The sequence below is a fragment of the Protomyctophum bolini genome (genome assembly GCF_963924005.1).
Source record: "Protomyctophum bolini genome assembly, chromosome: 20".
Taxonomy (NCBI): Eukaryota; Metazoa; Chordata; class Actinopteri; order Myctophiformes; family Myctophidae; genus Protomyctophum; species Protomyctophum bolini.
In genome coordinates, this window is record NC_137881.1 from 13,624,666 (window position 1) to 13,747,713 (window position 123,048).

General features: G+C 43.3%; 1 protein-coding gene across 2 annotated transcripts; it reads right to left on the reverse strand.

Annotated features, from left to right (window-relative positions):
• Window positions 1-11,492: 11,492 nt before the first annotated feature.
• On the reverse strand, window positions 11,493-118,091 carry pacs1 (phosphofurin acidic cluster sorting protein 1). Of its 2 annotated transcripts, XM_080792654.1 has the most exons (24): window positions 117,641-118,091; window positions 78,782-78,869; window positions 73,809-73,898; window positions 71,991-72,116; window positions 68,288-68,432; window positions 64,347-64,438; window positions 63,866-63,943; window positions 42,181-42,240; window positions 41,734-41,894; window positions 40,591-40,684; window positions 34,797-34,886; window positions 34,201-34,322; window positions 32,249-32,384; window positions 31,440-31,544; window positions 30,902-31,008; window positions 25,072-25,226; window positions 24,347-24,460; window positions 23,435-23,537; window positions 20,426-20,468; window positions 19,897-19,939; window positions 19,582-19,729; window positions 18,780-19,030; window positions 17,425-17,544; window positions 11,493-16,659 (listed from the first exon to the last, which is right to left on the reverse strand). In XM_080792654.1, the coding sequence occupies exons 1-24, from the start codon at window positions 117,802-117,804 to the stop codon at window positions 16,541-16,543; spliced, it is 2,754 nt and encodes a 917-aa protein (XP_080648780.1). In that variant the 5' UTR covers window positions 117,805-118,091; the 3' UTR covers window positions 11,493-16,540. The 2 variants fall into 2 exon arrangements, with proteins under 2 accessions (XP_080648780.1, XP_080648781.1); XM_080792655.1 differs by lacking the exons at window positions 71,991-72,116; window positions 73,809-73,898; window positions 78,782-78,869; window positions 117,641-118,091 and adding an exon at window positions 71,589-71,605.
• Window positions 118,092-123,048: the final 4,957 nt, after the last annotated feature.

The window sequence follows — 123,048 nt, forward strand, 5'->3', positions numbered from 1 at the left end:
GTGCTGCAAAGTGCTACAAGTGAAAAGTGCAGCAGAAAACGTTTGGGTCATAGGCCCATCGTCGATGCCTCGCCTACTGACCGGCATGGATGATGAAGTTTTAGCTGTGCAAATGGAAGCATAAATAAATCACATCAATAGACACCACATAATGTGATGTTAACTGACGCGATGAAGCTTCACTCGCACATTATAAAAGACATACATCACATCAACCAACATCACATACCTAGCCCTAACCCTACCCTATATACATTATGTGATGTAGGAGGACATGATGAAGCCTTACTCACAAATGTGAAATGAGACAAGACATAAACACACATCACATACCGGGCCTGTGTTCATAGGTGATGTGGGCTTACATAATGAAGCTTTACTCACAAATTAGATCGGATAATATAGCACCAACAATGGTCTTATGACCTAGATGTTTGCTGCTGCACTTTTCACTTTAAGAACTTTGAGCACTTTATGAACATGAACAAAATAGATTTTCTTGGTCTCTGCCCAAGCAGTTGGCCTTAAGTTTCCGTGGCACAAGTTTGTCTATCTAGTTGTCCCATGTAGGAAACATGGGGCAAAATGTACAATTTATGCCATTTGTGGACGATTGACATAAATGATACGAGGTAGCAGCATTCTTTGCGCCCCAGTATTTGTCAGCAATACTACGAACATTAGTACACAACATACAACAGCAATAAACACAATTCGTATGGCGCAATGCCAACAGACGTGAATAACAAGCTATCCGCAATTGCTGTGAAATATCACCTTTAAAAAACACATGAATGCACATCACATATCGGCCTGTGTTCATATCTGATGTGAACTGACGTGTTGATGCTTTACTGGTAAATTACATGAAACAGCTTCAAGTGAGAAACTGTACACGAGACATGACCCGAGTCACACATACACTAGTGAAGAACTAGTGTCATAGATAGGAAAGAAAGAAATTAGAAATTACAATACAGCAAAATGCGATTAAAAACTCTGACCACAAAAAAACAACTTTATTAAAGCAAAGAATAGAAGAGAGAAAAGATGAAGGTTGGGTAGAAACCTTGTACATCCAAAACAGTTACTTTTCTGGACTAAAAAACTACTGTGATCCAATATTATTAATATAATAATCTGTGTTCCAATGTTATTATTTAGTCACAAGCTCTTGCTGATACTTCACTGGTTCAATATATTAGAAAAACAGAATACTACATAATGTTAAATATTCAATAATGCATTTGCCTCGTGAGATTGGCCATTTGCTACTTGTGTGTGACACTGTAGCATGACCAAGTAAGGACATTTATTTACTAAAGATTGAACTATGGCGATACAAGGTTTCTGCCCAACAGTCAAGGATAATAAACTACGCTCACTTACCTTCAATATCAGCACTAAACAAAACACACACACCAACCAAGGAAACAAATGACACAGCGGCCATCATTTGCTTCCTCTTGTTAGTTTGCACAGACCTACAGCATAGTAAGCTGTAAACACAGTGTTAAGGGGCTACATGCTACCATAATGACGCAAGACATAAATAACATACCTCCACATCACATTTGTACACATAAAACACTAGTGAAGAACTAGGGCAATAGATAGGCAAGAAGAAAGAAATAACCTAAATAAAGCAAAATGCGATTAAAAACTATGACAACAAAAAATAAATAACTTTATTAAATCCAAAGAATAGAGAAGAGAAAGGAGACACAAGAGAACATACATATGTGATGTGGATGTGGACAGACTTTACCCGTAAATTATGTTAAACGATAAATAAATCACATGCCTCAACAAACATCACATAACGGTGATGTGGACTGGCATTATACACACAAATTAAGTGAAACTATACATGGCGCGAAAGACAACCTACGGTATGGTAGCATGTAGCCCACTTAAACAAGCAGCAGGAATCAGACGGTTAACTAACCTTCACTGCTAACAGCAGCCAGCAGTGGCAACAGCATAGAGTTCACCCAGCAGTGGCAACAGCATAGAGTTCACACCTCCAGTCAGCTTCACTTTCTGAAATGGCAGGGGGAAAGAAAATTAGTTGTCGGCCTACAGGATGACATTTTGGAAGTCATAAAAGTCACTGACAGGGCTGTGTCACCTTTATTACACACAGTCTAGAGCTATAATCTGCCTTGTGCAACCATTTATTTTATGAAGACAGCCCTAGTTTCTACTACAGCCACATGTAATCCAGGTACATACCATGTGGGGCCTTCCGTCGCTCGGTTGAAGATGGCCGGTATTAATAGAGCCGCGTAGGTTGTATGGCACAATACGTCCCGAGCACCGTACGCCTCGTAATCTCAGGGAGCGTTCGTTGACATCGTTATTCGTTTCAGCCCAGCCGAGTAGACACTCTATTACCAATACCAGCCATCTCCTGATGACTGCAGCCAAGGTCACCGCATGACACCAAGGTCACATGATCAACCTGTAAGACACAAACATACACCAACATTACTCTTTATCCAGATTTTATACATTGTAGAAAATACGTCTTTAGGAAATTCTTGCATTTTTCTTTTGCAACCAGATCTTATTTTAATGATGTTTGGGAGACAAAAAACATTTTCCTGGGGTTTTTATGCGTTTAGATATTTTAGTATTTCAAAGAGTCCATGATGTCATGGACACTGGGCTCACTTCCTTCCTGGACTGTTGTCTCAGCAAGACAGCCCTCCCCTATCCACAAGGAGGAGCAGTGGACCAAAGCATTGTGGGAATTGTAGTTCAGGAAGGAAGTGAGCCAGGTGTCCATGACATCATGGAGTCCATAGACACTTTGAAATACTAAAATAACTAAAAACACATAAAAACCCCAGGAAAGTGTTTGTCTCAAAAATCATTCAAATAAGATCTGGCTGCAAAAGGGGTGAAGTGGCCCTTTAAAGTTGCTCTGTATGGTAGAAATTGGCATGTAGATCTGCTACTTTTGTATGCATGTGTACGTTTGTACATTTGAGTTTTCCATCCAGCAGAGACATTTAGTTTAATCTTATGAATGTGTCTGAGCCACAGTTACAACTTGTGCTACCATGATGTACTAAAGTAAAAGGGTATGGCATCAAAATGCACTAACAAAATGCCAAATGTAGCTCATTATGCAGATATGTCCCATTTCAAATGTTTGAAAGAAAACAAATCTGAAAATAGCAGATCTACAATCTCACAATGCATTGTGAGCTTGTAGATAAGCTACTTTCAAATTTCAAAATGTGGTTGTAGCCATAGTGGTAAATAACTGCAATGTAGCTAGGCTGTTTATTTTAATAATCCAAATCGACAAAGTAACTAGCAATTAAAAGTTTCCAAATAATTGTAGTGTAGTATAAAAGTAGCCTACAACATATTTTCCACAGTAGCCCAACTTCAATAAAATGTAGTGATTAACTTCCCACTGGTTTAGTTTAGCTTGTTTGCTTCTCAAAAAGGACCAACTAATTCCTCATAATGTTGTCCATTTAGTGTCACAATAAACAACCAACAGTCCTTCTAACAACTCTAATGTTTACACAATAGAGTTAATGGTGGATAAAAACCTTACCTTGCTGCAGCTACGCCCCAAACACACTGCCACTGCTGACTGCACCGCATGCGTCCATTTTAAACCTAGAGTATCCGGATCTGTTGAAACACGTCATTGGAAAGTCCATCGGTCATTGGTTGGTTGGTTCCGTCAGAGTGAATGGACTCATCTCATCCGCTGCAGCTGTGTGTGGATTTACAAGCAGCACGCACACACACACACACACACACACACACACACGCACCGGCGAGTGGAAGTAGGCAGCCTGCATGCACTCACAAACGTGTTATATTAAATTAAATTAACATCATGAATGTTGTGTTCTTATATCCTTACTGAATTGAATCATATACATAAGATTGTCTTTCTGGTTTCTTTATTATCATGACCGCTCCTGTCGACTTGCCGGTCTCAATCATAACATCCTGTTACATCACCTTTGGTGTCCCTATACATTTATGTTACCTGTCGTTACCTTAGAGTATATATACTCTAAGGTCGTTACCTGCTTGCTTCCTGGTCATGTGACTTCAGTAACCAATACACGACAATGAATATAAATTATAAACGGTTTATTGATTAAAGAACCCTGAAAGAAGAGATATATAAACATAGCCTACTCTGTTGTAAAGTATATGAAGTAAAACAAGTATAGGAAGTATACATGAATAGATAAATAGACAGACAGACAGACAGACAGACAGACAGACAGACAGACAGACAGATCTAGAATGGTTTGGACATACAGCAAATTAATGATACATGTGATTGTTCTTTATAGCAATTTTATGTTTAATGCATTTTTATTTTATTTATTCATTCATAATTATTTGAATAAATTGTCACCTTTTACTTTGAAATGATTTGTAGTTTTTGAGCATTTTAACTTAAACGCCCAATGCATATATTTTGCCAATGGCAATAGCACAAACTTCGGCACGCTACTAGTCCTATACATACATACACCTATAGAGCCGCGAAGGTTGTATAGCACATATGTCTCGAGCACCGTTCGCCTCGTAATCTCAGGGAGAGCGTTCGTTGACACCGTTATTCGTTTCGGGGGCTCGCTGCATCGACTCCGTCCAGGTTCCATCTCCATGCCCCCTTTTCCTGAGTAGACACTCTATTATACCAGCCATCTCCTGACGACTGCATCCAAGGTCACCGCATGACACCAAGGTCACATGATTCACCTGGAAGACACAAACATACACCAACATTACACTCTTTATCCAGATTTTACACATTGTAGAATTCATATAATATTAGGATGTTAAAAGAGAAGGATAAAAAAAAATATTCAAAAATCTAAATTAAATATAACTTGAGGTATTGGCATCAAAATGACCAAAAATATTCCCATTTGAAATGTTGGAAAAAAAACCATTTGAAAATAGCAGATCTAGAAGATCACAATGTGACGCATTGCGAGCTTGTAGATCAGCCACTTGTTTCAAATGGCCAAAATATGGCTGTATGACAATGTAGGTTAGCCGCAATTTGCAACACTAGATTTTCTTTAATAAGGGGATGAATCTAGAGTTGCAATACCCTCCATTGAACCAAATTGCATTTCCAATCTGCTTGTATTAAGAAAAACATTAAACTCACTAACATTGCAGCTGTAGGGAAAGCTTTGATTATCCTCTCTATCTGCAAAGCATTAGTTTCATAAATGTAGACATGATGTTTGACTGGGAGTCTGCCTTCCAGCTTTTCCCCAGAGGAGAAAAACGGTCACAATTTGGTTACATAATGGTCTACTTTCTGTCAGGAAATTCTGTGCAGGTGATTTGAGTGTTGGAGTTTGGAAGCGCTTGTCGAAGTCACTGCGTTACAACCCGTTTCAAATGTTCACATTATGCAGGAGGCACCTGTTAAAAAGTGCTTCAAAACTCCAACACAAAATATCAGAGCATGGAACTTCTTGACAGAAAGTAGCTCATAAAATGTCTACTGTGGATGTTTCTGAAACAAACGCTTTGCATATAGAAAGGAGGACAATTCAAGCTTGGCCTAGAGCTGCAATGTAATTTAATACAAGCAGATTGCAAAAGCAATTTGGCTCAATGGGAGGTTAATGGACAGTATTGCAAGATAGATTCATCCCATTTATTTTTTTAATCTAGAATTGCAAATTGAAGCTAAATGTAGATTGTGTTTTGTAATAATTCAAATCTACAAAGACACTAGTAGCCCATATCGTACGGCATACTATAGCGCGCCGTTTTTCATCATTTTTGATGATTTGACTAAAAGTGCCCTCTTACGGGATTTCAGCCCCTGCCTCTCCAACACTCTCTGCACGTCCCTGAAGTGGCCATTGATTGATTGTTACATTTTGGTAAAAATGTGATAAGAACACAAGAAAACGTAAATTCCGTGAGCACGAGCGCTATAGGGACCCCAAAATCTTTACCGGCCCACACCTTACCTTGGACAATAATTCCATTCAGATTCAGATGCATTGCAAGTTGAAATGGAACATGAAACCTTTAGTAGGAAATGGGTTGGGGGTTACTGTATAGTTCTCAACAAATCAAATCAATGGCACAAACACCGGGTCTCAATTCAATTTATTGATGTACTTCCCGGGGATCCGGGGACTTCAAAATGCATGAGTGCAATATAATATAGCATGATACATACAATCGATGGATATAGGTTTACTTTACATACAAAAATTCAGTTAAAATAGTACTCTCTAGTTCGTGTAAAACGTGCCTTTTCTACAATGCGAGTGGTACAAATCACTACATGCTCGTTTCGGCTGGACTATTAACACCTGTCATCGTCTCCGTTATAAATGTGTACTACTAGCTTCAGCACTAGCATGAGGTCAGAGACACAAAGGTCAAAGGTACGGGGCGTGGGAGGAGCGAGCACGATACAAGGACACACGGGTCAGACATAGGCCTAAAGTTCTCTTTAGATTTCTGATATACCTTCACCTCACGGCACATCGGAAAAGCCTTCTACAGTACTGCACTGCACTGCAGAATCTACTGTACTGTACTGTACTGCAATCTCCGCCTAAAAGCTAAACACTTGCCTAGTATATAACCCGATTTATACTGCCACGCTCCGAAAAGAGCTGATCTATTCTACACAAGTCCTTGGAAATTAAATCTTCCATGCCACATTTCCAGACTAATATAATATCATCTACACGGTTGTTGTTATCATTAGTCTGGCCATGTCATTTGGACATAACCTTTCTCCACACTGCTATTAATAATAATATATATAATAATATAAGACGGCCCTTTTTCAAGGCTCATTTGTGAGGAAAAAAAACATTGAATGTCAAATCGTCTAGTCCCCGATTATAATACCACGACTCCCATTTCTTTGGGTTTCATAGACATCTCCTGACCGCTCCTCACTCGGACCGTTGAGCTGCAGTGAACCATATGAATGACCAATGGATATATATATATATTATCGTACTTGGCTATTGTTCACAATTGCATCGAATAATAATAAATAAATAAATGTCTTGGCTAATTAAGCATATTCCTGCAGGCTCGAAGGATCAAACTATTTGAGATTGCGAATTTCCTTAAGACTTCATGGACAAAGTTGGGACTCTGGACTACATTAAATAAAAGCACCACAATGGAAAAACAAGTCCCCGGGACTTGTTTTTTTTTTATGTTATCCTTTTTAGCTGAAATGTCTGACTGTACCTCGTGCCGTTTTACATTTTCAATCAATCAAAAAGGGAATTAAAACATCCCAATTTTCAACATCTAGCTCTATATATTTGCCGTAGGGTTCCGTCTCCATCTGAAACTCTGCCGGGGTTGTGCTGAAAGGTTTACCCGTTCAGGTCACTGGCTCCATGAATGTGAAAACTACAACCTTTAACCCATTTAGGCCTGAGATCAGATTCTAAAAATGTCTTCTATACATCCTGACAGTTTTCTGAAAAAGCTACGTTTCTATGTCAGTGGTTCTTCGATTTTTCAAAAATAGCAGACCTACAAGCTCGTAGCGCGCCACTCGGTGGTGGCGCGCTATGAGCTTGTAGATCTATTTTTCAATAGCTAAAGCATAACATAATGCTAACACCAAAAGGGGTTCCCGCCCCGAAAAACGCGCTCTGTGTGCAGGAACCTTTACTGTGTACTTTCCAGTGGTTTCTTGTTTGCTGCTACCCTTAGTGGTGACATGACATTGTCCTCGTTCCTTGTTTACAGAAAAATAGCGATCATACCGTCAGAAAATATGCACCCGGTTCAACTACCGTATCAACCGTTAATTCCCAGTTGGTTAAACTTATCAAGCCGATCTTAACGACCTACCTATACGGCATGTGGTCTGGGGAGTCTACTGGCTGCGATTGGCAGCTATAAAACGAAAACGACGGTCCCCGGTTGGGACTGCTCCGCTACGTCGTGCTTGCGGTTATGTTTAGGTGCCGGTACGAGGAGGCTTGTCGTGTCTCAGTAGGTATTATAGGCAGTAGACCAAAACGACCGGATTAAGGTTGGCGAAGATGCGTTAAGGTTTGGGACCGCGCTGCTACCACGTGCTTGCGGTTACGTTATGTAATGTTTAGGTTAGGGTATGAGGAGGCTTGTCGTTCTCAGTCGGCTCCCAGCATGTGCAGTGGACCGATAAGATCAGCTTGAGAAGTAACCTGGTGGGAATTATCGAGAGATTTTCACTCGAACCCCCTGAAATATGAATGAAGTTGGCAGAGGTTTTAACGACAGCCAAATGGACCATAATGGGCGCCTGTGCCTGTGAAATGCATTATGGGAATTGTAGGAACACAGAGAAAGGCCAAAAACAGACAGGATGGGGAATATTTCTGTCAATGTGTTATATTTATAAATAGTGTGATAACTATCACCAATTAACTGGAATGCACTTCCAAGAGCATGAAGGTGTCCCCTTAAAAAGGTTCTTGCAAAGTATATATATTTCAATATTTCAAAGTGAAATAATTAAAAACTTCCCATGGTAGTCAAAAGTTTGAATCGATAAAAAAAAAAAAAGAAACAAGACCGGTAACGGCATTGGGCTCACACCCCAATAATCTATCCTCCTTCCAGTATATAGATCGAGTAGAGGAAGGTACGCAGAAATCTAAAAGTATATATATATTTTTTTTTAACGGGGAAGTGTTTAGGTGGGGAAACACAAGCTTCATATGTAGTGAGAGATATGCCTTAACAAGCCACTGGAGACAAATAAGAAGAATGTAACAACGTGTTCCGCTCAACGGTTGGCATTAAATACAATGTGGTAATAATATGGCATTCTAAACTCTATAGCGTCATCCTGGTCCTTTGTTTTGTGTAACTGCGGTGAGTGATTAGATTGGCCTTCGCTGTTTGGTTACCATTATTAATTTAAATATTTTCCAAACACCTTGTACGATTTATTAAAATTATGAATACCTCCATCCACCGCACACTGTAACAAGATGGCCGCCGCCGTGCTGTTTTGGAATTACTGAGAGGTAGGGGCGGGACCATGCCCCCATTGACCCTTGGGTTGGAACCCCAGTTGGAACCAGCCAATGGTAGCCTGCACGATCCGGGCACCGGCCAATCGGTGGCCCGGAAGTTGCAACATTGTTGAAACACTTGGAACAAAAAAAGGACGACGTTAGTGTGGAATGCAAAGTGTCAGTAAAGATTTGAGTATGTCGGGGTTTGAACCGGCACACTTCTACTTGGTATACTACGGATATCATTTGACTTATCCGTTGGTCCACTGAGGCACACAATCATGGGGAATTTCTGTGCTGCTTTAAAGTTGTCCTTCTGAAAGTCAGTGTGCAAAGCAAAGTATCACAGAGGGATTTGAACCCTGGACCTGTGGATCACAAGCAGAGCCACTCATCACACTGAGCTAACTGCTGGTTACTACAACACAGCATTTTTAATGCCATGAATACTTATTACTACTACTATTACTATTATAATTATTTTTTACATTTTCCTGTTCCAGAGGAAAGATCACTCAAGGCAGTAGTACAAATCAGGATATCTTTATTTTTTTAACAAACAAAACAATGAACATTTCCACTTTTCAACCCACAGCTGTTTGATTGACAACTTAATCATGAAAAAGCAGTTGTACTACAAAACATGTCAAATAAAAAAAACAGAGCGATTAAAAAAAAGAAACAAGAACTAGAATACAGTATAACAAGTACTATTCTGATACACTATGTACAAGCATTGTAGTTTATTATTATTATTAATATTATTATAGGCAAAAGGCAAGAAAGCTGAAGACTGTATCTGAAGAGACAATGGCATGTGCAAAAATACTCTTCCTAGTCTACAAGCTAATAGAATCTTTATTAAAATGCTCCATTCTGAGTTGAACAGAAGCATCAAGCAAAAGAATTATCCCGTTTTGTTACGCAAAACAGCTCCCCTGCAAGGATACTAAGGGCTGTAATTTACAAGCAAAGTGAATGAAGACAAAACATTTCCCCTCAAGAGATTAGGGTACAATGTGGGGGCTAAGCTTGTGGAATCCTGGCATAGAAGACTAATTGCCATCGGAAAGAAAATGTCTGCTATTGTGCGGAGGACATAGATGGGACTATTGATCACTAGAAAGGGGGTTATTGATCGATCAAACAGTTCCTCGTCTTACAACCGTGACTAGTCAAGAACATTAAGGACCACCGCCACACGTCGATACAGGTACAGTACGACACGCAGGAACAAGTTCAAGACATTACATGTATAACAGCCAGTGTATAGAAAAGAAGGTATTATGAAAACAATGCTGGGGGGGGGGGGGGGGGGGGGGGGGTAAGACGGGTGTCGAAGCAATAAGACAATACTGAATACAACCGAATCCTCCCAAAAAAAGTTACCACTTTCATCCTGGGTGTCCCTATTTTGGGGCATGTCATTATAGGCGTCGTATTACAAAAGAATTCGGAAAATATAGCGAAAACAGCCCCATCTATGAGCCTTGGCTATATTCGCCATGCGACGGTATCGTACAACGAAGTACAAAACAGGGCATAAGTGGTTCAAACGAAGACTTTGGCATGAGGTATATACAGTCTACCCTTACCCATTAACCTTAAACTTATTTGCCATTGTTTTTACTATTTTCGAAGACATTTTAAAACAAGTTCAAATAGCCGGTCTACAAGCTCACAACATGTCGATGTATAGATCGGCTATGATTGAACTATTTTAAAATGCTTTTCAAGATAATAAAATATGGCAATTAAGTTTAGGGATAAAGGGCAATGGCGTGCCCAAGATAGGGCCACAAATTCCTTTGTTCATGTGTTTTCACATAATATTATCACCCCAAAATTACAACATAAACATACAACATTTATATCTCACACCCCCCCCGTCTCCATTTTGGGTGATGTCACTTTGACTTATTTTCCTTCAACACACTTTTACTTTCGGCAGTGATTTCTTATCTTTTAAAAAATAATTTGACTAATTTAATCCTACTTCAATGTCAGCTCATAATAGAATGACAAGGACTAGAACAGTTTTCACATCGCCATTATTACAATAATCAGTCTAAGGGTCGATTCATACTCCTATTTTAGAGCCGAATAAAAGTCGGTTCGGCGCTGTAGAGCCTACAATTTGACGTCATTTTAGGTTCGGGGGGGCGGGTACCGTCCTAAAGTCGGCTCTTCGGTGCTACTGAAATTTTCTGACGAGCCGAAATCATTTCGGCACTACAGCGCCGAAACAGGAGTATGAATCGGCCCTAACACAGCTACAACGCAAAGAGCAGTTTGAATCAAGAGTATAGGGATGGGGCGATAATCGTTATCGTTTTTCATGAGTCGTTTTTCATTTTCTTTCATCGTGAAATTGCCTCCGTCATATTGTTGAGCTGCTCATAACACGTTGCAACACGTTGGCTTGCAGATTGGCGAATGCCCCCCCCCCCCCCCAGAATAGGGATATACTGGGGAATAAAGTGGTTAACAAAAGTGGCATTTTAAGTTTTAAGCATATTTTTATTATCTCGATATTGTTATTTTTTGGCCACAATAATCGTGACACATCTTTCTCATATCGTCCCATCCCTAATCTCTTTTTGTTTTTTCTCCAGAACATACAGTGAAATCCCTTTCGGGTAAAGTTTTGCACATTCAGAATGAACACTCGGGATTTTAACGTGTATGCTAGGAGCAGTGGTCACTTCTAGCAAACTGTGATGTCAGGTAGCCATCAAACCATATAAAGGTTAAAATTGGAGATAAAATATAAAGGGTTTCATTCTAAAATTATATAACAATGGGTGGGCCTATACAATTTAGAGTCCTGAAATAGATACACAATCACCAGTGAAGATTTCAAAATCACTTCACGATCACAAATGATTGATAGAATCAAAAGCACAGCGCATTGGTAACAAAAGCTGTCTCACAGCTGTAATCATGTGTTTTCTTTCAGTATACCAACATTAACATGATTTTCTAGAAAATATGTTTTTTTTTGTGCGTTTGTTTGTTTGTTTGTTTCCCAAAAGGTAGAATTCTCATTTTGGAATGAATTTCTTCATATTCTGACCCTCACTTTGTTATGAATAGAACAAAACTGACTAAAAACTGCAGTAACAACAGCGCTCCACTATACTTATGTAATAACCATACAACCAAGTTGCAATGAATAGTACAATCTTGATTTAGATGACGTTATTAGGGTTCAAGCCCCCCTTGTTAAGACTATGAGTCTGTCAAGCCCTTAACCGTGTCATATTAAAAAACAAATGAACAAACACACACCAAAACTAAAGTTATGCAACAACTACGGTTCTATGAATGCCGAATAGCCATCCAAGCATGGCCTCTGGTGGTCAGCGGGGATGAAATAGAAGAACAGACATTTTTTTAAGAGGGCTGCCTTCAAGACTGAGTCTTACTGACACAGCCGTTTCGGTTGGTTACAAAAGAGTTGGACCATGTATCCCAAGCACAGTGAGTGACTTTAACTGTTGATAATGTGGTTTTAGGGAGAAAGCACTTAACCCCGTTTTATATTATACTTTGTTGTACGACAAAGTATATATAAAACGATATATAAAACAAGCATTATTGTACTCTTTTCTTTTTCGTTTTTACATTTTTATCATTTCCAATGTCCAACAAAGTACTAATCTGTGTGGCTCGACAAAGGGTATAATTAAGCACATTTAGCCTTCTGTCAAAAAACGTCTTTAGGAATAAAATATATCAAAGTTTTCCACTGATGTCCCAAGATCAGTCTAAAAAGAGGCAAGATACCACACATTCAAATATCTTTTTGCAATAATCGGTATTTACGGTAAAACCCAGTGATAAGCAGTATAAGTGTGAATAAACCAATGATTTGAATGAGCAGAACAGTCAAACTCCAAACTCTCTGGGTCAAAAAGAAACAGACATTTTCAGACATCACAAGCTTAACACTGTAACATCAAGGTAGAGAAAACCCCTTCTAATCTAATTGAATCAAATGTAATAAAAAAAATGGCATTAATACTATAAAACACTCCCAATATGTCGCTTAAGTAAAAGGGGAGTGTTTCTATGGAAGTGACAAAAGGCAGAACTACAGAACTCAGCGTCTTTGCTTTCACTAAAACGCAAAGAAGAACATTGCGTTTGAAACACCTCACATACAGTACTACAGCAGTGACGAAATAATATCTCAGCTAGTGCTACAATAATGGACCCGATACATTCTTTGATTTTCACGCAATTCCCACACAAATTTAGTCTAAATCTTTGGATAACGTTGACATTTTCTTTAGTACTAGACTAGAAGTATAGTTGTTTTTTAATTTTCTCTGGAGGGCTCATACATGTGGATATGGCTCATAATGGTGACATTAAAGGTTTCCTGACATTCATTTTCATTTATTTTTATTTTAGGTTCTATGACCTCAATTACACCCACACAACCTGAACTTTGAACATGCAGTGGATTTTCTGTGGTCTGGGGGTTTTCTCTGTGTGTTCTGAAGCCTTTTGCGCTGCAAAGAAAACAGGAAAAATCCCTGGCAAATCGTTGGGATTTGTGGACTCTTACCTCACACTAGTCCACAGGCAAATCAGAGCACTTGTTTGAGCCAGAAAACCCCAGACCACAGAAAATCTACTGAATGTTAAAAGTTCAGGTTTTTTCGGTGCAATTGAGCTCAGAAAAACAAACAAAATAATAAATTACAAAAACGTTTTTTGATGTCACGATCCCTTTAAGCAGTGGGCTCATGTCAGGCTACAACGTAAACATAAGGGACACTGCAGAGGTTTGACATTGACATGGAGAAATGACCACATAATCAAACATACGCTGTCAAGAAACCAACACACACACTCAAATACATCAATGGCACATACTTGGTAATGTATGTCCTTTGTAATGTGGCAGAAAAACTTTTTTTTCTGTAGTTTTAACACACACACACACACACACACACACTTTACAACACCTTAGATAATCTATTCTAGACACTAAATGTAACCAGCCTGGGTCAACATTCTGATTTTCCTTGCAGAAAAACGCCACCGATTAAATCACTTGCTGAAAAGTCTAAAAATCAGCATACAGTTTTTAGTCCAAGTAAACCGAAAGGTTTGCCATTATATTTTTGACCCAAGTAAAGCCACCGTCGTGGTTTAAAATCAGTGGTTCTCAACCATTTTGTGGATCAGTGCCCACCCATCTGACCACTGCAGCGTGCAGTGGTCAGGCCTCAGGCGGGTGGTGGCCACCCATCTGACCACTGCAGCGGGTGCAGTGGTCAGGCCTCAGGCGGGTGGTGGCCACCCATCTGACCACTGCAGCGTGCAGTGGTCAGGCCTCAGGCGGGTGGTGGCCACCCATCTGACCACTGCAGCAGGTGCAGTGCTAAGTTCCGATCAGTCGTTGGTCCGACAACAACAACCTACCTCAAACAAACCCTAACCATAACCGCAAGCCACTGGTTAAGCTATTAAAACCGGGAAAGAAAGCATCTGTGTGATTTTAGCTACTAGCAACATAAGCGTTTCAGAAAACTCTCAGCATTTAGAACAGTTGGTACAGTGGTTCTCAAACATAGCAGATATACAAGCTCACAGAATGCCACTTCGTGACGGGGGACGAGGGGGACTGAACCACTGAATTTAGAAGGCATTTTGTAGAGAGGGCCTCAGGTTTTAACGGATTAAGAAGAGATATCTGCCAGTCCTGTTGCGGATTAAAAAGGGACGGAGGGAGGCGTGTGCAGGCTGGAAAATGCCATTGTGCTTTTAGTAGGGGAGGGAGACACCCTACTGTACTGTAATGTACAATAGTACAGTAGTGTTCCAATCCACGTGTTTTTACATTGTACAGGAATCACATAGGAACATTTTGTACGTACTGTGATAAAACCAGTAATTGTTTAACTTTTAAAGTGTGTTAGTGTTAAATGAACACACCGGAATTGGGTGTTTATGAGTGACCCTGGAAGGAACATATGCCTTCCCGGGTGGCCTGTTATTTCTTTGGTCAACTGTTGGCCATGTTGACCGTTTGCACACTGTACCTGAATGTATGCTGTCAATTACTCAGACTACAGTAGCGCAGACCTACCTAGAGTAGTGGTTTTCAACCCTTTTCATGTCAAGGCCCATTATTTACTCAGAATTTGAGCCACGGACCACCATTCAGCCTTGCAGACCCAAAACTAAGGGATATTTTGTTATCGTTGGATAAGGCTTTTCCTCAATTCCGTGCTGTATTGATGTTGGTACCACATGACAGATAACAGGCAATGTTGATCAAAATAACAATTATTGCCTTCTTGGAAATTAAGTAATGCAGATGTTTAATAATAATTGAACTCACAAGAGTGTAAAATTAAAACAACTGGACCCTTCCAGGTTCATTTGGTTTCATTTTCCACTCTCAAGAGTTAAAGATCTATAAGGGTACATTTGGTTACCAACTTTACCCCCCCCCCCCCTTCACAAAAACACAGGCCACATGCATGATCCACAACACTTGGTTGAAGGGAAGCCTATACTAATAGTTTAACTAGTTAAAAATAACAACACTTTTAAACCCCTTTTAAATATTGATACACCTTGTCCAACTGACTTCTTTTGGTACAAGAAATATATTTAAGAATGTTGGAACTTAGTCCCTGAAATAAAGAGTTGGTTTTACTGATGAGGTTTCAAGAGATGTCGGCTAAACTATAGTTGTTGTTGAATGCACTTGTGCGGCTTGGGTTTCTGTATGCATTACATGCAAATTCTTTTTTTGTTTCTTGTTCTTATTGTATATACCGGTAAGACCGTAAAGAGAGAGTAGCCATTTTCATTGGGGTTTTTTTTTCACTGGTTCATGCAAACATTTACGGGGGTTTCTTTTCTTTTCCCAAAATGATTATATAGCCGTGTGTGTGTTACAGTTTTTCTGGCACGTGTCGTGAGTGGTATGCTAGTCAGTTAGTTCGGGACATGCATGTTTTGGATTCACGGTTGCTGCATGGGGCGGGTTCACGAATAAACAGATTACATGACCCTCGTCGGGGTTGGGAGGCTCAAAATGTGCAGAGAGTTGAGGGTTTTTCCAAATCAAATCTTGGGGGAGTTTCTCATGCTACTGCTGTGTTTCAGCGATGGTGGATAAATGGCAGTTCCCTAATAAAATTGTGCTATTGTTCCCCACCAAGCCCGATAAACGTGCCTCGCACACACACACACACACACACACACACACACACACACACACACAGTAAGGGGCATTAAAGTGACTAGTAGTAGCACTGCGCAACTCATGACATCCGCCTCCTCTCCCTCCATCCATCCCTCAACAAAAAAAACAACACTACTGCAGCCAATTCTGATTGGCCAACGCCAATGTTGCCTGGCCACGCAGAGAGGCGGCGGGGTCTCTTTTTGCGTGTGCGCGTGACAGGGTTGGTTGGTTGGTTGGCGCGGGGGGCGAAGGGAAGGGGAAGTGGAAGGTCAGGTCTGGTGCCAACAGAGCCCCCCTAGGAGGGGGGCTTGGTGTAGCCAAAGAGTCCCACGGGAAGGTACTTTACGTGCGTGGGCCACTGCGCCGCCAGCTGGAAGAACTTCACGTCGTTCCACTCCACACCATCTATGGCCACTGGTTGGACAAACGAAGAGTACACGCACACACACACACACACTAGCATTTAGCTTTTTTTTCCAGAGTGACTTACACAGTGCAAGATCATAGTAAATGGAATGAACCCTAACAAACGGTCAATAAATGACAGGCTAATTCAGTGGAGGAGGAAACACGCCGCCAGCACCCACAGCGTCCCGAGCGGGAATCGAACCCAGGACCTTTTAGCTGTGAGGAGACAGCACTACCAACTGTGCCACCGTGCCCCCAATTATTCACTTTCAAGTGACGTGCTGCAAGTTTGTGAATATAGCCAATGATGTATAAATGAATAAAGTGGTTCAATGATTTGTGATGCTTTATCCCGCGGATCCCACTTTGAGAACCAATGGGCTAAAAATGGTCACGTGAGTAGAGTGCAAAGAAAACCATTTAGTCCTACAAATTAACTAGGATACCAGGAAAGCAGAAAACTCATTTTACAGCACTCTTGAGAGTGCTGTAAAATGAAACCAAATGGACCCATACGATCTATAAGGGTCCATTTGGTTACCAATTATCTATCATTTAGCTGGGGACTACCTATAATAAATGTATTACTTATTATTTACATTATTTACGAGGTCTTAAGACTTAAGCCCTCACAACCGGAAGTAAACCGGAAGTGTTATATTCGCTGGCTCGACGGAACTCTTGGTGGGTCTCCATCGCCTGTGCACTCCCACCGTCCTGAATAGACGGAATCCCTAAAGCAGAGCACCAGTCCAGACACTGTGCTTATACCTTTGAGGATGGTCTGCTGCTGCTTGGCGGAGCAGATCAGTCTGCTGATGCCCTCAATGACCTGGCTCTTAGAGTCCACATCCTTCTCCTTTGGTTTCTTCCCCAGGAAGATGGTGGGAACTGAAGTGGAGAGAGAGAGAGAGAGAGAGAGAGAGAGAGAGAGAGAGAGAGAGAGAGAGAGAGAGAGAGAGAGAGAGAGAGAGAGAGAGAGAGAGAGAGAGGGTGGGAGGGAGAGAGATGAATAGAGAAACAGTTTTCTGTTTTGTATGTGTCTAGGTTTATGGAGTTAACATTAGTCTACTAGACCCCCAGGTGTGGTTATAATATTCAAATATGTCTTCCCTGTGTATTTTTGGTTTCTTTCTGAAAGCTGAAAGCCTTGGAGTCAAAGGGCCCAATAGAAATAACACAATTTTAGTGACACCATAAAATCATGCCCTCCCCTAACCCCTCCCGCATTATCATGCAACAACAGCTGTGGGCGAGGCTTAAAGGGATAGTTCAGAAATGTTTAACGTAAGTTGTATAATAATAATAATTTCTGGGACTTATATAGTGCTTTTCATGACACTCAAAGACGCTTTACATGTGTGAGGGCCAGGGGGGGGGGAACAAGAAAGAGGACAACTTTATTAGAAAAAAAAATATTAAAAGAAACCAATAAAACGCACATAACAAGTTTAAAAACACATCAGCTTGGAAATGCAATTAAACAGGTGGGTTTTCAGTGAAGATTTAAGGTAGGAAGTGAGGGGGAGTCTCATATGTGTTTGGGGAGAGCATTCCAGAGGATGGGGGCGGCCACAGAGAAGGCCCTGTCGCACCAGGGATTTTCCTTTTCTTTTTTTTTAACCTTGAGGCGGCCGGCATCGCTGGACCTGAGGGAGCGGGATGGGGCGTGTGGCTCGAGGAGAGCGGAGAGATAGGAGGGAGCCAGGTTGTGCAGTGACTTGTAGGTGGTGAGGAGTAATTTGAAGTCGATTCGTATGAAATACTTGCCAATGTATGAAATACTTGCCAGTAGTTGCAACTGTATTAATTGATTGCCCGAGTCCCGTGGTGGGAGTTGTGCACTGGTTTTGGTGAAATATTAAGTAGTTCCGGTCATTTTGTGGGGGGCACTGGGGCCACACATTAAAAGTATATTAATTCACGAAACTAGCGTAATTTGTATTGTTGGAACTATGTTTTTTGTGTCAATATCACTCACTTTGCCCCAAAAATTGTTGTGATAGATAAGAGGGATCAAAGTTGAACTAAAGTTGCTCAAATATTCGCGGCCGGTGTGGGCTAGCCCCTCCCACCCCTCACTGGTGTGAAATCGGGTAGGAAAAACGGGGAAGCTCCTCTCTCACCTTTCTTGTTCTTCTCCTTGGTGACCACGGTCATGGCCATGGTGGTGACCTGGGCCTGTGGCTCGCTGCTGCCCCCGCCTGGCAGCCTGCTGACCTGCAGCGAGCGGAAGGCGCTCTTCAGGGTGTTCTTGCTGCTGCAGCCCGTCTCTCGCCGCTCGCCTCCGTCGCGCTTCTTCTCGCTGGCCAGTGAGGCCAGCCAGTAGTCCACCTGGAGGCCGATGGCGTCCACACCGGGGGATATGCTGGGGCTTCTGGGGGACAGGACAGGAAGGAGCCACAGGCAGGAAGTAGAAGTGTGTTAACACTTTAACACACTTTTTAAGGTCAAGTTTAGTCGCTTCTCTGCCACCATAGAGCTTTTTAGCCGTAAGCCCTTATTTTGAAGAGCCACTAGCTGATTTGGTGAATCGGAGGTAGCAATCAATCATTTCCAGGGCAGCCGGTAGATACTTTTGTTTTCATCAGAAGCGCTAATATAGTACCGCGAGGTCGCGGTGATTATTTATTGAGCTCCTAAAACATCAATGTTCTGTATGATCACCTCAAATGTCGCTAAAGATAGCGTGGACGGAGAGAAAATATTCAATGAAGTCACAACGTGGAAGCAAAGCGTAATGACTCGTCCAACGTTGTCCTTAGCAGCAAAATTAGTTAAGTCAAAGACTTTTTTAAAGAAAAAGTAAGACATGCCATCTCCGGTTTACTTCCCGTTATCTGCGTGGAGTAAGCTTCTAGGAGACCGGAAGCAGGCGTTGGAGTCTATTATTATTATTTCCAATGGAACTAGTGAACGTGGTCTTACCCCTGCACCGCCAGTATGCTGCCCATGGAGGGGGAGGGGGGCGGGGTAGCGCTCTCTTTGATCATCCCCCCCGTGGGGGAGCCCTGGGAGGGGGGGGATGTGGACGGAACAGCCAGGCTCACCGCCACGCCCCCCTCCTCTGGATCACCTGGGAGGAACAAGCATTACAAAACAACACTGTATGCAGTACAGTATTTGTGAGGACAGCTAGCTTGCATTCTAAAATGCATGTAAACATATACCTGAATGTGAAAATTTGTAAATAAATGATTACAAGTCTTTCGTATGTACTGTGGTGTAATGGTGTACACTAACCTGTTGAAGATGGACCGGACTCAATGAGGCCGACCTTAACCACCTGAAACCACAAATGACATAACTTCCTCCGTTCATCTGGGTATCTTTCCCCCCCCCCTCATAACTCCATTCCATTTGTACACTCTCAGAGTTACTAGACCTGCAGGGTTCATTTGGAACCCTGCTGTCCCTACCTAGACCCCACTTTGGGAACCACTGGTCTAATCAAATCACTGGGGTGGCCTTTAAAACAGGCCTGAAAATCCACCTTTCAGCAGGCCAAAAGGGAGAGGAAATTATTGCTGCCCCCTTAGTCAAGCGACTACCCCCACCTCCTTATAACAACCTTCATTTGTCCCTTCTTTTTCCCCCAACCTGTACATATCTTTTTTTCTTTTTACTTTTTATGATGATTCGAATTTTGTTGATATTTTTCATGTCATGATTATTATGTGTTACATTTCTTCCAATAAAGTAATCAATCAATCAATCAATCATTCATTCATTCAATCAATCCGATTGAACACCCTCCTGAGTGAGAACTTACTCCAATAAAGGGAATGAACTTCTGGTATGAGTCTTCATCTCGCCTGAGGAAGATAAATGAGAGAATGAGTTTCCTCAACGTTTCCTGTGATCCAGTATAGAATTCAAAATTATGTAAAAAAATAGCAGATGTACAAACTTGTACAATCTGCTGATGTTGACAACACTGAATCACAAAATAATTATGACTGTTTCACTACCATGATTCTATTTCTCACATACAGCTACTGTACAGTATGTCATCTAGACCAGGGGTTCCCAAACTTTTTTGGACCAGGTACCCCTTTTGGGGTAGATATTTTTCCAGGTACCCTCTCATCCTCGCAACACGGATAACAATATATTTACAACCACAAGCAGTGTTTCCTGCAGGAAAAAGCTTTGGCATGGTGCTGGGCACAGGCCGCAATTTTGATTAATTAATTTATTAATTAGATTAATTAATTAATAAGATTAATACATTAAGATTAATTTGTATTATTGCTCTTGTATTGCTATTGGAGACACTGGGGGGACACTGGGCAGGCACTGAGGAGGCACTGGGGAGACACTGGGGAGGCACTGGGGAGACACTGGGGAGGCACTGGGAAGGCACTCGGGAGGCACACTGGGGAGGCACTCAGGGGCACACTGGGGAGGCACTCAGGGTCACACTGGGGAGGCATTGGGAAGGCACTCGGGAGGCACACTGGGGAGGCACTCAGGGGGACACTGTCTAAATGTAGACGTTTAAATGTAGACGTCTAAATGTATACGTCTAAATGTAGACGTCTACATTTAGCTTTAAACACTTTAGCACTTTATGAACATGAACAAAATGTAGACGTCTAAATGTAGACGTCTAAATGTAGACGTCTACATTTAGCTTTAAACACTTTAGCACTTTATGAACATGAACAAAATGTAGACGTCTAAATGTAGACGTCTAACTGTAGACGTCTAAATGTAGACGTCTTCTCTTATGGGGGTCCCTGGCATATCTTTTCAAATGGGGGTCCACGGGCTAAGTAGTGTCAATTTGGGGGTCCTTGACATGAAAAATTTTGGGAACCACTGCTTTAAACACTTTAGCACTTTATGAACATGAACAAAATAGATGGGTCCCCCCTGGAACTCCCTCAGGTACCCCTGGGGGTCCCCGGACCCCACTTTGGGAACCACTGATCTAGACAATTTAATTGAATTTATACCATTCAAAAGGCCATTCACCGTCTAAAGGTCACTCCAGTTCTGAAATCCTTACATTAATTGGCTACCAGCTAGTCTCCCAGAGAATTGATTACTTGCGCAAGCAGAGCGCGAAAGTAATAGTTTCGCCCGGCTCGTATGCACCGTGCCAGCCAACCCGCCACTTTTGATGCGTATGCAAATAAAACAGCAAATTGTGCCTGATTTGCTGGGACCAGATTACATACATGACCAATTACACTATGGCATTGGGTCCTTTAATCCACATATTTCTTACGTCATCATTGAGAGCTAGTTATACATATACACACACCATGTAATCTGGTCCCAGCAAATCAGGCACAATTTGCTGGGACCAGATTACATGGTGTGTATACAGAAATTGAAGTTAGAGACACATATTACTCTGATCACGATTTAGTATTAATATCACTATAGTCCAAGATGAAATACATTTAAAACAATTGACAATTTACAATAAATAATAAAATAATTAGTAATAATTCAGTTTATATACCTTTTTTTCCCCATCACATATCAATGATTTATTTTTCTTTGAAAAACTAAAAAGGGATCCAGAATATTTCTAAATTGATAAAACTGTATTTCTTATATAGATAGAAACTTGAACCATACTTAATAATACTAAGTGTTTACATGCATAAAGTTGGTAGGTAGCAAATAGTTACACCTAATAATTAGACATTTCAAACGTTCCTTCACAGAGATACTGAGATTTCACAGTTTACAGCGGTCGAAAGTACTTGCGCGCTCTGCTTGCGCACTAGTTGGCCATTTATGGCCTACTAGTGTGCAACAAGCAAGTATGCACTCGACAGTTTTAAAATGTTGTTACTTGCCTACCAATCTCTCTGTGGCTCTGGGCCGAGCTACTGTACTGGTAGACACAGTGACTAGAGCCATATGAACCCCATAAAGTAGACCCCTTAGGTCGTCTGGGGCATGGCCGACTGCTTGTTCCCACAGTTAGAATAAAACATGGTGAAACAGCATTTCACTACCATGCGTCACAAACCTGGAATAATATTCCAGATTGCATTAGAGACAACCCTTGCCGTTTTTAGTCCAAGTTAAAAACACATTTATTTAAACATTGCTTTCTCCACCCAATGAATGAATGGATGCTAAGGACAGCTATAGGCATTCCCTGGGTTTGAAATGAGCTGTGCACTTTTTATTATTTATTTTTTAGTATTATTATTTATGTTTATTACATTTTATTTGTTATACTGTATAATATATGCTCCTTTATCTTTATCTATTTTCTTTCTTTCTGTCCTTTTAATTGTATCTGTTTTATTCTCCATCTCCTTTTCTCCATTCACATAAATTCAGTTACAATAACATAAGTTGACAAATTAATTCATGAAGAAGTATATTCATTTGTATTGGATGATGTACGACGACAAGAGCACCCCCCTTTTTATTCTGTGAAGCACTTTTGAGTTGCGTTGGTGTACTGTATAAAAAGGTGCTGTATAAATACAGTTTCCTTGCCTTGTAGTAGAGGAGCATAGACAGAGAGAATGGTGATTTCACACTAATTTGTCTAAAAGCGCCACATTTTGCACAGATGTAGCATTAGAGCATGCCCTGGGCTACATCTGTGCACAATTCGGCTCTTTTAGACTAATTAGCGCAAAATATCCCTATGCACCTCAACTATTGCCATTCACGGTCTAATGAAAGTCCATGTGGGGTCTGTGAAAGCTTGAAAACACAGTGCGAGTGTGTGTGCGTGTGCGTGTGCGTGTGTGTGTGTGTGTGTGTGTTGAGCGTGCGTGCGTGCGTCCACACTCACGTCCTGTGCTTGCAGGTAAGCATGGCCTCAGCGATAGGCAGCTGGTGAGTAACCGTGGATCCACTGATGTACTGGCTGATTCTACCTGCTACGTCCAACACGTCTGTACGCAACACAACATAGAAGAGAGAGAGATAGGGGAGAGAACATTCATTTATTTTATACATTACAGGCCTAGGGAGAACGGGGTGCATTCTTGTGTGTGTGTGCGACTGTACGTGCATTCATGTGTGTGTGTGTGTGTGTGTGTGTGTGTGTGTGTGTGTGTGTGTGTGTGTGTGTGTGTGTACCCCATATGTATAGCATAGTAGTATATATGTATAGTTTCATTATATAGATATTCCACTGTTACTTTCTTAGCCTACGCATGTTTCATGATAAATGCTTTTATGTGATGTATTCCCATGCTTTTGTTCTTGCTTAATGTAAGTCGCTCTGGATTAAGAGCATCTGCTAAATGCCTAAATTGTAAATTGTAAATTGTGTGTGTGTGTTTGACAAGGAAGTCCTGATTTTGGAGGTCTCTTTGATTTGCACATGGACCAGGCATTCCAAGATAAACATTCTAAGTACCAGCCATTACTTGGAAACATAACAAACCTTGGGTATTGATGTAGATTCATCATACTGATATTTAGACCACGAATGGCCTAATAATAGCTGGCATGACAAAGAGCAAAGCCAAACAACTTGCCAAATACTGCTCTGTAGGCAATTTGTCTGTATGGAGGAGGAGGTGCCATGTGTATCCTTAGGTGCCCATGAACAATAAAATAAATAACAAAAAATGTGTGTGTGTGTGTGTGTGTGTGTGTGTGTGTGTGTGTGTGTGTGTGTGTGTGCGTGTGTGCGCGTGCGTGCGTGCGTGCGTGCGTGCGTGCGTGCGTGTGTGCGTGTGTGCGTGTGTGTTACCTGTTGTCTGTGGAGGTTCTGAGCGGCTGAACACATCTCTCCACACCCCGTCCAGGAACGCCGAACTGTAACGGTTGTCAAGAGTGCCCAGGTGCTTGGCAACAGGATGGGAGCCTGGTGTGTGTGTGTGTGGGGGGGGATGGGGGAGAGAGAGAATGAAAAGAAAGACAGAAATAATGCTTTGTGCACACGCACACAGGTATCTTTTTATAAACTGATCCTTTTCGTTTTAGAAAATCTCCGCATCTACACAGTAACCGTTTACCAAAACCTTTTGCAACCAGATCTTATTTTAATGATGTTTGGGAGACAAGAAACACTTTCCTGGGGGGTTTATGTGGGTAATAGTGTCTTTAGATATTTAAAAAACAATGTATATTTCAAAGTGCCAGTGATGTCATGGACACTGGTCTCACTTCCTTCCTGGACTACATGTTGTCTCAGTAAGACAGCCCTCTCCCTCTCCACAAGGTGAGGTGAGTGCAGCAAAGCATTATGGTGATTGTAGTAATCCAGCAGTGAGTCCATGACATCACAGACACTTAAAAATACTAAAATATCTAATGACACAAATTACCCACATAAAAACCCCAGGAAAGTGTTTCTTGTCTCCCAAACATCATTAAAATAAGATCTGGTTTGCAAAAGTGACCCTTTAAACGATGATGGCCAATGTTGATAATTGGGGGGAGGGGGAGAGAACCCTCTTTCTTTCTCTCTCTCACCCAGAGGGACCACCAGGATCCTCATGTGGTTCAGCCAATCAGACGTCTTGTTGGCCAGCTGGGTGACAAAGAACTGCAGGATGGCTCCGAGGTAGCTCTGACTGCCCACCGCCGCCACCTTCACTGGCCGGGGCATGGACGAGTTACAGTTACAGCTAGGAGGAGAGAGAGAGAGAGAGAGAGAGAGAGAGAGAGAGAGAGATGATTTAGGGACTTGATTGAATACTTCATTAGTCAGAAATGTAAACAGCAGGCCCGGACGGTTAGCTCAACTGTCTGGGCACCTAGGGTGCTGAGCCAGCCTGACGGCGTGCCGCGGGTTCGACTCCCGATCCCGACGGCCTTTGCCGCGTGTCTTACCCCCATCTCTCTCCCCATTTCCTGTCAGTCTACTTTCATCCTATCAATAAAGGCAGGAAAAGCCAAAACAAATATCTTAAAAGAAATGTAAACAGCACGTGGTGCAGCAAGACATTAAATAGTAAATGGTGCATTTACTATTTAACACTTCGACATTATCTCTGGGGGAGCCCGGGATCCAACTGTCAACCTTGCGGTTCCCATCCGGTCACTCTACCCCTGAGCCACTGCCGCCCGCACGTTAAAGCTGGATAACACAACGAGAGAATAAAGGTCCTTTCAGAGGGGGAGCGGGTGACGCAGGATCAATGTCAGGTCTGCTCATCATGAGGGACGCGACAATTTCACGGGACCGCGCCCACGGAAATACGTTTGGGTAATCGCCCCACAACCTCTCTGCGCGTCCAAAATAAACGCAGACGTCTCTCATTGAAAATGAATTACAAGGCGCGTCGGTCAGTCGCTGCCCGTCTGAAAAGACCTTAAGGAGGGAGGACAATAGAATGAAGATCAGTGGGCAGGAGAGAGAGAGAGAGAGAGAGAGAGAGAGAGAGAGAGAGAGAGACATTCAGGAGGAAACCGAGTCATCTTAAAAGTGAAGTAATGACATTAAAATTCTATGTCTAGTTGAGTGTGTGTGTGTGTGTGTGTGTGTGTGTGTGTGTGTGTGTGTGTGTGTGTGTGTGTGTGTGATACACGTGTGTGCGTCATACCAGATGAGTCATACAGTATGTGTGTTTGGGTTGCGTGTGCATATGATGAAACACTGAAAGCTTCCGGATGCGTGGGGCACGGTGGGGGTATATTACATTTTACACTGTAAGAGTCATAAATCATGGATGAGTGTGTGTGTGTGTGTGTGTGTGTGTGTGTGTGTGTGTGTGTGTGTGTGTGTGTGTGTGTGTGTGTGTGTGTGTGTGCATGCGTGCGTGCTGTACGGTACGTGCGCGTGTGCAATCTGCACATGCATCAGTACTACTAATAACACTTCACAGGTTTTGTGCCCCAGACGTCTTCATAATTACACCCGTAGGAGGCCCAGGACGTCTGGGGACGCCTTTAGGTCTTATTTAATGGTATAAAACCGGATCACTAAAATCTTTTGACAGTTTCCCATTGCTATAGGCAACGCCTTGTGCAGCACTCTCTGACATGTATTGCGCTGCATGCGCGCAACCATTCACTTCCTTGTTTACGGCAAGAAAGCTTAGAGAAGGAAAAGACGCCAACGTCATGGTGTCACGTGACTGGACGCAGGGGCTGCGCCCCACCCCCTTGTGCCAAAACTCACACTGGAAGTTCGATGAATACATTGCAGTGGATGGGAGCCCGCTGGACATCTTGTAAACAAACATTATTTATGAACGATAGCGACCTTTGTCATATAATCGGTCCAGGAATATAATAGAAGACATATCACAGATTGTTTTCCGACTGGGTGTTTTTCGACTTGCTAACTGTTTAATTTTTATCAAGAATTTAAAGAGCACAGAGTACGGCTCTGGGCTGCATGGACTTAACCTGACTCCGCCAGCTGGAGGCAGTATTGGGTTCACAATCCTGCCTTCAAAAGCCCATAGGCCTATATTGTTTTTAATTCATCAACATTACAAACTAAATAACGCTTTAAAAATGTTGAGAATAAAGGATTTTGCAATATTACAAGTCAGTGGTGTTTGATGAAATACTTTTTTTCACTAAAGTAAAAGTTGCCTAGCAGTATCACAATGTAACATGCTCTACAAGTGGTTAAGTTTCAGAATAAATACGCAAATTAACAGTAGCCTTAGGACCAACCTGCCTAGTATAATACAACAGTAGTTTTAAGTAGTATAACGTAATAGTAGTCTAGTAATAACTAATAATTGTAGTGAAAGTATAATATTTGCATGTGAAATGTAGAGGTAATATTAAACGATTTAAGTGTCATGTGTCCCTGGAAAAAATAGTAGGCATAGGCATACCTTATTAAAGAAGTTAATGCTTGCTCTATCAACTCCAGACATTGCCTTATTCAGTTTCAAGTTAAATGTGAATGAATGACTGGCTAAATGAAATTGTACTGGTACCATGGAACGTGACACACACGCACGCACATGCGTGCATGTGCGCATTGCGGCATGCACACAGAACAGCTGCATAGCCTAAGCCTAAAACACAAAAGTAGACTTAGAATGGTCAGACAAACATCCTTACTGCACACTAGCGAAACTAAAAGGTTTGCTTTGGACGAATATATCTGTAACTGTTTATTTGATGGAGGAGAATACCACACAGCAGCAGTAGCCTACTGGAGCCATAGCAGTCCACACTGCTGTTAAAGTCAAGTGTGCATGGCATGCTTACCGGCTACGTGCGCTCACAGTCACAGTCACCGATCAGGTATAAACAGTTAAAGGTATTATGACATTATTTTTAACATAATTTTAACAACATTAAAAGTCTTGGCCATGGTCCTTCAAACGTGTCTAAAAAGTTTGAACTTTTTTTGAACACTCCAGTATTTCTTGCCAGGAGTTTTTGTGTGTATGTAATATGCATCCTGAGAAGGCATAGAAAAACACATTATTTTAGCCTGTAGATGTCGGTAATTCCCCCTTTCCTGTCAATCACTACCCAGCTCCGCCCCCCCCACCCCTCAAGCCCTCCATACCTCTCCGCCCCCCTCAGAGAAAGGGACTGTTCTTTTTTTTTTCCTTTACAAGTTCACAGCATCTCAGCCATAGCAACGCTGCCAGTGCCAACGCACGCAACTTCTTCTCCTTTTATAACTATTTGTTTATAGTTTATATAAAATGTTATTTATAATAAGACTATCACTGCATGTATGTACTGAGGGGATGGACAACAACATGTATTCTCTGCTGCAAAAGGAGAGGAGACTGGAGCAACACGGACATTTAGAGCCTTTTATTAAGGTGCTGAGTATACAAAACGACTAACGTTTCGACCGTCCGCAAGGTCGAAACGTAAAAGGCTCTAAATGTCCGTGTTGCTCCAGTCTCCTCTCCTTTTGCAACTTTGATGTCCCTGCACCTGTGAAGCACCGGATCAGCCGTTTTAGGCTTGAGGCGCGTTGGTAGACTCCCTTTGTAACATGTATTCTCTATTCAACGTCATCGTACGAGCAACAGTTGGTAAACAAATAAGGCACGTTCGGAAATACCGCACCGGAGCGCACTCGCCTATTAGTTTGCATTGCACAGTGCCAGTGGGCTCGGTGCGCTATTTCCGAACGCGCCTATGAAACTCCTGCAATATCTCACCCCACGACCACGTCGACATAAACTTGTGTAATGTCATCGTCATCGATATCATACTCAATGACTATAGCCTATCATTATTCGCCATACTTTTAACGTGGATTATATCACACGAGCGTTGGCTGCGTTGCTATTCCACTGTATCGCATTACAAGAACAATAATGAGCACATGCAATCTACAACAGCTGGTGCACGCCACGAATCAAAGATTAATAATAGTCAAACACACAGCTAATGCGGGTAGTGGCAGTGATTGACTATAAATTAAAAGTAGGCTACCATGAAGCACTTCGAGTGCTGCAGGCGATTGATTTTTTATTGTGAGTCCACTCAAATAGTACTGCACAACAAGTTAACACAAATCATTGCAGTATAAATACTTATAGTTGGGATTGGGACACGAATGCTTGGTATTGCTCCTGGGTTCATAAAAAGTTTGGTTGCAAATCCACTCTGAAGTCTGAACTTGTCCGAGATTTGAAAAACTTTCTGGGGTGAAATGATGTGCGCACACAAAGAGTCGCTTCTTTGACAACTTGGTTGGAACGTTACCGTCAAAAATAAAATGCATCCACCTAGAGCGTGAATCTTCATCTAGGCCAGTTGGTGGAAAGTGCAAGGACTTGTGTTGATTGACACAGCCGACAACGGAGCAGATTGCTTTTTCTCTAGAAGCCATTATTATTATTATTATACTGAAACAAAGTCGCGGTCAGAATGAGGAAGAAGAGAGGAGAGCATCAGGTGGAGGAGAGGAGGGGGGCGGGTAGTAGAATTGGTAGGCAGGGAGCAGAGGAGAGGGGGCGGGGTTTAGCTTTACATTACGTAGGCCTCCGCCGTCCAAGCCACGAGTCATATTTGCATAATTATTCACAAAAGTCCAGACAGCGGAGAATACACTGAATGTTCAAATTTGTTTTTTTTTTGGTGAAATTGATGTCAAGAAAAGCCAAAGAACACAAAATATCTACAAAAATGTGTTTTAAATGTCACAATCCCTTTAAAGCTGTTATGCAAAGTAGTGGCTATTTGAATTTGGCACGGTACTTTACACAGTGTGAAAATAGGGGGAGGTGGGCGCCAGTAAACCTAGACCACTGGGTACTTGGTGGTGACTTCAAGACAGTAGAAAGTAATGTGTGATGTTATGTTACAGAAGCGTTTATTTTACAATGGTCTCAATCATTCAGAAAGTGTTTATTTATATGCTTGTCTATACTTTGCTCCATTTACTTCAATATTCCACCGCAGTCAATGTCTGCTTCAATTTGGTACTCTGCCACCCATTGTGACGAATCTGCCAGCTGGAATTGCAGACAGTCTTCACGTTCAGAAACGTATTTGTGCTCTTTGGATAGCTCTATAAAATTACAGTGTACAAATCGAAAAGCAACACAGCAGACAACAATGTGTTATATGTCTTCTTTTCGTTTCCAGAAGTGATTATTTTACAAGGGTCTCAATCGTTCAGAAATAGATAGTTTGTTTATGTGCTTGTCCACTCGGCTCCATTCACTCCAATGCATTCCCAGCAGATTTGACACAGTGACGAATGTACCGGCTTGAATTGCAAGGTAGAGAAAATGACTTTGTCGTCTTTTCCCTTTAGATGACTCAATAAAATTACATGGTTCGCAAGTTGAAAAACACCCACTCGGAAAACAACCTGTCATATGTCTTCTTGTATATTCCTGGACCGATTATATGACAAAGGTCGCTATCGTTCATAAATAATGTTTGTTTACAAGATGTCCAGCGGGCTCCCATCCACTCCCATGTATTCATCGAACTTCCGATGCGAGTTTTGGCACATGGGGGCGTGGGGGGGTGTCATGGCGCAGCCCTGGCGTCCAGTCACGTGACACCATGACATTGGCGTCTTTTCCTTCTCTAAGATTTCTTGGTTTACGGCCCAACTGTCTATTTTCTCAGAATCTACGGCGCTCTCCATGGTTTTGATCAGAACGGCAATGTTCTGTCCTAATTTTTAGTTTGTTTGGAATATTAACGCTTCTAGACAGAGATTAGACTTATTAGCGTGAGGTAGTAATGGGACATTACACCTCCCGGTGTTGGGGGTAAATGAAAGGCGGGGCTTTTCAGAGTAAAATCTGCCTCATCTGCTGGGCACTCTAGCGCCTTTATTTAGAAAAATTCCAGGGCATAAAAAGTGTTAAAAATAAGTGTGTGTAATGCAAGCACTCACAACTTCTGGATGCGTGTGAGAATAGCAGACAGCACCGCTTGAATCTCTGCCCCGGAGCATGTGCACACCACCGGATGTCTCTGAGCCTGGAGCTGTTCTGCCACGTACTGCATCACACACACGTACACACACACGCACGCAAAGACACGTAATCAATCACTAAACATAACACACATCTATGGAAGGTATGCGCATGCATAAAGTCAATGGCAAATGGAGTGGTAAAGTGAGTTTAATGCAATTAAATAGAACTTTTCTGTGTGGATGTATGTGCCGTCAAGGCCAGAAAGTAGTTTTTTGCCACTCAGTCAGTAGGCGTTTGCGCCTAACTTCCGGGTATGATGATGATGTCACGCACATACCCTCTAAAATCAAAACCTCTTATGTCCATATTTAAACTTTTTGTGTTTCTTCATAATTTGACGCCCTACTGCTTGATCATACTACAGCAGTGGTTTTTCAACCAGTGGTGCAAAAACAACTTGTATGTACTGTACATAAACCGTGAGCGCGCACACACACACACACACACGTTTACCTGTCCCTGCCAGTCGGTTCCATTCACCAGGATGAGACTCTCTGGCAGCGCAGACTCAGACAGCAAGATCTGGTTTAGTTGATCGTACACAGCCTTTCTCAACACCTGCATGCATGCATGCATGCATGCATGCGCACACACACACACACACACACACACACACACACACACACACACACACACACACACACACACACACACACACACACACACACACACACACACACACACACACACACACACACACACACACACACACACACACACACACACACACACACACACACACACACAATAAATACACACAGTACAGAACAAACTACCACCTTGCAGACTGTGACACAGATAATTTTCAGATGACCCGTCACAGCATCCATAATTAATTTATCCCCCAGTCATACATTCCCCTCCGCATTCTTTACTTACAGAGCACAGAGAGAGAGAGAGAGAGAGAGAGAGAGGGGGAGAGAGAGTGAGAGGTGGAAGACAAGGCAGTGTTTTAATGAGCTCTCAGTGGTCTAATGAGCTGTGTGGGGAAGGCTGTGATGTCTTCTTTCCGTTAAGCTCACATATAATGGATGAAAAGTGACAACTGTGAATAAAGGATTTTAAAGGAAGAGAGAAATGCATGTTTTGGAAGTGGGTTGTGCATTCAAATGCTGGACTGTACGTGTGATCTGTACCTCAAACAGTTGATGTTGAGTTTCCCAAGTTTGTGCATCTGCTATTTTTTGTGTCCAATAATTTCAAATTAAAAATGTTTGTGTGCGTGCGTGCGTGCGTGCGTTCGTGCATGTGTGTGTGCGTACCGGCGTGCTGTGTCCCAGCTCCGGGGACCTCTCCGAGTCGGAGCTGTTAGTCCTCTCGCTCAGCGGTTTGGACAGCTGTCTCTCCTTCATGGGGGTGCTGCCATGCTTCTGTCGGGGGGTGTGGCTTCCATCCAACCTGTGTGTCAGTGTGTGTGTGTGTGTGTGTGTGTGTGTGTGTGTGTGTGTGTGTGTGTGTGTGTGTGTGTGTGTGTGGTGGGAGTCATAGGTTAGTGGTTCATTTTTCCCTCAACCAAACAAAACCCAACACCTATACCTGTCTAAATTGTTCTCAGCTGGTAACCCTATATTGTTTGTGATGCCTGATACTTATACTTAGATTGCCAGCACATAAAATGGCAGATCTACAAGCTCACTATAGGTCGCGATGCAACGCTTTAATTGTGAGCTTGTAGATCGGGCTATCTTCGGCCGGCGCGCTAAGCGGCATGCAACCAAGAATGAAAACACTTTCTCTGCTGGACCTCATCATTCAGTGTGTCGAAAATAATAAAGCCGCTTTCATGTAAAGATAGAAATGCTTTATCACAGTGGTTTTCAACCAGTGGTCCTTGAAGGGGTTCCAGGTGGTCCCCAGCTAAATGATGGAGAGTTGGTAACCAAATGGACACCCATTTTGACCTGAGATCAGATTCTAAAAATCGCCTGACAGTCTTCTGAAAAAGCTATGTTACATGTCAGTCGTTCTTCGATTTTTCAAAAATAGCAGACCTACAAGCTCATAGCGCGCCACCGAGTGGCCTCTTTTATGTTTTATTGTACCCTGTATGATGATTTGAGGGTTCCACTGTTTGAGGCAATGCAACAAAGAAATCCTGATCTATTCTGGGAAGATGATGGTCAGAAGTTAAGTTAGACTGGTTATTTCATAATGAAGTATTTAGGACAGCCCAGTTTGTTTCTAGAGCCTGGAGTAGAAGACAATCCCAGCTCTTCAAGTAGGTACATGTGTCTCCTGTTACAGGCCTAATGGTGTATTTTATTTTATGGTATTTTATGTTGTACGGTATATTATGTAATCTGCCTTGTAAGGATCTGGAGTGCATTAGTCAGTTTGGTATTCACTTGATCATTGTTTGCAAACCGTCGGTTTATTGTCATTGTTTATGTAAACTGTAAAAAGTGTCCTGTAAGTCCATATGGGCTGGGCTTCTTCGGAAGCATGACACTTAAATAAAGAATCAATCATGTACCAACGTCAGCATGGAAATGTGCACATATTCCTTAGTTTTGGATCTGAGAGGCTAAATCTCATCAAATATAGAATACATAATGGGCCTTGATATGAAAAGGGTTGAAAACCACTGCTTTATCAACATAACATCTCCACCTGATCAACACAGTGTACATTCATTTTAGTGCAACATCTTCAGCAGTATCAAAGCAGTTACCTCTTGTTGCCACTTGGGGCCACCAGCGTATGGTATATACGCAAAAAGTGAACATTGTCCATCTCTATGCTCCTCAGGGTATTGGCATTTGTCAAATATATGCATAGTAAAGAGCAGGGGTTTTCAATCCTTTTAATTTCAAGGCTCATTATTTATTTGGCATTTGAGCCACGGGCCACCATTTGATGACATTTAGCCTCTTAGAGTCAGACCCAAAACGAAAGAATATTTTGTCGTCGTTGGATAAGATTTTGTCTACAATTCCATGCTTTTGGCAAACGTCAAAATAACAATTCTTCTACATTCTCTAATTGTGTAGACTTCCTGTAAATTAAGTAATGCAGATGTTTAACAATCATTTAACTCTTGTGACCGTGAAATGAAACCAAATGATTTCGTTTCAAAGTTCTAATAAGGGTCCATTTTGTTACCAACTCTCCGTCATTTAGCTGGGGACCACCTGGAACCTCCTCGAGGACCACTGGTTGAAAACCACTGGTATAGTGTCTGTCAGTTTGATGTTGTCTGGGTGTCCATCGTTACCTGGGAGAAGGCAGGGTCTGGCCCTCACTCCTGCTGCTCTTCATGGGCGTACGGGGTTTCTCAGCCACCGACACGGTGATGCAGGGGCCCACCTCGGCGCACAGCTCTTGGTCTGTGAGCTCCTAGACACGCACACAGTGACAGATTGTTAGTGTCATCTTGGGGGGACTCTAGCCAATTCTATTCCCACACATTCCATCTCTCTCTCCCACCCTCCTCTCTCTCTCGTGCTCTCTCTCCCCCTCCCTCTTGCTCTCTCTCTCCATGCCTCCTCTCTCTCGTGCTCTCTCCCCCCCTCCCTCTTGCTTTCTCTCTCCATGCCTCCTCTCTCTCGTGCTCTCTCTCCCCCTCCCTCTTGCTGTCTCTCCATGCCTACTCTCTCTCGTGCATTTTGTTTTAAAATGGTAATCTTGGTAGTGTAGCCTAGGGCGATAATTCTCATGTTATTTTAACAGGCCTAAAAACACATCTTGCAGGAAAAGAGACAATGAGAGAGCTTTATAACCACACACACACACACACACACACACACACACACACACACACACACACACACACACACACACACACACACACACACACACACACACACACACCATTATGTCCGTCTCGGACGCAGACAGGGCTTCTTCTAGGTTGCGGCTACGGGAGGTCTTCATCTTCTCCAGGGGAGGCTGCTCCCCCTGCTGGAGGGGAGAAAATGAATAAAGTCCTTAATTATCAATCACAATTAAAAAAGCACTTCAGTAGTAATATCTACTGGAGTGACGTTGAACGGTGTGGTTGAACCTGGAGGTGTACAGTGAGCTGCTGGCCATGGATACAGTAACCACTGAGAGCGAGCCCTTCCAACTAGGGATTTCACTTCTAGTGATTGACTAGTTGTTTAACTAGGCCTACCTATTATCGCATTTTGGGTGGGAACCCCTTTTGGTGTTAACATGATGTTATGCTTTAGCTATTGAAAAATAGCAGATCTACAAGCTCATATCAGATCTACAAGCTCCTAGGCCTACAAAAACGCCTAGGAAGGCATAGTTATCAACTAGTCAACGATTACCAACAAGGTCGACTAGTGGATTTACTAGTCGACTAGTTGAATAGTCGACTAGACTAGTTGCTTAAAGCCCTACTTCCAACTCTGTGTTGTCTTGCAAGTTGCTACCAGATTCGGAACATCACTAAAATGAAATCATTTCTGTCATAATTATGCAGACCAGGAAACCGCCATACATGCTTTCATATCCTCACGACTTGATTACTGTGACTCACTATTCAGGTATGAGCATAAAAAAAATAACATATCTCGCCTCCAGATGCTGCAGAACTCTGCGGCTCGCCTACTCACTAACACCAGGAAACGTGTGCATATTATATCACACCCATTCCGGCTACCCTTCACTGGCTCCCTGTGAGCTATACAGAATTGATTTTAATATCTTATTGATTACTTTTAAAGCCCTACATGGACTAGCTCCCAGTTATACAACAGACTTGCTGGAACATAAGCCTGTGCTCAACCTCAGATCCTTGGATAGGGCCCTTCTTGGATCCTCCCTCAGCTCGCCTCGTTACTCGAGGGGACCGGACCTTTGGGTCCCGGACCTCTGCTCTGGAACTCCCTGCCCTTGGCTCTTATAGGCTAGCAGAGTCAGTCTTCTTTAAAAAAAAAAAAAAAAGCTTTTAAAAACACATGGGTATGTCAAGTGTTTTTCCTAATATTGTTTTTGATATTTTTCCATGTTTTATTGTTTCCGATGTCTTGATGTTTTGTTGTTTTTGATGTATTTTATGATTGTAACTACAGTATATGTTTTGAAATGTGCACTGCTATATAAATAACATTCATTAATTCAAAAAAATAAAAATAATTCCTTAGCAGAGAAGGCAGTCCAGTCCATCTACCATCTCTATATACTGGCCATGCTTTAGCTCAGTGGTTCCCAAAAATGTTCATGTCAAGGACCCCCAAATTGACCCTAATTAGCCCATGGGACCCCCATTTGAAGAGATGATGCCAGGCACCCCCATAAGAGAAGATCTTTACGGCTCTAGCAGTGATTCTCAACCAGTTTAATTTCAAGGACCCTCAGTTTGACATGCATTAGTCTATGGAACCCCATTTAATGACATTTCTATCTCTGAGACCAAATCAATGTTAATTTAACTCTGAGAGTGTACAAATGGAACCAAATGGACCCTACAAATGGAACCACAGAGATTAAATCACTGTTAATTAAATCTCTGAGTTACAGACCCATAAGGGTCCATTTGGTTCAAAACTATAATTTAGCTGGGGACCCCCTGGAACTCCCTCACGGACCCCTGGGGGTCCCCGGACCCCATTTGAGAACCACTGCTTTAGCTGACACAGCTCTGGCTAATTTGCTGCTACCCAAAAATACTGTGCTTATCTGCTTTGGAGCTTCTCATATTGCACTGGAGAAATGAGACCCGATCACAATGCGGACAGCACACGCACATAAATGCACCTTTTATCTAGGGGCAAGAAGATACAGCAGGATTGGTTTGTCATTCACATACGAATCATATTTTAAGGCAATTTATAAACACAGTCCTAGAAATCCAAAGTTAAATACGTATCACCAAGTGTGTGTGTGTGTGTGTGTGTGTGTGTGTGTGTGTGCGTGTGTGTGTGTGTGTGTGTGTGTGTGTGTGTGTGCGCACACAATCATGTAGCCTTTTGGAATAGAACCCGTTTAATTGGAATGTTCATTCGGTATTTAAACGGTGAGTTATTTCAGTCGGGTTCTCCCCCCGAGGCAATATAGAGAAAGGCGCTATAGAGAATGTTAAGGTTTTTTGTGGAAATTGTGCTGACCTGTCGATGGTGTGTTGTGTCGTGTATAGTTGTGTGAAGTCTATTATCCCTACAGGGCTTCATCAGCTTTATACTGTACTAGCTGTTAAAAGCATTGTACACATACAGTAGCCAGTACATTATACCGGGTGCTCATAAATCCTGCAGGAACCAGTGAAGCACATTTTAGCCATTAAACTCTCCAAGGGTCAACCGCATTTGGAAGATTTCTTCTTCTTTTAATGTTTATTATAAAGCTATAGAATAGTTGAGAAAGTCTGAGACAAGCTAGAGAGAGAATTCCATGCAGCAAAGGCCTGGAGTCAACCCAGAGGATCAATATTATTTAGTAGCCATTTATTTAACCAACAATTATAAGCGTTAATCGATTGTGTTCCGACTAGGATAAATGGAACTAACATAGTAATTTAAAAAAGCAATACCATGATATTTATTTTACGTAAAGTTTTTTGGAAAAATATCATTAGGGGCGCCGATGGCTTGGTGGTTAAAGCACAAATGCAGCCAGACAATGAGTCACGGGTTCGATTCCCGAGCCCGAGATCCTTTGCTGTGTGTCACTCCACATACTGGAGTGATGCATGCTGGGAGAGGATAGTTTTGGGGTGACAGGACACTTTCTAAAAGTATATGTTCAACTAAGGGCCGATTCATACTCCTATTTTAGAGCCGAATAAAAGTCGGTTCGGCGCTGTAGAGCCTACAATTTGACGTCATTTGAGGTTCGGGGGGGCGGGTACCGTCCTAAAGTCGGCTCTTCGGTGCTACTGAAAATTTCTGACGAGCCGAAATCATTTCGGCACTACAGCGCCGAAATGGGAGTATGAATCGGCCCTATGTCTGCAACCTGAAAAAAGCTAAATCCAATCCCAGCCAAGTGGGGGCCAGACTATTTATTTTCTTTGAACCGGTAGATTTGTCTGGTTTCCAGGCTACAAGGACCCCACTTTGAGATTGAGAACCAACGTCAGACCTATAGTCATAAGATCCCACAATGACCCGCATTGTTAATTCCATTGCCAATTATATATTAATCAACAGTCACTCAAAGGTTTACGATTCGAAATGTGTCGCCTTACGGCTCTCCTCAAGTGAGAAAAAGAGATTAAGATATTGTTATTGCTCGTCTGATTGAAAAGTCAATGCAGACATCTCTTATAGTGAAAACGATATTACGGTATATAAAACTTTCATTAGGGTTTAAAACGGATGGCGTGCGTTTTAGAGCTGTGCTGCCCACAGCCACATTACAGGGGCAGGATAGATGAGCACACAGCACTCCCTACTCACGTCTCCCCGTGGCTAATGGCTTAGGGTTGACGACAAGTACAGCATCTTGCAACGGGTCTGGTCCACAAGATTTGCTATACACCACCATGATACCCATGTACCTGTCTAAATACTTCCTTAATGTCAACAAAGTCCACACTCATAACACCAGAGGGAGTTCAACAAACCATGTGCAACCCAAACCCAACACAAACAAGGGACTAAAACTAAATTAATTTCGCTCATATGCCACCAAAATGTGGAACGCACAACCAATGTGAATCCCTTGACTCCTTCAAAACCGCTATCAAAGGGCACCTACGGACGGCTGAAATTAGACACTGGCCTCCATAAATAAAGTCTGAGTCCCCCACCCCCTTCTCTGTTTTTCCCTTTTTACTTCCTTAATTTATATGATGATTTCCCCTTTTTTTTTATAGAAATATTTGTATGTCTCTAAATGTTCTGGTGAATTTAAAATGGTGGCCCCTGTTGTAAACAAGTGCAATCATGGTGTCGTCCACAGTAACAGTTTTTGTGTTGACTTGTGGTTTCGTTTGAAATGTACCCATTCTGCATATACTGTTAAATACAATTTTTAATGTGTCTCTGATCATTACAGTCTGCCTATCTTTCTCTCCCTTTCCCTCGCTCTACAATTTAGGCCATCGTTTCTCAAATTTCAATTTCAAGTCAAGGATCCCTAAATTGATACTGTATGTAATTTGGCTGCGGAACGGAACAATGGAACCATTTGTACACTCTCCGAGTTACAGACCCATAAGGGTCCATTTGGTTTCTAACCATCATTTAGCTGGGGACCCTCTGGAACTCCCTCAAGGACCCCACTTTGAGAACCAATGACATACAGTACATAGAGTGGCGTCTCTCCCCAACACGACGACGCACCTGCCTCGAGGTCAGGTGTTCCCATTGCAGCAACCATCGCAGTCTGATTCAACACCCCTTGATCACCATTCACCACCATGTGCAGCTGTGTAAGCTACCCTTATCATCAACATTGAACATAGGCCGCAGACTGTACGCACAAACGTACATGCTCCTAGCAGTTCGGGATGGCGTGGGCAATGGGCATGACGTGTGCACAAATGGACTGCGACAGACCCATGCCCGCTGTGACACCATGTGTTTTTACACGGGGATAAAATACAAAAGAAAGCAAAAGAAGCACTGCGGAAAAGTCTTGCCGAACAGAAATGTGATGAATGCGTCTGTGAACGCTCAACATTAAAAGACAAAGTCGATACAGTGGCCTATATTATGCAACATTACAACAAGGCATTTTCAAAGCTAGAGTGGACACGGCGACAGAGAGATGCAGCTGGCCATTAATTGATTAAATAATTAACACATTGAACACAAGCAAAGATTGATCCCAGGATATAATTAAATGCAATGATGCAATGGAGGACAGACAGACGTGGTCCGACTGGCACATCTGACCACATCCTGACTGCGCTGCAACATTACAACCATTTAAATTTTAATTAATTAAAACAAAAATTCTGTTCTTTTTTTCACCTAAACATCATCATTGATGTTCATTGTTTAGTCTTGCAATGCCATTAGTATGGCATATAAATAACCCCCCCCCCAGAGGCAGAACTTCAAAATCTCTGGACTCTGTGCAATTTTATGTTTATTTTTACATTTAACCTTTGACCTTTAACCCTGTAAAAAAGTAAGTAAAATGCCTGTAATATATTTTTTCAGTTTGTAAAAAAAAATATTTTGTCAACCAACAGAAATTAACATACTACTATATACCCCAACATAAGTAAAACAAACTTTTCATTGTCTTTCCTTTTCTATCTACTGTAATTATTTAGTTGCCAATTTACCTCCATCACTGACTGCCCCTACTGTTGTTCTTGGGGAACGTGTGCAAAACCATACTGTATGTCTCCTCCTGCGATACGTGCATGGATGGATGGATGGATGTGTGCATGGATGGATGGATGGATGGATGGATGTGTGCATGGATGGATGGATGTGTGCATGGATGGATGGATGGATGGATGGATGGATGGATGTGTGCATGGGTGGATGGATGGATGGATGTGTGCATGGATGGATGGATGGATGGATGGATGGAGTCACCAGCCACTTCTTTTCAACTGACAATGACAGTTTCACCATGCAGCGGGAGGTTGTGATGTGATGCGTGTGGGGTTATTTATCCCAAAGCGTCTCCCTGCTGAACCGACACAACATCATGTGTGTGTGTGTGTGGGGATGGATGTTTTCATGTGACTCACCGGGCTGAAGGTGTCTCGACCCAGACTGCCTTTACTGTTCAGGCTTCCGATCTCCGTCTGGGAACTGGACTGGGACATTCCCTCAAAGAAAGGCCTGCGCACACACACACGCACGCACACACACACACACACACGGGCACACATTCCTAGATCAGGTTGAGAACTTGAGATTAAACTAAAGCGTAGGCTAATTTAAATGTAGCCTTAAGCAAGCAAGCCACTTTGTGGATGTAAGTCCACTCCAAGTGTGTTACAATCACTTAGTTTGACTCTAGATCTGGCTGAGATGAAACTAAAGTGTAGTAGGGTAGGCTACATGTCAAATAAAGCCCCACAGCAACGACTCACTTTCCCCAGCAGAGTGGGCATTGCTTTACTTTACTTTATTCGTTTAAAGTGCATATTAATGGACATTACGTAAATGCTATGTAAATACACCAGATTTAGCAAAAATGCTCATTTTCATCCGCAGTCCCCACATTAAAACAAAAACACAAAACAAGCAAAAAGTACCTTACATTAGGAAACAAAGCATTAAAAACATACATACACAAGGAAAGTACAAAGATGTAAAGTGCATCTATGTAATTTAGCAGCGGCGATACAGATTAGTAACTAAAGTAACTTACTTAAGGTACAGTATTGCTAGGTACAGTATTGCTCTCAAATAATACAGGATTCAAGCGAATACAGGATATGCTGTCAGACTACAGGTTTGGTTGTTGAGTAACCATTTTTGCATTGCAACTCTCATTCCCACCAGCAGAGGGGGCATTGTATAGGCATAATTTGGCAACCAGTTCTGTCAGCTTTGTCTATCCAAGAGGTGCCTGACCTTGTCTCGTGTCCTTTATTACCCGTGTGTGTATGTGTGTGTGCGTGTACGTGAATGCTGTTAACGATCAACTAATTTGCATCTTGGAAGATGAAACCGCCCCCCTGATTTGTCTTCATGCTGCTCAAGAGACAGATTCTACACCCTCTCGATTGAAATATTAAAATGTATTTATTGTTTTTAAGGATTGTATAGGATAGGGATAGGCTAAAGAATTAGCACAGTGCTTCAGCCTATGCCTCTTTCGGTCAGTGAATTTGTATGTGATTTGGATGGATATTTCTGATAATAATGGTCTTGTTCAGTACCTCAGTTTGGGTTTGGGCGTGCTGAGGATGCTGTCGGTCTCCTCCATCTCCGGGCCGCTGTCGCTGGGGTTGTACATCTCCAGACTGTCATAGAGCTCGTCCAGGTCCTCCTCCACCTCCTGGATCTGCTCCCTGGACACATGCTCCAGACCGAAGCCCACCTGGTACACCGCACGCAAGCACACGCACACGCGCACACACACACACACCACACACACACACACACACACACACACACCCGCACAAACACACAGGTACAGAAGATCATTGTGTTTTCCTTGTATATACCAGGTCTAACTTACTTCCCGAAGGCGCTACTTTTTAGAGCATTTAGATGTTGGGTGACGTGCGTGCGCGCATGTGTGTGTGTGTGTGTGTGTGTGTGTGTGTGGTGTGTGTGTGTGTGAGAGAGAGTGAGAGAGTGAGGCGCGAGAAGGTGGTGCCTACCTCATCAGACACTTTGAACCTTTTCAGCAAGGCGACAAACTTCTGCTTGATGTTGGGTTGCTGAAGGGGTAGAACAGGACAGAATAACTTAGCAGATAGCATGAGAAACTCTGGGAATATATATATATAGTATATCTTATCGTCGACGATGTCACTCAGAAGTCAGAAGAAGCCTCGTATCTCTGTTTTTACTTTGTGGGGTTTTTTTCTCGTAAATTATTTATAATACTATACTACTACAGCGAAACACGAAAGCATCAAAAGTAGCAGATCTGCAAGCTGCTACTGCTGCCATCTTGGAATTGAAGCGCAGATTGAGGTGATCATACAGAACATCAATGTTTTAGGAGCTTAATAAAATAAAACATCACGGAACTGTAACGGCGCTTGTGATGAAAACAAAAGTATCTATTTGACTTGATGTATCTATTTAGCACAAAACAAAAAGAACAAAATAAAATGAAATGAAACAAAAATAAAATGATTCACAGGAGGCAGGCAGATACGTAGGGAAAAAAAAGAAAGTGCTGGGAGGAGGCAAGAAGCCGGAAGGGCTTATAAGAGGCCTCAAGTTGTGTACAAAACATTAAAGATGGAGTGCAGTGATTTTCTTTAACTTTTTCTGTTTTGCATGTGTCTATGGAGTTAACATCCTGCTACCCTAATAGACAGGGGTACATGAGCACCTGGCCGCTCATTCGTGCTCTATCTCCGACCAAGCCACACTTCCACCACACATCTCTCTATGCAAAATAAAACCTGCACACTCCCACAAAAGACATAGACTACATTGCATTCGCCAAAAATGTCTTCTTTACTGTTTAAATATTACTTTTCTGAAACACGCTATTCTTGCTCAACCTCAACAGCCTACGTCAGAATCGTCATGTTGGCGTCTACTACGCCAACTACGTTCACTTAATGGGGCCAGTCCTTCAGAGTGACACACGCGTTAGATGAACCACGCGACCGGGATGGTTTCTACCCCTCAATGTCGTGCCTACTCTACACTGCCATCCCAAGTCCCCGCCCCCTTTCACTGCTCCTCTCCTGTGTGTGACCTGTGAACTACTCTCTGACTGCACTGTGGCTTGATTTATATGTGCGAGGTGGAAATGTAATGCACATAAATTAATTATAGGTCCAGCAAGCAAATCATGATTGTCTGTTTGTGCTCAATAGGTCACCATCACATTCCGATTTTAGGTGTTATGTTTTGTATGACATTTATTTTGGCCAGTAGTTTCATATCTATCCTTTTTCCGACCAACACAGAACATGCTAACGGTGTTAGCGCGTTAGCATCCATCTTGCTTTTCATTTATATGTGCGAGGTGGAAATGTAATGCACATAAATTAATTATAGGTCCAGCAAGCAAATCATGATTGTCTGTTTGTGCTCAATAGGTCACCATCACATTCCGATTTTAGGTGTTGTGTTTTTTATGACATTTTGGCCAGTAGTTTCATATGTATCCTTTTTCCTTTGACCAACACAGACCATGCTAACGGTGTTAGCGCGTTAGCATCACACAGCTTACAGCGTCAGTGTTGCATGAATACTTTCAACCATGACAATGCCGACTACTTTTGCTACACACACTTCCCAAGGATTATGGAGATGTCTTTATTTTTTTTTTAAGGTTGAGAAATGAAATAATTATGGTCGTTTCTAATCTCAGCATTTCACAACAGAAAGACGTGGATGCCTTTCGCTGCACTGTTGCCAATTGCCATGTCTCATAGAAACAAGTAAATAGGTCTATAAAAATAATCCCAAAACAAGCGCATATAACAGGGGTCTGTAACCTATTTTAAATGAAGTGCCATGTTTTCATTTTCTAGATAGTGAGTCAGCCACAAGCTCACATCACAACAATAATCCATGTAATAATCACAATAACAATACTAATAATAATAATAATAATAATAACACTAAACTTCTTTGTAAACTCACTCATTTACAAACAAGCTCACATCAGAACAATAATGCATGTAATAATAATAACAATAATAATAATAATCATTATAAGAAAAACAACAATAACAACAGTACAGTACAGTAAAGACGTAAAGTACAGTACAGAGGACAACATTACAGTACAGTGCAATACTAAGGAGTGCAGTACAGTATCCTGCTACCCTAATAGACAGGGGTACATAAGCACAGTGGCCGTTTATCCAAGAGCTTTCTCCGACCGAACCACACTTTTACCACACATCTCTATATGCAAAATAAATTCGGCACACTCCCAGAATACATATAGGCTACATTTCATTGAAAGAAATGTCTTAATTACTCTATAAATATTGTTTTACATCACCACACGATCCCATGGGACAACTTTCTGTGACGTCAAAATCGTCATGTTTGCCAAACTCTCCACCAGCACAGAGCCTCCTCCCCCTTTCACTGCTCCTCTGTGCTGTGTGTGACCGACCCACTGTACTACTAAACGGACTCGCCCACTCTACAAACAACAACAACGTGAACAACAAAGTGAACAAACAAGACTCATGCTTGCCACCGCCAACAACTGGACTGGAATACATCATGCCACGACGAAAACGCTCCGCACTTTCTCAATACACGCCACACGCCAAACGTTTGCGAGCCAGTCACGCAAAAGAAACCAAAACAGGTCATCACAGCATGTTGCATGCGTGTGCTTCTCAGCTTCTCCAAACATTTGCCTGTGCGTGCTTCTGTGCGTGCTTAATCATTTGCACGCCCGTGCATCGTTTGTTCTTTCTGTGCTTTTCCCAAATCACATCGTGTGTGTGTGTGTGTGTGTGTAAACATTTGCCTGTGCGTGCTTAATCGCTTGCACGCCCGTGCATCGTTTGTTCTTTCAGTGCTTTTCCCAAATCACATCGTGTGTGTGTGTGTGTGGCGCGTCGCCCTCCAGCTGCAATTGCCAGTGTGCGCAGATTTGAACCCAAACTCACGCACTATCCATGCACATTATTAATACTCGCCTATATTTACTACATCGCCCTGTGTGTGTGTGTGTGTGTCGCGTCGCCCTCCAGCCGCAATTATTACTCGCCTATATAACGACACTTTCACCCAGTATGAAGCTAAATGTGGAAGCCGTGTGTGTCACACCAAAACTGCTGACCTATACAATCCTGTAACGCCGTGCATTCTGTGCTTGCGTGCGCATTTCCCAAATCACAGTGATTTATCCACACATCGCTCTGTGTGTGTGTGTGTGTGTGTGTGTGTGTGTGTGTGTGTGTGTGTGTGTGTTCTCGTATAACTTACCTTCTTAGGACCAAAAGTCCTAAAAGGAGCTTCCATATTAGGACCGTTGGACAAGTTAGGACCAAAATCATGGTCCTTATAAGGATTACCACTGCAACAGATACAGGGTGCCATTTTAGCATGCCTGGTGTTGAAATTGGGATGGTCCTAAAAAGTTGTCATTTTTACATTTGAGATCGCCCCCCTCTGACCAACCCATGTAATTACAGGTGTGTGTGTGTGTGTGTGTTTGTGTTCTCGTATTTGCTACCTACTTAGGACCTTTATGAGTAAAAAGAGCTTAGGCACTCAGGGAGGCACTGGGGAGGCACTGGGGAGACACTGGGGAGGCACTGGGGAGAAACTGCAGCCATTGGGGAGACACTGGGGAGACACTGGGGAGGCACTCAGGGGACACTCAGGGGGACACTGGGGAGCCACTGGGCAGACACTGCAGGGCAGACACTGGGGTGGCACTTGGGGAGGCACTGGGGAGGTACTGGACATTTCATATCACCCTTTTTTGGCAGCTTGGCATGGCATATATGATATGGGCATACAAGGTTTCTGCCCGACAGCAGCAATATGTTACACTCCGTTTAAATGTTTTTTTACTGCTCAGCAGAACAGATGACTTCAAATGGACGACGCTTAAAAGGCAAAATGTACACAAAATACAAACACATTGTTTTTATACAAATACAGTATGCTGCTGCCCTATATGCTCCTACATGAATAAGTCATGCACAAATAGTACATATACAGACTTATTGGATTCCATGTCAAATTGGTTTGTGTTGCTTTGATGCATTCTGGATCTGTTCATAGCCTCTGCAAATGGGATACCCAGGTCATCACTTCCTGTGTTCAAAAGTGTTCGAGAGAGTGAATTTGTCCTACTGAAAATGGCTCTAGATAACCTCCTAGATATTCACCCCCAACTTACTGAACAATATAAATATCAGATCCTACCATCTTCAAATTGGCCAGATTCAGCATGCAAGACCATATTCCACTGCTTGTGACCAACTTTTTATTTAATTTGTCTTTTAAAAGCTTTTCAGGGGAGGAGACATTACATTATTTATCTGAGCATGTACATACGAAATTACAATAACTTACAGGAGTAAATGTTTTTTTATTTTTAGAACACAAATTGTCCTTATGTGATTGTTTATGTACCCACATGGTTTGCCTACTGGCAACATTTTTTGTCTCTTCCTCCGATAGTGGCGGTTCTGTGGTTGCTAAGCAACCCAGTCCGCTTCTTAACCCCCCCACCTTACCCCCAGGATCGCACAGACTTTTTTGGAAAAGGGAAAAGGGAGACACATGATGTACATATGCATATTACACACTTATTTTTATCCATATTCCACTGCTCTCTGAGCACTTCAAGAACGATATGGCCTGCCAAGGCTGCTATTTCAGAGTGAAATTGTCACATTATTGAATTCCCCTATTATTCGCATTAGTAATGTTAAGGCCTTGGATGATTTTTTTCCCTTATCCATGTTCTGGTGGGAATGTTGCTGTGCTTAGAGGGCCCTAATGGAAAAAACATGTTGTAATGAGGATATCCTTAACTCTGTCCATAGTTCTTATGTTGATAATTGCCTTTAAAATTCCCCTTCATCTCACAAAGCCAAGTCCCTAATTGACAAAAATGAGACCCCTACTTGCTGATGGTGGGTTTGACATCAGATAATGAGCTAGCAATGACACAGCTGCAATAAACCATCTCTCACCAGATCCGAAAAGTGAACCGTGGCTATCAGAGAATGGAGGAGACCCCAAGGAGCTAACATTAGGCCTCGAACGGAACTGCTCTACTGACATACTGAGTTATAAGAACAAGTACATTATTTACCATCAGCCTACAATGAGGAACATTTTAAAAAAATAGTGTCAAGCCATTATGATCCTCTGGGCTGTATGACTCCTTTCACATCTCGTGCAAAGATCATAGTGCAGGATCTATGGAACCAGGAAAGAGGATGGGATAACTTCATTAAAACGTATAGCTTGTTGGAGAAATGGCACGCATGGGAAATAGGGTTGCAAAATCTCCCTGTCATTCACTTTGCTCATTATCTGTCCCCGGACCCTCTATCAATGCAGCCACTTCAGAATCCCACCTGCTTGTGCCTCGGTTCTGTAGCCTACCTTCATACTACAGACAAACATCACCACACCCATGTCAGTTCTCCAGTTAGAACTTTAAAATCTCACACTGCATATGTAACTCAGAGTGCACAAATAGGCCCTCCTCATTCCTACAATAGCAACATATAACAAATGCAGGTAAATGCAAGGTTATCAATTCTCCTGTATAATATACTGTATAGGTACATGACACTCAGACTGGTGTCCTGTGATCTGTCACAGGCCCCTGTTGCTAAATAATTAGCACTGTTTGCCTGGAGCCAAGTAGCTTCCAAAAATCACATTCCTACCTTTTGATACGTTCTTTCAGGGGTAGCATATAATGTGATCCTTTATAGTCAACCATAATAACGTCGTTGTGTTGAGGAATGCAGACTTATTTATTTATTTTACTCACTCACTGACACAGAGAAATGTGTTTCCTGCCACTAAATGAATGAAGTGGAACCTTACTGTCTTAGTGTATCACTCCGTCAGCTTTTTTTATTTAATTTTTTGTATTCGATGCAATTGTGAACAATAGCCAAGTAATACATAGTAAGATACATATCCATTGGCCAATCAAATGGTTCACTGCAGCTCAACAGTCAGTGTGAGGGGTGGTGATTGTTTACCCACGGGGCCGAGTCCCTGAGGGTGGCCTGGTCGCAACGAGATTCCCCCTGTCCGAAACGGACCAGAGACGGCTGAGATACGCCGGGGACCCCCGCGGACCCCCACCCGGGCACGAGACCCACGGGGCCGAGTCCCCGAGGGCGGCCCGGTCGCAACGAGATGCCCCCCGTTCAAAATGGACCAGAGACAGCTGAGATACGCTGGGGACCCCCGCGGACCCCCGCGGACCCCCACCCGGGCACGAGACCCACGGGGCAGAGTCCCCGAGGGCGGCCCGGTCGCAACGAGATGCTCCCCGTTCAAAACGGACCAGAGACAGCTGAGATACGCTGGGGACCCCCGCGGACCCCCGCGGACCCCCACCCGGGCACGAGACCCACGGGGCAGAGTCCCCGAGGGCGGCCCGGTCGCAACGAGATGCTTCCCGTTCAAAACGGACCAGAGACAGCTGAGATACGCTGGGGACCCCCGCGGACCCCCGCGGACCCCCACCCGGGCACGAGACCCACGGGGCAGAGTTAAATTTCAATAGCTGTCTCAGTAGAAATTTGTAAATGGCTTTTGGGAGGATCTGGTTGCTGGTCCTAAGAAGACCCATGGGGGAGGGTAACACATCAGTCCACACACACTCAACAGGTTGACTCTGCATCCAGCCCATACTACCCCGCCCACTCTGTTGAGTTGATTGCTTGGTGCTTTCAGCTGGTGGATTAGAGCCAGTCATTCTATCACATGCATCGACAACATGAAGGCTGCTTCATTTTACAAATCTGCGGAGGTTCTTGCAAGATTGCAGAGAAAAATGGAACAGGTAAGATTTTATTAGGATATCTTTCCTTTCACATGTCAACTAATGCTAACTGTGCAGTATTATTTTGCTTCCAAGAACTCTTCATGACTTCATATTTGACATATATTGCCACCTACTGAAATAAATGCAAAAGCAACAACAATAGTTCACAGCTACACATAGCCTACCTGAGAAAGCACAATTGGGACACACAACCACAGCTCAGACACATGCACATCTGGTCATCTCCTGTTCAGACACAACATACAGTACTCCATGTCAGTGAATTCTCATGTAACACAGGCTACACAGAACAGCTAACAGCTAGCTAACATGCTAACCGTTTTTTAAACAGTGAAATAAGAAATGTCATATCATGAAATACAAAAACGAGTGTTACTGAATAACTTTATGTAAACATGAGTGCATATTTGGCCACTTGTATGAAGCATAGATGTTTGTAATTAATTTGTTTGTGACTGAGCAAACAGGGGGTCCACAGCTAAATGAATAGTTAAGAACCAAATGGACCCTTATGGGTCTGTAACTCTGAGAGTGTACAAATGGAACCAAATGGACCCTCAGTTACATTAACATTGATCTTACAATATAAATTGGGGTCCCAGAGATAGAAATGCCATTAAATGGGGGTCCGTAGCTTAATGCATGTCAAACTGGGGGTCCTTGAAATTAAAATGGTTGAGAATCAATCCCTGCTAGAGCTGTAAAAATGTTCTCTTATGGGGGTCCCTGGCATATCTTTTATATGGGGGCCGCGGGCTAATAAGGGTCAATTGGGGGGTCCTTGACATGAAAAAGTTTGAGAACCACTGCTTTTCTTTTTTTCAAGAAAGTATGTTTAAGCACTGTTACTGTTAGTAATTATTGTCAATGAATAAAACTAGACTAAAATGTGAACAATAAAAAAAAAGTGTAAATAGCTGATCTACAAGCTCAAAACGCTCACGATGCATCAGTCTTGGCTCTAAAAGATTTGGGAGAAAAAGTCTTGATTTTTATTATTGTGCCACGGACAAGGCCAAGTCTTGCCACAGACACATCTGTCCACGTACGAATGTTGGTGAGCCCTGTCAACAGTTTGCGTTTGTTTTCTGTGCAGAGATCTGCATCTCCTGGAGGAGGGAGGAGTGGAGGAGGGAGCAAGCGGACCGACGGGCCGCCTGGCTCCGCCCCCCCTCGCCACCTACAGAACAGGTACACACACACACCTGTCCTTGTAGTAGTGCTGACCCGACGCCTCACAGCGCGAGGCGATGTGAGCTTTTAGATCTGTTCTATATGTATGTCAATTTTTCCCCTCAGAATAGGGAGGGACGCTAGTGAAAAATAAGTTCCTATCACACAAAGATTTAGTGGCCCCTGTAGTAACTCTCTAGAACCCCTGGATAAAGTTTTCTGTGTCCACATTTTTCTCAAAGTCCAGGGACTCTGAGGCGTCCTTGAGGGAGTTGGGGGGGTGATTGCACTATACATAAAATCTAAGTGAAACTTGTATAAGCTGTTTATCTTATAATCCTCCAGCATCCGACCTATAGCATAGATATGATTATGCAAGAGTAGAGTGACAGTACAGACCGCTGCTTTCTTGAACTAGGCTGAGGGTTGAGTTTTTTTATAACCTACCTCTAGACATTTCCTTAATTACCATATGTAATTGTATGCCTGTTGTAAGTCGCTCTGCATTAAGAGTGTCTGCTTTAATGCATATATTGTCAATTGTACAGGGAGCAGGGCTGCAGTGGCCGCTCATTTTCACAGATAACGTTATAACCTGTCTTAACAGAAAGGGTCCACTGAAGGGGTCCACGAGCCACAAGGGTGGTCCTAGGAGACGCAGTCCCAGCAAAGACAGGTAAGCATTAGTTTGCACTTTTTATAGTTGTTAATCCACTAGGCCTAGGGTCAGTGTTTTTAACATACCTCTACACATTTCCTTAATTACCATATGTAATTGTATGCCTGTTGTAAGTCGCTCTGCATTAAGAGTGTCTGCTTTAATGCATACGGCATATTGTCAATTGTACAGGGAGCAGGGCTGCAGTGGCCGCTCACGGTCTAGGTCATTGTCCAGGTCTAGTACTACGAGTGAGGAGAGAACCAGTGCCAAGAGCCGCCCACATAGCCTGACCCGCCGGCGCTCTCTAAGATGCAGCTCCAGCCCTGGAGACAGCAACCGGTACGTAGAGCCACACGATTATTATCGCTCAAATGTGTGAATCTGCGATTTTCACCGATAACGTTATAACCTGTCTTAACAGAAAGGGTCCACTGAAGGGGTCCACGAGCCACAAGGGTGGTCCTAGGAGATGCAGTCCCAGCAAAGACAGGTAAGCATCAGTTGGCAACTTCTATAGTTGTTATTCCACTAGGGCAGTGGGTTCTCAACTTTTTCAGGCCACGACCCCCAAAAGAATCATATTTCAACTGGGGACCCCCCACCCTGACAAGCACTTGGAATTGTAGGAGTTGGCGTTACATTTAGTTTGACTCAATCTTTTTTCACTTTCTGCCCCTAATATTTGACAATTTGTTCAATGTTTGAACAGAGATACTAAAAAGGTCTTAAAAGTCCTTCATTTGTCACTTTAGAAATGTGCAGATGACCCTGTATACACTTGTGCTGTATGTTTTTCTGTTTACTGTTGTGTGCTGTATGTTTTTCTGTTTACTGTTCAGTTAGAACACAATGTTAACATTAAGCTAAACTTCTGGGTACCCCCCCAAAATAATTTAGCCACAGGTTTAGAACCACTGCACTAGGGTTAGGGTTAGTGTTTTTAACCTACCTCTAGACATTTCCTTAATTAAGAGTGTCTGCTTTAATGCTTACATTGTCAATTGTACAGGGAGCAGGGCTGCCGTGGCCGCTCACGGTCTAGGTCAATGTCCTGGTTTAGGGGACTGAGCGAGGAGAGAACCAGTGCCCACATAGCCGGAGCCGCAGCCCTGGAGACAGCTACCGGTACGGGTAGCCGCCCACATAGTTGGAGCCGCAGCCCTGGAGACAGCTACCGGTACGGGTACGTAGAGCCATACGATTATTATCGCTCAAATGTGTGAATCTGCGATTTTCCTACACGATAACCTACCATTTCTGTAAAGTGCACAGAGCCTTTGGGGGCGGGGTGATTGCGCTATACATCAAATGTAAGCCATGAATTTGTTTCACCGATACTGTCTGTATGCCTGTTGTAAGTCGCTCTGCATTAAGAGTGTCTGCTTTAATGCCTATATTGTCAATTGTACAGGGAGCAGGGCTGCAGTGGCCGCTCACGGTCTAGGTCATTGTCCAGGTCTAGTACTCCGAGTGAGGAGAGAACCAGTGCCAAGAGCCGCCCACGTTCCTGGTCTAGGACTCGCAGCAGAGGACGCAGCGTAGCGCACAAGGTACTGAATGCTTGACCTCAGTTACCGTCAATCACATGGATTCTTGGTCGCCGCGATTGATTTCAGTCTTTGGATCTCATAGAATTCAAGATGTCCATGACATCATATTGACATCAGTGTTGTAACATACAGAGGGACGGACGGACGGACGAGATTTAAAAGTTTTGATAGTAATTTGCGACCTACAGTTGCAATAAGCCTCTTATTATTACGTTTGTGTGGCATGTACACAGTCATTATTTGCATTTGACTCAGAAATCGTTCATGGCCGATAGGGAAAATAAGTGAGTTTTTTTCTGTAACATATAAAAAGGACTTTTTAAGGGATAGTTCCGATTTCTTGAAGTGTGGTTGTGCGAGTTACTTATCTATACTATAAGCTTTGCTCGTCCGCAGTAGTAGTTAGTAGGTAGTCAGTAGTTATACAGCAGCAGAGGTCAAAATTAATAAACACACAAACGTGTACGTGTGTATATGCTATTTTTCAGCTCTGTGTACACATGGGGAACTTTTGTAAACATTGACTCTCTGATCCGAGAGTTAACGCCGTCCAACTCATGCTGGATCGAGCAATCAGTCCTCTGCAGTGTTTTCACGTCAAGCTATAGTACCCCCTAGTACCGGTTTGAACCCCAGGAGAACAGGTAGTAAAAATGTACCAAGTACAAATGGAAAAGCAATACAATGGAGTAGAGTAAAGCTGGTACTGTGTAATGGAAAAAGCGCCTGTCACTTGGTATATTTTTGTCGGACGGGCAAGTTTAGTAAGAGATGTTATTACGTTTCGGCTTCCACTGAAGATCAGCTGGGAAACAACACGTTGACAGCTGTCAGATGATGCTTCTGAGGAAGGCTTCAGTGGATGTAATGGCATCTCTTACTGAACTTGCTTGTCCAACAAAAAAACAATAAATCAGACTCCATCCCTGTCCAGTTGCCTGCCTCTCCAAACTGGCGGTGCACCTTATACTGTCGTTAGTAAGTACATTGACTATGGATGAGCTTCATCTACATCCCCACTTCAAAAGATCCGAAAGATTTTTTAAAGTTGTTAAGGTTTCTGCTTCTTTAATTATGTAACTGCTGTAACAAACATATGTGTTTCTTTTGTAGGTGGACGAAGACATAGTGGAGGACTCTGAAAGTAGCTGCAATAACAGTGACTACAGTTACAAGCCAAGGGCGTCGGAGGAATCTTCTAGTGAAGCAGAGTCAGAACCAACTCTTGAAAAAAAAAGTGACTTCAATGGCGGTAACAAGCAGGCTAGGAAGACAGACTCCTCTAGCAACAAAGAGGAATCATTGTCACCAATCAAAAAAAAGAAAATTGTGAAGAGCTACAGCAGATGTCGAATTGCTTCAGAAGAAAAGAGCGATTCTATGACTGTCAGTGAGGTCGTCAAAGTACATGGGGAAAAAAAATACCACCAAAAGAAAAATTATTGCCTTTACTGCAGCGAACCACAAGCAAAAATTGCAAGACATCTTGAACGACGGCATAAAGAAGAAGTGGAAGTTGCAAGTGCAATAATGTTTCCAAAGAAGTCGAAGGAAAGAAGGGTTCAACTGGATCTGCTTAGAAGAAAAGGAAATCAGGCAAACAACATTGCAACTCTCAAAGAAGGCAAGGGGACACTGGTTCCTTGCAAACAACAGAGCGATGCGAAGAGTAATTTTCATGACTATACACATTGTTTTGCGTGCGGTGGTTATTTAAAACGCAAGTTCATGTGGAAGCATGCACAACGCTGCACACTTGCCAATAAGGTTCGCAATACAATGTCTGTAAAGACAAGAATCCAGGTTCTCTGCGCTGGTGCTCAACCAGTTACTAAAGATGTGAGCAGGAAGCTATGGACGCTTGTTAATAAAATGAAGCAGGATGACATTTCCCGTGCTGTCAAAGAAGACGCATATATTCTGAAGGTTGGTGAAAAAATGTTTAACAAGCAGCGTGAGACTGCCTCACAACCTGATAATGTTAGGGGGATTATGCGAGCACTGGGGAATCTGCTGATCAACGGGAGGAAGGTGACCCCGGTAAAAGAGATTAAGGATTATATCTGTCCACAAAATTTTCGTCACTTCATCCTTGCTGTCAAAGAAACAGCTTTGTATGTAGAAGAGACAAACCGGTTTGGGAAACCCACACTAGCCCCAAAGCTAGGAATATACATCCAGAGAGTAGCTGATGTCTTAGAGGCTGAAGCCCTTTCGTCACAGAATGATAATTTGAAGAAGTGTGTCCAAGGATTCAGAAGCCTGTACAGTCTTAAGTGGAATGAGCTCATCTCTGCTGCGGCATACCGCAGCAGAGAAGAGAATACATGGAACAAACCCAAGATCCTTCCATTAGCAGAAGATGTAAAGAAAATTCACATGCACATGAGTGACAAGCAGAAAATGTACTATGATGAGTTGGCTGTGGAAAACAAAACCAAGAGTGAAAGAAAAGGAATTTGGAGCAATCTTGCTAAAGTGACTCTGGCACAGATTATCACCTTCAATAGAAGAAGAGAAGGCGAGGTCTCTAACATGCTATTGCAAACATATGTTTCCAGGGACATGTCCAAAATTAATGAAGATATTGAGCTAGCACTGTCAGAGGTGGAAAAAAAGCTCTGCCATCATTTTGAACGTGTGGAAATTCGAGGGAAGCGTGGAAGGAAAGTGCCTGTCATCCTTACTCCAGCAATGGTGAAATCTCTGGATCTGCTAGTGAAGGAGAGGAGTTCATGTGGAGTGGTGGATGGAAATCGCTTCTTATTTGCCAGACCAGAGTATGACACAAGATTCAGGGGGTCTGACTGCATTCGTGAGTTAGCTAAAGAGTGTGGGGCCGAAAAACAGAAAGCTCTGACCTCCACAAGCATGAGAAAACAAGTGGCTACTCTGTCTAGAGTCCTGAATCTACATGACACCGAACAAGATCTTTTGGCAGACTTCTTGGGACACGACATCAGGGTACACAGGAAGTTTTACCGCCTTTCTGAAGGGACTTTACAGTTGGCAAAAATAAGCAAGTTACTGATGGCATGTGAACAAGGCAGACTGGCAGAGTTCAAGGGGAAAAGTCTGGACCAGATCAATATCTCCCCTGATGGTAATAAATTATGAGTTGTAAGGGAAAAGTTGTGTGTTGCCTGTATAATTTAAACTTGCACTTATTAAATTGGATGCCAACTTAATTTTCTTTGCTGTCCTGCAGATCCTGCAATTACAGAGTCGGACTCTGATGAGGATCCACCCGGAAATGGTTAGTTTATATTAGAAAGATATGGTACAGTGTGTTTGATCACAGTAACTCTTCCTTTAATTCTTTGTTACTTATAGGCTATATAATTGTGTTTTCTGTTTTTCCAGAAGGACAGTCAATGAAGAGACAGAGGGTGCAAGCTGTGAATCCAGTCCAGGGGAGCGGACCAAGGTTAGAACCGTTACATCAGCGGCCTCCACGCGCCAAGAGTTCAAAAGGTGAGCTTGCGGGAACTCCATATGAGTCAGAGTGATGTCTGAGGCTACACAACACTGTCTGAGGTTAGGCAACATAAAACTCCATATCAGTGACGCCAACTTTATTTTCTTTGCCGTCTTGCAGGTTCATCTAAAGTCATGGAAGATTCCAACTCCAGCCAGTCTGAGTGTGAGGACCCACCCGGAAATGGTTAGTGTATATTAGAAAGATTGGTACAGTGTGTTTGATCACAGTAACTCTTCCTTTAATTCTTTGTTACTTATAGGCTATATAATTGTGTTTTCTGTTTTTCCAGGAGGACAGTCAATGAAGAGACAGAGGGTGCAAGCTGTGAATCCAGTCCAGGGGAGCGGACCAAGGTTAGAACCGTTACATCAGCGGCCTCCACGCGCCAAGAGTTCAAAAGGTGAGCTTGCGGGAACTCCATATGAGTCAGAGTGATGTCTGAGGCTACACAACACTGTCTGAGGTTAGGCAACATAAAACTCCATATCAGTGACGCCAACTTTATTTTCTTTGCCGTCTTGCAGGTTCATCTAAAGTCATGGAAGATTCCAACTCCAGCCAGTCTGAGTGTGAGGACCCACCCGGAAATGGTTAGTGTATATTAGAAAGATTGGTACAGTGTGTTTGATCACACTAACTCTTCCTTTAATTCTTTGTTACTTGTAGGCTATATAATTGTGTTTTCTGTTTTTCCAGGAGGACAGTCAATGAAGAGACAGAGGGTGCAAGCTGTGAATCCAGTCCAGGGGAGCGGACCAAGGTTAGAACCGTTACATCAGCGGCCTCCACGCGCCAAGAGTTCAAAAGGTGAGCTTGCGGGAACTCCATATGAGTCAGAGTGATGTCTGAGGCTAGACAACACTGTCTGAGGTTAGGCAACATAAAACTCCATATCAGTGACGCCAACTTTATTTTCTTTGCCGTCTTGCAGGTTCATCTAAAGTCATGGAAGATTCCAACTCCAGCCAGTCTGAGTGTGAGGATCCACCCGGAAATGGTTAGTGTATAATTAGAAAGATTGGTACAGTGTGTTTGATCACAGTAACTCTTCCTTTAATTCTTTGTTACTTATAGGCTATATAATTGTGTTTTCTGTTTTTCCAGGAGGACAGTCAATGAAGAGACAGAGGGTGCAAGCTGTGAATCCAGTCCAGGGGAGCGGACCGAGGTTACAACCGTTACCTCTTCGGCCTCCACGCGCCAAGAGTTCAAAAGGTGAGATATGTGGGCACAAAGATTTTGTTAGTCTGATTCCATTCAGGGTCAGAAGTTGGCGGTAATGCACCAAAATATGATTGCCAACCGCCGTAAAACCACAAGTAGATTTAAGCTGAGGCTGTGACAGGGAGATAGACTGACCAGAGCTATGCCCACCGGCTTAATGTCAGTTAAGATGTACTACATATTGCACCCACACCGGCTGTCTCAGCTCAAACCCAAGCTATTTTCTGTGGTCAACATATCCCTAATGGTGGGAAGGCAGGAAATTCAGACAGATCACATCAGAAGCAGAAATACTTTATTGATACAACAGTGTAAATAATAAGGCTAAAATGTGCAGTATTAATGTCAGAGTATACTAGAATATCATGCATTGAATTATTGTACAACACTTGGTAAGTCAGTAGTGCACAGATGTAAATGATGGGGTTATAGCCCATATAAATTAAGAAGTAAATTATGGGGTTTTAGCTGCGGATAAGTCCAATTGTTTGATAACCAGGCAGACATAACTTACCGTGGGGCATCTTGTTGGAAAGAGTCTTGCAATGAATGTACTGTATACTTTAATGTTTAACAATTTTCGACATATATTTTCTTGCATATTAAATATTGCAATCCCATTGTTAAGGTACCAAACAGCCTAAAAGAAAGTGGTCAACGGAGGAGGTGAAAGCAGTTGAAAGCTCTTTGATGGAGTTCATCCGAATGGGGAGGACACCTGGAAAGCAGGATTGTGAGAAGTGCATCGCTGCGTCGCCTAAATCACTATCTGAAAGGGACTGGAAAGCAGTGAAATTCTTTGTTTACAACAGAATCGCTTCAGAGCAGAGGATGTAGACTTTTCTCTTTGTGTCTCTGTCTTTTTTCTCTTTCTCTGTGCCTCTCTCTCTGTCGCTCTCTCCGTCTCACAGCTAGCTCTTCTAGCTGTCGCCTCACAGCTAGAAGGTCCTGGGTTCAATTCCTGGTGAAAGGGCCTTTCTGTTTGGAGTTGTTCTCAGAGTCGTTGTTCTCAGAGTCGTTGTTCTCAGAGTCGATTCAATAAAGTAATTCTTTACCAAAAGAATGGTGTGCGGGCCCTACCTCCTTCCATGTTCTCAGAGTGAAGCACATATTCCGCAAAAACATTTTACTTATAAGCAAGTATTGATTTGCAGCTGCATGCTCCGTTAAATCAGTGCAGCTTACGGCAACTAAGGTTATTGGAAATATAATTGAGAATGAATGCTCTATGGATGACACAGCCCCACAATTAATTTCCATGCAGATACTGTAGCTCAGTTTCAATCATTGTAATTCAGTTGAAAGTTATGTCATCAAATACCCTGACACAAATGGACCAAATGGGGATTAGACCATTCGGACCAGAGTATATATTGCACTGACCTACATATCTGCGACTGCCATTATTTGACAACCTTGCATCCCTCTTTTTGGTATATCAATGACGTTATAGTTGACATGCCTTGTAGATCAGCTGTTTACATTCAGAGTGCAACACCCAGGGGGCCGTGTTGTACAATCCCAGCTTGCTACTGCCAGAGTCCCCTGAGGGCCACTCGTTGTGCAGCCCAGCTTACTGCTGCCAGGGGCCATGTTGTACAATAGCCTACTGCTGGCCATTTCAGATGATTGAAAAAGAAAAGAGCATCCATTGTTATTAGAGCTACACTGTTTGGATACGTTTTTAGCTTTCGTTCTTTTGTTTGGAGACGGTCCTAACAAGTAGGGTAAAAATTTGGTAATTTATAGTTTGCCTTTCTTTAAATCTGAGGTGATTGTATTAAAATAGATTTTTTTCCACATTCAGGAGTGTAGTTTATATGTTTCTACTATGTCTAGAAAGTGTGGTCCTAACGAGGTAAGCAATAATACTAAAATAATGCTTGGTCCTAAGGAGGTAAGTTATACGAGTATGTGTGTGTGTGTGTGTGTGTGTCGCGTCGCCCTCCAGCTGCAATTGCGAGTGTGCACTGTGTGCAGGGCACACTACTGAGTTTAAAAACACAGCTGAAACATGAAGTGGAATCTTTTGTTTGTGTAAAAAAAAAAAGGGAATATCAACAAAACATATCTGTTTATTGTACACAATGCAATATTGAATGCAATGATATGGTGTGTCCTGTAAGCCCATGTGGGCTGGGCGCCTTTGGTGCATGACACAAAAATAAAGAAATCTATCTATCTATCTATTCAGGCCCATTCAATTAATCTATCACTACATTAGTTGCCTGTTCAAACTAAACTACACTTTATGAAATCATTGTTGCAGCCTACACACATATATTCAGGCCCATTCAGAACACATTTCCCAAATCTCAGTGATTTATCCACACATCGCTCTGTGTGTGTGTGTGTTGGCGTGTGTGTGTCGCGTCGCCCTCCAGCTGCAATTGCGAGTGTGCGCTGTGTGCAGGGCACACTACTGAGTTTAAAAACACTGCTGAAACATGAAGTGGAGTCTGTCAACTCCGGCAATTTCTTTCTTCCCATATTGCGCTGCAACGACACTGGGATGAGGCCCCCGAAGGGGGCCGAAATTCTAGTTACTCTAATAGACCCCCAGGTGTGGTTATAATAATCAAATATGTCTGTGTATTTTTGGATTCTTCCTGAAAGATTAAAGCCTTTGAGTCAAAAGGCCCAATCGAAATAACACCATTTTAGTGACATCATAACCCTACCCCTCCCACATTATCATACAACAGCTGTGGCGAGGCTTAAGTTCAGGTGGGTGGTGCTAGTCAAAGTCAAAGTCATACGATTTGTCACACACGTTACCGCAGTGAAAATCTCTGCATTTGACCCATCTCTTGGAGCAGTGAGCCGCAGCCAAGGAGCGGTGAGCTGCAGCCGTGCCACGCTCGGGAATCATTTGATTAGTAGATTTGACCCCCCCAATCCAACCCTTTGATGCTGAGTGCCAAGCAGGGAGGCATTGGGTCCCATTTTTACAGTCTTTGGTATGACCCGGCCGGGGATCGAACCCCAACCTCCCAGTTTCAGGGCGGACACTCTAACCACAAGGCCACTGTCTGCTAATGTGAAAACCAGGTATACTTAATTAACTGGTGGTTGTGGCCACATAAAACATATTTTTAACACTTTCTGTACACTTTTGTCCTCCAAATCTTCCTCCTAGTATAATCATAGTAGCTGATGATCGTGTCTTTTTTCTTTGGGGGTCACGCCACCCAATCTTTAAAGCAGGGGTTCTCAACGTTTTCGGAAATGCTTGGACCATGTATCGCGAAAAATAGCTCATAGCGCGGCACCAAGTGCCGCTAACTTGTAGATCTGCTATTTTCCAATAGCTAAAGTACCGGTATAACATAATTCATGCACCAAAAGGGGTAAATATACAGCGGCTAAACGTGGCGCTGAAGGAGATTACATATGAATTACATACGAATGCAACGTAAATATACACCGGATTTAGTTTACATCTGCAGTCCGCACACTAAACATAGAAAACAAATACAGGAAGACAGTGAAGCACATTACACTAGGAAACAAAAAAACTAAATAAATAAAATAAAAACAAAAACGTGTGTGTGTGTGTGTGTGTGTGTGTGTGTGTGTGTGTGTGTGTGTGTGTGTGAGTGAGTGAGTGAGTGAGTGAGTGAGTGAGTGTGTTTGTGTGTGTGTGTGTGTGTGTGTGTGTGTGTGAGTGTGTGAGTGTGTGTGTGTGTGTGAGTGAGTGAGTGAGTGAGTGTGTTTGTGTGTGCGTGTGTGTGAGAGAGAGGTAAAAAGATTGAGACAGAGCGAGAGAAGAACGCAGTGCAGATACAGAAAGGAGAGGCAGAGAGACTTGAACAAAGACATGGGAGACACAGCCAGGACGTTATTAACTGTCACGCTGGCCACACATCAGCGAGCCGAGAGAGAGGAGGTAGTTATTAGGTACAACGTCAGGAAGCCACGCTTCCCGTATTGACCCGTCAATGTGATGGACTTCATCTGCTGGTACCATTATCTATACAAGATCCACCGATTACCTTGCCTTGTGCAAGATGGAGTGTGCGTGTGCGACTGTGCCTGCGTGCGTGCGCCGATAAAGATTAAGAAATCAAGGCCGGCGAGACTTTATATTAGAACTATGCACAAAAACAAGTTCACCCACCTTTTCACTTGTAAAACCGTGATGTAAAAATGGTAAATGGTGCATTTATGTACATGGATTTACATGGATTGCGCATTACATTCACCCCATTCACGCACACATTCATACATACACCGATGATGGCCGGAGGCAACCATGCAAGGCACCAACCTGCACATCGGGAGCAATTAGGGGTTCAGACGAGTCTTGCTCAAGGACACTTGGACACTAACTCTGGGGGAGTCCACAGGGATCGGGTGGGTGGGTGGGGTGAGATTACATCAATAGGATCTATGACAGATGTTCCGTAGATGTGGTGTGCTATTTCTGGACGCCTCCTTGGCCCACCTCAATCACGACACACAGCCAGAAGAGAATGGCACAAACTTCTGGGTATTCAAACCACTGAATTAATGTGGCTGACTAACTGTGAGTGGGGCTGCGCCCACATAGAGAAGCCAGGCTTGTTTTTCTTGTTAGTTTTAGAGGAAATGCAGTGCAGGGGGTGGGTTGGGGGGGGGGGGGCAATCTGATTAGCAGTGGTGTAAAAGTAACTTTTACATTTACTTAAGTACTGCACTTGAGTAACATGTTGGGGTATTTGTATACTTGACTTGAGTATTTCCAATTTCCTACTACTTTTACTTGTACTCCACTATACATCTCAGATCAAAATATTATACTTTTACTCCAAGGAAAGAGGAATAAAGAAATAAAACTATATACAGTATATTAAAAATAATTTATTGTTTCGTGAGAACACAACATGAGGATCTTCTCATCCAAGATGTTTTATTCTGAAATGTTGTGTTTGCGGACAATGCACATGTAAAAATAGCTCAGCTTGTACATCTGCTATTCGTTTGCATTTGCGTTTGAAAAATGTATTTTTCTTTCGAATAATTGTCCTTTTTGTGGAGTGAATGTGGTGTTCATCATGTGACATTCTACAGGAGCAGGTACAGTAGAGTATGTCCTCATTTGACAGCTGGAAATTAGGCGAGTCTGAGTTCATGGCCTACTCTTCAGACTCAAGAGTGTGCGTGTGTGTGCGCGCGTGTGTGTGTGTGTGTGTGTGTGTGTGTGTGTGTGTGTGTGTGTGTGTGTGCGCGCGCACACACGTGTATGAGGCTACATCTGCTGCCTTATTAGACATGAATTGCGTCGCTTCGCACGTGTGAGCGTGAACTTTTGAAACACACATACGTACTGTATGTGCGTGCGTGTGTGCACAACGACTTTAAAAATATGTACTATCACAGTCCTGTGATTTGTGAGCCCACGGTGATGGTCTGCAAGATGTTCCTCTTTGAACAAGCATTTAATGCTTGTTCAAAGACAAACATTTTAAGGCAGTTCTTAAAAATGTCCACAGAGGGTGCAATAAATCTCAGAGCTAAAGTGGAAGAGCAATCCAGAGTTTGGCTGCTACAGCCTGAAGTGATTTATCACCTTTGGGTTTTAGTTTGGAGGAGGGTGCGGTCTAACAGACCCTGTTCTGCAGACCCATGGGCATTTCTAGGCACATATAACGTGGCACCAGGTCAATCAGGTAACCTGGGGCCCAATCTGGGAACCCATCGGCAAAAAAAAGAAAAAACAGCTCTCTCTCCTGTTTGTTTCATTTGAATTTGCCTCTGGGGGCAGGCCTCACTAGAATGTGTATAACAGGATGTTGGCCTGTTTGGCCCGCCCTCAGCCCTCCACTTCCTGTGGTGTGCCTGTGTTTTCATTCCCACTATCAAGTCAACAGTATATACACATTCTGAACGGCCTTGCTGACAGAATGTGATCTTGAGAGATGACCTGGGGCCCGACCATGCATAGCTCTAAAGACCAGGACTGGACTAGTATACAGTATGTGCGTGTGACAGAGACGTCATTACACCTGCAGTGGCAGAGATGACATTTTGAACCGTCGGTGCATCTGTACTACTGTATGCCTGGAGCGTATACGTGTGCGTGCGTGCGTGCGTGCGTATGTGCGTGTGTGAGTTGTTGAAGAGCAGTGACAACCCCACTAGGACCTCCACAGGGGAACACCATTAATAACTGACTCCTGCGCGTGCACGCACACACACACACACACACACACACACACACACACACACACACACACACACACACACGCACACACACATCTGAGAGGGTGGTTTGAGGATAAATTGTCACCATGGTTTTTTTTGTGGAAAATTACACAACAAGAAAACACTTTTACTGCTAAATGAACAACTCTGGAGGGAGAGAGGGATGGAGAGAGAGAAGGATGGAGAGAGGGAGTGGGGGGGAGGGAGAGATGGAGAGAGAGGGATGGAGACAGGGAGGGATAGGGAGAGAGGGATGGAGAGATAGAAGGATGGAGACAGGGAGAGAGAGGGAGGGATAGGGAGAGAGAGGGAGGGATAGAGAGAGAGAGAGAGAGAGGGATGGAGAGATGGAGAGAGAGGATGGAGACAGGGAGAGAGAGGGAGGGATAAAGAGAGATAGAGAGAGAGAGAGAGAGAGAGAGAGAGAGAGAGGGATGGATAGAGAGGGAGGGAGGTGTATACATTTTGGGACTAAAGTGGTGGATGGACAGAGCGACGTATTCCCATTGTCTGGTAATGTCACCATCTCAGAGAAGACATGAGAGAGAGAGAGAGAGAGGTTTTTTACCCTGGTAATGGCAGCGTTGGAGGTGAGCTTTCGTCTCGGCTTCTTTTTCCTCAACTCATCATCTTCATCAAACAAATACTGAGGGGTAAAGAGACACAGACAGACAGACAGACAAAGAAAGAGTCAAACATCATTCTGATATTTTTCTGAAGTGAACACACACCTGTTGTCCCCTTTTCTTTCACATTGCCGTGCCCCTCCCCTCCCTCATTTTAATCTATTCATCCGTCCATTGGAGCCTCATCGCTCGCTCCTTATCTCCCCCTCTCAGACTGTGTAGCCTCGCACACTGATAACCATAGTCTCTCTCTCTGATCACCATAGTCTGTCAGTCTCCCATCGTCAAATATTCGGGAAAACAGCGGCAACAGTCTGTCTTGAGAGACCACACACACCCACACACACACACACACACACACACACACACTCACACACACACACACACACACACACACACACACACACACACACACACACACACCTGTCCGTGGACGGGGTCGTCGCTGCCCTCCTGCTCCGACGAGTAACTCTCCTCTTCCTCCTCTGAGTAGTTGTCGATGTCTGGAGAACGGTCTGGGGGAGGGGGGAGATAGGAGGAAGATAGGAGAACAGATAGGATGAGGTTTGGATGAGGCATTGACACGGTTATGACATTTTAACTTGTCGATTAACTGTCGTTCAGATCATTGCGATTAAAGATGTATTGCGTTATCAAAATTCGAAAGCCACTTGTCATTATGGTTCAATGTCCTTGTCATGTCTTTGTATATTCAATCTATTTATAATAGTGTTGTGCCTGAGCTGTTTTTCTATTATTTTATTTTCTTTTGTTGTTTGTTATTATGTTCTTGTTGTGTAATGTCTGTTTGTCTTTAAAAAAAAAACAATATTTGACATGCCACATACTGTATGCTACTTAAAGCATGATGACATTTAGAATATTTTGCATTTTATATGTTGTCAATGGTAAGCTCACAAATTATGCCAATTATGAAAATTGCTCAACATATGCAAGTCAGCATCCGGCAGTTTCTATATGCTGGGTACAGGGGACCCATACTCAACATTTCTAACAACATTTTAGGGTACTCAAAATGCCAGGGTTCACATTTTGGCAAGTGGACTAGTACCTTGTCAATATTACATTATGCGAGTGGGAATGTTCTATATTCATGAGTTCCTCTTTGTGGAGTCTGGCACCCTTAAGCTCTCTGACGGCTCTCTACTACTGTAGGCAGTATATTTCACCTCGTGCAACCCGTGGAGCACTGCGGTATAGTTCCACTGAGGGCAGGCACGGACGGACGGACGGACGGACGGTCCCAGCAGTCCCACGCGCCATACAGGGACCCCCAGGGGTCCTTGAGGGAGTTCCAGAGGGTCCCCAGCTAAATTATAGTTTGTAACCAAATGGACCCTTATGGGTCTGTAACTCTGAGAGTGTACAAATGGAACAAATGGAACCAAATGTACCCTGATGGGTCAAATTTGGCTCCAATTGTACACTTTGATTTTACAATAAAAATCGGGGTCTCAGAGATTAGAAATGCCATTAAATGGGGGGTCCGTAGACCAGAGGCGTATCTACAATAAGGCGAGGGCAGGCGTCCGCCTGTTCAAATCCATTTTCAGCCTGGCCAAAATCCATACAATGAGAAAAAAAGAGAGGGCAAAAACAAGACCTGAGAACTATTAGTGGACAGCTGATTGGCCGTTGCGGTAGAGCGCGACCCTCAATCACCCATTGGAATGTAAATGCATGCCTTTCAGCCTTTGTATCCTACTGTCTGGCAGGTATATCTCTTTGAAAACCTTTAGTGCTACGATTGTGCGCGGGGGGACGACAATTAACACATCTCGCCTGCCCAAAATGTAATTCTTGCCTGCCCAAAATGTCATTCCTGGAAACGCCACTGCCGTAGACTAATGCATGTCAAACTGGGGGGTCCTTGAAATTAAACGGGTTGAGAATCACTGCTAGAGCCGTAAAAAATATTCTCTTTTGGGGGTCCTTGGCATATATTTTCTAATGGGGGTCCGCGGGCTAATGAGTGTCGATTTGGGGGTCCTTGACAGGAAAAAGTTTGGAAACCACTGCCATACACCATCTAATCACATGCAGCCATGCACCGTTTCTAATGGTTCCATTTACACAGACCGATATTCACTCTAACATGCTCAACATCACTCAGTGTGCTACCGCATAATGACAGCTTGTCAACAAACCCACCCCCCACCCCCACCCCCCTCTTGTAACAGCGTTTAGGTCAGGGCTACTCAATTTAAGATGGCTCAGGGGCCACTCGACAAAATTCCAAAAGTCCAAGGGCCGCAGGCTAAAAATGTCAGCATTATTTTTGAAATGTATGAATTTATTTTGTAACAGACTACACGACTAATGAAGGAAGCGCACAGTAAAAAAGCCAAATTTCCATCTACAAGGCCAAACCTCAATGAACAAAAACATTGTGATCAATGATGATGGAGTTACAAAGTGAGGCTTCATTAACAAAATGTGAAGAGAATGAACAGATCATCACAGGTGAATAAATAAATGGTTAATACTCAGCTGACATCATCAGGCCATATCACTTTCTCATGCCGCATGCAGCCCACAGGCCGCGGGATGAGTAGCACTGGTTTAAGATTTCACTATGTCAGCATGTCACTCAATGCAGGCTGTGGCGATGCCGATACTGAATGTATTGTATTGTGTTCTATTAAATGCACACATTGTCGTCATTTTAAATTATTATCCCACGATTTTGCAACCCATTTCTTCACCCAGTGTCAATTATCTAATGTTATCCGACTACCGGAGAACTCGCCGGTTTACCAACTAAAAGTGGAGAGAAACAAGTTTCAATGGCTTCATCGTTATGCTAACATGTTGTCTTAATTAGTGGAGTATGTAAAAAAAATAAATCAGGATTTAAATAAAAAAAATAGCAAAAATAGCCGATCTACAAGCTCAAAACGTGAGCTTGTAGATCGGCTATTTTTGCTACGACAGAAATATGCAACGTGGCCCTCTGGAGTGAGTGTGGAATTATAGTGGCCCTTTGCATCATCATCGTTGCCCAGCTCTGTTCTGGAGTGTCACAGGAGCAAAGCCACAGTCACACAACACCAAAATACAATGCTGGATTAGAACTGCCAATAAATGTTTTTTCATCTCGACTGAAATTGATCCAGGGTGAAGAACTCCCACAACCCTCCCCGGATCGATCGATCCCTTCACTGGTGACGTATGGATCATAGTATTGATCCCTGCTGCGACACACCACAGACCAATACTGTCGATCATCACATGCATCGTTCAAACATAATTATACCAACAATTTAGACCTCTTCAAAAGATTACAGCCGAAACATTCAACTGAATTCATTGGATATTTCTGAATCTTATGCTAGATCAATTCCTGGGTCGGTCGGAGGGTTCTTAACGGGTTAATCCCATATACAGTATGAAACCTCTACCATGTGCAAAACTATTATTTTTAAGGATATAAATATATATATATCAAAAGTACTTTTTTAATGTTTTTGCGTGACGATGTAGCATGATCAAGTAGGGCAGTGGTTTTCAACCAGAAACTATTAGGGCATTTGAACACTAATGTCTGACAGTCACAATGCATGCACCTCCTGGTACCACAGCACCTCAAAGGCCCTTAAAACAAGGCTCCAGAGCCAGACTTCCCAAAACAAACTGGTCAGGCTCCTACTTGGCCTCACCCCCCAAACCCACCTCACCCCTGCCCACTTTGACAGGATGGAATGGCTTAGGGTCGACGACAGAGTACAGCATCTTGCAATGGGTCTGGTCCACAAGATTCGCTACACCACCAAGATACCCATGTCTAGATATTTCCTTAATGTTAACGAAGTCCACACCCACAACACCAGAGGGAGTGCAACGAACCATGTACAACCCAGATTTGGCACAAACAAGGGACTAAATAATTTTCGCTCCTATGCCACCAAAATGTGGAACACCCTACCAACAGTCATTAAGACCTCCTTAATGATGAATTCCTGTTCTGTTTTTTTACTATATAGAAGTGTCTATTTGTACGTCTCTAAATGTTTTGATGAATTGAACAAGGTGGACCCTCTTGTAAATAAGTGTAATGCTTAATTGGGTCGTCCACACACAGTTAACAGTCTTTGTATTGAGTTTGTGCTTGAAATGTACTGTAATTTTTCAAACTGATAATAAATATTTCAATCAATCAATCAATGGGACAGGGTCTCAATTTGTAGGACGCCTGAAAAATCTTGGAAATGAGGGACTGTCCCACGCAAAGGGGGGGACATCTGGTCTGGGACAATGTTCCTCCTCATTATTGACCCGCTCCCATCTCGCCTCCCACACACACACACACACACACACACACACACACACACAGGCTCTCTCACCAGACATCTTGGCCTTGGGACCCTCGTGGTCGATGGGCTGGCTGGACAGCGAGTAGACGCGAACCTCGGCCACGGGGAGAGAGACATCCTTCAGCTGGCTGTGCAAGCCCAGGACCTGGGCTCCTTCGCTGGGGTGTTGCATTACCTGGACGGGGGGACAATATTAAAAAAACATTAAACATTTAATATTGACAGTTTCGTCAACAAAGGGTAGAAGGGTCGTTGCATGTTTGGTTGCATGCGGAAAATAGCAGATCGGCTATTTTCATTGATGTATTGATGTCAAATCAGTCATTACGACGGCATCAAGGCCCACCAAAATTAATTTCAGTCGGCTAAATAAACTGTAGATTTAGTTGACAAAAACCTTATGATATTTAGTCAACTAAAACAAAACTAACAGTAATACATTCGAGATGACTAAAACTAAATGAAAACTATTCAAAAGACTATGACACACACACACACACACACACACACACACACACACAACAGCAGGTCAAACAGTGTAAGGAGAGGATTATGGTTGTTTTGTGACTGTGCCGGTGAGTCACTGAGGGACCAGGGTGTATCATTTTAGACCCAGAACGCCACAGGTGTCTAAGTGAACAAAACCACTTCAAAATCCCATTTCAGAAAATGCCAAAAGCATAATATTGCGGCGGGAAACATCATTGGAAAACATAATTTGGTCTTTACGGCAGTCAGGTGAAAAACACTAGACTTATTATTAATATTTTGTTTAGAGAACGTAGTGTTCTCAAATTGCAGAGTTTTGAAGTCAAGTTAATGAGCTAAGAGGATTGGTTCATGATCAGAAAAGCAGAGGATAAGATTTAAAAAAGAAAAGACGAGAGAGAGCTACAGAAATGTATTAAACTTATGAATCATATTTTAAAACATCTGTAAAACATATTTAAAAAAACATGACTGCAGAAGGCGAAACGGAACTGCGGGCGCATCTGCTTAATTTCATAATCATTTCCAGAGCTTCCGATTAATACAGACGGTTTGCCAGAAGCGTTTGGACATTTTGTGAGCCAATTTGTGTGAGTCTTTGAGCACCAAGATGAGAATTGTGGAATTATGATACTTTCACACTGTGGAAGCTAACATGAATGAGCTTCTGGTTTGCAAATCAGAGTATGTAAATGACAAATCTCACCTGAACGTTTCTTTAAGAAAATGGAAAAATAGTGCAGACCCTGAATTCAGTGACGACCTTGAAGGTGTGAGGTTGTTCTCTTTGACAGACAACGAACCACACAGTTGAATTAACAATGTACACATGTCGGGGGTGGTGTAAAATAGGGAATGCGCGCACGCATGCACGCACGCACTCACGTGTGTGTGTGTGTGTGTGTGTGTAGACAGAGTGGGGTGATAAAGCAGGGATGCGACCGACAGAGAGAGAGAAAACGTGGTGTACTACGTGTGAAACAGCAGAACAATAAGTGTCCAGGATACAGTCATCTCGCAAATGACCAGGGGCAAGAGGAGGTTGTTGATGGTTTTTGAGTGGTGCAACCACTCCTATAGACAGCTTTGTGTGTCCCCATGGGTCCCTAGCTGGCTGGCTGGCTGTGTCCATCCATCCGCCCGTCCATCGGAGCACGAAATTAGCGTTTGGTTGGTTTTCACCACCAAGTGTCACTGTTGCGCACCAAGTGTCACACACACGCATATTAATTGTATGATTTCGGGTGTGACAGTGCAGTACAGTCACAGTACAGTAGAGGGACCCCCTGGGGACCCCTATACGGTATCTGCTCACCAGAACCCGGCCGCCCCCCTGGGTGCGTTCCTGGGGGTCTGAATGTTCCAGGGACCTCCCGGGGACCCCCATAATGAATTGCATTTTTATACATACTGTAGGTTTAGAAAAAGATTCAGGTTGGTGTACTGTTAGTGTTATAAGTTATATATAGGGAAGGGATTACAATTAGATAAGAGTCATGCCTGATTTATAATTAAGTCGCACGCTTGTGTGCCGATCTACACAACACGCCACGCCTATAGGCCTATGTTAATGGAAAACTAAACGCAATATGGTATTTGTGCGTGTCGGTGCGTCATCAGGTCTGCGTGTTGGTGGTGTCCGTCTGCGCGTATGTGTGTGTGTGTGTGTGTGTGTCTCTCTCTCTCTCTCTGTAGTCTGGTCACACCATCAGTAAGTTAACGAAGGCAGCGTGAGATCCAGCCTCGCTCCTCAGAGGAACATCCCGTTGGTTCTACACAAAGAAAACACCGCCAGGCTTCCCGTCTCTTCCCGAACCCAATACGACATGTTGTTAACATCTTTTGTGTTAAAGACGTGTCCACAGCACGTCCTCTCAATAAAAAACGCGGGATGCTAACGATGTGTATAGGCATCTTCAGCTCCGTTTTAATTATATACAATGGGATCGCTATAATCCATTTTTTGACAGCTCCCGTTGCTAGGCAACACCTTGGTCAGCGCTACTGGACATGTTTTGCGCATGCGCACATCATTCACTTCCTTGAATTCACTTGCTTGTTTACGGCCCGACAAAACTGTCTTATTATCTCTGAATCTACGTCGCTGTCCATGGTTTTGATCAGAACGGCGATGTTCTGTCCTCATTTCTGACTCAATCTCATCTCGCATCTCGTTTGGAATATTAACGCTTCTAAAAGAGAAATATCTGCCTCATCTGCTTGGCACTCTAGCACCTACGGTATATTTTGACAAACATCATAAGTGTTAACTCATCAGTGCATCCATGGCAACACGCCTCTCAAGGAATTATCCTCCCCACACCTCCTTCGGCTCACAACCTCCGCTCTTCAAAACACTATATCCTCATAAGACCAACCTACATACAGTATAGTACCATGGGCGACCAACCAGGCCTTCTTTTTTGGTGGGGGTGGGGGGGTTGCTTTGTGCACAATTAGCTAAAAATGTACTGAATGTTTTGATTTATGGTTGCTGTGAAGGGATAGAGTGGTAAAAGTCAAAACACAGTTGATTTAATGTGCTGTGGACGGACTTGAGCTTGAATGAAGGTCAAGTGAATACAGAACATAACATTTGCAGCGTGGCTCTATACGAGGCTTAATAGTAGCCATTTGTCTACGTCTTGGGCTAATGTTGCAAATTAGCAATTAAAGAACTGTAGTTACTAGAGTAACCTTCAGCGTACCTCGACCATGTTGATGAGGCCCAGAGCCATTAAAGAACTGTAGTTACTAGAGTAACCTTCAGCTTACCTCTGCCATGTTGATGAGGCCCAGAGCCATTAAAGAACTGTAGTTACTAGAGTAACCTTCAGCTTACCTCGGCCATGTTGATGAGGCCCAGAGCCATTACAGAACTGTAGTTACTAGAGTAACCTTCAGCGTACCTCGGCCATGTTGATGAGGCCCAGAGCCATTAAAGAACTGTAGTTACTAGAGTAACCTTCAGCTTACCTCGGCCATGTTGATGAGGCCCAGAGCCATTAAAGAACTGTAGTTACTAGAGTAACCTTCAGCTTACCTCGGCCATGTTGATGAGGCCCAGAGCCATTACAGAACTGTAGTTACTAGAGTAACCTTCAGCTTACCTCGGCCATGTTGATGAGGCCCAGAGCCATTACAGAACTGTAGTTACTAGAGTAACCTTCAGCTTACCTCGGCCATGTTGATGAGGCCCAGAGCCATTACAGAACTGTAGTTACTAGAGTAACCTTCAGCGTACCTCGGCCATGTTGATGAGGCCCAGAGCCAGTGTCTTGTAGCCCAGGATGGTGCGGTTCTTGTAGCGTTTCCGACGCTGCAGCATGATCTGGAGCTTGTTGGCGTCTCTCTTCAGGAAGTGTGGGTACTGTGAACACACGTACGTACATGTGAGTACAAATGGACAGACAAGACATGCACGCGCAATTATGCACGCTCATCATGCATTGACACGCCAGACAGACATACAGACAGACAGACAGACAGACAGACAGACAGACAGACAGACAGACAGACAGACAGACAGACGCACAAACGCGACTAGCTGACATTTGGGTATTCGACAGGCTTTAATGCACTGGCTCATATACACTGCCAGACAATGGCATTTATTTTCTGTGTCTGTGTTTAATTAGAGTGACCGGTTGCATAAGCCATTCATAAACGCCGACCCGTATGCGGCGTTTACGATGACGTGGTGACGAAGCACACGACGGACGACACCGTCATGGCCGCGCTGTGACATAAGCAGCCATGAATGAAGTCACCGGCTACACCGCTAATGGAACGGGGCCGTGACTCCTGTCAGGAAACTTTGAAGCCATATGAAAGCCAAATGAAACCTCTCTCTTAGCATGAGTTAAAGTCCGTTGCTCTCCCCAGGTTGACGGAGGGTGTGTAGAGCCCAGGATCACATCAGATAATTGACACAGGGGTGAAAAATGAGTTACAAAATCGTGGGATAAAAACTATATTTAAAAAAAAACGCTCTCTTAAATCTTAACACATTTAGGCCTGACGTCAAAATAAAAAAAAGCTCAAAAGATTTGAGGCACATTTTCACGATTTTAAAAAAATAGCAGACCTACAAGTTCATAATGCGGCACTCGGTGCCGCGCTATAAGCCATGGGTTATATGGGTTATAAGCCATGGGTTATAAGCCAATTAAACCAAAATGGGTTAATTGGGCAGCGGACTGACCTCATGCTCCCTTCTATGCATGAGGAGTCCAAGCTGCTTCTTTTCACCCAACAGGCGGGAGTTTCCCCGGCCGTACGTAGTGCGTGGAAGAACCATGTTATTCCGACCAGTTCCTTTCCCATCCATCAGGTGCCCCCAGCTGCCCACAGTGCCCAGGGGGAGGTAGTTTAAACCTCTCTCTAATGCCTTTAAGAAGGCAGGCTCATCTCTCGGGACAGCAACAGTATAATTGGTGTAAAACGTCAGTGGGATTCGTCCAGCGATGCACCATGACCCTTTAAGGACATTTTAGAAGCATTGGATTGAAAAAAAGAAAAAGAAAAAAGCGGGTGATATAGTCTAGAACATTTATAACCAAAATTGGTGTTGGGTGAAAATGGCTTCCCGGAGCTGTGGACATTAAGCTGTTGAACCCGTGACACCCACGCTCTCTCCCTCAACATTCTTTCCCCAAGTACATTAGAAGACTGAGAGCATTAGTGTGATTACTTTTTATTTCTTTGTATGAAGTTAAGAGGTTTCTGCCCGACAACAGTGATATTAAAAAACATATGTGCAGCGGTGTGTGTCTGTGTGCACTTGCCCTAGCCTCAGCGACCTTACAGGCGTATGCAAAAGCAAAGTACCTTAGATAGCATTTTATGTAGACATAGAACTCTATATTGGATACAGTACGTATATATACTGTATAGTTTCATTATATAGATATTCCACTGTTAGGTTCATAGCTTACTATGATTCCTGATTACTATTTCTATGCATTTGATGTATTTAATATCATGTGTTGTTCTTGCTTACTGTAAATCACTCTGGATTAAGAGCGTCTGCCGAAATTGTAAATTGTAAATGATGCGCTACCTGCAGAGAGAAGGTAAGCTGGATGTCTGTCTCGGTCAGGCCTGCTGAAGACAACAGGATTTCATTGGAGCGTAGAATCCTCTTGGAACCCTGTGTGTGGAGAGGAGAGAGAGGCAGAGAAAAAAAAGATTATAAGAGAGATAATAGAGACGAGGAGTTGGGGGTAGACTAGACAGACAGAAGCAAGCGAGCAAACAAACGAGGCTATTAAAATCAAATCAAATGTCATCACACATAAAAACTGTCTTGGCTGTCAGCTGCATCCAGAGCTGACTGTTATAGAAGACCGTAACACAAAACAACACCCCTGCAGTTATTATTTTATTACAGACTAGCGACTTCATATTACTAGTAGACGGACAGGTGCCCGTTGGATATCGGCCTATAGGGAGCGATGATGAAAATAGGGCAGTGGTATTCAACCCTTTTCATAACAAGGCCCATTATTTATTCGGCATTTGAGCCACCTTTGAGATTTAGTCTCTCAGACCAAAAACTTAAGGAATATTTTGTTACCGTTGGATAAGATTTTGCCCACAATTCCATACTGTATTGATGGGGTACCATAGGAGAGGTGAAAGTCAAATGCCAAATGTTGGTTAAGGTTTCATGTTACACTCTCAAGAGTTAAAGATCTATTAGGGTCCATTTGGTTATAAACTCTCCCTCATTTAGCCGGGGACCACCTGGAACCCCCTCAGGGACCACTGGTTGAGAACCACTGGTAGAAGTAATCAAAATGGAAGGTGTGGGGTTAGGCTGGGGTTTCCATGGCAATCAATTGGTTCATTTGGGCCACAGCCATGCAGAGCCTTCGATCCGAGCGACTCGACGCTGGATGGGCACTGAACTCCCTCGGGCGTGTGGCGAATTTGAAGTCGGCCAGTCAAACGGTCCCTGAATTAACGTGGATACACACGATGTGGCCACTCATTCAGGATGTATTTATACTTTGCGTCGCACACGGAATTCAGCCGATCTAGTTGTGATGCGTTGTGAGCTTGTAGATCTACCATTATCGGTGCACAACCAAGTATAAATCAAGCTAAAGACGATGAGTGCAAGAGACAGAGAGAGACAGAGAGGTCAGTGTGAGTGAGTGTCAGTGTGCATGAGGAGTCTAGTGCTGCATGATTCTCGCTCAAATGTGAATCTCAATTTTCCTACACAAGAATTGAGATCACGATTCTCGCACGATTCCATGAAAATATTTATTGTCTTTAGTCTGTATAGATGCTGAACATTATAACTACTTTCAAACTGTGGCACCTGGAAGCCAACTACCGTGGCTTTAAACCGACATCAAAACCTCTCTTGAAGCAAATATATACTGTTGGGAGTAATTGGACAGCAGACTAGTGCTGCACCATTCTTGATCAAACTTTGACGGTGGTCTGAATCTAGATCACAATCATTTTTATTTTTTCAGATTAATTGTGCAGCACTAATGAGGTGAATGAAGTGAAAAAGTGAAGAGAATGGAACAGGAATGTGTGTGTGTGTGTGTGTGTGTGTGTGTGTGTGCGCAAGAGAAGGAATTAAGTAGCCATGGTAGAGAGATTGTCACGATGAGGTATGTGACATTATTGAGCTCCAGGCAATGGGCTCTCATCAGCCACACGCTGCTGACACGAGAGAGAGAGAGAGAGACAAGGAATGGAGAAATGAGATGGAGAGAGAGAGAATTACACAATCATTGGGAGTGATCAGTGTGTGTGTGTGTGGGGGGGGGGGGTAGGTAACAGAAGTGACACGGAGCTGGAGAGGAGTTCTTGTATGAGAAGAAGATACTGTTACGTTAGTTACAAATCTGCATGGACCCTGCCTTAACCCATTCAGGAGGACGGGGAACACCCTTTTGGTGTTTTAAAGCATTATGTTATACTTTATTGTAGCAAGTGGCGCAATGGATGACAAATTAAAGGTTGGTATATCCATATGGTAAAGGGATTGACTGCGCATAAACCAGGTTCGGAAGGAGCTCAATGTGTGAAGTGAAAACCAAAGAAATAAGGGAGGCAGAAACTGGAGTTAAAGGGTAACTGAAATATTATTATTATTATTGACTCAAAAACAGAACTTAAACAACTTTGAACATTCATAGAAAATAATAAACACAAAATGGGGGCCCCTTTAAAGGTGGTGACTTTCTCAGTCCATGTTGAGTTCCTAATTTCTAGGGGAAAGTCAGTCTCTCTCCAGTGTGGAGAACAGGGTTACCACATTTGTGGAGGGAGGGGGCGTCGAGGTCCGGGTCGGCTCGCCAGGTCCAGGTACCAGCCGGTACCAGAACCATCCAAGGGTTTTCCTTTCAAGGACACAAAAACCTGACCTGCAAGGCCAGGTGTCTAAGTCAGTCTTTTGTTCCAAAATATCCTCGTTGTACAACTTTAAATCAAAACTATTAAATGAGTAAAGAGTTCGATGTGATCAGTATCGAATCTTTAATAATTTTTAATTTTTTAATCTTTACATGCATGCTTTTAGAAAATAAAATTCAAGGTATTTTATAATATATATATCATATATATATATATATATATAATACATCAATATTAATTATTAAACCAAAAGTTCAAACATAAATCATAAATCAAATACTTTCAATATAAACAAACAGTTAACCAGTTGATCCAAGTTAACATGACACCAAGCCTATATAACTCACCGAAGAGTAACCAAGGATTGTCACAGTGAACAGGAATGTCCTGCTGCTGCCATGCCAAACATTTCGGCCATCTTGCATAAGGTGGGAGTGGGGAGTGTAGGAACTGATGTCACCTTTATACTGCCTTGATTGACAGTTGACATGGGTTGCCATTTCCGGGTTGCCATGTTGGCTGGGTTACATTATCTTTATCTTGTAGATCTGCTATTTATTTATTTTTTATTGTGAAAATGTGTCGCAAATCTTTGAATATCTATTCTTTCGGAGTGAACATTTTTAACTCAAATCGTTCCTTCCGATGGGGTCCCTGGCACAACATATTTTCAGATGGGGGCCTGCGGCCAATTACATATATTATATACAAAATAATTACATGATATTTTATTCCTATGTCCAGCTTTGAGGGTTTGTTCACAAACAAACATTGTGTAAACACAAACGAAGGCGAGGACGCAAATTGTGATTGGCCGGAATGAGATGATGTACGATTGATAATAAGAGCGCCCCTCACATTTTATGTATTATATCACATCCTGTGCATGGGTAAAGTGTAAACTGGATTTACCATCCGCCTGCCAGTTAAGTACTTCTCGTTAAGACCGTCATGATGTTAGTAACAATATCAGCTTTTATTGATATATCAATCTCTCCTGTACACAGAACGACTAAATGACAGGCGTGAATAAGTGTGAAACTTTGAAATGTTGACAGACTATAAGATGGATAGGCTCTTAAGATGGACTGCTGAGTTAGTGTCTACTGTAAACATTACAGTGCACAGGATATTGACTTTTCTTTTTTCTTCAGTTTTCTTGTGAGAGGATCAAAATGGAAGGAATAGAATTTTAGCCTCAAAAATATTTTGGAACCAAAAATATCCAAAGATCTTTGACATAAGTCTTCTCTTCTGGGAGTCCCTGCATGGCATAAGACATTTTCAGACGAGGGACCGGTGGCCAAAAACATCAATTTGGGGTCGTTGACATTTTGTTTGAGAACCACCGCGTTAAGCCCAAACCACACCAAAGGGTTGAGGCGGGACGAGACGGTTTTAGCGTTCGTTCCAGCGGTGTAATATGTCCTGTTGCACGTTGATCCACGTTGATCCAAGTCGACCCAACTGGTTCAATTCAATGGCCCAAACCATACCAGTTGTTTTCGTCGACTAATACTATGACGAAAAATGTTACCTTTTTTCACTGACAAAAACTACATAAAAACTAAATAAAAACTACGCCATGATGACTAAAACTATGAATAAATATCGATTTTGTCAACAAATAAAAACTATACTAAAATGTTGGGAAGTCAAGTCATTTTACATTTGGTTGCATGCTGATCTACAAGCTCACAACGTGTCGCAGATATTTTCAGCAGTGTAAAATCAGCCATTACGACGTCATCAAGGCCCGTCAAAACACATTTTAGTCGACTAAATCACCTGTAGATTTAGTCGACAAAAATCTTATGATATTTAGTCAACTAAAACTAGACTAACGTTAAAACATTCTGGGTGACAAAAATGTGACTAAAACTAAATGTGACTAAAACTATTTAAGAGACTATGACTAAAACTAAAATATAAATTTGCTGCCAAAAACAACACAGAACCACACCAATGGGTCACCATGCAACTCCCCGCAATCGTTTGGTTGCGAGGAGTTGCATGGCGACCTTTTTGGTGTGGTTTGAGCTTTAGGCTGTGGTTATGCAGGCTTTTTGCATACACCGACCGGTCTAGCCACCAGGATGCCCCACTCTAAAAGCCAATAAACGTAACAGCATGCACGTCCAAGCCAAAAGCAGATACATGATGCAAAAACCCTGCCAAATGATGATGGACCCGTGTGATGATGAGATGGAATGATGAAACAGAAACGTGATATGCTGCTCGACACCGACGAATCCTTTACTCAGCAACGTTTTGACCTCAAGGTTGGTCAGCCACGCAGTCCATTTTAGTCCATACAGTGGTGGAAAAAGTATTCACATTGTATACTCAGGTAAAAGTATCAATACTGTAATGTATGTCTATGTAATGTAGAAAAGTAACAAGTAAAACTCTGGTTTTCAAAATGTACAAACGTATTGGCATCTCATGTGTTTTACTGCCAGAGCCGTAAACAATGCATTTTCTCTTATGGGGGTCCCCTCGCATACCTTTTCAAAAGGGGGTCCGCGGGCTAATAAGTGTCAATTTGGGGGTCCTTGATATGAAAAGATTTGAGAACCAATGTGTTGTGTAAGCCTTATAAAGATGACATGTTTTTGTCTACTCTGGAGACACAGCTGGAGTTATAGTTACCTGTAGTTTGACAGCGATGACCACAGATGTGAGGTCTTTGTCCAGTTCCTTTAACATGATCAGCTTCTTCAGAGTCAGGTTGAAGAGCCTGCAAAGAAAGCATGCGCACGTTACAATTTAGGCATTTAGCAGACACTCTTAATCCAGAGCAATTCACAGTAAGCAAGAACACCCGTCCACAAGGTAATAAATCAAGTGCATAGAAATAGTCATCTAGGATCATAAGTACACTAAGAACCTTACATCCGTCTGACAGTAGAATATCTGTACAATTAAATTATAAGTAGTGCTGCACGATTCTTGCTCAAATGTGAATCTCGATTTTCCTCCACGAGAATTGAAATCACGATTCACATTTTTTATTGAAAAATAGCAGATCTACAAGCTCATAGCGTGTGGCGCGCTACGAGCTTGTAGGTATGCTATTTTTGAAAAGATCGTAAAAATGCGGCACAAATCTTTGAATATATATTAAAAGATTTGTGCCGCATTTTTTTTGACGTCATGCCTGGCTAAATGGGTTAAACATAAGAGTAACTAAAATGAATTGGACAGCCAACTAGTGCTGCACGATTCTTCAAAATCACATTGCATAGGTGCCTGAATCGAGATCTGGATCTTTTTTTTGATTAATTGTGCAGCACTAACTACAAGTACACACTATAGAATATGCTTATGTATACATGACATTCAACAGATTATATATTTTAGCCTTTGCATAAACCTGCAAGGTACAGTATACTGTGAAATACATTTTTCAGTCAATCAATCAATCAATCAATGGTGCTACGGGCTAAGGTGGATTCTGAAGAGGTGAGTCTTTCAGACACACATGCACGCATAATTAGCAGAATGATCAATAAGAAATGTGGTGTCGTTCAGTCCATATCAGAATTACAAATCCCAAAGTGAAATAAACCAAATGGAAATGAATTGCATCAATATTTCATCATTCAAGGTCTCAACCGCTATTACAAAGTAGATGAAAGCGACACCAGATAACCTCTGAACGAGTGCATCCACTGCATTTACACACTGGTAATTTCAATTTGATTTGATGACAGCATATTATTATTAACCATAGCCTCGGCTTGAAAGCTATCCAATTACTATGACTTTTAACAGGCCATAATGGATTGATCAGATGATCTAAATGCATCAAACACTTCATATTACACAGAGTTAGAGTGAGTGAGCCTTCCATTCAAATAAAATGGAGGGAAAAAAAGGTAAAAGGCAAGCTTAAATCTTTCACAACTGGAACACTGCGTCTCACACACCCACCCACCCACACACACACACACACACACACACACACACTTTCAGAGGCAAAAACTATCTTCTCTTTCTTATATAATTTGATCGATTTGGTCAGATGTCAGGATTTAAAATGATGGGGGTCCCAACCCACAGCTTGAGAACCACTGATCTATGACACACACAGTATAATTAAAGGACCATTTCACCCAATTTCAACCATACCTTATTCACATAATCGGTCCGGTCCTCACTAACTATTCTAAGATAATGACACCGTTTCCTTGTGTCCCTAGTGGACACAGCAATGGACGGGTCAGAAACCTGCCTACCAATTACATTTTAATGACTATGGAGGGAAAAAAAATGAATCATCAGGAAGTCGTTCACGGGGGAAATGGTCTATGTTTACTGTGTGTGTACAAATATTGGTTCTGTGTTTGCAACTATACTTCTTTTTTTTTTTTTTTATAATATTTGTTTTATTCGGAAAGTGCAGTATAATTGTACATATAGCATTTCTACAAACGATATAAGAGCAGTTCCCAAGATTTTCTTCTTTTCTTTTTTTTCCCCACCCCTCTTCCCTCCCTCATCCCCCCTCCATGTGGCAACATCTCCAATGTCTCTGTATAGTATAGTCCTTTTTCCTATATAAGACATCGAGTCCACACTCAAACAGAGACCGACACGTCAGTAATACTTCAGGTGGTACATTTCAGGAGGACAAAGAAAAAAGAAAGAGTGGGCGGAAAAAGACATAAGAAACAAAAAACAACAACAACTAAAGTATATACATTTATGCTGAGGGGGACAAAAACAATATAGCTTTGGTCTTCGACCACGAGAGGAGGAGAGGTGTCTTATACATTTTATATTTATACAATCAAACAGCAGGCAATGAACCAGTGAGATTACACGAAGTCCGCTCTCAGGGGGGCAATATGCACAATCCAGTTGTTCCAAATTTGGTAGAAATTGTCTAATCTAGTTCTTAACATGTATGTTAATTTTTCCATTTTGAAGATGTCTAGGACTATTCCATGCCAATCGTCCATTGTGGGTGTGATTGGGGATAGCCATCTTCTTGTTATTGACTTTTTGCTGGCTGCCAAGAGAATCTGCAGTAGCTTTGTGTATCTCGACTGGTTAAGACATTCAATGTGGCCCAGGTACATGGTTGTGAAGTTGAAAGGTATTGGAGTATTAAATACTGAGCACAGTGATTTGTGAATATTGTTCCAAAACACCCCCAATTTGGGGCACCCCCAGAAAATGTGGAAGTGGTTGGCTTTCTTTGCCCCACACTGCCTCCAGCACAGCCTATCGTCCCCTTTGTATTTTTCCTGGTATGGGGTCTTAAAATATCTAATAATATTTTTCCAACAGTGCTCTCTCCAGTCCATAGAACAAGTTGAGGTAGACTGGAACTCCCAGATCCCTCCCCATACTTCCTCTGAGAGTTCAACTCCTGCGTCCCTCTCCCATCTCTCTTTGATGTACAACGTGCTTTCATTCTTAGCATCTGAAATGGCGCCATATAACTCAGAGATGGACTTACTTGGCTCCACTGTGAGAGCTGACTTTAATATGAAAAAGAATTCTGATTCAACTGCAGAAAACTCTTTGAATTTGCATTCTTGATTGATATAGTGCCGCACCTGGAGGTTTGCAACTATACTTCTATGATTATAGCGGTCATATAGTGCTTGTTAGGTTGTTTTGGTGCTGAAAAGAGAGGCAGATCTGGAACGGGGCCCAGGTATAATGAGCGAGAGAGAGCTGTTAGGATGGAAGGTGGAGAGAGAGAGAGAGAGAGAGAGAGAGAGAGAGATAGAGAGCGAGAGAGAGAGCCCTGGCCTGCTGTCAACGAGGGCACAACGAAAGGGAGCATCGCTACATTTGGAACTGGGCTGTGAGGCCGTTCTATCCATCTGTCTTCACTCTAGTCTGCCTTTAATCTTTACAGTACTGATTGCACTGACTGTGTTATTGTTATTGACTGTGTGTGTGTGTGTGTGTGTGTGTGTGTGTGTGTGTGTGTGTGTGTGTGTGTGTGTGTGTGTGTGTGCGCGTGCGTGTGTAAAATCAGCAATTCTATTTGGCAGTGATGATTGTTTTACCACTTCTCTCCTCCTGTCTGAAGCATCGACCCGTTCTCTAAATCTCCCCTGCTGTCGCTAAATCTAAATCGGGTCTGTTCTTTTGTTCCGTTCGTCTTCTCTTTCTGTCTTTCTGTCTCTTTCTGTCTCCTTCTTCTGTGTTCTCTCCCCTCCTCGTCATCCTGTCTCTTTCTCTTCACTTCTAATGTATCATAAATCATCACCTCGTCTCCTCTCGTCTCATCTCATCACACTCTTGTTTCTTCTCTGAAAAACAGTGAGTGCACGGATGAATAATAAACAACCAGTGGACTGGCCATATAATGGATAGATATATTGAGTGTACAGGGTGTGATGAGGTCAGATCAACATATTGAATGTCAGAACAGGTCAGCTCTGGAGATCTAAGGGTGTCAGCGGGGGTAGTGTATTGAATGTACAGGGTTTGACGAGGGCCCAGGTAGGGCCGGGCCTTACTTTTCGGGCCTGTTGAGAACCTGATGTCACATGATGACCTGGGGGCTTGCCTGGGGTGAGTGACAGGGATTTGAGTTAGGTGACGTGACAGAGTGACAGGGATTGTAGGTCAGGTGTAAAAAAACGCAAGGTTTCATAGTTAAATGCGACCTTAGATTTTGTCCACAATCCCATGCTGTTTGAGAGATAATGGGCAAACGACAAACCTTGATCAACATCTAAATCAAATTCTTCTACATTCTCCAACTTCCTGTAAATTGAGTAATGCATGTATGGATCCATTTTAAGCTCTCAAGATTTAAAGATCTAATAAGGGTCCCTTTGGCTACCGCCAACAAGCTGCTTTATAAACCAAATACTAGTAGACTGTAAAATCCCCCCCGCTACACTAATCTACAACTCTCAAAACTTGCTCCATCGATCACAGACAGAGGGGCAAGCCAGGCCACGTCTACGAGAAATAATTACAATGTTTTTTTTATCCGTTTTTCCTCCGATAGCTAGGCCAGGTGGATAAGTGCATAAGTGCATTTAAGTTTCGCTTACACTGCGCTGGAACAGAGAGGAATGAATCAGAGCGAGGGGGAGGGGGGTGAGGGGTAGGTGCCAAAGGGTGGATCATTTCTGGGCCCCCAGCAGGCCAAGTCATTGAAGAGGTGGGGAGGTTATGGAGGGATCATAATTGTCAAGAGACGCATGCACAGCGACCCACTCTGCGTATGCGTACGTTGGTCAATTATAGCGGGTCTGGATCACATCTTGGTACTCTTGCAGTGTGTGATCCCTAGTCAGCGATCAATCGTTTAGTCTGAAAGCCACAAAGATATAATGACAGCCGATTAAAAAAAAAAAGACTCCTGTAGTGTGAAATACTTAACGATCTGATGACTCACCGACAACTTTAAAAGTCCTACAGTGTGTAGATACACAGAGAGGACAGACAGACAGACACATTTGCAGTCAAATTGACAGACGACAGTTTGTTAGACACAGGCAGAATGTAGAAATTAACCACATTATTCTGTGATGGCCAACATCGCTAAAACAACCCACCAGAAGTAAAGTCAGAGTCAGAGAACAGCCCTTCTTAGTCACACAACTTCACTCGGTCGAAGTAGACTTATACAGATAATAACACTGACAGATAATAGGCTACAGTACTCCTGTAAATGTTCCATGCCATTGCCATGGCACCGGGTAGTTTATGAACTGAACGGCATTAAGGCTTATTGTAGTAATATGCCTTTCTTTCTATAATCATTCACCAGAGATATACGGTTTAACGTGCTCACACTTTGGGACTTGGGCGTCTTGTTGTTGTTTACTCACTTGTTGTATAGTTGTTTGTCGATGGCGATTGATGACTGCAAGGTTGGTATTATTGGTAGGAGTTTGTGTTGTGTGAGTGTATGGTTCAAAATAAACGGGGGCAAACAAAACAAGAACAGGCTCCAAACATAAACTAAATAAAGGTCTCAAAAAACAGACGAGCACAGGGTTCGATAACAAATAATAAAGTAGGCTACTTTTCTTTCTTTCTTTCTTTCTTTCCTTTCTTTCTCTAACTGCGCTGTTTGTGCGTTGCGTGCAAGCTGTTGAAAATCTGTATCTCTACTGGCGTCTTTCCAATTCCACCTACACAGCTGTGAGCCTGTGACTTAATTAAAGGGAACCATGGTGCCATTTCTCAAGGCAACCAGTGGGGGCGCCATTTGGTCAAATCAAATAAGATGGCTCCTACACTTATATTATACCCTTAGGAAGCTCCTATAAAAGGGTTATTATGACAAATGTACGCCTCCAGAGAGGCACAACGGTGGCTTGCTATGGTGCTGACATCCCTCATTCTGCCCAGCACCTTCGCAGCTGGTAAAGTGGCATTTTTGCCACTTGGTTTAGTGATGGAAGTGGAACTGCAAGATGCAGAAGGATTCTATATGATACTCTGTTGACCTGTTTCCAGTGTCCCATAAGTCATAAGTCATTCATTCATTCAAACAAACCTTTATTTATTCTCGAAAGACATTGAGGTCACCGTCATTTGCATTACATTTATTATTAGAAAGCAAGACCAACTAATGTAGTCTTTAGAAACAAGCCCAAAAAACCACTACCAGCAACTACCAATATTTACAAGAGACTTTACAGAAAAACAAGCCAAAGGTCACTTATAATAAACAGACATGGCAACACTGGCTGAAGGAAGTGAAGCACACACACACACACACACACACACACACAAGGAGCCCCAGTACATTCCTTCCAAAACAGGTGAATATATAGCAGTGATTCCAACTGCGGACAGACAGAGTCCGAAGGAAAGCCGGCCAGGCGGCATCCTTCCCCCTGGAGCAGACATATGTGCCTAGTGGTGCATGGGCAAAACTAAGCGGATCATCCAAAGACATTCACCACAAGTCAGCCGCAATCTGTTCACGCTGTTACAGTACCCACCTACCGCCAGGCAGGTGACTCCTAGTCTCCTACCCACCTACCTAATAACGTTATGTATAAGTGAAGTAAATTTTTTTTGCCCAATTTAGTAAATCAATTCTTAATTCCCCTTGAATTGTAGTCGTCACCTCGGCTCTAATCTCTAGATTATTACATAATCGCAATTATTTGAGATCTGTCAATCATCCTCTCCGACGAGGACATTGAGTTTGTCCTGATCGACTCTGAGTCACATGACATCAGGTCACAAAAGAAATGCCAAATACCATAACCACATTGTGTGTGTGTGTGTGTGTGTGTGTGTGTGTGTGTGTGTGTGTGTGTGTGTGTGTGTGTGTGTGTGGGGAGAGGAGAGGAGACATGAAAGCTTGTATATCTGCTATTAATATATTAGCCAATGCTAAAATGGAAAATAACAGTTGCTTTCCCAGCTTGAATGGGTTAAAAAGCCGATCTACAAGCACATAATGCGTCGCATTGCGCCACATTGTGAGCTTGTATATCCGCTATTATCTGCGAATGTTTCCCTCAGAACAGATACTGGGGTTTAAAAGAGGTAGAAAATTACAATTCCCTCTGGTTCTTGCTCTTCTGCTTTATTCTGATCTCTCACTTTAGCTAGAGAGTGTATGCTAAATGCAACAAAAAAAAACTGTGAAAAGAAGAAAACTGAATTCCAATTGTCTGTCTGTGTCAGTCAGTCTGTCTCCTTATCTGGCTGTCCATCTCTAACTATCCCAGTCTGAACCTCAGCTGATGGAGTTAACCCTGGAGACAAGAAGCTGCATGTGTGCATGCGTGCGTGCCTACGTGTGTGTGTGTGTGTGTGTGTGTGTGTGTGTGTGTGTGTGTGTGTGTGTGTGTGTGTGTGTGTGTGTGTGTGTGTGCACGCTCAGTGGACACATGAGTACAATTTGTCATCAGTGACTTAGTTCACCCCTCGGTGCTTTTAAACTAGATGAGAACTCACACGAGTGTGAGTGTGTGTGTGTGTTATACCTGCATGTGAGTGTCTACTGCAGAGGTTCTCAACAATAACAAGAATAAAAAAAAGCTCAAGATTGGCCAAATTGTCAAATATTACATAAGAAAGAGACCAAAATGGTTTGCGAGGCGTTGTGCATGTTTGTGGATCAGTTATTTTCACAATATTTATCTGTGGAACAAAATTGTAACGCCTCCTACAATTCACCTTTAGCTAAGCCTAAAGACACTCCCACTTGGACACTTTCCAGCCGGGCTTATTCATTCCAATGTAAATATCATGGATTTTACACATTAAATACTGGTTCATTTTTGGAACCAGACCTTCAAAATCTCTTCCAAATCCATCAACAAGGCCTGCCGTATGCATATGCAAAATATGTGCGTGACATTTCTTATTTAAAACAATGTTTTATCATAATGGAAAACTATTGGTGGAGGGGTTTGTCTAACGCATGTTATGCTTAGCTGCGACCTATGGTCTACTGTACTGTATGTCTATAGTGCTGTACAAGTGCGCGGTGTGTGTGTGTGTGTGTGTGTGTGTGTGTGTGTGTGTGTGTGTGTGTGTGTGTGTGTGTGTGTGTGTGTGTGTGTTCCTCTGTAGGTGTGTGTGTTCCTCTGTAGGTGTGTGTGTTCCTCTGTAGGTGTGTGTGTTGCTCTGTAGGTGTGTGTGTTCCTCTGTAGGTGTGTTTGTGTCATCTGACTCTCCACAGTTAAATAAACGTTTAGCGCCTCAGGGTGAGAGTCAGTGTTTTCCCAGCAGTCAGTCGGTGCAGTATGGAGGGGCGAGAGAGCATGGTAGACAGTAGAGAGACAGAGAGAGAGAGAGAGAGAGAGATATTCAATACTGTCCTGGGGAAGATTGACCCCTGACATTCTAGGACTTAAGAACGGCCAGTGTCTGTCAAACGTAGGACGTCAAATTATCGCGCACACACACACGCACGCACACACGCATGCACACTTGAAAGACTAGACTTGCTTACTAGCTGCATTTTGAAGCCTCCATTCTTCCCCTGGTATTTGCTCACTAGCTCCTGTAAGAATGAATCCCATCACAAAGCTGGCCTGGGATCAGTTTGACGTTCTGTCTGGAGACGACCGTCTGCTCTGCATAATACAGCGATGCATTATGTCCTATTGCAAATGAATATTGATGCGATGTCCAAGCATGAGCATGCCCTTCACGTGCACACTCAGGGAGAGCTAGTTGTACCGAGTACATTTTCTCAAGTATTTCTACTTTAGTATTGCCGTATATATTTTGAATTATTTGACTGCTACTCTACTACATCTCAATGGCAAATATTGTACTTTTACTCCACTATAATAATTTGAAAACTAGCTATAGTTACTTTGTAGATTCATTATTATTACAAAACCACGTCTACAACTACATACTTTGGCAATTTGAAAATAGCCGATCTACAAGATCACAATGCGATGCAAATCTGCCATTTTCCATATGATTTTTATAAATTGTATGTTTGCAAAACTTAATGGGACCTTTTGAATAATGAGTACTATTACTTTTATTTTAAATGAAAAATAGTAATAGTATAGTAATACTATTGTGTGTGTGTGCACTGTGCGTGCTTGTGGTTTTAACAAGCAGGTGCCTACTGTTTCCATAGCAACAATCAGTCGAGGGACATGTGACCTTGCTGTGTCATACAAGCAGCATGTGTCTGGAGAAGGCACGTGCACGCGCACGCACACGCACACGCACACACACACACGCACGCACACACACACCTCCCCTGCGTGTTTTAACCAATTCGTTCTACCTGACCTTGGCATGTCATGTCTTTCCTTGCCTCCAGCTTTTAACCCTGGCTGTCCCCTACACTCTCTCCTCTCCTCTCCTCTCCTCTCCTCTCCTCTCCTCTCCTCTCCTCTCCTCATGCTAATGAGTAACAGTGGTGTTACGTATATTCGTGTCACTGACAGTAAAGAGTGTGACTTCATCTTCTCCTCCTCATTGTTAATCCATCACATGGATTAGCCGGTCAGCCGTGCGCGACACACACACACACACACACACACACACACACACACACACACACACACACACACACACACACACACAACTTACGGTAAAACTTGCAACTTACCGGTACTCTCTTATAAATACACATAAAGAAGGGCAAACAGTCACCCCTCTCAAGAGCCTGCACACACACATGCGCACGCACGTACGTGGGCTGTAAACTGATAGGGTATGACACCAGCTCTGTCATCCGTGTGTGTGTGTGTGGGTGTGTGTGTGCAGCCTGTCAGTTCTCTCTCCCTCCATTCATGCATTCGTGGCCTGTAAAAAGCCACTTAGGTCTCTTTGATCATGGTGGATTTATGACTAAGACCACACACACACACACTTTCAGACTAATATTATATTGACTTTCACCCCAGGTGACCTAATGACAACGCACGCACGCACGCACACACACTGTCCTACAGTGGACTGTAAACTAAGCATTGGAGAGAGCGAGACGCGAGAGACAGGTTAAGAAATGTGTCACGTGGAGAATATCAAGCAGAGGAGAGATGGAGAGAGAGAGAGTGGATGATGAACAAAAGAGTAGAGAGGTCTCTATTGTGTGGCTGTCAGTGTGGGTTGGACCAGACATTCTGTCACTGTGGGGGCAGAAACCTCATATCTCCATGACTAAACTTTAGTTTTTCTATGTCGTTCTTCGATAAAAAAATAGTGAAAAATAGCAGACCTACAAGCTTGTAGGACGCCACTCGGTGGCGCGCTATGAGCTTGTAGATCTGCTATTTTTCAATAGCTAAAGCATAACATAAAGCTAACACCAAAAGGGGTTCCCGCCCAGAACGGGTTAAGATAAATGCCCAACTTCACCGTACAAGAGTCTCACACAATAGTGTTGAGGAAAAAAAACATCCAATCTCAAACTTGTAGGTCGGCAATTTACACTATTTTTTTATTTTATTTTATTTTTCCTGAGGCCGATTCTTACAAAATGCGTTCTAAAATCTTTGGTTTTCACACTTTCAAAAATAGCAGATGTGCAAGCTCGCAGCGTGGCATGAAGTGACAGGCTGTGAGCTTGTACATCTGCTATTCTGTAATAAATGGTAAATGGTAAATGGTGCATTTATATAGCGCCTTTATCCAAGGCGCTTTACATAGATTGTGCATTACATTCACCCATTCATACACCGATGGCAGCGGAAACCATGCAAGGCACCAACTAGCACATCGGGAGCAATTAGGGGTTCAGTGTCTTGCTCAAGGACACTTCGACAGTAACTCTGGGGGAGCCCGGGTTCGAACTGGCAACCTTGCGGTTCCCATCCAGGCACTCTACCCCTGAGCCACCGCCGCCCCCGTAATGGCTGCAATCTAAAAAATGACACAGATCTGCTTTCCCGCCGTTTTAATGGTCAATAACAACAACAAAAAAGTAACGGTTTCGGACAACATACGAGGTTTCCAAACCAAAGGTTTCCGTTCGAGATCGACCACACAGGAGAGAAGCTTCACCGACAACAGGAGCCTTAAATTAGCAGCGAGCGTGGAGCGGAGCGGAGCGGAGGCAGGCTGGAAGAGTGTCAACACTTCTCTACAGAGACAGAAGAACTGTTACTCCGTGTTTTATCTACCAGCGAGGAGAGATCATCGATGTCAAATCGTGCGGTTTATCCAAATAAAAAGATGACGCAGAGGTTATTTGGCCTCCGCTGCCGGGTGCATTGTGTTCCTGAGTTGATTGTAGCCTACACACACACATGGCCACTTACAAACCGGTTTACATTTATTTAAGCAATATTACACGAGAGGGTGTTGTTTAACGTGATTATTGCCACGACACAGGATGGGATGGCATGATGCACCGAACTGATACTTTTGATGCTTGTGTGTGTATTATGATCGAGTATAGGGCGTTAATTTATAGGGGAGAAGAAAGAAAAACCCTGCAAAAAAGTTAAATTAAAGGAGATAAGAGGGTTTTTCCCTGACAGCAATGACATACAGGTAAACTGTGTGTGTGTGTGTGTGTGTGTGTGTGTGTGTGTGTGTGTGTTAGATGGATAGTTGAGATTCACTCACAGATGCTGTATACTCTCCTCTCCTCCATTACCATGCAGGCCACATAGTCGCTGAGACACAGAGAGAGGTGCACGCACACGTGCACACACGCAGACACACACCTCCCCAGTCCAACACCTATTTAGCCTCCTATTCCGACGGTGGAACTTCTCACCTTGGCGCATGGTCTTAACTTGCGCCATGGGGGGTGTGTCTGTCCACGCCAATTTTACTATCGGCAGCAGGGTGCATTATTTGGCCACAACAACGTGTCAGTGCCTGCCACAACACGCTCTGAAGTAACTTCCTTCTTTGGGCATTGTGTTGTGTTCACACGGCCAGACTAAATGATGCATTCTACCATTCGTTGTCAATGGAAGCCATGCAGCGACATGACGCTGCTCCAAATCAACTCACAATGCGTCTTTCTTTGCATCGTTTTATTTTCATCTGCACGTGTGAATGCACCATTACATGAAAGTAACCAATGAGGCAGACCATAGCAGCATTATAGTCATACTCCGGGAAGAGACCTTGTCTAAGACCCGTGTGCGTACGTGTGACAATCCACAGGTGATGGAGAGAGACAAGAGAGAGATGACATTGATTAACGTTATGTCACGACATTATGTACAGGCACCTTGGCCTGCTGTCAGCGTCCACAAGAAATATGATGCTTATCGGCCTAGAAGTATGACAGATTAGCTGCAAACAGATGCGCACACACACACACATATACAGTATTCCGTCATATAGTCTGGAGCACGGAAGCTCTGCTCATGAGTAAAATATAAAGCGGAAGTAAGCCTCCTCCCCACGTTTTGTCTTTACAGTCGCCCAAATTCATCCTAATATAAATAGAACTCAAACATACATAGCATGCTGCTTAGCAGAGATGGAAAATTTTAAAATAAGCTTCAAAGATATTTTAAAATAATATATTTTTGTGAATGGAAATAATAAACATAATTTCCGGTTGGGAAATCCAAATCCATTTTACCACTAAAATCCATTTTAGTGGATGAGATCAACAATCTTAAAACGTGAACAACTCTTGATCTAAATCAATCCGTCCAATTCTAACCAAAGCTTGTGTTTTTGACGGCCCATCGCGGCCCCGTCGCTTGTCACGTTAGAAGTATTCATACATCCCGTTGTTGTCGATCCCCTCGGGGGTGTTTTGGCTACATCTAGCACCTTCAAATGGGCTCTGAAGAAACAAATCGCTGGGCGTCCTGATTTAATGGTTACAAATACCCCCGGGCGTTCAAGGTGTTTGTCTTTGGGGTGGGTTCATAGTTACCGTTGTGAGAACCCACCTTTCCAGTGATTCTGTTCAGAGACAAGCGCAGCAGACCGACTTATTACAATATAAACGTGAGCAGGGAGGGACATTTACAACAACGGAATCTGAATACTGACATTTGTGTGCACGAACAAATGCATTCACGAGGAGAAAATCACCTGAATAAACGGTGGCTAAAAATAAACAGACAGGACTCTAAAAACAGAGTTAGGAAAAGCTAGTTCAAACAACACGTACACACACGTTCACACTGAAAGCCAATTGCGCCGCTGCTGATCAGTAAATGTATTACGTTTGCTTGGCTGCCTCCACACAAAGAGACAGAAAGACAGACTGCACCGATTTGCGTGAGATTTGGATGAAATCTGTGCGACTAATATAAACCATGTGTTTTGCAGAAAGTTTGTGATTTGTGGCATTTAGTTTGAAACGGACCAATCATATGAGCTTTGGAAGCCAATCGGGATGGAATATGGGAAATGGTGTAGATCCGTGTTGATCACATGACTAGAGATAGTGTATGCCGTATTGTGTGAAGTATCGATAAAATGTGTACGAGTAATCTACAGAAATGTGTTTTGCTAAAATCTGCCTCATGGTGGCACTATAACAGACCGTTGTGGAATATTTGGGGCAGAGGTTCATCGTTGGCATCCATACCAGGGAGTGTGTGTGCATGGATCGGGCCAACGGTAACAGACAGACGGACACGGATGGACAGACACACACACACACAGACGGAGTGCAAAACATACTCTCTCCCCATGTCTTCGGCCTGGTGGAGACAAACATACTCTCTCCCCATGCCTTCGGCCTGGTGGAGACAAACATACTCTCTCCCCATGCCTTCGGCCTGGTGGAGACAAACATACTCTCTCCCCATGCCTTCGGCCTGGTGGAGACAAACATACTCTCTCCCCATGCCTTCGGCCTGGTGGAGACAAACATACTCTCTCCCCATGCCTTCGGCCTGGTGGAGACAAACATACTCTCTCCCCATGTCTTCGGCCTGGTGGAGACAAACATACTCTCTCCCCATGTCTTCGGCCTGGTGGAGACAAACATACTCTCTCCCCATGTCTTCGGCCTGGTGGAGACAAACATACTCTCTCCCCATGCCTTCGGCCTGGTGGAGACAAACATACTCTCTCCCCATGCCTTCGGCCTGGTGGAGACAAACATACTCTCTCCCCATGTCTTCGGCCTGGTGGAGACAAACATACTCTCTCCCCATGTCTTCGGCCTGGTGGAGACAAACATACTCTCTCCCCATGCCTTCGGCCTGGTGGAGACAAACATACTCTCTCCCCATGCCTTTGGCCTGGTGGAGAGGAGACAATGAGAGAACGAGAGAGAGACTGAGAAGTGAAGCGGAAGACAAACATAATCCATCAGATTTTAATCCAGTGTGACTGTATTGATCACACACAGCGGGGATTCAACAGAAAACCCAACTAGGGTTGGGAAAATCTGGAACCGGAGGAATTGTAGGAACCGGATCCATCCAACATTGAGGAACCGGAGTCAGTTCCATCACACACACACACACACACACACACACACACTGTCAATTCATTGCCAATGGCATTTAATGTTTGTGTTTGCGTGACATTTTGTGGGGACAAAAGCTGTATATAGGAGGGGCTAGCACGGCACGCCCCTCAAAAAAACAATCCCCTGCAACCCACAAACCAAAGCGGGCCCTGGCTGTGATTAAACATCGAGGCGCTATATGCGAGATGGGAGGAAGCGGGCGCATGCCGTCTGGCTCCCGTCTACATGGTAAAGGGCTGTCGTGGCTTTGTTTCTCCTCCTCCCTGTGCACGTGTACTCCGTTAGGGGAGATTAAGCGTGAAATGAAGCCGACCGTCAGTCTGTCTGCAGCTTCTCTCTGTTGTTCCTTCCTCTGTGTGTGACATTTCCTTTTTTCACTATGGTGGTGGTGCACCGGGGGTGTGTCAAACAGACTGCATTAATACATGGCTGCCTGTGTGTGTGTGTGTGTGTGTGTGTGTGTGTGTGTGTGTGTGCGTGTGCGCGTGCGTGTGCATGTGAGACACGCTAATGTCTAAACAGATCTATTAACAATTATGTCATCTTGTCGAGCGGCACCACAGGGTGTCAAGCTTGTACAACGGGAACGCAGTCACGTCGACACGATGTATTACGAGTTTGTACGCGTCCTCTCTGTCCGTGTAAAGAAATGCACTCTATAAAATGCACTGCAAGTTTTCTGGGGGCACCTCCGGCTGGAATTTGTACACTCCTCCCAGTCTCTGGGGATTTTACGGTGTGATACAGTATAGATACGTGACCTATGCGGGAACAAATGATGCGTTAACACTAAACAAAAACAGGAAATTTCAAATTATGGGTATGCACTCATGCATGCGCAATTACACAAACAAATCTGTATACGCGCGTGTCTGTGTATTCCAGTCCATCTCTTTCGGTCATCCATTTCCCGCAGTTTCTTATCTCTCTCAGTAACATAAGCTGCCCACCAGTCACTCTCCCTCCCTCTCTCTCTCTCTCTCTACTCATTTCACATTGGACTCATTTCATTTAATTCCTCCGCCAGGCATCTCTCAGTTCTCCATCCCTCCGTCTGTTCTCATTCCACAGCGCCTCTGCCTCTCTCCATCCTGTTCCACTCCTCTGCCCAACCCCCCCTCCTCCTCCTCCTCCTCCTCCTCCTCCACCTCCCAGGCTTCGTCTCTTAATTTTTTTCTTCTATTTGTGGGAAAGTTCTGGAAAGGCATCAATTTCAAGTTGGCGTCCACGGTGGCTTTAAAATGACTACAAAAAGCTGGGAGCCATCTTGAAAAATGATGCCTATCCAGACCCTAATCCTGACCCTTAGATTTCCTTTTTTTTTGGGTATGTTATTTAGCATACCACAATCTTGATGATTTTGGCCTGGTTTCCCTCCTTCCCAGCTAACACGGAAACGATTATGCAATAATAATTGCGATTAGGCGATTATGTAATATAACTGTGACAGGCCTCTTCACTGTTACCGTCAGTCAGGCCACAGAGAGATAGAGAGAACAGCCACTCTGAACTTCCCTTGTTTGTCTGCATACGACATGGTGATGAAAGCCTGAGCAAAAACCCTACATTTCAACAATGTATGCGTCCGTGACGCATACATACAGGGCAGTCTGCCGCAAAACAAGGAAGTGAACGGCAGTGCGCATACGCCAATCAACAAGGAGTACATTGCAGAAGGAGAGGCCAACCCCACCCCCTCCTTAGCACCCCATGGTTTTGATATAAAAAGACGTGTATACACGTCCTTAGCAAAAAATCGTGTTAAATAAATGTGCTGTGACATTGATTGAAAGTTTGAATACAAATAGTTCCAATGGCACACACGTACTATACACAGTACACGCACACGCAGTCCTGTCTCTCACTCTGTCCTGACAGCACCTCATTCGTTTGCTATACAATGTGAGGAATTGCATCTCCCACAAGTATGTGTGCGTGTGTGCGTGCGTACGTACGTGCGTGCAGAAGAAATCAGAGTGAGGGTGAAGGCGTGGGCGAGTATATATTCTATACTGCAGTAGGTTATACAGGCAATATGTTACATGCTTATAGTGATAGTATTTACTCCATGAGGCATTGCTGAGATATGATGTCTTGACTTTATACTAAATGTAACAGTGTACATCTTACTCTGTGTGTGTGTGTGTGTGTGTGTGTGTGTGTGTGTGTGTGTGTGTGTGTGTGTGAAACAGAAACACACACACTGTGTGTTTCTGTGCTGTGTGAGTCTGTGACTCATATTTTATCTGGACGCGGAGCAGAATTGATTCCATGTTTCGCACTCTCGCGCACGTGTCATGTGTACATGTACACACTACAGTACAGTACAGTACAGTACATTAACATAGGTTAATAGCATTGGTTGTTTGTCAACATCATAAAATCTGACTTTTTTTTTTCTTCATTTTTATCCCACATTAGTGTGAACCGTTTGAGTGGTGCAGCCACTGACTCCATTGCCTAGCAATTATGTGTGTCCCTGGCTGGGTCCGTCCGTGCACGAAAATAGCGTTTGGTTGGTTTTCACCACCAAGTGTCACTGTTGCGCAGCCTAACACACACACACACACACACACACACACTTCAACTGTATATATGATGATTTGGGGTGTAACAGTACAGTAGCCTACAGTACAGGGACCCCCTGGAGACCCCCACCCTGTCATTTCTCAACCGTTTTGGACGTGGGCCGGCTCGTCGGAACCGGACTGGACCCCTGGGGGCGTTCCTGGGTGTCTGGATGTTCCGGGGAACACCCGCGAAGCCCCACACGGTAACTGTCATTTCTCGACCGTTTCGGACGCGGGGGCAGCTCGCTCGGTATGGGCAACTGATGACGTGGAGGAGAGCACACGCCCACAGCGTCCCCAGCGGGAATTGAACCCGGGGCCTTCTAGCTGAGAGGAGACAGCGCTATCAACTGCGCCACCGTGCCCCAAAGTGACTCACGACTCTTGCTGTGTTCCTTTGATTAAATCAAGGGAACTATTTTGAGAGAGAGTGTGTAGGTGGGTTGGTACTGCTGCAAGGTAGAATATACTTGCTTTCAGATGAGATGAACTAATACATCTGGAGAGTGGGATTGTGGTTCAGCTACTCTATAGGTTGTGTGTGTGTGTGTGTGTGTGTGTGTGTGTGTGTGTGTGTGTGTGTGTGTGTGTGTGTGTGTGTGTGTGTGTGAACAACACACAGGATGATGTATTGGATATTATCGTTAAACTCCTATTTCCAAATTTGAACTTTTGTTTTTATTCGTACATTGACGCCCTACTTGATCGACATATGAGGTTTGCAGCCGACAGAGCTCTCAGGAGTAATGTGTATATACGGTATGGATGGTGCAACGTCTCAGGAGTAGTGTGTCTATACGGTATGGACGGTGCAACGTCTCAGGAGTAGTGTGTATATATACGGTATGGATGGTGCAACGTCTCAGGAGTAGTGTGTCTATATGGTATGGACGGTGCAACGTCTCAGGAGTAGTGTGTATATATGGTATGGACGGTGCAACGTCTCAGGAGTAGTGTGTCTATATGGTATGGACGGTGCAACGTCTCAGGAGTAGTGTGTCTATACGGTATGGACGGTGCAACGCCTCAGGAGTAGTGTGTATATATACGGTATGGATGGTGCAACGTCTCAGGAGTAGTGTGTCTATACGGTATGGACGGTGCAACGCCTCAGGAGTAGTGTGTATATATACGGTATGGATGGTGCAACGTCTCAGGAGTAGTGTGTATATATACGGTATGGACGGTGCAACGTCTCAGGAGTAGTGTGTATATATACGGTATGGACGGTGCAACGTCTCAGGAGTAGTGTGTATATACGGTATGGACGGTGCAACGTCTCAGGAGTAGTGTGTATATACGGTATGGACGGTGCAACGTCTCAGGAGTAGTGTGTATATACGGTATGGACGGTGCAACGTCTCAGGAGTAGTGTATATACGGTATGGACGGTGCAACGTCTCAGGAGTAGTGTGTATATATACGGTATGGATGGTGCAACGTCTCAGGAGTAGTGTGTATATACGGTATGGACGGTGCAACGTCTCAGGAGTAGTGTATATACGGTATGGACGGTGCAACGTCTCAGGAGTAGTGTGTATATACGGTATGGACGGTGCAACGTCTCAGGAGTAGTGTATATACGGTATGGACGGTGCAACGTCTCAGGAGTAGTGTGTATATACGGTATGGACAGTGCAACGTCTCAGGAGTAGTGTGTATATACGGTATGGATGGTGCAACGTAGGTGGATGTATATGCAGTAAAATAGATATCCTTGACTTTTAACCGTGGACATGCCACTGTGCTTCTATAAACCTGCTGCTAGTTTCCATGCATTTTTTATGTGATCCGTCCTCTCTACTCTATACTCATCTCGTGGGTGTGTGTGTGTGTGTGTGTGTGTGTGTGTGTGTGTGTGTGTGTGTGTGTGTGTGTGTGTGTGTGTGTGTGTGTGTGTGTGTGTGTGGGTGGTGTGCATGTGAGATGTAAACTTTTAGGGATTTATCTTAGGCAGCCTATATAGGGCATGTGCACAAGTTGGCTGTGAGGAGCTTACAAATGCCTCGGCCGGCCTCTCCAAAAGGCGGGCCAGGCAAGCACTTAGAGCCAAGGTACTGCTCACTATCAGCCATTATAGGAAGCCGCTCAATTTGGAGCAGGCGTCGTTTCCTTCAACCATGATTTACGTCTGCTGTGTCTGTCGAAGTATGTCGACGTGTGGAACGTATGTTCTGCCTTCGTCTATGCAGTATGCACGCTGTAACTATATGGACGTTATACGGCTATTTTCTGACTGCACTGGCACTGTTTATGTCCTTTGCACAAGGCATTCCTGTACTTCTGATTATGTGGACATAACCAGACATTTCAAATGCGCGTGCGTGCGTAGTTGCGTAACATAGTGAGTTATGATATAAAACTATATGTGTTTCGCTGTGTGGGTTTAGCGTGAATGAGAAAGTGAGATGTCTCATTCTGTGGGTTTGTTATCTGAACATTTGAGAGAGAGAGAGAGAGAGAGAGAGAGAGAGAGAGGTGAGTCAGACAGATGGGTCTCTATAGGCAAACAAAGAACACCATAGAACAGACAATTAGATCAAAAGACAGAGATGGGGAGAACAACACTAAACAGATGTTTCACCTGGCGTGTGTGTGTGGCCTAACGTTACCATCTGCACACCACACCAACAACACATGTAGCTCTGCTCGCCCGGACAGAGCGCGCACACACACACACACACACACACACACTCTCTCCTCAGTCAGTAAAGATAATAAATACAGCAGCAGAGTGTTTTTTAGTTTTCATTTGCATTTGATAATTGTGACAGTCCTATACTTATAACGTCCATATGTCATACATGGTTAGCATTCTGTGAAAATCTACGATAAAAATCAGTTTGCTGTGCGTTCTGAGTGTACAGATCGGCTATTTTAGCAAATAGCCTCCAAATCTGACCTGTGGCCATGAAATGTGTGGTCATGACCAAAAGAATAAGGTTGCGGATACAAAACTATAGCCATTGGACAGGTGAAATTAATCAACGCTGAGCAATTGCATGGCCCATTTCTTGCCTGTAATGCTATCACAAACTGTTTTTTGTAGGACTGAAATAAAGACACCATTCCAAGTCACCATTGCTCTTTAGTGCTCTCCTGTGCAGAGGTGTTGGACGTCACTGACGCATGACGTCACTATTTCCTCTTGGCATTAGTGAGATATCACATTCATGATAATGGCATGCACTTACAGTACAATACCGTACATGTACTTACATACAACGCGAAAACAATGGCTTCGGCCATAGTTGGAGTCCAAACAAACTGATACTGTATATTAACCCAGCATGCCTAGTATTCTGGGGGGGGGGGGGGGTATTGCTGGATGGACAGCACCGCTGCAGTATTCGCCGCAGCGGTATCAAGAGCAGTGATGGTGCGTTCAGCAGTTTAAATGCCTGAAACGGTGCCCCCCTGGCAAATTAATGAATGCTCATCCATTCATTCATTCATTCATGCTGCTGAGAGGATATATATATACTGTAAGTGTAAGTGTCAGTGTGTCAGTGTGTCAGGGGGGGGAGGGGGGGGGGGGGGGCTTAGTTAGTTATGGACAGGACTAGGACAGTCCCACCCCTGGACAGGAGAGAGGGGAGAGGCCAAACTCAATCCCGCCATCAATTCACCTCCCCTTCGTTCCATTGCAATCACAGTGGCTTTGATGTACTCCTCTTCTTATAGAGCCTCTCTCTCTCTCCAACTCCCTTTCTCCTCCTAATCCCTCTCCTCTCTGTAAACGGCCCCCCCTTCTCTCTCTCTCTCTCTCTCTCTCTCTCTCCCTCCCTCCGTCTTTAATCTGTCCTCCCGGTTGTTTCATTTTCCCTTCCTTCATCACCTATGCCTCCTTTTCATCTCTCTCTCTCTCTCTCTATCCTATGTGGTTCTCCACTCTTTTCCACTAGTTCATCACACTCTGCTCGTCTCTTTGATGTCCTCCAAAGAGGTCCCTATTCCATCTTCTCCCACGTGACGATCCTTCTCTGTGTTCCCACTCCCATCCTTCCTCCCGTGTCCCCGAACATTCCGTCCTTCATTTTCTCCTTTCCTCGTCCATTCGTCTTGCACTTGCACTTTGTGTGATGTGTTCATTGTCCTCCTCTTCCTCACAACCCACTCCTTCCTACAGTACACTTCTCAATGGACATGAACCCATTTAAACCCGAGGCCATATTCTACAAAATGTCTTCAGAATAATGGCAGTTTTCTGAAAACACCTATGTTTCTATGTCAGTGGTGCTCAAACTATTTCATGTCAAGGATCCCATAAATGATATATGTAATTGGCCGCAACCCCCATCTGAAAATATGTTGTTCCAGGGACCAAATCAAATTTGCTGGGAAAGAATATATATATTCAAAGATTTGCACATGTTTTCATGATTTAAAAAGAATCAGACGCGTCTGAACTGAGTGGTGCTGTACTGTACTTGTGCTGCCTGTAGTACTGTACCGTTACTACTGTACTGTACAGACCCAGGCAGGCAAGGACACACATTGCCGTCTATATAGGATTGGCTAGCACCACTCAAAAGAATATATGCTATTTTTCAACAGCTAAAGTTTAAAATAATGGTTAGAGGTTAAAAAGCTAATAAGGTGACACAGATGCCCGGCCATGACTGGGACCTAACTGGTCCGGCCCGACAAATTAGCATACATTTTAGGCCCGACCAGACCCTAAAACGTCGAGTTTGGACAATATTTGAGAACTCTATATCACAGACTAAAAGTGAAACCATTGTATCTTACATAACACGTTTGGATGGCCCTCCCTGACAGAGAGACGAGAACTGCATTGGCACCTGTTCTTGTATAACAGCTATACTTGGAGATTGTCCTAAATACGTCTCATCTTTCCTGAAGTGGGACTCTGAGCACTACCACAACCGGTCAAGTAATTCCCCCAAAGTACCAAGGTACCAAAAGTTAACTCTGAACTAGGTAAATCTGCCTTTAGCTTCTGTGGCCCAAATACATGGAACGACCTACAAAAGACACCACATTAGTACCCTTGCATCGTTTTAAAACCTTGGTGAGCTGCATACAGACCCCCACAATATGTAACTGTTTTTAGATCATTTTGAAATTAGTTTTAGCTTGTTTTTAGTTTTTTATTCACATGTACACCTTTTGTTTCTCTTTTCCTGATCTTCTGATGTATTGTGATGTTTTGTTTTTCTTCCATTTGATCGTATTACTCGACGACACTGAAAATGAGTTTGATTACTCGGTGTAATTTAATCCATTTTTGGCGGGAACCCATTTTGGTGTTGGCATTATGTTATGCTTTAGCTATTGAAAAATAGCAGAACTACAAGCTCATAGCGCGCCACTACGAGCTTGTAGGTCTGCTATTTTTGAAAAATCAAAGAACCACTGACATAGAAACATAGCTTTTTCAGAAAACTGTCAGGATCTAGAAGGCATTTTTAGAACCTGATCTCAGGTCAGTATGGGTTAAAGAATAAATAAAACTTGAATGAATGAAAAACGCCAGTCAGCACCATCTTCATTTCTCCTTTCATTGTCGATGGCAAATATGAGACGCAAAAGCTGAGATAAAGAAGGAGAGTGGAAAAACACGGAGAACTATTATTGGGCATCGGATTGGCTCCTCGCCCGTTCCACTCTCCCCCATAGGAATGCAAAAGTGGACCATCACCTGCTCGCCCGGCAGGAACAATCTCTTTGAAAACCTGTGTAGTGTTTCTGATTGTTAAACCCATTTTGGACTGAGGTCGATTAAAAAAAAGGCTTCTAAATCCTAATAGTTTTCTGAAAAACCCATGTTTCTATGTCAGTGGTGCTCAACCTTTTTCATGTCAAAGACCCCCAGAATTATCTCTATTGGGTCACGGACCCCCCATCTCAAAATATGTTGTTCCAGGGACCCCACAGAAGCAAATATTTAGGTTAAAAATGTTCTCTCTGAAATATATATTCAAAGATTTGCGCCACATTTTCACAACTTTTCAAAAATAGCAGACCTACAACAAGCTCACAGAGCCACCGAGCAGATCTGCTATTTTTAGTATAACGTAACGCTTAAAACACCAAAAGGGGTTCCCGCCCAGAATGGCTTAACCACGCATTTGAAAAGTAGGACGTAAATGAAGTTAGTATTCATTAGTAAAGTGCCACTAATTCGTACAGGACGTCATGTTGGCCTTGTCTGTAATTGCTGCATAAGCCTATACTGCTATTTTAGAATAAAAATACATACATTGAGTATACTCTGCATATTCTGTTCATCAAGCTGCCGTTCTGACCGGCAGAACGGCAGGTTGAAGGCAGGTTTTCTTTTATCTTGTTCCTCTCTTTCTCTGCACGGCCGCTCTCTCTATGAATTATACCTGCGTTTACACAAAGATGAATAGAGAAGGGTTGTTTTGACAGGCTGTACCACACAGTGTGTGGTACAGCCTGTGTGTGGCACACACACACACACACACACACACACACACACACACACTCACACACACACGTGTGGTCGAGCTTAGAAGAAAGTAAAGTAACACGGCAGGAACTGCTTTCACAGTGAACGTGTGTACGAATACCAAGTGACCTCTTGCTCTTTATCCCGTCTATTCTCCAACCTATCTCTCTCTCTCTCTCATTCAACCTCAATCCCGGTCTCCCTCCCACGTTCTTTCTTGCTCTATTTTCCTACAGCTACAGGCGAGAACACACTCTAGCCTTACTTCCTATAAGGAGGACAGGCTCAACATTTTGCTCCTAGTAATGTAAAAGTATGCATGACACACACACACACACACACACACACATTAAAGTGATTACACGCCAACATTAAGACTGCACGTCAAATCCGTTACGAGGCGACAAATAATGATATCACTTCACAGCACTCTCTCCGTTGGATGGCGTATTAAACCGTTAGCCACCCACCCACACACACACACACACACACCTGAGATCAGATTCTAAAATTGTCTTCTAAATCCTGACAGTTTTCTGAAAAAGCTATGTCTTCTATCTTCTATGTCAGTCGTTCTTCGATAAATAAATAAAATAGCAGACCTACAATCTCGTAGCGCGCCACTCGCGACATAATTGTGGCCAGTCCCCAGCTGGTGATTAGCTTAATGTGAAACATTTCAGGAGGGGAAAGGTTTGGGAACCCCTATAGTCTACTACTGACCGTGTGTCAGTCCATCCATTGAGCGCTACATTGTTAAAAGCGGCACAAATACGACTGACCACTTCATTAAAGTGATTACACGCCAACATTAAGACTGCACGTCAAATCCGTTTCAGCGGCAGACGAGGTGACAAATAATGATATCACTTCACAGCACTCTCTCCGTTGGATGGCGTATTAAACCGTTAACCACACACACACACACACACACACACACACACACACACACACACACCACTCGATGGGATGCCCGGGGGGCGCAATGGAAATAGAGAGCCACTATCTGTATGGCCAATCACATTAGCTTCCCGAATATTGACCCCCTCGGCCCTCACCCGCCTCGCCCGTGTTCCCTATTCAGCCATCATTGACCTGATTTGAGCCCAGCGTTAGCTACAAAGTACAAACCCAGATAGGAAACTGGATACTATTCCAGTAATAGGTTTACCATGCAGCAAATCAATTAATGTTTTAGCTTTTTTTTTTTTTTTTATAAAACATGAACCGCTTCTTTTCACCTGGCGGGGGGAGTTTCCCCCGGCCGGACATAGCGCCCCGGCTGGCCAGGGGTAGGTAGTTTAGAGACCAGGATTACTGCATGTTTTTTTGTGAGGGTACCTAGTACCTACCCTATAGGGGACACAGAGGGAGAACATGCAAACTCCACACAGAAAGGCCCTTTCACCAACCCCGCCTCGGGTATGGGCACTGATGATGACGCGGAGGAGAGAACACGCCCCCAGCACTCACAGTGGGAATCGAACCCAGGACCTTCTAGCTGTGAGGCGACAGCACTACCGACCACCGTGACCCCGGCCGTTTACATTTCCGACTAATAAAGTGTTCAATAAATCTACTGAATAAAGAAGTGGGTGAAATTATTTTTCTCGCCCTTTTCTTGGCATGCCATAATCGGTGAACATTCGGAAAATGTACCGTAATATTCTGTGAAAATAACCCACTGATTGTAGATCTGGTATTTTCGCTATTCAACAAAGTACGTGGTTAAGGACGTAGCTTATCAATATTAATCCTTTGCAAGTAACCTAGCACTGTCACACAGTTCAAAGAGTCAAACCAACTCGTACTAGTGCTTAATCTTGGAACAAGACTCTTCAATAGACTTACAGGGTTGTGCTACCATCCCCTTTTGCTAATATCCTGTCACTTAATTTCGAAAAGCATCATGGTAAGTGGGTGATGGTGGGAATGGTGTGGTGTGGGCCGCAAGTCTCGGCTACTACACAAATAGTTTTCCATTTCTCTTAACTGCCAACCATTACTTCTTAATGTTTGCCTTAAAATAATATATATTCAAAGATTTGCACAAATTGTCACAATTTTTCAGAAACTGTTTGGGAAACTAGTAACAACAGGTGATTTCTCTCATAACTCACTCAGCCCATTAGTGCACGAAGTGATGTGTCAGTTGTGTGTTGGCAGAGTGGCAAAAAACAGAGGGAGGGCGAGCTCCAAAAGTGGTCTTTGGTATACCACTCTTTGTGGAGTGGCATGCCAAAGACCACTTTGGAGCTTGCCCCTTATGGAAAAACAAGCCTAACTAAATTGATAGGCAGTGTTGCCATGTATGCACGTCGTATTGACTCTACCATGTTCAGCTAAATGTTTTTCCTCCACTTGAGCAGTGCCCAGTGAAGAATATAATAAAAAAATCTATTTACAAACTGAAAAAAGGCCCATTAGCAGATTTAGTACACTGTGATGTAACATATAAGCCACACAGCTGCAGCTAATACAATAAATAATGTGTGTGTTAGATTTATGTGTGTCATTACTGTCTATAGCCTATACTGTGTAATGTCTATGCTTGGCACCTCCATGGATCTGAGCACAGCCTAAATCTAACACACCCGTTACTAATTGTATTAGCCACAGCTGCGTTGTCTACATGCATGTCGGTGCTGCCTAAGGTTTGATTCCATTTTAATGAATGATCTACTAATACATAAATGCCTTAAGTTGACAACACAAGTCAAATGTCACATTCACACTCAATGAATCCTACTGGATGTGTTAATCACTGATAAGCTACTTAAATACTTCACACTACGTGAAAAGAGGAGTTAACGGGAAATTATGGGCACTGTATTTTGCCCGTAAACCTAAAGTTTAGCAGCATATACAGTTAATATACGGTAATATACAGGTGTGACGGTACAATTCGGGAGTTTACCAGAGTTTGTTGCAAAGTTTAACAGGAGTTTCCTGTAATATACACATCCGTATTACATGCTTTTTGCGCAGTGTCAGGTCTTCAATCTTTAGGTTATGGCTCATAAACCACTTAAGCCCAGTATATGCCTGATATTATGGAAGGCAATGGGGCTCTGACCTTGACCAAATCTGGAGTCAGATTGTCACCAACATACAGATATGTCACAGACAACTGATAATGTATGTCAACTGGCTGGCCATTTTTTGTGAAGTTTCTCTAGTGACACTTGCTGTGTCTGTTGCAGGTGCAGGCAAGTGCAGTCAACCACAGCCAAGCCGACTCGAAGGCCAATACAAAGTGCATCAATCAAACTTACTTGGCGGGCAAAGTGTCAAGGTCAACAACACTGCAGCGCTACCGTTATCACCCCAGGGGGGAATAATGAGTAACCTGAGAGTGAGAGTGCTGCTAGGGGAGTTCAGACACTTTGCATGCATGGGCATGCAGATACACAGGCAGGTAGGTATGTGCCTAATATGTATGCACCTACAGACTACAGTACATACCTGGCTGTACACATTGTTTTGGGTGAACATGAACGCGCACGTGTGTGCATATATGTGTGTGTGCATAGGCGTGCGCAGTGGACTAGTGCAATTTTCAAATCACTAGAGCGTAATTTGGTCCTTTGAGAGAGGGCTGTTCCAGACAGCCTCCTAAGCAACAGGGCCACCTATGAATCAAACCTGTGCACAACAGAAAACAATGCTTTTCTTAAAATACTTATAAATATAAATCTTAGATGTTGGCTTTTTATAGCTTTTAATCATTATAATTTTATCGTGCGGAAATGATGGTGAAAAAAAGGCTCTGTCAGCAATATAATTTAAAACCGTGACCACTCACTGTACTAAAACAAAAATTATACCTCTTACAGTTAACAGCCCCTGGAGAGAGAGAGAGAGAGAGTGTGTGAGTGTGAGTGTGAGTGTGAGTGTGAGTGTGTGTGTGTGTGTGTGTGTGTGTGCGCGTGCGTGTTGTCAGTGTGATCCTGGCTTCCAAAGCTGTGTTCTTTCATGCCGCTGTGTGTTCTTGATTATGTAATATTATATTAGACATAGCGGAGGAGCAGACATCAGGACATAGCTGGGCGTCCCCAAAACTTGGACAGTAATCTGTGTGTGTGTGTGTGTGTGTGTGTGTGTGTGTGTGTGTGTCCAGCTAGCTATTGGCCTGTCCAGATGGGATCCCATGGAGGTCACTGTCAGGAACAATACAAAGCACACCATCAAGTGACACGTGCGCGCAGCCGCGCACGCACGCACATTGGATTTGTTGTCATTTTCGTTTGTTCATGTCACAGGGAATCATAGGTTGAAATTGACATCTTGGTTTTGGAGATATGGCTTATAGAGTAATGTCTTTGCAGAGAAACAGGAATTGAGAAAACTTGAAAGGTTCACTCCTGTGGACCTAGCTACATGTTTAAGCATTTATTTCATATTTTACATGTCGATTTGACATTTATTTCAGACATGCTTAGCATCCCAAAATGAGTTAATAGCACAGGCAGACTCTTCACATAATATATAGTCTATAGTATGTGAAGAGTCTGCCTGTGCTATTAACTCATTTTGGATTAACCCATTTTGACCTGAGATCAGATTATATAAATGTCTTCTACATCCTGACAGTTTTCTGAAAAAGCTATGTTTCTATGTCAGTCGTTCTTCGATTCTTCAAAGCTCAGATCTACAAGCTCATAGCGCGCCACCGAGTGGCGCGCTACGAGCTTGTAGGTCTGCTATTTTTCAATAGCTAAAGCATAGCATAATGCTATAACACCAAAAGGGCTTCCCGCCCCAATATTAGTTATAAAAAAAGAAATAAAAATGTTTGTTTTTCTCCTCTGGTGAAAAGCTGGAGGCTGCACGGTGGCAGCCCCCTCAGTCAAGCTGGGTATACAAACACACGCAATCTGTCCTCAAACAACAAGCCCTAATCTCCTCTTCCAGGCAGCGGCGTGACCAGTTGTCCATCACCCACTGTCCCGCACCACTGTACGTAGCACAGATGTGCTCCCCTGGCCTCCACCCAATATGCATCCCAGGCTGGGTAGCATCACCAGCAGCAGCCAGCCACCGCCCAAAATGCACCAAATGTTTGGTAAAAAGCTGTGGTCGTGGCTGGTGAGTGTCCATTTGGTTCCATTTGTACACTCTCAGACTTACAGCCACATCAGTGTCCATTTGGTTCCTATTCCCAACTATCAATTTTTTTTATCTGGGGACCCCCTGAGACCCACTCAAGGACCCCTGGGGGTCCCCGGACCGCACTTTGAGAAGCACTAGAATAACGTGTTCCTCCCAGGTTGAGAGAACCACTGCTAAAATAAAGACTTTGTTTCTAAGCTCTCAGGTCTCCTACTCCAAACACTGAAACCACAACATGTTCATTTCCAGACATACAGAGCTGAATCTGTATGGAAGAAAGCACTTTGTTTTTGTACGTGCTGTGCAAAACATTCCAACTTCCAATTACACAGCATTGAACCTTTGAATGGAGTACATGCCATGGATGGACCGTAGGGTATAGTATAATGCTGCATTCACACTAGCAGAAACTTAGCCTGGGCAGCATTCCTTTTCGGGTTTGTGATCCGGTTCGGGAGCGGATGATATCGTTAAACCATGTTTTAGTCATTGTTATGTAGTCATCAGACCAGGACCCCCAAAACAACAACATCCTTTCCCTCAAACCGTTAGAATAACAATGAAAGTGTGAGTCGTTCTCTCATAGCCTGTGGCTTGTATTGGCTACAACATGACGTCATCCGCTCCCGACCGGATCACACGGCAATTTAGTAAAACACGGACCAGGCTTTCCACCTTGGAGGAAAGCCTGGTCTGTCTGGTGACGCAAGGTTAGCAGAAAATAAAGCTGTACAATGTAATGGTTAGGTTTAAAGGGACAGTTCACTCCCAAAAGATTCGTTTTCCCAATTTAATGACTCACATCAAACGCCTTGAATTCACATAAACTTCCTGATCCAATATTCCAATATTGTATTGGTATTAAATTAATACAATTATTTGTGTGACAATTAATCGTCAACTTAAATTTGTAATGGTGACAGGCTGACAGCCCTAAATACTAGTAATGCAGGCAGAGAGACTGAAGTGAAGACTGGCTGAAGACTATAGGACTAGTGTGAGGTGGCTGAACTCAGTTGTGTGTAGAGTTAGTATACACCGAATGTCACCTTATCTCTAAAGTGGTTCCACCATGCAGCCAACTCTACAGCCACAGCCGGGGAAACTTCATGTCACCTTATCTCTAAAGTGGTTCCACCATGCAGCCAACTCTACAGCCACAGCCGGGGAAACTTCATGTCACCTTATCTCTAAAGTGGTTCCACCATGCAGCCAACTCTACAGCAGCCCTCGCCACCCTTCAGCCTGACGGAGGGAGAATGGGCACTGCCAAGCCCAGCGAGCCAAGGGTTCTTAATCAACACTAGTAGTGTGTGTGTGTGTGTGTGTGTGTGTGTGTGTGTGTGTGTGTGTGTGTGTGTGTGTGTGTGTGTGTGTGTGTGTGTGTGTGTGTGTGTGTGCGCGTGTGTCAGAGCGAGAGAGAGAGCTCGGTATTACGTAGCTCGGACACTCGGAACACCAATGTCAGATATACTCCCACTATTGTGTTGCAGGGCAATTATAGCACACGACTCTTAACAAATGCACCATGTATAATTTACTGCATCCTGAACTCTGCTCGTGGTCGCTTCATGCCAGCCACGGTGTTCATTACTACGCCTGTACATAGATAGCAGCATTTATTTTTAATGTAATTTCAGTCATTAGCTGATGGTGTCGTAATGGACGGAGATGCTCGGTGAGGTGGCACGCCGAGAAGAGCCGATCTACAAGATCACTGCACGTCGCATCGCCAGCGGTAGAAAGAGTACTCACAAAGTATCAATGATTCAGTGATGTAAATAGGTTTTCAATGTAATGGCTCCTGGGCGGGACCCAGGGGTGGTCTTTTAGATGGGTCCCAGGGACATTTTATGAGTCCTACTTCAACAACGTTAGAGTACAGTACAGTATTACATTCCAGGACCCACAGAGGATGACAATCTTGCGTCCTTTCTCAATTTAGTGACTCTAACTCTATAGCCACACTAAAGGCTATCTCTCTCCCTACGTCGTCCTCAGACGAGCCCTCCATCTGTGTCTCCAGTCATCTCTGTTCCCCATACATCTGGCCAGCTCATTTGTGTTTTCCGCATCAGCATCTTTAGTACGTCCACTCACGTAGGTATAGGTGTGGGATGTCTCTCGATCGATGCTCCCACAGTACAAGCTTTTTGGCCGGGAGTTCTTGGTGTCGGTGGCAGTGGCCAGCTAGTCTCATCCTCCTTTAATACTTCCATGTTCTCTGATACTTTACTATACTTTAGATTCACACTGCTGTCATGCACAGCAAATGGCAGATGTACCCAGATGATTTTCCTGTGATCTCAAGGATGCTGATAATGATGATGATGATGAGAGAGGAATCCCTTCTAAAGACTGTCCCATTACATTAGGAGGTGCGACCGCATGCTGCATTTAACCCATTTAGATCTGAGGCCGATAAAAAAAAGGCCTCTAAATCAGTTTTCTGAAAAACCTATGTTTCCATGTCAGTGGTTCTCAACCTTTCCATGTCAAGGAATTATTTGTATTTGTCCGCGGACCCCCATCTGAAAATATGTTGTTCCAGGGACTTTGTAGTAGTGGCATGGTTGTTGGTGGCTCTGTAGGAGACTATATCCATCTATAAGAGGGCCCACCACTATACTATAGAGCAACAGTTGGCTCTGGGTGCTGCTAGCCTTGGCATGGATGGTGTTGTCCATTCTTGGCTGGACAGATGAGATGAGCGCCAAATATATCGTCTCAGCTGGGTGGAAACCTGATATGTCCAAATTAAACTGTTACCTTTCGTAATGCGTTTTGAGATTGTGGATCTGCTACTTTCGATTGCCTTTGTGTGACTCTGTAGGACGTTCAAGTAGGGTGTGGTTTATGGAAGTCGAGCTGAAACTGTGCCTACATTTGGAGATGACTTGAGCTCATCAACATGGCATGATTAATTGATACGCCAGAAATAAATGATTTACGTGGGCGCGGTCCCGTGAAAGACTATGTGATAATTTGAAAATAAAACATACTTTCTAATTACATTATGGGTGGACTAAAACCGCATTGCTTTTATTTTGAAGCCCATTTATTCTCACAGTGCACGCAATCTGCACGTCAACTGTGCACGTGAATTGCGTGTGATTGAGAACCTGTCTTCCTTCCTTCACCCATCATATGCAAAAATGTTTTTGGATTTGTTGGTAACAATAATCTTTGACTAGATATTCTTTCACAGCGAACGTTTAACTAAAATCTTTGCTTCTGGGGGGGTCCCTGGAACAACATTTTCAGATGGGGGTCGGCGGCCCATTACATATATTTTTGGATGTCCTCGACATGAAAATGTTTAACTTACATGGGTTTTTCAGAAAACTGTCAGGATTTAGAAGGCATTTGTAGAATCGTCCTCAGGTCTAAATGGGTTAAAGAAAGAGAGCACACAGACAGACAGGTCCTGCTGCGTTCTGCTTACAACATCGACACCCACTTCAAGGTCTTGGTCACGTCGGCACTTTCTCTGTCAGCTCTCTCGTCCTCAGACTCAGTAATGCGACATAGCATTCGGCCACGGGCTCCATTCCAGAGATGCCGCTGGCTTAGCACACAAAGACCACCAGCACAATGAAGGGGAGGAAAAGCTACTTACAGTTACACCTAAAGCATATCAGACTAAGCAGTCCACTCAGTGAGTGAGTGGGCAGTGGGCACTGGGCAGTGTATGGGCTGAAGCCAGCCAGGCCGGCTAACTTATACTATCTATTCTTAGTATAAACGGACTGACTTGCAGCCTTACTTGGGCTGCTTTTTTTCGTCTACACCAGGGGTGTCCAAACCTTTTTCAAAGGGGGACATATTAGAAGATATTAAAACACCCAAGGGCCAACTACATAATTTAGCTTCGGATTTAAACGATTCAATTAAACTATCATCAATATTTAATATCAATGGTCTTTTGTCAGGTGTGTGCTGTGAACAAAAAGTGTATCTCAGCCTTTTTTCAGCCTTGTTATGTCACATTACCAAATGTAACCAAGCAAGCAAGGTAAAAATAAATAAATACAAGGAACAAGGAACACTGACAGATTATACTCTGGGAAATGCCTAGGTTAAAAAACCCGACGGCCTTTACTGCATGTCTTCCCCCCATTTCCTGTCAGCCTACTGTCTGTCCCTCCATAAATAATATATAAAATAAAAGGCTATTTGAACTATTAAATTAGTAAAAGATAAATAAAGGCAAAGATCTACAAGCTCACAACCGCATTGCAACGCAAAGAAATTATAATAAATGATGCTGGGGTTCAAGAGCTGGTTAAAAACACAGGATGACGGATGCCTTAAGAGTTTAGATTTAAACACTTATGTTTTTTTGTTATACTGTATGTGGAACATTTACATTGCCTGTTATTTTTTTCATTTTTATTTAACTGAATTACTTATCATTATCTAATCTGAAATTGTCGAACAAAAATGCCTAATAAAAACAGTATTAAAAAAAAAACCTGGCTTTGGATGTGAAAAGCTCTTGGCGTGCAGCGTCAACATTCCTCCCCACAGCCCAACAACACCATGTTGTATCTGTGGTATGCGACCTATGTGCTGCGCTGCTGCAGAGCCCCCCCTGCAGAGCCCCACCTACACTTAAGGTGTGCTGTGAACTGAAGCCAGGGGCAGCAGAGGCAGCTACTAGGGTTAGCCCCATGCGTGCATGTGTGGGTGAAAGTGGGCGTGTGTGAGTGTGTGTGTGTGTGTGTGTGGATGACGCTACAAGTCCAAAACTGTTACTTTTCAGGATTCAAATTCAAAAATAGCAAACATAGCAGTCCTTAGAAGCTTGAAACGCGTCGCTTCACGCCGCAGATACTGCTATAGAGCGTCGCAGTCCCTCCCCCTTTCAGAACAACGAGTGGCCCAGGAAATGGTTCTCCATTCATTTTCTCCATAGGCTTTTCCTAAAGTATTTATTTAAAGACGGTTACGCCGCGGACAAAGCCAACTCGGATCGTGACAAATCATGACAATGAACACAATGTTTTGGGCCGATCAAATCATTTATAAGAAGAAAAACAACAAAAAAAGTGTTGTAACCTGCCGTTTTTTTCTACTTTCTAATTATTTGTTTGGCCCAAAAAAATTGTGTTTATTGTCATGATTTGTCACGACAAGAGTTGGCTTTGTCCGCGGCGTAAACGTCTTTGAATAAATACTTTCTGAAAAGTCTATGAGGAAAATGAACGGCAATTTATTTTCCGGGTCTCTCGAGGGGGCGGGACTGCGACGCTCTATACTGTTCATACTTTGTTGTGACGCTGTAGTACGATCAAGTAGGGTGTTGATTTTAATTCACGAAGAGAAACACAAAAAGTTAAATTACCGGTATGGAGATATGAGGTTTCTGAGGCCGACAGCAACTCTATATAATGCACTCTGTAGTGAGAGAAGTGGGTGCTGAGCCACAGTGACAGGATGGGGAGAAAAGGTGAGGTCAGAGACACGCTGGACTCACTGAACTCAGCTGGGAACTTCAGAGGCAGTGTGGAGGACCAGAGAACAGAGGCAGTGTGGAGGACCAGAGAACAGAGGCAGTGTGGAGGACCAGAGAACAGAGTCAGTGTGGAGGACCAGAGAACAGAGGCAGTGTGGAGGACCAGAGAACAGAGGCTAGTTATGATATGACTTAAGTTCATCTGGCCTCGATGGGACTCTCTCTGATTCATCCAGGGATGTCCGTCTTAGTGGGCAGAATTTATGTTGGCTGAAAGCAGGTGATATTCTGGGCCAGGGTTTAGCCATAAACAAGAAATCACAAATTCGTCCAGGTATTTTTGAAAATGTTTGCAAAATATCATAAATGTTTGTTACATTGTCCATGGCACAAACCCTTTTCAGATGAGGGGGTCCACGGCCAAATACAGATCAATGTCTTTGACATGAACAAGTGCTTTCCACGTATTACTGAGAACCACTGGCACACACCGCCAGAGCCAAGAACAGAGCTTAGACAACGCCCACCCACTCACTACTTGGGTTCTGAGTTCTAAGGCCTGTCTTCCAACTCTCCAGTCACTCATAGCATAACATAACATAAAGCGAAACTTTTTATGTAATCTTCAAAAACAGACCTAGTTTCAAACTCCCTTTTTGATGTGCACTACGACTCAACGACTGCATAAATTAATCAAAAGTAAATCTTGGAAATTAATTCAAACAGCTTATTTGTCAGCTGTTGCAGCTGGTCTCTTCTCACGCAAGGATTAATAACCAGAACATTGTACAACGCATAACATCCATTACGCTCTCTCAGGGGCAATAACATCACAAAAATAAATTGCCTAAAAACTATTTGACCACACAGAGATGCCCAATAAGCAACAAAGACATTAAAACAATTGATTAATATAGCAGCGCTTTCTGAGACGAGGATTAAGCAATGAGAATACCGCAGAGGCCACACTGACACTCAACCCCAAGTAAAGACTTTAAAAAGGTTGACCCTGACATTATTACTTCCTGCATCCCTCCAAGTCACGGAGACGAAGCACAGAGCCGGAGCTTTGGTACAGAGGATATGAAATTGTTGCTGTCTGGCAGAAACCGCATATCTCCATATTTTTATTTATTTTTTGTGTAAATTAACGCCCTACTAGGGCCGACTTGAGCACTCTACAAGTGTTACACAAAAGCATCAAAAATTGCAGGTACAGAGCTTGTAGGTCTACTTTTGCTATTTTTATATTTGAATCCTGAAAAGAGAACAGTTTTTGGACATACGAGGTGTCCACTCGACAGAGACTAATTATGCGCGATACATACTTTAAGGTTTTACTTTTTAATATCGCCTAAGCATATTGCTTTGGCGATATTGCTCACAGTGGGCTTCTAATCTGACGCAGAACATGATGACAGGTTGTGGCGCATGTTTGTTGCCATCGCTTTGTGTTTTCTGAATAGTTCATTTGTTTGCTGAAAAATAGATTTGTTGTGCCTGAGAGGGGAAAAGTCATTTAAATGTAGATGACCAACAGCTCTATAGCCTTCTGTGTGTGTGTGTGTGTGTGTGTGTGTGTGTGTGTGTGTGTGTGTGTGTGTAATAATGTGACATGCGCGTGCGTGCATGCTTGCGTGCCTTTCCCCCCCCCCCCATTTACAGTACTCATGCTGTCTCACCTCCTGCCTCTCTCTTGTGAAATCAAAGCGTGAGTGTGAGTGGCTGCAGTGCCGAAAAACAACAGGCGATGAATAAACGAGCACATCACATTATTTCAAAATGGTGTCATTAAACATTCATAGGGACCCCTCTGTGGGTATGTTGTTGTTAAAAAAGGTCCTAATCACACCCAAGAAGGATAAATAATAAAGTAAACAAGGTCAACAATTCTAGTGGTTATCTGACGCAAAACTGGCAACGGGGAATAAGAGTCTCAGTGCATCATGTAGGCTAATTAGTAATTATTATTATAATTATTATTATTAAATTGTTTTATTTATGCACAGCACTCAACATATGGAATGAAAAGAGCACCTATGTATTCACAAATGGAGTACACACACCACACGCACGTCGCACGTACGCACTTCCAAAATACTACAAGGCAAAATGAACCCTTGAGGCTCTCCCCAAAGCCGTTCAGAAGCAGCATTAAAATGTCAGCGTGTACATAAGTTCTAGTGCTTTCACCACCACAGGCTTACTAGTAATTACATTCAGTAGCCCAGGCTGCATAGAGTCCCTCTATGAAAACACTCGCTCTTGTTTATAGACTGTATTGACATTGTTCAATAAAAGATTAGTCTAACAGTCTAGAAGTGCTATATACAGTGTATATAATCTACATGGTAACACATGGAATTCATTCATTCATTCATGCCTGCAACTCTAATAAAACGTAGTGTGGCATAGACTTGTGTAAAAGATGCTTTTAGTACACATTCTATGTAAGGGATAATGTATGGCTAGGTGGTCATTGTTGCTATGGTGTTTGGGCTAGTGGTCCACGTTCATGCCACATATAGACTCTTGCCTGACAGCGTGTCGTGTGTTCGAGTCCCGTTCATGACGACCTTTGCTGCATGTCTCTCCCCTTCTCTCTCTCCCTCTTTCCTGTCTGTCTTCACTGTAACTATCAATAAAGGCACAAAAAAACAATAACCACTAGCCATACATTATCCCGCTTATTTCATGGCTACTTATGTAATGAAAGTGTTCCAAGTTGGCCCTGCAACGCAACAAGTCACCTCGGTCACACAAGGAAGTGAGTGTTGATCAAATGGAATAAATCAAATGAACTGTCAGGTACTGCATCGTCTATTTCTCGCTTCAAATGTTTTCAAAAACATTCTTGAGAGCAATGTTTATTTAAGTGACGTTGTGTGTTTGTTTACATGGCTGTCATGTTGGGTACAGCATGAAATCCAAGCAGCGCAGCAGGTGTTCTGAGGCTTTGATTAGCAGCGGTCTGTTATAGAGCGGAGCGGTCTGTTATCAAGGAATAACACAACACTGAATTCAGCGATTGACCTTTCAGAATCAAGCATTCAACCAAGCTGTGTAATAATATGGTAGGCCTATATGTACTGTATAATATAATATTATATCATGGGATATCATTTAACTTCATTTGATCATTTTATGGTTATTTTTGTACAAACATCATCGCCATGCAATCTTTGTTTCTACTCTCGCCTATGGTCATGAAGTGTGGGTCATGACCAAAAGAATAAGTTTGCGAATACAAGCGGCCGAAATGAGTTTTCTTCGACGGGTGGCTCCCGTTCAGTCACGTGAGAGAGACTCGGAGTAGAGTCGCTGTTTCTTCGCTTGGAAAGAAACCAGCTTAGGTGGTTCGGGTATCTGGTTAGGATGCCTCTTGAGCGTCTACCTACAGTAGGGAGGTCCTCGAGGCACGTCCCACTGGGAGGAGACCCACGGGCAGACCAAGGTTCAGATGGGGGGATTATATCTCTAAACTGGCCTTGGAACGCCTCGGGATCCCCCAGGAGGAAGTTACTAATGTTGCTCTGGAGAGGGATGTTTGGAGCTCTCTGGTGGAGCCGTTTCCCTCTCAACCCGACTACGGATGGACCATTGCCATGCCGCATTCCATCTGCAGCAGATTTTTAGCCTTGCCAATTCACTCGATTAAGACAGCTATTCCATATCTTAACCCTCTGTCTAACGCAACATGCTGTTTAACCAGGCATATGGATCATATGACGATGGCTTCGGTTGAAGCAGCTAACCCCTGAAATGTAATACTCCTCATCATTTCATATTCCTCATGACATACAGTTCCATGAGGGTCACAGACGCTAAAGGAATGCCAGTGAATAGAAGGATCCCACATTTATGTGGTGAAGAAATATCATTCAGATGTGTCATTAAGATGCCCTTATCTGTGTGGGAACTGGGAAAGCAGCTGCAACAATGCGAGTGCAATGTAGCACATCAATAAAATGATGTGCAACTGTGATTTCATACATTTTGTCACATACAAAAATACCCAATTCCTACGTGCAAAAAGGACTGGATAACTCAATATATAAACATTATAACTGTGATATTCAATGTGTTCGATATACCATGTTCTTTCTAAAGTAGCTTGGTTAAAAAAAGCTTAACAATGTGCCTCTGTGTATGTATGTAATAGCAGGTTAAAAGTGTAAAGCCAAATATTAAGAAGGTTTTGGTGCATGACTTCCCCCCTCCCTCACACACCTGAGGAGGTGTTTGCTTCATTATTAAAGCATTGTGTTATTGAAAAATTACCCAAAACCCACAATCAATTCATGCATAGCCTACATACAGTACATGCATGCTGCTGTATTGCAATTGCAAAACCCAACAAAAGACTATTCAGGAGTCTTTGTTTGCATCGAGCCTGGTGGTTCAGTTCAGGTGTCTAGCCAACAGCATCGCTGTCTGGTCTGGCTTGCCTCATTGTTCAGTTCAGCAAACAACCTACAGATATACATATCGCTACATCGGTCAGTCTATTATGATGGTCTCAATCTGGGTAAGACAGACTCCAAAGGAAATGTGTCATTTGATTTATGGATGCCAGAAGTAAGTCAGTCACCCCAAATTCCCCCCAATCGATCTTACAATATCTTGATTTAAAAATGCCTCCTCTAGTCTAGACATGATCACACACTGCCTAATGTTCAAAACACATCACAGAGATAGACCTTGAATCAAGACGATCATATTTGATCGAGTCGTTTGTGGTGGTGAATGTCACTGTCTGTGATACATAGCTTGCAAGCAACATATAGTCTGCTTGATATATGGCGGTTTGTAGTGAAGAATGAAAAGAGACAAGAGACACAACTGGAACTGACAAAAAAGGCATGTGATCGATCATCTAGCAGCCTAAACCTAGAACGCCACACAACACAGATGTCACGGTTGTTGACAACATTTAGCATTCCTCCAATTCCAAATCATTCATGACAGACAGGACAGGACAGATCATCCTCCTCGACAGAAACCATGACAGGACAACAAGACATATCCTCCTCCTCGCCGACAGCCAGCCAGCCACCCTGTCATTGAAGCTATACACCCCGCTTACCTCGGCACACAGCTGGGCGAGGATCGGTCCACTTCCCAGGTAGCGTAGAGGTTCATGTGCACCGGGCGGCTGGAGGAGGAGATGGTGACCGGCTTGGAGGGCTGCATGTGCGGGGAGGGGACCCCCCCGGCCCCGGTCCGCGGGAGCCCTCCTCGCTCCGACATCCTGCTGGAGGCTGCTGCTGCTGGCTCGCTGCTGGACGGGTTTTTGCGGGTTTTTCCACGATGATCAACCCCCGATGCTGTCTCTCTCAACGATCTGTCCTCCTGCTCGCCGACGAGTGAAGACAGTGCTCTCGTCTGGGCGATCGAAAGTTGATCCGATTTCTACTAATCGCGGGCTAATAACGATAACATTGTAGTCAGCGTCTCCTCTCTCTCTCCCCCTCTCTCCCTTCTGACTCAACTTCGCTATGGTGTTTATTATTATCGGTGGTTGCAGGAAGCGGAAATTTCTCCCCGAAGTCGCACACATACACAATGAGCAAAAGGAGAGCTACGCCTCTAGTTAAAGACGCATGACTCCCTTTGCAGAGAGAGAGAGAGAGAGAGAGGGAGAGAGAGGGAGAGAGAGTGATTGATTGAGTGAGTGAGTGAGTGAGTGAGTGATTGATTGATTGATTGATTGTTTTAGTATTTATTAACAGTTTGCAGAATTACAGTACATTTCAAGCACAACTCAATACAAAAACTGTTAACTGTGAGTGGACGACACCATAAAGCAAAGTTGTTTACAAGAGGGTCCACCGTTTTTTGAGTGGTGCAACCACTCCTACAACCAGCAATGTCCGTGCGTATACATCTACCGGTATGTATCAGTCATGAGCACGAGTATGTGACTTATTAGTACCAGTAGGGGGCGCCAGAAACAGAGAGAGATAGTGATGTGCCTGCTGCCTGCCAATGAGAGAGAGAGAGAGAGAGAGAGAGAGAGGTGTGTGGGGGGGGGGGGATTGCACCACTCAGTTCACACGGGTGTGATTTTAATTTTTTATCCCACTTTTGCAACCCATTTTTTCACCCATTGTCAATTATCTAATATAATCCTGGGTGCTACACTTCCTCTGCCAACTTGGGGGGCAGCGGACTGACCTCATGCTTCCTTCTATGCATGAGGAGTCCAAGCTGCTTCTTTTCACCTGATAGGAGGGGGGAGTTTCCTTGGCTGAACGTAGCGCGCGGAAGGAACACGTTATTCCAACGAATAACGTTGGAAAGTTCCTTTCCCCTCCATCAGGCGTCCCGGCTGGCCAGACCAGGATCACTGCATGTTTTTGTGAGGGTACCTACCCTAGGGGACACGTGGAGAACATGCAAACTCCACACAGAAAGACCCTTTCGCCAAGCCCGCCTCGGGTATGGGCACTGATGAGAAGAGAACACGCCCACAGCGTCCCCAGCAGGAATCGAACCCAGGAACTTCTAGCTGTGAGGCGACAGCACTGCCGACTGTGCCCCCGTTTTCAATTCATCATAACATTTAGAGACGTACAAATATACACTTCTATATAGCCAAAAACAGGAAATCATCATAAAGGAGGTAAAAATCACACCCGTGTGAAGTGAGTGGTGAAACTCGTGTATCATGACTCGTGTGCTCAGACCCAGCCAGACCGTGCTCAGACGCAGCCACCCACCCACTTACATAGCTCAGTAAGGGATCGGTTGCGCCACATTTTACGGGGGCCAGTTTCGAATTGCAGCCGTCCATAGGTGCCCTTTGAGAACGGTTTTGAAGGAGTCAAGGGATTCACATGTCTTAATGACAGTTGAGGGCGTTCCACATGGCATAGGAGCAAAATTAATTTAGTCCCTTGTTTGTGCCGAATCTGGGTTGCACATGGTTTGTTGAACTCCCTCTGGTGTTGTGGGTGTGGACTGGACTTCATTGACATTAAGGAAGTATTTAGATTTAGGTAGGCCTACATGGGTATCTTGGTGGTGTATCGAATCTTGTGGACCAGACCCATTGCAAGATGCAATGGGTCGTCAACCCTAAGCCATTCCAGCCTGTCAAAGTGGGCAGGGCTGAGGTCACGGTGGGTTCGGGGAGTGAGGCCAAGTAGGAGCCTGACCAGTTTGTTTTGGGAAGTCTGGAGCCTTGTTTTAACCCATTCTGACCTGAGATCAGATTCTATCGTCGTTCTTTGATTTTTCAAAAATAGCAGACCTACAAGCTCGTAGAGATCTGCTATTTTTCAATAGCTAAAGCATAACATAATGCTAACACCAAAAGGGGTTCCCGCCCAAAATGGGTTTTAAGGGCCTTTGAGGTGCTGTGGTACCAAGAGGTGTATGAATAGTCACGGTGTTTTTGTTAACCAATGAAGAGATCCTGTACAGGATTCTTGTTCTTTGGTTGACTTTTTTGATTACGTTGGTGGCCATTTTATCACCGGAAAGATTTGCCTCCAGGATGGAACCTGTAGGTAATTTCATCTTTTTGTGTGATAATATTGTCACCCACTCTAACCAAGAAGCCATCTGCCTTGCTGAGATTACTATTTGATCCAAATAGAATGGATTCCATTTTTCCCAGGTGTAAAGATAGTTTGTTATCAGTGAGCCAGGTGCAGATTCTACCGAGTTCAGAGCTGAGGGCCTTTTCAACCGGCAGTTTATTCCTGTCCGAGACCAGCAGTCATCTGCGAACAGGAACAAGTTGCAGTCACAATGTGTGTGCGTGTGTGTGTCTATGCGTGTGTGTGTGTGTGTGTGTGTGTGTGTGTGTGTGTGTGTGTGTGTGTGTGCGTGCGTGAACAATACATGTATTGTTCCAGTTTGCAATTTTGCAATGTAAATGTTTTTTGTTTTCTCATACCAATAAAGCCCTTTGAATTGAATTAAGAGAGTGAGAGTGTGAGGAAGAGGGGTCATATGTGTAATAGGGATATGCCTACGTAAATAATAATATCTATTATTCTAAAAGTAATACTATAAATGGCTATATTGAGTTTCATATTGGACAATAAGCCCCATTGTTGTCTGCTTGTGGTTATCTTGAGTCAAAGATATCACACTCAGAATCAATGCCAATAGTAACCTACACTGACGGACAATTGAGGCTGATTGCCAACAGTGAGATTGATTAAAAACCGTTGAAAAGACATCTAAACCCATTTTGGTTATTTGCTTTCAGGGTGTACTACAGTACTTCAGTTTGGATTTTGAAGTTGATCCCTCCTCACACAGAAATAAATAATGATAAATGATGATGTTTTAGTGATAGCCTGGCTGTGACAGAGTGAGGTTTGACACAAAAGATACTGCAATAGTAATCGCGCAAGGTTTTTAATGATCCTCAGGGTCATCCAAATGACATAATTAAATGTTGTAAATTATATTATTAGTGGATCAAGGTAAATCCAGGGGTTGAAAGTTGGGGTACCATTAACAACGTATAAGCCAAAACATTGAAAAATGACATTGTGCTTTAAGTAGCATGTGACGTGGAACCGGAATCACATTGGTTCTCAAACTTTCCAGGACCATTGTAACTCAGACAGTGTCAAATTGGTTCCGGGACCATCGGAGATACAGATCTGTAAGGGTCCATTTGGTTCCATTTTGTACACTGTCAGATATACAGATCCGTAAGGGTCCATTAGTGCACTGTCAAGAGTTACATACAGTATATCATGTACATCCATTTAGAACCCATTCAAGTATAACCCAGAGGAGGTTTCCTGAATCTCACTTTAGAACCGCTATACATGTATGCAAAAGGCCTACTGTATGTATGCATCATTAAATGTGTTTGTCAAGAATGTAAATTATCTTTTTACAAAGCTAGGATTCGTTAAAGGGAACTGTGAAGAGGGAATAATCGTTAAAATCCTAAATTCACCCCGAGAAAAGGTTCAAAAAGCGGTCCCTGTCTGCCTGCCAGCCGACCTTCATTACATCAACATGGGCGTGTTTGCTGCACTTTTGCATCTGGGTAATATTTTGTCATCATTACTGCCAGGAGGCATGCTGTTGCAGTCAGAACAGCAGGTGTGACGCTCTCTCTCTCACTTTGAAACATAAGGTTATTATGCTGTCTGTCAACTCATGAATGTCAAGGAAATGAATCATGGTCGTAGTCGTTTAAACAATCACTCGCAGCAAAACAGAAGTACAACTTGCTGACTAAGAGGATGTGACGTGGCTCTACTGGAGGCAGTTTGTCACACGTTTGTACTAAAATGTCACCTGACTGAAAGTGTGCCAATGACCGATGATGGCACCTTCTGAGGAGTTCCGTCAAGCCAAGGACATTTTTGGAACTGAACTTTTCCCCTCCATTAGGGAAAAGGGACAAGCAGAGAGCTACACATTGGTATTTGGCACTACATCTGTATGGTTGTCCGCACTATACGCAGACATTCACATGAAGTGTACTACTAATTCCACTCAGCAGATAAAGAGATTACAATCAGAGGCAGATTAAAATGTATGAATGGTAATAATCCCAATCTGCCATTTAGAGCCAGTTAGTTGGGCAGTTAGCACGCCATCATAAAAGCGAGGTTAGCTCTACACGGACGGGCTGATCAAACTTAACTACACTCAGTAACTAACTATTAATGAAGGGCAGGCTACACTAGTCAGACTGGATTTAGTTTGGGAACGTATATATAACAAGGGCTTATTTAATAGTCATTACAGTAATTAACTAAAGGAGAGCATATGCCTTTCATGCGGAAGGCTGTGGGTTCGAACCCTGCCTGGGGTTTGATTTGGTGTTACCTGATGCTAATCAGGTTCCTAACACCAAATCAAAAGGGTTCAGATCTGAGCAAAGTCTCCTGAGGAGGCACGTCTGAAGCCTGTCCTGGACGGGGTATCAGGACGTAAAAACAAATCCAGAGTAATTCATTAAACAAAACCCTCTCTCTCGCTCTATCAATTCAATTCAAAGGGCTTTTTCACACTCACACTCACACTCACACACACACACACACACACATCAGGGTGTTGGCCAAGTGATCACTGACACCTATTCATAATGTAAAGTCCTATGTGCCAATAGATTAAGTCATTGCGTCTTGTGGAGCAAGCCAAGCCTCATTAGAGTTGACAAGTTCCATTCAGGCCACACAGTGTTCCTCGCCTTGACATTTTCTATTTCATGTCTCAGTGCTCATATGTCCAGCCATTGCGTTTGCTACCTGCTAAACCCCCCCGGACAGCTATAGGCCAGTCAATAAGGTTTGAACCAAAATAAATTGCAATAGTAATCGCTCAAGGTTTTTTTTCTTAGGGTCATCAAAAGAACATAAAAATGTTTCAATTAAATAATTAGTGGATCATGGTAAATTCAGGGGTTGAAAGTTGGGTACCATTTATCCTCCTATATAAAAGGTAACATTTTCAAATAGTCATTGTGCTTAGCATGTGACATGTCAAACTAGGGTTTTTATGATT

Bases quoted from the DNA above. Each gene is read 5' to 3' on its own strand.
- pacs1 (XM_080792654.1), bottom strand. From the start codon at position 117,804: ATGTCGGAGCGAGGAGGGCTCCCGCGGACCGGGGCCGGGGGGGTCCCC. The intron at 63,944-64,346 runs GTGTGTGTGTGT...TTTACCCCTCAG, and splicing joins ACGACCCCGTCCACGGACAG to TATTTGTTTGATGAAGATGA. The intron at 31,545-32,248 runs GTACGCACACAC...GCATGCATGCAG, and splicing joins AGCTGGGACACAGCACGCCG to GTGTTGAGAAAGGCTGTGTA.